Source organism: Pelophylax lessonae, assembly GCF_965119305.1.
Source record: "Pelophylax lessonae genome assembly, chromosome: 3".
Classification (NCBI taxonomy): Eukaryota; Metazoa; Chordata; class Amphibia; order Anura; family Ranidae; genus Pelophylax; species Pelophylax lessonae.
The window spans coordinates 329,481,961-329,626,139 of NC_138770.1; the positions used below are offsets into that span (position 1 = coordinate 329,481,961).

Here is a 144,179-nt window from a genome sequence, read left to right on the forward strand (position 1 = left end):
CCTCTGGACTTTCAAAATTAAGATCCCTCGCATGTATGCCTTATGTGTTTCCCATAATATGTCTTTAGGGGTTTCTGCTTTTTAATTTATTTGGAAATATAATTCTAGTTCTTTATTTTCTTCTCCCCATTTTTTGTCTCCGAATAATTCTTCATTAATCTTCCAGATATGTGTTTTAAATTGCTCTCCCCCTATTTTCAACCTCATTTTTACCGGGGCATGATCCAACCAGGATTTTATCCCTATTTTTACTTCCAGCACAGACTCTATCCCTCTATGTTCGATCAACATATAATCGATCCTTGAATACGTCCCGTGGACAGAGGAGTAGAACGTATAATCTCGCTCTTCTGGGTGGAATACTCTCCATGTATCTAAAAGTTGGCATTGAAGTAATTTCTTTTTTATTGTTTTTAGATAAACTCCTTTACTCCTCTGTCCACCTGATGTACTATCTCTCTCCAGATCTAAACAAAGGTTGAAGTCACCTGCCATTATTACCCATCGTTTCTTAAATTCCATTAGTTTGTCCAGTATCTTCCCTAGGTAGTTCCAAGGTTTATTATTCGGGCAATATACATTGACCAATGTAGCCTCTTTATTAAGTAACTTCCCTTTCAGGAATAGAAATCTCCCTTCAGGGTCTGTCAGCCTTTCCTCTAGGGTAAATCTCAACCCTCTGGACAGTCCAATGGCAACTCCCTTTGATTTTTGCGTTATAGAATCTGCATAGAACCATATAGGGTGGTCTTTTGAGTACAATGTAGTGTTAGATGAATGTATTATATGGGTTTCCTGTAGGAATATTATATTGGCTTCCATATTTTTAACTTCCCTAAGAATTTGCCTTTTTTCCAGGGTATTCAAGCCTCTGAGGTTGTATGTTATCAGATTTATTACTGACATTTTAATAGTGGGTTTAACTCTATGTTCTCCAACTCCTTTTCATTCATCCTCCTCTTTCGGAGTGGGGGGGGGGGACATAGAGACCAATTCTCAACTTCTTTATCGGGGTAACTTGAATCCTATATATCAATGGAGGGAACATCTCATACAGATTTTTTTACCTCCCCCCCAAAAAACTGTGGGCATCTGGTCCCTATCCCCCCTGGACCTTTTCAGTCGATGTACTTCCTCCCTCCTTATATCGACTCTCGCCCTGGGGTGGAGCTCTGACCCTGCTCGCCCCCCAATCTTCCATCTGGAAATATGGGTTCAAGGTGTCACCATATCTCCAGGGGTCCATCCATACCCTATGTTCCTCTCTTTACCCCCTCCTCCCGGCTCCCCCCCTCCTCTTCGGGCACATAACCAAAGTTCCTTCATCATTTATTTTTTGCTTTGGGCTTTTTCTTCATCCATGAATGCCTCAGATCCCCTTCTTCCTCTGTTCTCTTTCTCCCTATATCTGTCCATTCGAGGATCTCTGGAACAGGTATGTTCAGACTGTCACAGAAATCTTGTAATTCTTCTGGGAAGCTCAAATTTTACTGTCCTTACCTCTTTTCTAGCTCCAAGCCATGCAGGGTATCCCCAAAAGTATTGGATGTCATGTTTCATAAGATCGACCACTGGTTTCAATCTCCTTTTCCTAAACTGTGTTTCATGTGAAAGGTCTGCATAGACCTGTACATCTGCGCCTTCAAATCTTAATTGGGGTCTACTTTTCATTTTCTCCCAGATCTGTGCACGCATTTCATATTTATGAAATCTCACTATGACATCTCTTATAAGTTCTTTTGTCAAATTTTGCGGTTTCCTAATTCTGTGTATCCTTTCAATTTCTATTTTCTCAGAAGAGGGTTGAATGCCGTTTCAAACATTTCTGCTAATTTTTCTTCCTTCCCCAGCTCTGGAAAGCCCCGAATTCTCAAGTTTTTTTTCTTCTATCTCTATTCTCTTGATCTTCTAATTTATATAATATTTCTCTCTGTACCATCTGTGTCCTCATTTCATCTTCAAAGACTTTATCTCCTTCCCAAGACTGTTCAATTTTTCCTCCACTTCTTCTACTCTTTTTAACATATGACCTAAATCCCCATGAAGGATGGTCATCTCGTTTTTGATTCACTGTTCCAATTTAGCAAACCTCTCCATTTCTAGTTTTATGGGCAGTTGATCTTATACTCTGTTCCTCTTCACCTCTTACTTCCTGATCTCTGTCCATCTGTGTGCTACCATTTGAAAGATTGAGACTATTTTCTCCAGTTGCCCCTGTTTTCTGATTTCGGGTTTATTTGGTCCCAGGTCTTGTTTTAATTTGGGGGCTGTTTTTCAATCTCCATTTACATTATGTATCATGTATTTTTTAATTGTCCCTGGGCTTGCACTTGTTTTTGCTGTTTTTTTCATTTTAAATCTACTTTTCTCCTTACTGCCCCCACACAGCCAGTATATCCAGTTTTTATTTTTCAGGATGTGGCTACAATGTATTTTGCAAATGTTTCTATCTTCACTGTCTATATTTCACTCCATGCAATACAAAGGGACAGCGCTCAGAAATCTCAAATAAAAGTATTAGCAACCAATAGTTCCAAATCTGTGTGCAACAAACAATATTTCACTCCAACTTCTGCCACGAAGTTGTATAGCAGGTTATAGTGGGGTTTTTTATAGCAGGTGATAGCAGATTATAATAGAGCCCACGCTTCCTCCTCCTGGCGTCTTGCAGCTAGGGCACCTGCTCTCCTCTCCTCCTTCAGCCCGGATCCACCGGATCTTCCGGGAGGTGCCACGGGCATTCAGGCTTCCGATGAGAGGTAGGACTGGGGCTGGCAAGGGCCGGTGCAGGGGTGGGTAGGTCAGCCGGTTGCAGCTGAACGGGTCCGTGCGCTCATTGTCTCCTGGATGGAAGCTCCCTGGGGAGTAGCATTCACCCTCTGGCTGGTGCCATTGTCAGGCTCCCCCCCCCCCCCCCCTCCCGCAAGGCTTTCCGGCTTGGAGATATAAAAGATAATCCTAGCACATAGCAAAAATGAGACCCCAAAATACATTCTGCTACTCCTCTTGAGTATGGCAATACCACATGTGAGACTTTTACACAGCCTGGCTACATACAGAGGCCCAACATGCAGGGAGCACCATCAGGTGTCATAGGGACATAAATTACACATCTAATTTCCTGACTACCTAGTCTCACCTGTGAAGGCCCTGGAGCACCAGAACAATGGAAAACGCCCACAAAACAGGTACTCTGAAGGTCTAAGGATAGGTACTCTTGTACTCTGATGGACTTACAGACATGTACTCCATTTTGGGTGCAATCAGGACACAGTACTGGAATACAGTAACTTGCCGTTTCCAGATCTCACACACTGAGGAGGAGAACCCGTAACTGCAAGTTAGACATTTGTGACTGGCTGTGATTGGATACAGTTGTTTTTATTGGCTCTTTACCCTGATCGGGGGGATGAGCTGTGTGAGAGATACGCCTCATCCCCAATCACCGCACGTGCGAATGGCGAGGACAACACATGTGTTCAGCTGTGATTGGACACAGCCAGTCATATGGTAAAGAGCCAATTTTATTGGCTCTTAACCCTGATCGGGGATGGGCTGCGTCTAAAGGAAACGCCTTATCCCCGATCACCACACGTGAGCGGCGAGAACGTGGACAACGTGTGGATAACACAGCCGGTAACGTGTTTAAGTGCCATTTTCTTTAGCTCTTTACCCTGATCGGGGATAGGCTGTGTCCAGAGGGCACGCCTCATTCCTAATCGTCGCGCTGCACTCCCCGGGATGCGCATGAGCGGCGAGAACAGGCAGGCGTTATATGAGGGATGAGAAGTTCCTGCTGGCGTCATTTCACAATACGCCAGTAGGGAAGTTGTTAAAAGTATTGGATAGAAGTGCTTTTGCTAGGAGGGTCCTCAGGACGCTTGAATCAATGGGGGTCATCCAAGGTAAAGAGCCGGAGGGGCCCTCAAGCAGCACTTTTTGGAGAAGCAGGCTCTGAATAAATAGACATGTACAAAGAAAGGCGCTTCTAAGTGCGCTAAGCCAACGATTTTATTATGACATAACCGTTAAAAACCACATACAGGATGTAAAAAAGGGGCACTCTGAAGGGCACATTTTAAGTTGTGCCATTCAGTGTCCCCCTTAACAAAAAAAGGTTCCCATCAGCATGCCTCTGTAAACCTCTTAAGTACCTACATTATACACAAACACCTTAAAGGCAGGGAGCGGGAGGTGGCAGAAGTAGTGAAATGCAGGGGGTGGGGTCTGTGCTGAGAACGTTGTTGATGGGGGTGGGGCGCATATGTGGTGTCACACCATGCCTTGTGGGCAGGCAAGGAGTGAGAGCTGGGAGAGAAAGCAAAGCAGGGCGCAAACACGTCATTGGTTGCTGGGACACCAGTGGTCCCAGCAACCAATGAAAGCTGAGCAGCGGGGATCTAGCACGTTAGACTAGCAGGCTAAAGGTCCAGACAGGAGTGTTGCTCTGTTTGTGTTTGGACAGTGGTCCGCCATTTAATGATGACTAATATCGCATCCAAAAGAAACAAACAAAAAAAAACACATAAGCAAAAAACGAATTGAGTCTGTATATTTATTTTCCCCAAGTCAGTAGGTACCAGTTATGCATTTAAACTCAAGATTAAAACAGAACTACAGAAAAAAAAAAAAAAACTACTAAATAGTCTTTAGAGGTCAAGTTTTTTTTTTTTTTCCAAGGTTTATAAAATCTGCTTGACCTTTCACTTGCATTCAGATATACCCATTTTTATGTACATTTGGTTATCTTCTATAAGTAGTAAAGGCAGAATTACAAGCAATATTTACAGGACATCACACAAATCAGGCTCATCCATTTTGAAGAGAAAATAACTTTGTCTAGATAAAGCCAATGATCTTTTTCTGTTGGACATGTAAGATCAGTAAATTCTACTGCAAGATTTAGTAGTACAAGTCACAGTTTACAGTTATGTTTAATGGACTGGAATTTGAAAGGCATTTGGATTTAAGAAGAAATTATCTAAGCAGCTTTGTCCTAAAGCAGGCAGTGCGCAAATGATCAGGGAATCCTTGCTGTGGGAATAAAATGCTTTACAGTGCATGGAATGCAGATCTCATCTCCCCCCTGGGCACTGCCAGTCCAGCATCAGGCAAAATGTGCTGACTTCAGCGCAGACATCTTTCAGTTGACTGATTTTTTTATTTTATTTTGGGCATATGGCTAAGCAAGCGACAGGTCTGTGCAATTTTCTTGAGCATGCACGTGTAAGAGATCAAGTATACAGGTTTGTCAAGGCATTAGTTATCAATTCAATGCTTACAACAATACATTCAATATAAAATATCTAGAACTTAAAATAAAAAGGGGATTAAAATGCTTGATTATTAAATACTTCTTTTGATACCATACTGCAGGATTTGCTGGACAAAATTATCTTCCCCATTGTATACATAAAAATGTAAGTCGCTTTCACAGTAACAGGATATACTTCGTTCAATACATTGTTAGTCATAAAAATATTTTACTATTTACATATACACTGTATAAATGTGAATAGTTATATATTCATTTAGGAAGTTACCACCGGATAGAAGCTCATTGGCCCATACTTTTGTGCAGTGTTACAGTTTGGTCATCATACCAATAAAATGCAGCGAAAATGACACTACACCTATGTGGACTATATAAAACTAACATACAATAGTCTTGCTTCCACCGGGCTTCGTTTTAGAAGTTGTAAAACCAACCAATTCTGGACAACTTTTTTGTCCATTAGCAATTTGGTTACATTTAACCATCAAGTCATAATTCATTTTTTCCGTTATCACGCTGTCATGCTTATAGTCTGGATGGTTTGATACAAATTCTCTCATCCATCGAGCAACGGTCATCAGTTCACCTAAAAAGATAAACAAACATGATGCTGCGTAGAACAAAAATTGCAATTAAATATAAAAAAAAAAACAAAACAAAAAAACAAACAAACATACACTTGTAGCTCTTGGGGTAGATTTAGACAGGCGTCTAAATCTTTCCTCTGAAGCCTGTTACCACTTTTTAACCTCTTAAGCGTGATAAAAATGTGGGAGGAAGAAATTGCGAAACCTCCTCACTGCATGTTTCAACCCCATTTTTGCCCACAAGCACGCTGCAAAGGCAAACATTGCATGTGTTTGCAGCGCTTCCCCATTTGCTTGAATGTGTAGCCTGCCAATTGCTACAGGTGAGGTAAGCTTTACCATGGATGTAAAGCATTGTAACCACGCCATGTACACACCCCTGCCCTCTGTCTATTGTGCAGCTTAAAGAGGAAGTAAACCCTCCTCTACAACTTGTACCTATAGGTAAGCCTGATCATAGGCTTACCTATAGGTACTGTAAATATCTCCTAAACATGTACCATTTAGGAGATATTTACCTTATATGCAGCCAGTGACATCACTGGCGCATGCGCTCTGAAGGAACGGCCGCTGGTGCCATTTCTTCAGAGCCCCGTGCCGTGACTGTCGGCTCCTGCGCGGTAATGACGTCACCGCGGCTCCGGCCAATCAGATGGCCGGATGCCGCGATCCCGGCCAATCAGATGGCCGGATGCCGCGATCCCGGAAGACGGGCGACTGGACATGACGCCCGTCATACAGGTAAGCGGGCAGCACAGCGGGGGCTCGTTCTAAGGTAAGTATTTCATAATGAGCTAGTATGCGATGCATACTAGCTCATTATGTGTTTCTCTTACAGGTTGCAAAAAAAAAAAAGAAGAGTTGTATGGGTTTACAACCTCTTTAAGGGGGGCAAAAATGCAGCTCAAACACGCATTTTTGTCACACCCAACCCCATGTCTAAATGAAGCCTTAATATCCTCAAATGAAGCTTCAGGTTACACTACTGGGAAAAACAAAACCCAAAAACATAAAAATGTGAAAAAAAAAATGTCCGCGCTATTTCTGTGTATTAACCACCTATTACTCAACTCTATATACTATAATCTATATACTATCAACTATAGGAAGCAGCTAGCACCACTATGCATCCAACCACCTGTACAAAATGCAATATATATATATATATATATATCTATCTATATCTCGGTCCATCTCATATATATAATATATATATATATATATATATATATATATATATATATATATATATATATATATATATATATATATATATATATATATATATATATATATTCACAAAAAAGTGCAGCGCCCTCCTTCAATAAGTGCATTCAAATTATAGTGCATAAATAAATATCTGAAAACAGTGTAAAAATCATCTATGTATAATAAATTTTCTTTTCTTTTAAATATATACACTAGGGCTGAACGATAGTCGATGTGATATCGACTATCGTGCTGCGGGCGTGGGCGATAGTCACATCGCCGAAGATACGATAGTAAGGCATAGGCATTATGCAGGGAGAAGTCGGGACTCGGGATGACTCACAGTGGTTGTAGCAGAACACAGCCCGACATCCGTCCCACACGTTCAGTCTGCCTGCCTGCAGCTAGCCTAGTTCTCCAGCTGATGGTAATATGATCCTAGAGTGAGGAGCTCAGCTCCTCCCTGTAACCAATCAGCGGCTCCCAGCACACTGACACTGAAGAACTGGAAACAAGCTTGTATTGTAACAGTTCAGAGTGAAGAGTCGAGTCAGTTCACTGAGTAGTTCAGTACACCGTCGAACGCGTGGGACTGGACGGATGTCATGTCAGGCTGTGTTCTTCTACCTCCTGCCACCACTGTGAGTCCCGACTGTGCCTAATCCACACTGACTGTCACTGTCAATCCCTACAATAACATTGACCCTGGCCTGCCCTGGCTGTATGGTGCAATCTGCAATTACAATCAGAAGGCTGCACTGCTGCAATACTTGCATGATTTCCTCTCAATATCGCAATATATATCATTGAAAAAAAAAATATCGCAATGTACTTTTTTCCAATATCGTGCAGCCCTAATATACACAAACAATACATCAATAAATGATTCAAAGTTCATGAAAAAAGGGGGTGCAGTCCCATGCATCAGAAACTCTTCAGTAATTGCCTCTGATCACCACAGTACCCTTCACCCCAACTATGGGTGTCTTCTCACCTGCTTATATGGACCTCACTAATTAAAGGAGGTCTATATGCACTTTGCAGTACTATAAGTGGCACTACTCCCACTGGCCGTACACTCCATATCTGTGGCTCTCAGCATGGTGTCAATCACATAGAAGGCAAGAGAAAAGAACCATAGTGCAAATCGCTAATCAAAAACAATTTATTTCCATATAAAAATCCACTCACATTTCAGAACTAAAAACGAGCATTTCACAATCTGTATACACAGCTCCACCTAGTCCCAGCACAATTACGTCACCGCCCACCTAACGATGGGCTTTTTCAAAAGGTCTGGCTGAACCTTCAGTTTGTCACTGGGCTGCTTACCAAGTTTAGCAGATAGACAGCAAAACCGCCAACTGTAGGAGCAAAAAGTGTAATTGAGAGGCAATAGCCTTATACAGCCAGCCTGTAACCGAAGTGCAGTTACCGGCAGTATTTCCTGGATAAAGGGTAAAGGCAGGGGAAAAAGAAGAAAAAAACACACACACACACACACACACACCTTTGGCCAACAAAGTTACTTTTAATACTATAATTTTTTTTAGGCAAACCCCCAAAAAAAGAAAAAAAAAAAATTAAAAAAAAAATCAGTCACTGCTAAAATAATAAGTTTGTAGTTAAAAACCAAATCGAGAGCCATCAAGCTATTCCAACCAGAAGCTAAATTGATTGTTAATTTTAGTAGTCAAATCTTATTGTTCCAGGTCATGAATGAGTTAACCATTTTTTATTATTTACAATAATCAATTATGTAACCATCATTTCAACATTAAATTCTTACCTGAAGCTCTTTTCTTAATAAGTTTAAGGTAGTTTAGTATGGTGCAGCGTGTGTCCACATCTACCTCCATGTTTTCCAGGTAAGAATTAAGGATGGGAAGCAAACCGGGAAAAACGCCTTCCTTCAAAAAGGGGAAAAACAAGAACCCTTAATTAGCATGATAATAAAGTATTACACATACTGTATATAAAAAAAAAAATGGATTTTTGTAAGATCTTACCGTAAAATCCTTTTCTCTTAAGCTCATTGACAGACGTAGTCTTCTTGATTCTCAAGAGCTGGGTTATGTTGTCTCCGCAGGAGTAGGACTAGGCAGAAAGACAAAACGTTCTGGCTCCACCTTAGGGGCAGTCCCTGAGGGTATATCCTCCCTCTCTCTGCTACAGGGAATAAGTTCTGTTCTAAAGCAGTAATCAGAGAATTTAACCCAACCCAACTCAATGATAGAGGGGCGGGTACTACGTCTGTCAATGAGCTTAAGAGAAAAGGATTTTACGGTAAGATCTTACAAAAATCCATTTTTCTCTATCGCTCATTGACAGACGTAGTCTTCTTGATTCTCAAGAGCTGGGACATCCAGAAGCAGTGCCACAAATGAGGGGTGGGATTGACAAAATCAAATCCAATCTAGAAGGCCCAACCGGTGCCAAACTAGAAGTTTTAAAGGCTCATTATAAACAAAGAATGAGACTAAAGAAAAATTTCCAACGGAAAAAAAAAACCCTCGAGGTAGACCACTGGTCTCCTCAAATTGCGGCCTGCAAAACCTTGCGGCCAAACGAGGCATCAGACGATGCCATTACATCAACTTTATAATGTTTTGTAAAGGTATGCACCGACGACCAGGTAGCCGCCTTGCACACCTGGACCACTGACGCCTGATGGCGAAAGGCCCATGACGCACTAAGTGCCCGAGTGGAGTGCGCCTTAACAGGGAACGGGGGCTCCCGACCCTTAATAGAATAAGCCTGTACTACCGTCTGTCTGATCCATCTAGAAATGGTCGCGGCGGATGCAGGCAACCCCTTTTTGGGTCCATCCGGGATCACAAAAAGTGAATCCGTCTTGCGAAACGAGTCTGTCGTTTTCAAGTATACCCTGATCGCCCGGACCACATCCAAGGAGTGTAAAGCAAACTCCCGAGGATGACTGGGCTTAGGACACAGGGAAGGTAACACAATTTCTTCATTCAGATGAAATTCTGAAACCACTTTTGGTAGGAAGGATGGATTCGGACGAAGAACCACCTTATCTCTATGAACCACCAGATATGGTGAACGACAAGATAATGCGGCCAGTTCTGACACCCTGCGTGCAGAAGTAATAGCCACCAAGAAGGCCACCTTCTGGGACAACGTAGGTAGAGGAATCTCCCTAATATCTTCAAAGGGAGGTTTCTGAAGAACCGACAACACTAAATTAAGATCCCAGGGGGGTAACGGCGCGTGCACTGGCGGAGCCAGATGTCGCACCCCCTGGATGAAATTCCGCACCAAGGAATGAGTAGCCAAAGGCTTCTGAAAGAAGATAGCTAATGCTGAGACCTGACCCTTGATAGTACTCAAGGCCAGTTTCTGCTCAACCCCTTGTTGCAGAAAGGCTAATATTCGACTAATCGAATAAGACCGAGGACGGAACCCCAAAGGTTCACACCATGCAATGTAGGACTTCCATGTGCGATGATAAATCTTTCTGGAAGTCGCTTTCCTTGCTTCAACTAGAGTAGGAATAACTGAAGCTGACAAACCCTTGTCCTTCAGCACCTGGGTCTCAATAGCCAGGCCGTTAAAGCCAGCGATCGTAAAGCAGGATGGAAGATCGGTCCCTGAGACAGTAGGTCCTCCCTGAGAGGAAGTCTCCACGGGACGTCCGCCACCAGTCTGACCACGTCGGCGTACCAAGCTCGACGAGGCCAGTCCGGAGCTACCAGAATTACTGGAATTCCTTCCTCCTCTATCCTGCGAAGAAGTCTTGGCAGTAACGCGAGAGGAGGGAAGGCATACATTAGCTGGTATTGCCCCCACGGGGCGATCAGTGCGTCTGCGGTTTCTGCTAGAGGATCGCGGGAGCCACGAATCTCTGAACTTTCCTGTTGAATCGTGATGCCAACAGATCCACATCCGGGGTGCCCCACCGTAGGCACAACTGGTGGAAAACTTCTGGATGGAGGGACCATTCCCCCTGATCCAGAGTCTGACGGCTGAGATAATCTGCCTGCCAATTCTCCACCCCCGGAATGAACACCGCAGAGATTGCTGGAACAAATCGTTCCGCCCAGCGAAGAATGCAAGCCACTTCTTTGGCCGCTCGGACACTCTTGGTGCCCCCCTGGTGATTGACATAAGCCACGGCCGTGGCATTGTCCGACTGGATCCGAACCGGGCTGCCCTGGAGCTGCCCGGTCCAGTGAATCAGACAAAGTCTGATCGCTCTCAGTTCCAATACATTTATCGGTAACCTGGATTCTTCCGGGGACCAAAGTCCCTGGACAGATAACTGACCGAGAATTCCTCCCCATCCGGATAGACTGGCATCCGTGGTCACTATCGTCCAATATATTGGCAGAAATGACTTTCCCTGGCTGAGCATCGGAGACCGAAGCCACCAGACCAGAGACTCTCTGGTCTGTTTGCTCAATCGGATCTGATTGTCCAGGGATTCCAAACCGACAGGCACCCTCTCTTCACAATACCCTCTCCACCGGGGTGGGGGTTTGTGGACCACTCCGGACGCCTCGACTCTCTGGTTCCTGGCATCCAAGCGAGACTTTTAACTCGCAAGGTCAGTCCCTCCACTGGGACTCCGTCGCGGCCGACCCAGCGCGGAGCTCTGGTCTGCACGCGCTCGTAGGCAGAAACCGGGGTGACCACTGGATCTCAACATCCAGCCCGTCGCCCGGCCCCGCATACTTACTTGAATGTGTCGCGGCCGACCAAGCGCACTGCCATGGTCTGCGCGCGCTCGTAGGCCGGCTGGGGTGACCACAAGTGTCGCCCAGTCCGGCATTTTTGCTTGAAGATCTCACAGGAAAAACACTGGAGAAAAAACTACCTAAAAAAATGTCTTTCTTAAAGAAAAAAGTCTTGCCAGGACCAAAAGATCCCAGCAAGGAACTTAGGTCCTTACTCCTGACTAGACAGAAAAAAACTGATTCCCTGTAGCAGAGAGAGGGAGGATATACCCTCAGGGACTGCCCCTAAGGTGGAGCCAGAACGTTTTGTCTTTCTGCCTAGTCCTACTCCTGCGGAGACAACATAACCCAGCTCTTGAGAATCAAGAAGACTACGTCTGTCAATGAGCGATAGAGAAATATATATATATATATATATATATATATATATATATATATATATATATAAATAAATAAATAAATAAATAATAATAATAATAATAATAATATACACTAAGCTTCTCTCACCTTTCCATTGATTATAGTATCAATGCTCATGAGGGTATAATCTTCCGGTTCAGCTTCTGCACCATTAAGTGTCGTATAACAGCCATCAACTGCAGCAATGCCAGCTGCAAAGAATATATATATTTTACACAGAAATCTTATGAAATTTCATCTATGCTTTTTGCTATTAGATTCAAAATTACAAAAACGGTTTCCTTAGAGCTTAATGCAAGGCCATTTTGTAGCCTGCCAACCACTATAACCTGACCAAACAGGTCAAAGATGCAGGGGAGAAAATCACTTCACTGTACTTCTCAAAGGAGGTACCTGCCAACCACAATACAAGGGACAGAGAATCTGCCCGTGTTTTTCAAGCCGTACTGCTCTAAGATCTGGCCCACAATCAGGATTAGGAATACAGTGGTGATCGAAAGTTTGGGCACCCCGGGTAAAAATTTGTATTAATGTGCATAAAGAAGCCAAGGAAAGATGGAAAAATCTCCAAAAAGGCATCAAATTACAGATTAGACATTCTTATAATATGTCAACAAAAGTTAGATTTTATTTCCATCATTGACACTTTCAAAATAACAGAAAAAAATGGCGTCTGCAAAAATTTGAGCACCCTGCAGTTAATATCTTGTACTGCCCCCTTCAGCAAGTATCACAGCTTGTAAACACTTTTTGTAGCCAGCCAAGAGTCTTTCAATTCTTGTTTGAGGTATCTTTGCCCATTCTTCCTGTCACGCACTTCTCGTTTAAGGTCTATCCATAGATTTTCAATTATGTTGAGGTCAGGAGATTGTGAAGGCCATGGCAAAACCTTCAGTTTACCTTGATGTAATCCCCCGTGGATTTTGAGGTGTGTTTAGGATCATTATCCATTTGTAGAAGCCATCCTCTCTTGAACTTCAGCTTTTTCACAGATGGCATCAAGTTACCATCCAAAATTTGCTGAAATTTTATTGAATCCATTTTTCCTTCTACTCGTGAGATGTTCCCTGTGCCACTGGCTGCAATACAACCCCAAAGCATGACTGATCCACCCCCATGCTTAACAGTTGGACAGAGGTTCTTTTCATTAAAATTCTGTGCCCCTTCTCCAAACGTACCTTTCCTCATTCCGGCCAAAAAGTTCAAATTTTAACCTCATCGGTCCACAGAACTTGTTTCCAAAATGCATCAGGCTTGTCTATATGTTCATTTGCAAAGTTCAAACGCTGAATTTTGTGGTGAGGACATAGAAGAGGTTTTCTTCTGATGACTCTTCCATAAAGACCATATTTGTACAAGTATCTCTTTATAGTGGAATAGTGTACCACAACTCCAGTGATCTTTCTGGAGGGATCGTGCAGTCAAAACGTGGGTTTTGAATTGTTTTTCTCACAATCCTGCGAGCTGTTCTGCCTGATATTTTTCTTGGTCTTCCAGATCTTGCTTTAACTTCCACTGTTCCTGATGACTAACATTTCTTAATTACATTCCGAACAGAGGATATTGACATCTGAAAACGCTTTGCTATCTTCTTATAGCCTTCTCCAGCTTTGTAAGCGTCAACTATTTTCAGTTTCAGTTTTCTAGACAACTGCTTAGAAGATCCCATGGTGCCGATTGTTAGGGCAAGGTCAGATAAGTCTGGGCATTTAAAACCTTTGAGAGTGACATCACCTGGTCTTCCCAGAAGATGATTGAGAACAATCCATGACACTGGCAGGTCTCAGCCTTGCAAAGGGGGCAGTGCATGCTATAAATTCTGCAGGGTGCCTTAACTTTTGCAGATGCCATTTTTTTGTTTTCTGTTATTTTGAGTGTAAATGATGGAAATAAAATCTAACTTTTGTTGACATATTATAAGAATGTCTAATCTGTAATTTGATGCCTTTTGGAGATTTTTCCATCTTTCCTTGGCTTCTTTATGCACATTAATACAAATTTTTACCTGGGGTGCCCAAACTTTCGATCACCACAGTATATATAAAAGCAAAATGAAAACCCCCTACATGATCTTGTATATTGCTTTTTTTTCTATCTTTGCTGAGGGAAGAACTAAAATTGACAAAATGTGGGGCTCCAGTTAGTTCAAATTAAAAGACCATCAAAACCCTTTGTCAGATATTTAAAACATTTCTCATGTGGCATACTGCATGTCACCTTTCCTCTGGATGCAGTTTAAAAGGCTCCTTTTGCCTTGTATGGCATAACATTTGATAGCAGTATTAAACCAAAAAGCAAATAACATATTGCAGCTTACCAACTGTTAGATAGGATGTCTGCATTTGTTTTCTTTTTTGGGCTCGCTTTTTTTTGGGATACTTTATTCTGGTGATCCAGCCAGTTAGTCTGTTTTTTTTTGTTTTTTTTTTAAAGAACTAGCTCTCTTCCAGATGAATCAGTTTAAAGGGATGAGATGAGTTCTTACAATGATCAGTTTATTTATATAAAACCTTTATCCCAAAAAGGAAAAAACACTGTTGTAATTGTGTGAGCTGGAGTTTGGATTCAATTTGTTAGTGATTAATTTTTTTGGTAATTCCTTTTTTTAACCATAAGTTGCACTATACAAACCAAAACAGGAGTAATGCAAAATACAATTAGGTAGGTATGCTTGCAACATAAATGTCAGAGCTACACAGGCAGCTCAACAAAACAGTGTGCATAAAACAACAAAGTTCCAAGTTGGGCGGGTATTAACAGAACTGAGAAGGCGCAGTGGAAGATATCTCAAACATTGCCAAAATATATTATGAGCCCCTAACTAAGTAATGCAACCTTGTGAGATATAGGGGGAAAAATACTGGGGTCAGGAGAGATACCCCGATGGGCAGTATAACCCAATAAAGGGCGTAAAGTGTAAAGAACATAAGGTACATAACAGCAAAGAAACTGCATGGAGAAGTTTCTGAGTTGAGTGGCAAGATAGCTAAAGGGAGCAAACAATGGAAGAAAAGAGGGGAATGGGAAAGAAGGGATGAGAAATGGAGAAGAGAAACACACCGCACAAGCCCAAAGCAGAAGAAAAAACAAAACCCCCACACAGATGCAGCCACCACATCGAATGATTGAGAAGCTGAAATATCTTTCATTTTTGGCTTAATACCGCTTTAATAAGCAGCTGCAAAGAAAACATTTCTAAAACCCTGTCTAAAAGGAGTTAATCCAAGTTTAAAAAAAATTAATGGATTAAAGCTGAATACATGACGGCATCAATCGTTTCCCCCTCCCCCCCCCCACTCCCTTCCCCTTCTCTTACAATCTTCCTAAAAAAAAAAAAAAATTCCCACTTCTCAGTTCACTTTTATTTTTTTATGCTAATTAGTTCACTGCAACAGATACGTGTGCTAGCTGCATCAGAAGGATTTTATCAAAATGTCTTCCTAGAAAACTTATTACACTTAAAAAACACAAACATAATAAAAAATTACACACAGTACCTTTGCAAATATCTTTTTTAAAGTAAAACATTCCCTGACGCACCGCATCACGTTTCTGGGCCTCTTTCATGTTTTCATCAACCTTCAAATAAAAATAAAGAAATAAATGAAAAGGAAGCTTTTTTTTTTTTCTCTGGATGGTGCAAAATCTGGGGTCATCATTATTAGCCTTCCTTCTCTGCTTTGTGAATCACAATGCAGCAAAGGGAACAAGTATGCAGCCTGTGAAGCGTCACGATACCTCATATGCACACAATTGTCCCAAGTTATCAAGTATTCTGAGAAGGACAAGGATGATGGCTCTAAAACAGTGACAGGTTTTCAATGATTTTACTATTCAAAAAGAATGTATTGTTCAATAAGCACGGTTTTGTAGTTCTTTCAAATTTACTACTTCAGATATCGATAGCCAGATGCTATGAAGGTTCAAGCCCCATACACACGAGTAGAAATTGGGCTGGGAAATTTAGTCCGACGTCCGATCCACAGATTTTCGGCTTGTTAGTATGGTGCTTCCGACAACCGACTCCGACTTTTCGGGCGAAAAAATCCTGGTGTGCAGGCTATATAATTTTTGTCGACCGTCAAAACACGTCCGATTTTTGTCTCATTAGTACAGATTTCTATGGGGAATAAAAAATCTTAAGAGCAAGACTAGGCATGCTCAGAGATGAAAGAACACAAAGAAAGCAATCCAACACATGACATCACCTCTGAAGTAGAATTCTGTCGCGCGGGAAAATTCGTGTGCAGTCTAGAGCACATTCCAATCAACAGACACCACTCTGGACAAAAGACGGACGACCGGTCGGTGGAAATTTGTTGCGTGTGTACGAGGCTTTAGTGTTTATATTGGACATGTAGGTCTGGAAGTTTCAAGCGTGGTACTCTTAAATTGGGATTTTGTATGTTTTCAGCACTTTACAAAGTCAGTCCATTCATCCATCATAATCTTACCCCAGAAAGCTACCCAAAAGGCAATCTCTGCAAATGAGGACATTCTGGATCCTAAAAGATATTTCCTGGTAAAATAAAATCTGCCCTGTAAGTTTATACCTTTGACAACGGAATAAGAAAATCCAACTTGTATGAAAGAATGACTCTGGTCAGCAACACCACAAACACTACGTAGGCTGAGTTTTCAAAGTCTGTTAACTGGACCTAAAAAAAAAAAAAAAAAAAAAAAAAAAGAACTATTGACAGTGGAAAAGAAAAAAAGATTCTCTTCACATGCTTACATTCTACTTTTATTTCACACATCAAAGCACACTAATCATATTGTTTCCCTAAATTGACAGATTAAATTTTCTCCATTTAAATTTGGACTTAAAATACCAAAACTAACAACTATACAATTTCGGCTGTCAATAACAAATACTTTTATTAAAGTATAACTAAAGGCAATTTTTATTCTAGTTTTGGATAGAGTGAGAGGGATTAGAACATCTGTCCCTTTTTATTGCCGTCTGTGCCCCCGTTGGGGAGATCCACCTTATTTGTTCTGTTTACTATAATCATTGAAAGTAAAAGAAAATCCCAAATTCTGGGTTGTTCCCTGAACAGTAACTGAGGGGAAATCTTCCAAAGGAGACACTGGTGACACACTGGGATTCCCTCTCACTTCCGGTTTTGGCTATGGGACAAGTGAAGGAACTCTCAACAATGGGACACAAAAACAAGACCCAAACCACACACAAAATACAGGTTATAATGCTCCCTCAAGCTATCAAAAAAAAAAAAAAAAAAATTCTGCATTTAGTTCTACTTTACCTATCAAATCTATAAATACAAACCTGCTGGAGTAAATAGATATACTGTTATACAGAAGAATACAAACCTCCATAGGCCGAAACTCCACTCGCCAACCTATATCGGAGTTAGGAGGAGGTGGCTTAAATCTCATTGTCTGCCAGTTAGTTGACTGGATATTCTGAGGAGGAATAAATATATGGTAAGCATCCATCAGAAGCAGAAAGGACTCCAGAAGAATACAGTATGAACTTTCTCTTCTTGGAATATGTAATCAACTGTGCTTGGATTGCATCCAGTTTACAGAGTAAATCTATTATTTTCATAGCCAAGTGTTAAAAAAATAAATAAAATAAAAAATCCCCTTGCACAAAAATTGCCATTAAATAAAACACTGAACAGAATATATCCCGTTTCTCCAAAAGGATTACACTAGTTCGCTGTCAACATTTGCAATATGCTCCACTCCTACCTATCCACATGCTGGAAATCTGCAATATTATAAAAGCCTCACACTGTCCAAAGACATCCTCCTTTTTCAGACGTCTTTCCAAGACTTCATTGTGCATCAAGGCATAGGGAGAAGGAAGACTGCTGATATCACAAATCTGAAGACCAGCAACAAGGAAGATATTAGGATGTGAGCTGTGTGGACAGCTTGGCAGGATTGAGGGGACTGGTATGTGATAGGCAGGGCCAGAAACTCTATAAACTGCAAATATAACATGGGTCAAGGTCTTCTTGCTTTGACTAAGGCTGCTTGCCAAACATGTAAGCTTCTCTTTTTGTAAAAGTCATGTTTTAGCAAGGACATATGTCAGGTGTGGGCCTTAGATTAGTATCGCTTGTTGGGGGATCAGCACCCCAGGCTGCAAGCAGCAGCCGCTACACCTACCTTGTGCCTGGCTTTGGAGATGGAGCACAGTCTCAGGACTGCTAGAGGCCTTTATGCATTTGAATTGAAGTTTTAGTTACTCTATACTTTTAAAGAGGTTGTAAACTCGTTTAAAATTTTTTTTTTTTTACAACCTGCAAGAGAAACACATAATGAGCTAGTATGCATCGCATACTAGCTCATTATGAAATACTTACCTTAGAACGAGCCCCCGCCGTGCCGCTCACTCACCTGTATGACGAGCGACATGTTCAGTCGCCCGTCTTCCGGGATCGCGGCATCCGGCCATCTGATTGGCCGGAGCCGCGGTGACATCACTCCCGCGCACGCGAGCCGACGGTCACGGCACGGGGCTCTGAAGGAACGGCACGATCAGCCGTTCCTTCAGAGCGCATGCGCCAGTGACGTCACTGGCTGCATTAAAAGGTAAATATCTCCTAAACGGTACATGTTTAGGAGATATTTACAGTACCTATAGGTAAGCCTCATCATAGGCTTACCTATAGGTACAACTTCCTGAGGAGGGTTTACTTCCTCTTTAAGAGCTCATTTATAGTTCCTTCCCCATGTAAAGCTCTGTTTATATCTTCCCCAAATCATGTCATCATAATGAAATAAAAAGGTTAATCTTTTAGTACAAAATGTAAAAGGCGCACTCATGGAATGTATTATGTTTGCTTTAAACTGTAGTGCATCTCTGCATTCAAATGGGACAGGAACACAATTCACACACTAACCTACACTTACATAAATTAGTTAATGGCAATCATCACTTTAATATAGTGGGAAGGACCCAATAAAACACACACACACACACACACACACACACACACACACACACACACACACACACTTGTATAGAAACAATTTGAACTGTAAACTCATACCCCCAATGAATAAATTATTTTGAAAGTACAATGAAATAGTTGTGTCTAAAAAAAAAAAAAAAATCTTATTACTTTTTATTGTAAAGTTATATACAAAAAAAAAAAAAAAAAAAAGAAAAAAAAAAAAAAAAAAGATACAATTTTAGTCACTAACAAACCTCAAAGTGGTCAGATTCATTTTCATCATCCAAAAGTATCTTCTCTTCAAACAATGTCAAAGGATCTCTGATGAAGAGATGTGCAATGTGTTGGGCCAAGAGGGGGTCAATTCCTAAAAGCAAACAGTAGGGAGACAGCTTTTAAAAAAAAAAAAAAAAAAAGCAACATGGAGCAAAGAAAAAAATGTTGACTCGTTTAGGCAGAGTGTCTAGGGTTCTCAAGAAAACCAATACACAGCAAATAGATGAGGTAGTAAGAGAGATAGTTTTCTTTCAAATTATCCTGATGACTGCAGAATGATAAACCAAACCCACACTTCATTAAAGAGCAATCAATTGTGCTTATGCACAAATTGAAATATAAGATTCGAAAAAAAAAACGGATTCCTCCATTTAAACAAAATGAGGTAGATGAAGGCATCCTCACCTGCCGGGACATTGTATTCAGACAGTGGGACACTGCTGTCAGAGTACATTGATAAGTAGCTGTGTACGCACCACTGTCAAATTAGGACCTGCAGCTGTGTCTGACAGGCTGTCTGCATGCAGTTCAGGCAGCTCCAAAGCCATGGATTTGTGCTGTATGGGCCAGAGCACCCATGGGAATGATCCCTTAATGATGTTTGTTTTTTTTCCCCCAGCCCTGTTAGGGGAATTTGGTGACATGTCAGGGTCTAAACAGACCCCTCATGTTTCGCCTTAAAACTGAGAAAGGATTAGAGGGCACTGATCCCCAATCTCTTTCTCTTCACTGAACAAACAGGAAGCACTCTGCACAAAGGCTTCCTGTTCATTCATAAACTGAAAAAATAGTTACTCTTACCGGTAAACATCTTTTCCAGTAGTCTTTCAGGACAGCCACCTTTGAGAGACCTTGACTCCTCCCTCCTCAGGAAACACCGCCCCATTTATACAGATTTAAGCCCCCTGTTAGCCAGAGCCCTTCAGTTCTCCAAGAGTACTTCCGGCCATCTGGGGATACACATAGACATATCATACCAACCTCCATCTTTTGACTGTCTTATGTCCAGACCTTCTTTGGCTGGGTAACGGTGCGGTCCTGAAAGACTACTGGAAAAGGCGTTCTAAGTAAAAGTAACTATTTTTCCCCTCTCGTCTTTCAGGACAGCAAACAGAGGATTAGTGAGTACTTACCCCTAGGGTGGGATCACTGCTTGAAGGACTTTGCGCCCAAAAGCCTGATCTTTAGTGGACAACAGGTCCAGCCAGCCTGTAGTGCTTGGTGAGAGTTGCAAAACTGGACCAGGTTGCTGCCCGACAAATCTGCTCTGGGGTAGCACTAGCTCTTTCTGCCTGGGAAGTCGCCATAGCCCTAGTAGAATGTACCCTGATACCTCCCGGGACCTCCCTCCGGCTTGAAGCATAGGCCCGGCTAATAGCTAACTTAAGTCATCTGGCTAAAGAACATCTAGAGGCTCTAGAACCTCTTCTAGAGCCAGCAAATAGAACAAAGGAGCCAGACTTCCTAAATTCCTTTGTACAAGTTGGGAGTCCAGGTGTGCGCCCCACCCTGTGCCACTTGTGTCTGTAGAGGACAGACCGAAAGGAAAAGCCTGAAATTGTAGATGTAGTGTGCCCTTTTCCATCCTTCTAGCCAACCTGAGAAACTTCTGACACCCTTCCAATATGGGAATATGCAAGTAGGAGTCTCTCAGGTCTATTGAGGCCATGAAGCAGTTTGGAGGAAGGATAGCCCTTATCGAGAAGATCAAATCCATCCTGCATCTTTTGTAAACAATTGAGACGTTTATGGGCTTTAGGTTCAGGATAAGTCTGTACTTGTCTGAAGGTTTCCGCACGACAAAAACATGGGAATATAACCCTCTGCCTACCTCCTTTGGTGGAACCTTCACCACAATCCTCTGTTCCTCTAGCTCTTTCAGGGAGAAAAGTAAGGCAGACGCCCTTTCCGTGCATCTTGGTAGTTCGTTGATGAACATCCTGCACGGAGGGGGGTGTGAAAATTCCAAAACGATAACCCCTTCTTATGATCCCCAGAATGAACTGACTGGATGTGACTGCTTCCCAATGTGGGAGAAAGGCATCCCAGCCCCCCCCCCCCCAGTCTTCCTCCCACCATGGTCAGCTCGTCATTGAGTTTTCTTGGTCTGTTCAGGATGGCTAAACCCCCCCCCCCACGGCCTCTGCCTCTTTGGCCCCAGGATTTCTTCTGCCCCCGGACCTCCTCGGGGCAGAGAAATTTCTCAGAGATTAAGAGTTTCTTGAAAGGTTCCATACGTCCCCGCTTGACAAGAAAGGATTTTTTCTTGTTTGCTGTCCGATCCAGGACAGTTTGCAAGCCTGGTTCAAACAGGTCGTGCTTTAATCTGGGTTAGCCAGTACTCCAAATTGCAGGAAACTACCATCACATCCATGGCGGGATTAAGATTCCCCAACAAGGAATCACAGGTTTTTTTAAAGGGGAGAATCCATCCTTTTAACAATGGGATCAGAAAGAGAACCCATATCCTAAAAGGCTAGGTCTGTCTACCGAAATTGGACGCGCCCTTCTGTCAGGTCTCAAGGCAACTTGTTCCAAACAGACGCATCCTCCTCAGAAAAAGGAAAACTTTTTCAGGGCTCTTTTTTGACCACTACCCCCAGGACTTCATGCACCGGGAAGACCTTCCTTTTTGCTCACCCAGGCCCTGGTACATTTGATCATGAAGAGATAAAAGATTTCTTCTCTTCCTGGATCCCTAAGATGGTGTGGATAGCTACCAAAAGATCCTCCACCTCTTCAAGGGTTAATTTGTACCTAGAAGGTTTAGTGGACTCACCATCCACTCCTACTGACTCCCCCCTGGGAGCCTGAAGGTATACTATCACACTCTTCACCCTGATTTGCAGTACCCCCTGGTGTTCCTCCACTCCTGCGGTGCTGTCTGAGGGGGGATCTGGGGCTGAGGAATTTGTAGATTTAAAAGTAAATCCTTAAAAATGACAGAAAAGTGCTGGAAAGCTCCTTGACCGATGCAGTTAGATCAGTACACTGCTCTCTACATACTCTTTACAAAACGCCTTGGTCCAGGATTCCCCCCCATAGTAGCCTTACATGATGGGCATTTTTTCTCTTGGAGCTATGTGGCGATTTGGTTTTGTCTGAGGCCTTACTCTAATACAAAAAAAAAGAAAAGCACACTGACTAAGCACCCATGCTAGGCCCAACACATAAGCACAGCATGCCCCATCAGTAGTGCACTTGGGATCAACCACCTCCAGTCCAGCTGAAAGCTCCATACTGCCAGCCAATGCGGGGGGACCGGCTGCACCCTTGAAGCTCTCCACAAGCTCTAACAGCAGACCCCCACTTGAGGAGAAGCTGAAGTGACATTTCTTAGGCAGCCGAAGGTAAACTAGGTCCCTACCCAGATTTTTAGCCGTCATTGGAGAGGCCCTAGCCAATCCCATCCAGAAAACACAGCCTCAGACCACTGGCCTTTCAGCCCCTGGTTCCTGGCGATGTCTATCCACCGGAGGAAACACCAGAACTGAAGGGTGACGGCTAACAGGGGGCTTAAATCTGTATGGATGGGGCAGTGTTTCCTGAGAAGGGAGGAATCAAGGTCATCTGCCTAGGTCTCTCAAAAGGTGGCTGTCCTGAAAGACAAGAGGGGAAAAACAGAATAAACACAGTTTACTGTGCTTCAGTTATGTATGACCACAGGAGTGAATGGCACTCATCACCCATTGCTTTCATTCAGGCCTGTTTAACACTAGGGATCGACCGATTATCGGTGGGGCCGATATTTACATTTTTGAAGTATCGGTATCAGTCACAAATTTGCCGATATGACCTATATTGCTTCAAGTGGTTTTACCGGAGTGATGCCTGCAGCTACAGGCATCATCCTGGTACCATTTAGAGTTGACGGTCGGCTTTCTTGTAATGACAACCGATGCAGCCAAGCAGCTGCTCGGCTGTCATTATCCCCCTCCCACCACCCAGGTTTCCCATCCCACCAGGAGGCCCAAGCAACCAGCCAGCACATGCGCCGGCTGGCTGAGGACCCAGAACAAAGCTGGAATCAACCGATCGAGTCTCCGATGTAGTAAGCCAGAAGCGATGTCATGATATCACGTCCGGTTATTGGAGCCTTAAAGGCTCCAAGATTTTAAAAATAACAGTATTCAAACACAGCCAAACTTGGTGTTTTGAATGCTTTTATGTGCAGAGGGGTTTAGGGTCTTCTAGACCCCAGATCCCTCCATAAAGTGTACCTGTTACTGCCTATTACTGTCACAGGGGATGTTTTCATTCCATGTGACAGTAATAAAAATGATCAATGAAAAAAAAAAAAAAAAAAGACAGAGAAAAAAAAAAATATTAAAAAAAAAACAAACTATAAAATGTACAGAATATCGTCACCAAATATCAGCCATCGGCCTGAAGGGTGGCCAGAAGAAAAGAAAATATCGGCATTGCACCTGAAAAACGATATCGGTCGATCCCTAGTTCACACCTATGCAGTTTGCTTTTGATCCATTTCTGCACTGCTTTTTGCACGTTTTTCTTGCGTTTTGCATTTATGCTTTTTTTTGGCCAATTTGTTCTTGGGCAGCTTAAAACATGCAAATCGGGGTAAAAAAAAAGCACTACATGCTTTTTTCTGCAGCTACGCCATTGAAGTCTATTGAACCAAAAACACACCGTTTTGCGTTTAAAAAAGGTCCCTGACCCATTCCTATAATGCAGCAGCTGAAAAAATCATAGATTCGAACATGTCCCATAGAAACCCATGTTAAATGGACTGTAGTGAGTTTCAGTAAAAAGTAATAAACACATATGTGTGAAGCAGGCCTCAAGAAAGGAAAGAGTCGGTAAACATGACATTTACTGACCCGCTGCTCTACAGCTTGACAGTCTGATTTCTGTGTGCCCCGCAGCAGCCGACAGCCAACAGGAGGGAGAAAGGATGTGTACAATTAGGGCTGTGGGGTGCTGGGGGATCAGAGCGGCCAGAAGCAGAGAAGCCAGGGTAGGAGCAGCAGCAGCAGATAGGGGGGGGGCACATTTGAGATGAATAGCTGATTAGTGGCTAACAAGCGATCACATTAATTCTTTTAGTCATCAGTCTGCTTTACAGTGTTGCTTTAAGCTAATAGTCACTGAAGTGACATGACCTTACAGCAGAAAGGGGAATGCAAGTAACATATGGCATACTGACCTGGCCAACTGGAAGCAGTTCTGCGCCACTGTATGCCATACATCGCTGGCAGTGAAAGGGTTAAAGTATAGTTTAGTCCATGAATACATTCCATCTAAAAGGCAAGCACCTTCAATCCAGGCAGTGAAAAAATAAAAATCACCTGAAACTGCCCATATGGAGTTGCCACAAACCAAGTGTAAGTTTCAGTTTGGCTTGCAGTGGAAGGACATAGTGGAACTTGTAGAAAAATGTTCTCACGAGAGAAAAAAAAAAAAAAAAATGAAAAAAAAAAAATAAAAAAATATGGGCTCACGCATATGCTCTTTTCCTCATTTATACAAAGGAATATGAATATGCCTAAATAAATAAAAAGGAGTGACAATGACACATTTTTCCACAGGGTTACAAGGACAAATACCATTAGCAGATAAGACAGATAAGACACTGAGCTGGCATTGCATGAAGAAGCACAGCCATCTAATGTAATAAAGCTTGACAACCTACCCTCTTTTGTTAGTTGGCTACAGATTTCTTTATCTATAGTCAAATCAATGTCGCTGTACTTTTCCCCACAGGTAGACAGATAACTGTCAATAGAATCATATCGAGATTTACTGATTCTGTATTTGTCATTCTTCAGAGGCTACAAGAAGAAAAAAGAATGTAAAAATGACCCAATCAAGATGCAAAGAAAAGAATACACATACACAATTCTAATCTGCTGTATACCTCCAGGCCTCTTTCCTCTTTAGTTCGATCGTCTACAGAGGCAGAAATAACTCCCCACCGACAGTCAATGTCCGACACATATCCTCTGTAGAAAGGAGCAGCTGCACTCAGAGCCATCTAAGAGGAAGCAAAAAATAGATTTAGTCTGTGCAGGTTTGTGCACACAAATATATTAATGCATCGTGTTCTGTCAATACAAAGCTAGTGAACAGGACCAGGAATGACTCCCAATTTAGGTCAGTAAAGCTATAAGCCAATTATCACCTTTGTCCAATAAAACAAGTCAGTCACAGTTTAAAATGTCCTTTAAATGATCAAACACCCTTAAATTCTCTATGGGACAGTACAGCAATAAATAAACTCATAAGCAAAGTGTGGACAAGACTGGCAGCAACAGCTTACTGAGAGAAAATCCTCAATCAAGACAGATTTCTTGAAAGTAGTACGAGGGTTTTTTTTTTTTTTTAATTATACTTACCTAGGTGGATGTAGCATCAGTGTGATGCTGCATCTGTCCCCTGCCGGCTCTAAGACTGAGAACCGAGCGATCAAACACCACCGATTGCTCAGTTCTCAGAGCTCCCTGAGCAGAAAGCTGGTTACAGTCAGTCAGCCCGTGCTAACTGGAGAACTGGGCTGTGGAGGGGGTGGAAGCGGCAAGCTCAGGCTCTCAGTGGCTTGCTGAGAGGCTGAGCCAAGTGCAAATCGAGGCATGTGGGCGGATTCCGACCATGTGGTCGTGATCTTTCCAGAGCCTGGACCAGCTCTGACTTCAGCCCGCTGTCTGTTTTGCACTCCTGTGACCCGTTTTCAGCAAACTGCACTCCTGTGATCCACAGAAGTACAGCCAAACGAGCTTTGGCTATACTTCTCCTTTAACTTGTCTAATTGTTTGCCTTATCTAAAAACAGCCACCAACAGAAACAAAAGCAACTAGACTGGGAAGCCGTCAGCTCAGGTCTATAGTACCTTTTGTTCAAATGAAAAAAAATTGCACTAACTTGCCTATGCACAATACCAATTGTGGTTAGATGAACACACACGAAAACTGAATCATTGCACTGACCATAAAATCCTTTAAAATGGAAAAAAAAAAAAAAAAAAGAAGAAGGTGGTGTGGGGGGGGGGGGGGTTGATCCTCTTAAAGGCAGTAGCTGTGAGGTGGACATGCACCGCTTAAACCACATCCAAGTAATTAAAGGGAAAATATCCTTCTGGTGTGCACATCAGGCTGTACTACTACAACAGATCCACCAGAGTATTCCTGACAAGGCTGAATGTGAAGTTCTTCCTAGTTCAAAATCCCTTCCATCTCTCGCTGCAGTGCAGTTTCACGCCCAGATAGCAGATTTACACCACTGAATGGGTGTTGCTCGACTGCATTCTGAGACACCCGAGCCAGATGTTCTAGGATTATATTGGTAGACAGTATTCCTCCAGCGACCCTCAGGGATCCAAGTCCCCTGCACCAACAAATGTCTAGGAGTCCAACCAGTAAGGATCTTTCAAGAGATTGGAAAGGATTTCCAACTCCAGAGCTGGGATTCCTGAACCACCAGTCTAGAGACAACCTAATCTTTGGCAGCAGGCAACAAATAACTTTGTCCAGAGACTGAACTGATCAGTCCAAGATGATAGTATGTTGAGTTTTACAGGTCTGGCGTGAAACTACGCAAACAGGATTGCCTTGAAAGAGGCTCCCATCAACCACAGAACTCATGCAGAAATAAAAACAGTCATACTGGACTAAACAGTGAATCTTTTTCTTGAGAAAAACTCTGGGATGAGCTGTATCTAGAATAAGATCTAGATACCACAGGTAAGGAGTCCATTCCAACACGGTCTTCTGAAGGTTCAGGATCCAAAATTAACCTTTTTTTTTTTAAAATAAAAAGGTATGAACTGTCAATGCCATATTGTCAACACTTTTGCAGACTATGCCTTCAACAAGAGAGACCATCCAGATATTACACCTTGGGGATGCCCCTGGAGAATAGAGGCAAAAAAAAAAAAAAAAAAATTGTGAACAGTACATAGTACAGAAGACAGGCCGAGTAACAGAGCCACAAACTGGAAATGCTAGAGACCCAGAGCAAAGCAAAGAAATTGCTCATGTGCTGGAAAATTGTGGATATGAAAGTATGCATCCTTGATGTAAACAGAGGCAAGAAAGTCTCTATTGAAGGAGGCCCTAAACACACTTGATGCTTTTCTCATAGACGAGTTGATGGCTTAGGCTTCTTACCACCAGTGACATTCTTCATGAGGGTGTCCCAGATGCCTCCAAAAAGACGATGTTGCCTCAAAGGGCTTGTGAAGCAATTCGTTTTGCATGCATGCTTTGCAGCCCAGCATTTTAGCCAGAGTCCTCTGCATGTTCACGGACAGGATACCAATACTGGAAAGATCAGAAACTCCTACCAACACATACAAGCTGTAGCTTAGGGCTGCAATTGTGAGCTTCAAATGCTCCACCAACAGGGAATCAGTGTGAAGGTACAGTATACAGGATTCCCTTTTCAAAGCTCTAGTCCAGTCTTCCAGTGTTAAGACTAGCATTTCAGCCAGGGTGTACGCCAGAGAAAAACATTTATTGGATAGAGGGGAAAAGGATTAAAACACCTGTCAGTTTTCACTGCGGCCAGTGACTCCGTTAAGGAGATTCCGCCTCTCCATTTGTCCTGTTTACTATTATCATTGAAAGTGAAAAGAAAGAAAATCCCATATTGTAAGTTGTCCCCAGAAAAGTAATTGAGGAGAAATCTTCCAATGTTCTGTTGACCTGAGGGTTACCAAGGAATTGCCTTAAAGAGGTTGTAAACCCATGACACTTTTTTTGCTGCAACCTGAAAGAGAAACCCATAATGAGCTAGTATGCATCGCATACTAGCTCATTATGAAATACTTACCTAAGAACGAGTCCCCGCCGTGCCGCCCGCTCACCTGTATGACGGGCGACATGTCCAGTGGCCTGTCTTCCGGGATCGCGGCATCCGGCCATCTGATTGGCCGGAGCCGCAGTGACGTCACTCCCGCGCACGGGAGCCGACAGTCACGGCACGGGGCTCTGAAGAAATGGCACCAGCGGACGTTCCTTCAGAGCGCATGCGCCAGTGACGTCACTGGCTGCATGTAAGGTAAATATCTCCTAAATGGTACATGTTTAGGAGATATTTACAGTACCTATAGGTAAGCCTTATTATAGGCTTACCTATAGGTAAAAGTGTCAGAGGAGGGTTTACTTCCTCTTTAATTTACAGGGATTTCCTCACACTTCCTGTTTGGCTTTGGGACAGGGAGTGAAGGTAAACCTCCCCAATGGGACAAAGATGGCAAAAATAAACCTTACAGGGGTTAGAACCCTGTTACTTTATTGAATATAAAAAGGTTTTGCCTATACGTAGTTCTACTTTAAAAGGCTGGCACAGGTTCTAATGGACCTGGCGATTTAGGTTCCATATTGGCACTTATTGATGTTGATTGTTGTATGCATTTACTCACGGTTTACTTTATGTCATTCCTGAACAACTTATTTTACTGTATGTTTCATGCTCCATGCTTCTCCCCTAACTCTGTAAAACCCTTCTCTTTCAATAAAATAAGATTGAACTAAAAGGCTGGCACAACCTCCAAAGGGATCATCAGTGCTTTATAGGACCAGGAACTTCCAGATCCATTGTAGAATGGCCAACCTTTAGGAGACTCCTTAAACTTGTATAGGACTGTAGGACTGAATGTTAGGAGGTGTGAACAGATTATTAGGAGTCAGGACATTTAGGACAAGTAGCATATTGTAAAGGTTTTGTTAATTTTAGGAATTCTGAACCTAGACAGGTAGCAGCACCCACCGAAGGCAGAGGTTGGATCTTTCAGAATGAAAAATAGTGCACACTGGCAACAAGAACCAAAATGGTCTCTCCAATTTTGGGAATAATGGCAGCTGCCTAAGACTCCTCCATTAAGGATTTTTGAGACTCGTTGTCAAACAGCCTCTAAAGCCCCATACACATGGGCTGCATATTGGGCAAAATCAGCCGGTACAGTAGAAACTGGCTGACATTTACAGGTCCTTGATCGGATAAAAGCTGATCCCACGACTGACTTATTATAAATATGAAGGCTTTCTGGAAGTTAGAGGGGTTAAACCAGGCTGTTCAATATTTTGTTTTCTAGTGTGCAAATCATGTAGGCAGCCATATAGCCCAATAGTCTCTGAAAAGAAAAAAAAAAATATTTTATATACATCTCTTGCCAGTACTAAACCCATATCTTTTTAGCTGGGCCAGATGGCTAGATAATCGAGACGGGACACAAGATCTTACCATCCTCTTTGGATGAGAAGGTTTGGGATTATAGTTTCACTGGTAACTGGATCGTGCAAGTAGAAGCATGGGTACTAGGTAAGCAAACCAGGATTTGTATTTTCTGGTAACTATAGAATGTATTTTCCACTCAAGGCTCTTATAGCTTTAAAAAGGCATTAAGGTACATTTTTTGCAGGGAAAAAAAAAAGTGCATTTTTTTTCTTGCACATGAACCTGCAGAGCATTGCACCTACGATCAGTGGATCGCAAATGCAATGTTGGGCTCCAGTAGAAAGGTCTTCGGGCTTTCTGTTAGAAAGCTGGAGGATATGTCACTGGACTGTGAAGATGCTCATCAGCACCCTCACAGTCCATTGAGAACAACAAGCTGTCTGAATCAGTGGCAGACGGGACTTGGAAGATTCCTGTGAATGAATGAATGGACTGTGCAGGTGGAGCCATGAACAGCCGCACTGTTTTCAAATGTGGCTGCAGATGTGGGTAGAGGAACCCCTGGCCAGCTGTCATGGTTGGAATCAGGTTGCAGGGAGAGGTGCTGGAGCATTTTACACCCTGTAACATGCTGCAAAAGGTGAACTTATTCTTTTAACATTTCGCAACTATGTGGATGTAGGAGATGTATCTGAATTGTAGTGCCAATGTTAAAGACTGTCTCATAACATTTGTTGTGTGTTTTTCTTTGGTATAAACTGGTTAATAAATATCAAATTTGGTTTTACAGTTTGATAGGTTTGAAAACATCTTACAGAAATGATTATGTAAATAACATAAAATGTTGTAGGACCAGTGACTAAAGAAATAGAATGAAAAAGATGGAAAATACCAGCACAGGGCACCTTAACCATATTCTGCCATGGTATAAATCACATATCTTACCACAAGTGGACATATAGTAGCCAGCTGGTCATACAGGGATCGTGCTTCTGCAATGCTACATGCCTGAAAAGTGACCTAATGCATGGAAAAAGAATACAGAAGGATTAATGGAAATTAGGCAATACAAAGATGTCAGAGCATGTTTTAGCCATTATATGTGCAAGTGCGATATTACACACCTGGAGGCAGCAGTTGCCCATCCCAAAACCCATGGCATCCATGTAAATATGATCAGGCATTGCTGCTTTTGCATCATCACCAGTAGCATTTGGGAACTTTTCAATAAACGGAGAGGGGGTATTTTTGTCTTTAAAAACTGCACAGAACAGAATATAGAAGAGCTGTCAGATGATATCAATGCATAGCGTGTCCTGTAAATTACCAGATCCACTCACTTGGAACATTAATGGCCACTTTTTCCCCACGTCTGTGCCGAATATTTCTGGTCAAAGTACTGTTGGAGGGAAAAAAAAAAAAAGGTGACTCCTTTTTGTGTTGTGGTAGTGGTATGATCTAATTGGGTGTAAATAGTGTAACCTAGCTTATTTTGGGAAAGCATTTAATTAAAGAGGGGTTGTAAACCTTATAATTTTTTTATTATAAAAACTTAAATGAGTTAATACTTGCCTGTCAGCAAGTTTATACTGGCCTACTCTGTGCAATGGTATTGTACAGAGCGGCCCCATTCCTCCCCTCTTGGGGTCCCCTGCTTGTGCTCTTGGTTCCTCCTCTTCTCCATGTGCCATCAAAGGAAGCCATTTCCTATAGCGGCACATGTGCAGCGCGCTCCGAGCCCTGCTGTGTATGTCCATAGACACAGTGCGGCTCAGCCCTGCCTCTGCTCTCAGAATTTGATTGACAGCAGCAGGAACCAATGGCTCAGACTGCTGCCTCCACCCTGTAAGTGAGGGGAGAGAGGAAAGAGCCACTGCAGACGGGCACTTTGCTTCATTGAGTTAGGACTCATGTAAAGTATTTAGGGGGTGAGGGAGTGATACAAATACTGAAACATTTTTTACCTTAAAGCAGGGAAATTTAGTACCAATTTAAAACCACTGAAGCTTTTGATTAACTCATTGAAGGATGTGGCACAGTTAACCACCAAAATGCTTCTACACAGGTGAAAGACAGTCATGTTCTACTATTGGAAAACTTTTTACAACATGTTTACAGAACATATCCAATTCATATTACAGTTCACTTAAAAAAAAAAATAAAAATGATAAATGCACATTTTTTTTTGCAGGTAAAAAAAATATGCATTTATTATTTTGGGTTTTGATGCAGGAGCCTGGAAAACACTGCACCAGCGATCAACAGATCACTGATGCCATGCATGTCTCCTGCACACTGGCAGTGTATCCACTTACCCATACATCCCATATGAATAAGCCGATATTCGCTGACAGGAAAACTCAATGAACTACCATGGCACTCCACAGCAGTGGTTCATTGACAACTACAAGCTAAAGCCACTAAGGATGTAGGGGCTTTTAGTTCATTTAGACCCCGTTCAGACAGGGGCGACGTGACTTGCTGGGGTGACCTGTGAAGTCGCGGTGCACGCTGTGCACCGCGACCTTTGCGCGACATGCACAGACTTCATATCATTTAAGTCAATGCAAGTCGCCTCCAGGTAGCTCCAAAGTAGTACAGGACCCTTTTTCCAAGTCGGAGCGACTTGTGTGAATCGCCTGTGCAAGTCGCCTGACAAGTCGCGCTAGTGTGAATGGGGACTTAGACACACAGAGCTGTGTGTCTGAATGACGAGGTCGGGTGGAACATGTAACATGTTCCCAAATGTGAACTTATCCTTTAAATGGAGAAGAAGATTTGCACAGAAGCACTGCAAGTTTACAAAGACTCTACTCAATTTTTCCAGCTACATAAACTCTGAATATCATGCTTAATATAAAGGAAGCTGCCTCTAAATACAGTATATTAGATTGTTAAAAAAAACACAAGCACACCTAAATCGTGGATGTTTGTTGATTGCTTCATCTGGAAAGAAAAGCGACTTAGATGCTCCCTTCTCCACTGGGGTGGGCGGAAATTCTGGCAATGTAAATCCAGGACATCCCAATCTACAAATACAAAAATCCTAGATGTTAACATTTCAGTAGTACAACGAAATAATTTGGAGGGAAATATGGCAGCTGGAATTGCCGACTAGTTGACGGTAAAAGTTTGATATGCAGATATCCGACACATACACCGATGAGCCATAATTTTATGACCACTGACAGGTTAAAGGAATAACACTGATCATCTTGTTACAATGGTATTTAAAAGTCAGTGGGATATATTAGACGAGTAAACATGTTACTGAAGTTTATCTGTGGAAAACTGAACAAAATGGGCATTGCAGTTTGTTGCGCATGGGGTAGCTTAGCCACAAACCAATTGGGGTGCCAATGCTGACATTGCATTGCATGGGGTGTGGCTTGGGATGGACAACACAGCCTCTGTTTCTGAAACCCTCCCACTGTCTTAAGTGTTATATGTAGTGCATAAACAAAAAGAGGATTTTTTTTTTTTTTGGAAGAGGCTTGTGCACCACATAGTAACAGGATTTGAATGTACTTCAACCACCTGCTTCCTAATCCTATCCTGACACTTAGCTCCTACATGTAAAAATCAACTTTTTGGGCTAGAAAATGACTTTGAACCCCCAAAAACATTATATATTTTTTATTAGCAGAGACCCTATAGAATAAAATGGTGTGTTGCAATGTTTTGTCACACGGTATTTGTGCAGCGGTTTTTAAAACGCAATTCTTTTAGAAGAAAAAAAAAAAAAAAAAAAAAACTTTCATGAATTAAAAAAACATAACAGTAAAGTTAGCCCATTTTTTTGTATAATGTGAAGGATGTTACACCAAGGAGAAATAGAACACGTCACGCTTTAAAATTGCGTCTGCCCGTGGAATAGTGGCAAACTATTGTGCTTAAAATTCTCCATAGGCGACGCTTTAAACGCCTTTACAGGTTACCAGTTTAGAGTTGCACAGGAGCTCTGGGGCTAGAATTCTTGCCCTTGCTCTGACGTTCACAACAATACCTCACACGTGTGGTGCAATCACAGTTTACATATGCGTGTGGAAATAATGTATGCATTTGCGCGTAAGCACGGTGGGATGTAATAACTTTATTGCCATCACAAGGGATGCACAACATCAATGGGCTGTGACAGGTCCTCTTTATGGAGAAATTTGGGGTCTATTAGACCGCAGATCTCTCCTCTGGCCCCCCATGCAGCTGATCAGGCTGAGATCAGCCCGATCGGCTGCTTCTCTGGCCGCTGGTGGCCAGGTAAAACAAATTGGGGGAACTGGAAGTGACGAATACTCAATCCCTCCTGGTTTCCAGGGTTACAGAGAGAGAGGAACGACGTCCGTTCCTCTTTCTTGGTACCAGGTAGCCATCGCCGCATCGATCCCAACCTCCGCGATGGGACTGGAAAGCCCGGGAGAGGAGGCGGGGGGGGGGGGGTAACCCCTTCCGCCACCCGCAGAAGTGATCGAATGGCTAATTAGCCACTCCTATCACTTCTGCTAAAAAGAATCGCTGGCTGCAAAAAATTATACCGGGATGATGCCTGTAGGTGCGGGCATCATCCCGGTATTAACACTGAACCCCAAGGATGTACAGGTACGTCCATTTATAGGGCGAAGTGGTTAAGCAGTCTCAGAGATAGTAACAACTCATTTAAAAGTCATGAGTGACCCCCTACTAGTCAGAAGTGACCAGAGTAAGGGTCTTCATCTTTGAAGGAAAGCACAAGAACATTCTAGATAGCTTATCCAAGAAATGGACACAGCATAACATGTGCTGTAAAACTTATATCAATTCCTAACAGACAAAAGCCCAGTTATAAAAGCCCCAACATACTGTATAAAATGCCCCAATGACTAGTGCCTTGAAAAAGTAGTCATATCTTTTCAAATTATCCACATTTTGTCATGCTACTACCAAAAACATAAATGTATTTTATTGGGATTTTAATGTAATAGACCAACAAAGTGGCACATAATTGTGAAGCGGAAGGGAAAGGATAAAGGTTTTCCAAATTTTGTACAAAAATATGTGGAACTAAAAAAAAAATTAAAAAAAAGTGTGGCGTGCATTTGTATTCAGCCCCCCAGTCAATACTTTGTAGAACCACCTTTTGCTGCAATTACAGCTGCAAGCATTTTGGGGCTGTCTCTACCAGCTTTGCACATCCAGAGTAAAAGGTTTGCCCATTCTTTGCAAAATAGCTCAAACTCGGTCAGATTGGATGGAGAGTGTCTGAGAACAGCAATTTTCAAGTACTTCCACAGATTCTCTATTGGATTTAGGTCTGGACTTTGACTGGGCCATTATAACATGAATATGCTTTGATCTAAACCATTCCATTGTAGCTCTGGCTGTATGTTTAGGGTCGTTGTCCTGCTGAAAGGTGAACCTCCACTCAGGTCTCAACTCTTTTTCAGACTAACAGGCTTTCTTCTAAGATTGTCCTGTATTTTGGAGGCATCCACCTTTCCATCAACTCTGACCAGCTTCCCTGTCACTGCTGAAAAAAGCATCCCCACATGATGCTGCCACCACCAGGTTTCACTGTGCGGGATGGTATCTGCAGCTGCTCCAGAGTTACCATGGCCCTCTTGGCTGCTTCTCTGATTATTGCTCTCCTTGCCTGGCCTGGCCGTTTGGGTGGACAGCCATGTCTTGGTAGGTTTGCAGTTGTGCCACACTCTTTCCCATTTTCGGATGATGGATTAAACAGTGCTCCATGAGATGTTCAAAGCTTAAGACATTTTTTTATTTAAACCTAACCCAGCTTTAAATATTTCTACAACTCTATCCCTGACCTGTCTGGTATGTTCCCTGGCCTTCATGATGCCGTTTGTTCACTAAGGCAGGCCATAGACGATTCGAATTTCGTTCGAAAATCGTAAATGGCAGTGTTATCGAACGATTTTCGTATCGTTAGTGTGGTATGTAAAACGTTCGATTTTCGTAAGACAGCAAAAATTCACATATCCAACATGTTGGTTTTTTTTTGCGAAAATCGGCCGAATTTCGTATCATTAGTGGGGGAGTTGTATGATTTCGCCTAACAAAAACACAGAACAGTAGGGAGTGTGTCCAGTAGAGATGTGGTTAAAAAGGCACAAAAAAATAGTGTTTTGTCGTACGATTTTCGGCTCACATTGATGGTACACTCAATGATGTGCACGAGTGCCGCTTTCGTTTATCGAACGATAAATCGTACGTAATTCGAATCGTCTATGGCCTGCCTAAGGTTCTCTAACAAATTTTCTGAGGGCTTCACAGAACAGCTGTATTTATACTGAGAAATAAATTACACACAGGTGGACTCTTCTAATTAGGGGACTTCTGAAGGCAATTGGTTCCACAAGATTTTAGTTAGGGGTGTCAGAATAAAGGGGGCCGAATACAAATGCACACCATGCTTTAGATATTTATTTGCAAAAATGTTGAGAACTATTTATCATTTTTCTTCCACTTCACAATTATGTGCCACTTTGTGTTGGTCTATCACATAAACCAAAATGTAAATGTATTTTATTGGGATTTTTAGATCTGTAGATACCTTGGAAAAGCAGTGACAGTGCAAATTGACTGGTTGTTTGGTAAAAGTGACGAGGCTTCCTGCCGACGTTTCCGCATATTGTCTTCCACGGTGTTAAACTCTGCCATTGTACCTCCATAAGGCTGTCCAGGTGTCCCCTCAATCATGTAACTGCCATACTCTGGTCTCCAGAGTGTTGGGTGACTATATGGGGAAGAAAAAAAAGCAAAAGTAGGAAAATAACTGCATTTCACACTACATATCAAAAGACAGGAAATCTAAATTTAAACAAAGACAGGCCAAAAGGGATAGCGTATTTTATACTGAAGTATCCACAATGCCCTACAACTAAATATATGATCATTTAAAAACTCCTCCATTCTTCTCTGCAAGAACAGAAAAGACACACACACACACACACACACACACACACACACACACACACACACACCATTTTAAACTTAGCTAAAGCCAAAGGTTTTTAATAGTTTAGTTTGATAGAGTGGGAAGGGATAGAACCTTGGTCAAGTTTTAGTCATGGTCTCTGTGCTCATTCCCGGTCTCTGTGCTCATTTCCCCTCCCCCCCACTTATTGAGAGAGCCGAGAAAGCTCTTCAAAATGGGGGAAAAAGTGCAACACATTTAGAGCTTATTCCAGTACAGATAACTTAAAAACATTACAACAGGTGACGTACTAAAACACAATACCAGACCAGTTGTCCAATTATGCTCATTTAACTTACCCTCCATATAAATGTGTAGAAGTACTCATCCCATACCATTTTATACATACCCACAATGTATTCATTGGTATATCCAGCAAAAATACACCAACACCAGCCAACAAAACTCCACACACCATGCATTTTGATTGACATTCAGGTTCTCACCTGAAATGCCCCTGAAGTCAAGTATGTGCAAGAGTTGCTTGGATTAATTGCTTGGATACATTGTTTGTTGGCTTTTGTAATTACAATGTAGGATTACTCTTTATGAATAAATTACTGTGAGGATAAGGTTCCAGGAAAATATGAAGAAGAATAACTGTCCACATTTTAGCAATGTTCATTATATAGAAGTCGCCAAAAATCCATGCAAGGAGATGCTTATGCGCTCACCACAACCAGTCACTTTAGAGCTTTAGACAATTTTTCTTTTTCACCAGCACCGGTTATTTTCCCTAACAGTTAAAGCTATCGAAAAAAAAAAAAAATATTTGCTAACAGACCACAATAACTCATGCCAAAGGAAAACTCTTTTTCAACCCTATAGACGTGTCTTTTTTCAGCCTAAGCAGAGGACACTCAGGATTAAAATTGGATAAGCTGAACCTCCAAAAGCAGGCAGTGTATATTCACTGAACCAACTGCGCTGTAGGAATGCTTTGTATTACATACATTTATACACACTATATTGTCAAAAGTTTTTACGTGCCTTTACATGCGCATGAACTATAATGGCATCCCAGTCTTAGTCCGTAGGGTTTAATATTGAGTTGGCCCACCTTTTGCAGCTATAACAGCTTCAACTCTTCTGGGAAGGCTGTCCACAAGGTTTAGGAGTGTGTCTATGGGAATGTTTGACCATTCTTCCAGAAGCGCATTTGTGAGGCCAGGCACTGATGTTGGACAAGAAGGCCTGGCCCACAGTCCCTTCTCCAATTCATGTCAAAGGTGTTCCATCGAGTTGAGGTCAGGTCTCTGCTCTGTGCAGGCCAGGCAATTTCCTCCACCCCAAACCCGCTCATCCAGGTCTTTATGGACCTTGCTTTGTGCACTGGTCTAAATTATTTGGTGGGGGGGGGGTTTGGGCTTGGCCCCTTCGTTGTACTGAAGGGAACTCTTAAGGCAGTGGTCCTTAACCCTGGCCTATAGGGCCCACTAACAGGCCAGGTTTGCAAGATAACTGAAATACATCCCAGGTGATATATTTTGCTGCTCAGTGATTGCAGTACTCTAGTCTGCATCTCCCCAAGGTAATACCTAAAATCTGGCCTGTTAGTGGGCCCTGTAGGCCAGGGTTGAGGACCACTGTCTTAAGGCATCAGCATACCAAGACATTATGGATAATTTCATGCTCCCAACTTTGTGGGAACAGTTTGGGCATGGCTCCTTCCTGTTCCAACATAACTGCACAAAGCAAGGTCCATAAAAGACGTAAATGAGTGAGGTTGGGGTGTCGGAATTTGAATGGCCTGCGCGGAATCCTGACCCCAACCCGATAGCACCTTTGGAATGAATTAGAGCAGAGACTGGGAGCCAGGCCTTCTCGTCCAACATCAGTGCCTGACCTCCCATATGCGCTTCTTTTGTGTACTTTTCTAACAGGACAATAATCCAAAACACACATCTAAAGGCCACCATTGCATTTCTGAAGAACAGGGTGCAAGTGATTAGGTGGCCAAGTACATCTCCTGATCTGAACATCCAGGCTCTAAAAGAAGTTCCTGAAGAATAAAAAAAAAAAAAAAAAAAAAAAAAAAAAAAAAAGGAGGAGGATAGCCGGTACAATATGTCACCAACTTGTTCATAACATGCCTAAAAGACTTCGTGCTATCCTTAACCTAGGAGGTCATACAATATACTAGAGGTAGTAGTTTTTTTCCCCATTGTTGGCTGTTTTAATTTTTGCATCAGCTAGTTTGAGTAAAACTGAAGATTTTGTAATCAAAGTTATATTACCCTTACTTTCATGAAATGGAGCGAGACAAGATGTTTTTTTTTCTAAAAAAAAGTGTACTCATTTTTGCTCAGCACCATATCTATCCATCTCAGGCTGGGCCTGATAGACTATCCATGGCACAGTGACCTGCATATACGCTATGTAGATTTGTGCGCTGAAACTTGCACACAATTCCCCTCCAATAAACCAAGGTCCCTCAGAGGAAGAATGAAAGGTGGAAGTAGCTTCTTACGGTACAGTTACCCTCTGGAAAGGGTCTTTACAGGCACTTATCAGAGAGTCTGACAAATGTGCAGATTTGCACATGGTTAAACCAGGCAGAGATCTGCAGCTACAGGGTGCAGAAACTGCAATAGATTGCAATTGCTAAATTTCCAGTTTCTGGTGCACAGGTCATAAAGTGTGCATTGCATGTGCAAAAAAAAAAAAAAAAATTGTTGGAAAAATGAGAAGCATCTGCTGCACACTGGGGAGACCAACCACTTCTCACAATATGCACTTCCTCTGGGCAGTAATCCTAACATCACTCAATATACCCAACAAGAAAAAGGAAAAAAAAAAACACTGAGAGTTTAAAGTGTTTTATGAACAGGTCTCCCTTTTCATACGGCCATTTGTCTTCAGGATCTCTCATTATTACTTTATACAACGCTATTTCAGCACAGCAGGCAGTGAGCAGGCTACTGTGTCTTATTCCTGTGTCTAAGTTTAAGCTACTGAGCTCTGTAAACAAGCTCTTTTCACCATTGCAAGGATTGCTTTGGAAAATACACTGCTCAAAAAAATTAAAAGGAACACCTTTCTAATCAGAGTGTAACATCGAGTCAATTAAACTCCTGGGATAATAATCTGGTCAGTTAAGTAGCAGAGGGGGTTGTCAATCAGTATCAGCTGCTTTGGTGTTACATTAAACAGGTGGGCAACGAGGAGACCACTTCCAAAACAGGAATGGTTTTACAGGTGAAGGCCACTGAAATTTTTACCTACTCATCTTTTCTGTTTTTCACTAGTTTTGCATTTGGCTAAGGTCAGCATCACTACTGGTAGCATGAGACGATACCTGGACCCTATAGAGGTTGCACAGGGAGTCCAATACCTCCAGAAAGGCACATCAATATGTGTCATTGCCGGAAGGTTTGCGGTGTTTCCCCAGCACAGTTTTAAGAGCATGGAGGAGATTCCAGGAAACAGGCAGTTACTCTAGGAGAGCTGGACAGGGCCGTAGAAGGTCCTTAACCCAGCAACAGGACCGGTATCTGCTCCTTTGTGCAAGGAGGAACAGGATGAGCACTGCCAGAGCCCTACAAAGTGACATCCAGCAAGGCCACTGGTGTGAATGTCTGACCCAAAAATCAGAAAAACAGACTTAATGAGGGTGGCCTGAGGGCTTGACGTCCTTCAGTGGGCCCTGTGCTCACTGCCCAGCACTGCGGAGCTCAATTGGCATTTGCCATTGAACACCAGAATTGGAAAGTCTGCCACCCTGTGCTTTTCACAGATGAGAGCAGGTTCACCCTGAGCATGTAACAGACGTGAAAGGGTTTGGAGAAGCCATCAAGAACATTATGCTGCCTGTAACATCATTCAGCATGACCGGTTTGGTGGTGGGTCAGTGATGGCATATCCATGGAGGGACGCACAAACCTCTACAGCCTAGACAATGGCACCCTGACTGCCATTCGGTATTGGGATGAACTCTGTGGACCCACAAGGTCAGACCCTGAGCTTGTGCAGTGGGTCCTGGGTTCCTCCTGGTGAATGACAATGCCTGGCCTCATATGGCAAGAGTATTAAGCCAGTTCCTGGGAGGATGAAGGAATTGATCTCATTGAACGGCCCCCACGCTCACCTGACCTAAATCCAATAGCACACTTCTGGGACATTATGTTTCGGTCCATCCAACACCATCAGGTTGCATCTCATTCTGTTCAGCTCAGTAATGCCCTGGTCCAGATCTGGGAGGAAATACCACAGGACACCATCCGTTGTCTCATTAGGAGCATGCCCCGATGTGGTCAGGCATGCAGACAAGTATGTGGGGGCCATACAAACAACCGAGTACCATTTTGATTTGCTGCAATGAAATTTCAGCAAATGGACTAGCCCGCTACATTATTTTTACACTTTGATTTTCAGGGTGTCTTTGAATTTAGCCCTCTGTAAGTTGATAATTTTCATTCTCTACCTTATAGGTAGAGGTGCAGCAAATAAAAATTTTGGTGCTGAATCCAAAAATGTGTTTTTTCCCCCTTTTGAATATATAAAATTGTATTATATTCGACTTTACTTAATATCATGAAAACGCATCAATAATGCACCAGTGTTTAAAGTTTTCAATGTGGTTTTTGAGTCACATGGGAAAAAAAAAAAAAAAACCCACACACACACACACACACACACACACACACACACACACACACACACACACTAAAATCACAGCACCATTGTGTATTTTCTGTGCCATTATCGGCCCTTTTGTCTCCATTTGCAAAATACTGAAAACACCATTTTTGGCCGCCAAAATTTTGGTGCATCTCCACCTATATAGTCAGTCATTGACAACATTTTAAGATTTAGCAACTAAAATAAATTACAAAATCAGTGGTCTAGCAGCTAGGGACACCAAGTGCAGGGTAACTTGTTACCATACACAAAACATTCTAATCCAAGAGATCGGGCACCTACTTTGGGTTTATTTTTTCACCTCTGTCTTGAAGGGTTTCAAGCATGTTCTCGCCTTCGAGTACTAACTGAACCTTTTGATTTTCATGATCAAAGGCAATCAACATGTACTCCACCTGGAGAAAAACAATAAAATAAATAAAATACTTAATTAGATCAGGTTTTAAACCAAAAAAGTCCTGTAAAATATACACGTATACACTTTATATTAATACTGTGGTGCGTCTGTCAGCCTTTTCAAATGCATGCATGTGGTTAATTACATTAGAAATCGCAAACTGATTTTTATTATTTCTAAAAACTAGGTTATACCACTGTGTTTCATACTGAATATTCCTAGATATACCTGATCTAATAGGACTTAACCCAAAATGTCCCTACTATAATAAGCACACATACTAGCATAGCCCAGTTAAGCCTTTCAACCCAAGACTAATAATTTGAGGCGCAACAGACTGACCACCACCTTCACCACCAAGACCACAAGCTTTAGGTCATGCTTGCAGGCTCCTGATTTCTCCAGTTTCTAACTCGGTTCAGTATTTTTTTTTTTTTCCTCTAAAAAAACACACACTACATTACAACATTCAGAAAGTACTCTGGTGGGAATAAAACATAAAACAATAGATTAATACCCGCGCTGTGATGAATAAATATTAGTGATTTTTAAACAATTGTAAATATATATATCTATCCTGAAGCTGCTGCTCACCAAGTAAAAGACCGGGAAAAGCTGAACAACATATAAAGGCAGCGCTAGCAGGTAAAATCTATAAATACGTGCTAAATGATTAACATTAATATAATATGATAAAAATAGTACTAAAAATTGAGTGTATATAATTCAGTGAATACATAATTCATAAATCCATAAAATGCAACAGTGAAAATCAAAAATTCATAAAACAAATATAATCTCCAAAAATAAAGTGCATCCAGTGTCCAAAAATGTAAAAAATATTAAAGTGCAAGATATATTTAAGGTGCAGTCCAAACTTATATTCTTCCAAAGAAGTTTATGTGCCAAAAAGTGCTCAAAATCCAAATAAAGTGCCCAAGTGCTCTTCAAAGAAAATCCCCCTATGGGGATGCACTCACCGAACTTAGGATGTAAATGAGCCTTGAATAGGTGTGGTACTCCGTTTAGAAAGTAAGAGCAGCCCCACGGAGACTTAAGGTTTCCCTTGCCCGGATGGATGGATGGCTGCAATCCTTTACTATGGGCTCCTTACTACCTCCTCTCCACTCTCTCCCCAATGGTGTACTCCGAAGAAAGGAGAGAAGCCAGACATCGTGAAGCCCGTAATTTGTTTATTTAAAAATATTAGAAAATAGAGGTACTCACAAACGGAAAATGTAATTAAGCATGGATTGGCATATACAGCGAAGTCCTTCTCTTCCGTGTCCGCTGCCGGCGTGCGGTTCACGGTGGTTCGCAGGAAATGACGCTGTAGCGTGCCGCTGCCCGGAAGTGCGTCGACGTGTTTCGCCCGCCTTGTGGGCGTTATCAAAGACCACTGTATTCACTGAATTATATACACTCAATTTTTAGTACTATTTTTATCATATTATATTAATGTTAATCATTTAGCACGTATTTATAGATTTTACCTGCTAGCGCTGCCTTTATATGTTGTTCAGGGAATAAAACATAGTATTAAAGGAAACCGTTCCAAAGCTCCATTTTTATACATTGATATCTCCTTTAGTGCTAACAGGTAGAAGATGTAATCCAATATGCTGAACACTTGTGCAATAATCTCATCGCTAATCTATACCACTTCATGTAATCTCAGCTAAAAGTATACTGTGAACAAATCAAAAAATGTGTAATGGCACACTTCTAAAATAATCCTCCTTGGCCATCTTATGCCTACCTGTCTCCAATCCAGCAAGAGATCTCTGACTGGATAAAACAACCACTTGCCATATCCTCTGGGTCAGGCCTGAGCCGATCTGTACTTGGACAGGTGGGTAAGGGCTTGTTTAGACAGCCTTCTAATAGAACATCTAGACCCTACCTGTACTGGACTTCACTCAGCATCAAAACCTGTCAAAGATCTCCAATTTGGTTATCAACTGTTGTAACTAAAGTATATCTAAACCCAAAGAATAAAAAAAGTTTATTATATAGCGGCTCACTTCCTTAGATGGTGCAGCAGCACAAATATATATTTATTAATTTTTCTTGTTCTAAACAAACACACACTGCACTTTATTAGGTGCACATGTTCAATTGCTTGGCAAATCAAATTGCTAATTAGCCAATCATATGGCAGCAACTCAATGCATATTAGGCATCTAGACATGTGGTGAAGACAACTTGCTGAAGTTAATTACATAGTAGTTGAGGTTGAATAAAGACAATAGTCCATTCAGTCCACATTGTATGGCCTCGTCTCCTCTTACACTCCTTGCGACTGAATCGTTTTTTTCTATGCTCAGATCACCGTTGAGGTATTTGTAAATCGCCATCATGTCACCTCTCAGGCTTCTCTTCTCCAGGGAGAATAAATCAAGCACTTGTAAGCGCTCTTCATAATTAAGGTCTTCCAATCCCCTAATTAGTTTAGTTGCCCTTCTTTGGACTCTTTCCAGTTCCAACACATCCCTTCTGAGGAATGACGACCAGAACTGGACAGAATACTCCAGATGTGGTCGGACCAAGGTTTTATAAAGTGGTAGGATTATAGTTTTATCTCTTGAATATATCCCCTTTTTTTATGCATGTTAATATTCTGCCGGCTTTGGCAGCTGCAGCTTGACATTGCATGCTATTACTTAGTCTACCTTCTACCAAGACTCCCAGATCTTTCTCCATATTGGATTCCCCAAGAGGTTCCCCCAAAGCGTATTTTGCATTTATGTCTTTAGCCCCCAAGTGCAACACCTTACACTTCTCCACATTAAACCTCATTTGCCATGTAGTTGCCCACTCTGTTATTTTGTTCAGGTCATTCTGTAAGATTTCTACATCATGATGTGAAGTTGAAACCGAGCATCAGAATGGGGAGGTTTGGGAATGGGATTTTCACAGACAACCATCTCTAGGGCTCACAGCGTATGGTGTGAAAGAGGAAATATCCAGTGAGCGGCAGTTGTGTGGAGGAAAATGCATTGTTGATGTCAGAGGAGAATGGGCAGACTGGTTTGAATTGATAGAAAGGAAAAAGTAACTCAAAAGAACTTGTTACAACTAAGGTATGCAGATTACCATCTCTGAATGTACAACACATCAAACTTTGAAGCAGATGGGCTACAGCAGCAGACGACCACACCGGGTGCCACTCCTGTTAGCCAACAGGAAAAACTGACTGCAACAATTCGCACAGGCTCACCAAAACTGGACAATAGAAGATTGGAAAAATGTTGCTGCGCCATTCAGATGGTAGGGTCACAATTTGCCATAAACAACATGAAAAGCATGGATCCATCCTGCCTTGTATCAATGATTCAGGCTGGTGGTGGTATAATGGTGTGGAAGATATTTTCTTGGCACACTTTGGGCCCCTTAGTATGAATTGGTCAACAATACTCAGGTAGGCCATGGAGTTTAAATGATGCTCATGTCCATCCCTTTATGACTACATTGTACCCATCTTCTGATGGCTCCTTCCAGCAGGATAATGCACCATGTCACAAAGCTCAAACTGATTTCTTGAGCCTGACAATGGGTTTGCTGTACTCCAGTCACAAGATCTCAATCCAAAAGAGCACCTTTGGGATGTGGTGAATGTGAGATTCGCATCATGGGTGTGCAGCCGACAAATCTGCAGCAATTGCATGATGCTATCATGTAAATATTGACCAAAATCTCTGAGGAATGTTTCCAACACCTGGTTGAATCTATGCCACCAAGAATGAAGGCAGTTCTGAAAGCCAAAAAAGGAGGGTCCAAAAAAAGGGATTTTTAATACAGAAATGTTGGCTTACTGAAAAGTAGGTCCATGTACAGTAAAGTATGCACCCAATACTTGGTTGGGGCTTCATTGGCACAAATTACTGCATCACTGCAGCATGGCATGGAGGCGATCAGCCTGTGGCACTGCTGAGGTGTTATGGAAACCCAGGTTTCTTTGATAGTGGCTTTCAGCTCATCTGTATTGTTGGGTCTGATGTATCATCTTCCTCTTGACAAAACCCCACAGATTCTCTATGGGGTTTAGGTCAGGAAAGTTTGCTGGCCAATCAAGCACAGTAATATCATGATCATTAAACCAGCTATTGGTACTTTTGGCAGTATAATTGAAAAATGAACACAAGGGCGCACTGGTCTAGTGCATTATCCGCTACAAAGGTTTTATTGAATAAACGGTAAAAAAAAATACTCAAACGAGTTCTTGGTACATGCATATCAAATTAATATATTGCCGTCAGCATCAGAACTGAAAGATGTACCGTCCTATACAGCTTGAAAAGGCTTACGCGTTTCAAGGCTTAGCCTCTTCCTCAGAGCCTTTTGGCAGTGTGGGCAGATGCCAAGTCCTGCTGGAAAAATAAATTAGCATCTTCAAAAAGCTGGTCAGCAGAGGGAAGCATGAAGTGCTCTAGAATTTCCTGGTAGAGGACTGTGCTGACTTTGGACTTGATAAAACACAGTGGACCAAAACCAGCAAATGACATGGCTCCCCAAATCAACACCGACTATGCAAATGTTTGGGATCTTGATTTCCAATTGAAATTCAGAGTCTGGAGGAAGAGTGGAGAGGCACAGAATCAAAGTTGCATTAGGTCCAGTGTGAAGTTTCCTCAGTTAGTGATGATTTGGAGAGCCATGCCATCTGCTGGTGTTGCTCCACTGTTTTATCAAGTCCAAAAGTAAGTGCAGCCCCCTAGCAGGAAATTCTAGGAACACCTCATGCTTCCCTCTGCTGATCAGCTTTATAGAGATGCTGATTTCATTTTCCAGTGGGACTTGGCACCTGCCCACACTGTCAAAAATACCAATACCTGGTTTAACCACTTAAGCCCCGGAGGATTTGGCTGCTAAAGGACCAGGGGTTTTTTTGCGATTTTTTACTGCGTGACTTTAACGGACAATTGCGCGGTCGTGCGACGCTGTACCTAAACGAATTTGACGTCCTTTTTTTCCCACAAACAGAGCTTTCTTTTGGTGGTATTTGATCACCTGTGCGATTTTTTGATCACGCGCTATAAACAAAAAAAAGAGCGTAAATTTTGCAAAAATAACAATATTTTTCACATTTTTTTATATGAAATTCCCCAAAAAAAAAAAAAGTAAAAATCAAAATTTAACATTTTTCGGCCAATTTGTTTTATGCTACCTATGTTTGGTTAAAAAAAAAAAAAAAAGCGTATTTTGATTGGTTTGCGCAAAAGTTATCGCGTTTACTAACAAAGGGAAAGATTTTTGTCATTTTTGGTGGTTTTTTTTTAACGCGTAATGGCGGCGATCTGCGATTTTTTTTTTCGGTACTGCGACATTGCGGCGGACAGATCGGACCCTTGACTGACATTTTTGACACTTTTGGGGGTACCAGTGACATTACTGCAGTAATCAGTGCTATATATATGCACTGTTACTGCAAAAATGACACTGGCAGGGAAGGGGTTAACTTTATTGGACAGGGAGGGGTTAAGTGTGTCCTAGGGGCGTGATTCTAACTGTGTAGGGACATTCCTATTGGTGTAAAAGCAAAGATCAACCGTTCTACATAGAACGGACAGATCTTCACTTTTACACAGGGAGAACTGACAGGCAGCTTGTTTACACAAGCTGCTCTGTCTTTCTCCCTTCACAGGAGCGATCGCAGTGTGACTGGCGGACATCGAGTCCGCCGGTCACACGCACTGACTTGTCTGTGAACGAGCCGCGGCGGGCGGGCGCGCGCCCGCGATAGGCTCGCAAGTCAGTGACAGGCGAGTGACGTACCGATACGTCACTCTGCCTGGCCGGGGCTGACCGCCGCAGTATATAGTCGTGCGGCGGTCGGCAACCGGTTAAAGGATGACATCTTATCACTGTGTTTGATTGGCCAGTAAACTCGACTGCCCTAAGCCCCATAAAATAATCTGTGGGGGGGGTATTGTCAAGAGGAAGACGAGTCACCAGATCCAACAATGCAGACAAGCTGAAGGCCGCCATCAAAGCAACCTGGGTTTCCATACCACCTCAGCAACATCACAGGTTGGTTGCCTCCATGACACGCTGCATTGATGCAAAAATAGTGCAGACTATTCTGTACATGGACATACTTTTCAGTAAGCCAACATTATTGTAAAAAAAAAAAAAAAAAAATAATAATTTTTTTATAAATTGGTCTCATGTAATATTCTAATTTGATATACTGAATTTTGGGTTTTCACTAGCTGTAAGGCATAATCAAAATTAAAAGAAATGCTTGAAAAATATAACTCAATGTGCCATGAATCGCTCTCTCTACACACACATATATACACACACACACACACACACACACACACACACACACACACACAAACTGGATTTTTGTCTTACCGTAAAATCCTTCTCAAGTTCATTGATTGACGCAGTTTGTTTTTCATAACAGTAGGGTTATACTTCCCCCTACAGGAGACACTAGGACACTAGGCAGAGAAAAAGTTCTGGCTATGCCTATGGGCAGTCCAGGGGGGGTATACCCTCTCTCCCTGCTATATGTCGTCAGTTTTGTATCAAAGAAGTGTCAGAGAAAATAATACCAACCCAACTCAAAATAGAGGGGCGGGTACTGCGTCCGTCAATGAACTTCAGAGAAAATAATTTCACGGTAAGACAAAAATCCAATTTTCTTTATCGTTCATTGACGCACCCACCTGAAAAAAACCATAAAACACCCTCAAGGGAGACTAAGAAACCCCCTAAAACAGCAGCTTGCAAAACTTTGCGGCCAAAAGAGGCATCTGCAGATGCCAGGACATCTACCTTATAAAATTTTGTGAAGGTATGAACAGATGACCGGGTAGCCGCATTGCAAACCTGAACCACAGATGCCTGATGGGGAAAAGCCCAGGAAGCACTAAGCGCCAGAGTAGAGTGCGCTTTAACAGGGAAAGGTGGAACCTGACCCTTAATTGAATAAGCCTGCACCACCGTGTGTCTGATCGATCTGGAAAAAAATTCACAGCAGATGCAGGCAGTCCTTTCTTTGGTCCATCCCTGTGTACAAAGAGCGAATCTGACTTTAGAAAAGACTCAGTAGTCGCCAAGTACACCCTGATTGCCCGAACCACATCCAAAGTATGCAGTGCAAATTCCTTAGGCTGAGGACACAAGGAGGGTAGCACAATAACCTCATTTAAGTGGAAACTACCTTCGGAAGGAAGGATGGATCCGGACGGACGAAGCACCACTTTATCCCTGTGAACCACCAGATAGGGAGAACGACAGGACAATGCCACCAGTTCCGACACCATGCACGCACAAGTAATAGCCACCAAAAAAAAGCCACCTTCTGGTATAACGCAAGCAGGGGAATCGCACAAATATTTTCAAAGGGAGGTTTCTGGAGAACTGCAGCACCAAATTAAGATCCCAATGTGGTAACGGAGGTCGCACCAGAGGAGCCAAGTGTCGCACCCCCTAGACAAAGTTACGCACCAGGGAATGGGTAGCTAATGGCCTCTGGAAGAATTACCAAGGCTGAAATCGGACCCTTGATAGTACTCAAGGCCAATTTTTATCAACACCCCGTTAAAGGCCAAGATCCGAGCCACCATGTAAGAGCGAGGATAGACTCACACCACGCAATATACGACTTCCACGTAAGATAGATCATTCTAGAAGTCACTTTTCTCACTTTAAGCAGAGTGGGAATCACTGAAGCAGACAATCCCCTGTCCTTCAGCACCTGGCTTTCAACAGCCAAGCCGTCAAAGCCAGCGACTGTAAAGCAGGATGGATGATCGGCCCTTGAGACAGTAGATCCTCACTGAGAGAAGTCTCCAAGGAACGTCTGCGACTAGCTTGACCAGGTTGGCGTACCAAGCTCGAAGAGGCCAGTCTGGAGCCACAAGGATGACCAGAATCCCTTCCACCTCGATCCTGCGAAGTCTTGGCAGCGACTTGAGAGGGGGAAAGGCATACATCAGCAAATACTGACCCCCAAGGAGCCACCAGCGCGTCTGCAAGAGGGTCCCGAGAGCGGGCCACAAACCTCTGCACTTTCCTGTTGATCCGAGATGCCAACAGATCTACGTCTGGAGTGCCCCCAACAAATGCACAGCTGCTGGAATACCTCCGGATGAGGAGACCATTCCCCTGGAGCCAAGGCCAGCCGACTGAGCTAATCTGCCTGCCAAGTTTTCCACTCCTAGAATGTGAACGGCAGAGAGAGCTGGAACAAAACGTTCCGCCCAACGAAGGATGCTCGCCACCTCTAAGGCCACCAGAACACTACTGGTGCCCCCTTGGTGATTGACATAAGCCACAGCCGTGGCATTGTCGGCTTGAATGCGCAATAGACCGCCCCGAAGGTACTCCGTCCAGTGAACTAGGCAAAGCCTGATCGCTCTCAGCTCCAGAACATGGATTGGTAACCTAGATTCCTCCAGAGACCAGATCCCTTGAGCAGAAAGCTTGCCTAGAACCCCTCCCCAACCAGACAGACTGGCATCCGTGGTGTCACTGTCCAATATATTGGGAGGAAGGATTTTCCTTGTTTGAGCAGCGGGGACCAAAGCCACCGAATCAAGGACCCCCTGGTCCCCTGGCTCCGATTGTCCAGGGAATTGGGATCTTTGTTCCATTTGAGAAGGATTTCCTTTTGGAGTATTCTCGTGTGGAATTGAGTGAAAGGTACCGCCACGAAGGACGACACCATCAGTTCCAGAACTCTCATACGAGTCCAAATGGATGACCATTTGCTGGACAGCAGTAGCTGAAGCGCAGTCTGGAGCTTTTGAAGCTTTTCCAGAAGAAGAAACACCCTGGCTGAGGACGAATCCAAAGTCAGGCCCCGACAGTCCAATCTCATGGAAGGAACCAGGGACGACTTCTGAAGGTTCAGAATCCACCCAAACTCCTCCAGAGTTCTCAGGTAATCTCCAAGTTTGTCACCAGCGCCGTGGGAGACTCCGCAGGGAGAAGCAGATAGTCCAGGTAACCCAGGACCGATATCCCCCGCTGGCGTAATAAACCCAGGACCGGAGCCAACACCTTTGTGAAGACCACAGGAGCAGAGGCGAGACCAAAAGGGTAACGCCACAAACAGGTAGTGATCCTCTCCCACGGAAAAACGCAGAAAACAATGACCTGCACATATTGGGATGTGAAGGTAGGCATCTTTGATGTCTATGGAGGCCATGAAATCCCTCTGGTGTAGGGAAGCCACTACCATGCGAACGGCTTCTATCTTGAATTTCTGCACAAAGCAATTTAGTGCTCGATAGATAGATAGATAGAGACAGGTGAAACCCCCGCACGATTGATTGTGCCTGGTTCCAACCCCCAGGAGTAGCTCCAATCGCCCCATAGGAGGGAAGTGGGGACAAGTAGGGGGCGTGAGTGACAGGACAGAGGGGAACCTGGGAAAGAGGGTCCAACCATCCCAAGGAAAGCCCTTACAGATCTGTCCAATGGCCACAACCTAGTTATAAGGACAGCTGATAAAGGGGGAGGTATTGTTATTCAAGACAAAACATGATTATCTTAGGGAGGCCCAGCGCTTATTATCAGATGGTACCACCTACCACAAACTTAGTTGTGACCCTCTGCCAGGTTATACATTAGAGGCCAAAACACTATTAGATAAGGCAAAAGAGGAGGGGATTATTAATAAAACGGAGTATGCGTTTTTCCTTAGAGATTTTTATGCAATGCCTTATTTCTATCACATCCCTAAGGTCCATAAGGATCAAATAAATCCGCCCGGTAGACCTATAGTAGCGTCAATGGAGTGTATTACCAATTCTTTCTCCTTATATGTGGACCAGTTTCTCCAGCCCTTGGCACAAGACCTGCCTTCATACATTCGGGATGGAGTGCATTTATTAGAACTTTTGGCACCATACAATTGGGAACCCACCTACATGTGGGCATCTCTGGACGTGAACTCCTTATATACCAGTATTCCCCATTCGGTTGGTCTCCAAGCAGTTACCCTATCCTTGCACAATTGCTGTAACATTAACCCAGCACAGGCTCAGTTTGTTTTTGATGCAACTTCTTTTTGCCTCACCCATAATTATTTTGAGTTTGAAGGGTCCTTTTATCTACAGACAAATGGCACAGCGATGGGGCAAATTTTGCCCCCAGCTACGCTTATTTGACCATGGGTATGTGGGAATCCCACTATGTCTGGAAGAATAATCCTTTTACCCCCATCTGATTTTTTATGGGAGGTACATTGACGACATAGTAGTCATCTGGGACGGCCCACAGTCCACTTTTTTGGATTTTGTCCAACATTGGAATTACAATCAGTACAATTTGTCCTTCACCTCGGTATCAAGCCCAGTGGAACTGGCCTTTCTGGACCGGTTATATCACAGAAAAGGAAAAATTGAGGCCAAAAATTACACCAAGCCCACGGCCGGCAACTAGTTTCTCCATTTCCATAGCTGCCACCACCCTAGGTAGATTCAAAATATTCCTAAAAGCCAGTACTGCAGGTTGCGGAGGAATTGTACGAATGATGAGGACTATTTGGAACAGAGGGGACTTTTGAAAACCAAATTTATCGAAAAATCTTTCCCTGAAACCCTGGTGGATACCGCAGAGTACATGTATCTGAAAGGTACCATGGAAAAGAATACTAGAAAATCTGATATACATCAAAATGGCCCACGGTTTGTTACACAGTTCCATAATAAGTTTAGGAAGATGGAAAAACTGATAACAAAACAATGGTCCATCCTATTGGAGGACCCACATCTGAGGGATACCTTACCCCCTAGGCCCAAAATCACCTATAGGAGAGCCAGGAATATTAAAACAGGCCTCGACAAATCCCGGGCGCCAGGTCGCATTTGCGACTAGAATTAGCGACCTGGCGCCTGGGGTGCCCTGCAGGATGTGTCCTGTCCCTTTTGCGCCCCCCACCTCCTCTTCGAGTTCACGGACTTCCGCGGCGTCCAAAAATTTAGTCCCTGGCTTTTCGGCCTTCTTTTGTGAGATGAGAAGCTAGGGGAACTGGCGCCCTCTTGTGGTGGCCGGGAGTAATGCATGTTCTCAATGCCAAAGAGGAGAAGAGAGGGAATTTTTTTAAGGCTTCATCTCTCTGTCCAGTTACCTTTGCTTAAAGGTAAGTGGACAGGGAGTGTGGTTATTATTAATTTATTTTTTAAATGTAAAAAAAAAAAATAATAATTTTTTCTTTTTTTTTTTTAATTATTAAAAAAAAAAAAATAAAAAAAAGGTTTTTCTTTCCAATTCTTATTAAAAAAAAAAAAAAAAAAAAAAAAAAAAAAAAAATATATATATATATATATATATATATATATATATATATATATATATATATATATATATATATATATATATATATATATATATATATATATATATATATATATATATATATATATATATATATATATATATATATATATATATATATATATATAATCTTTTTTTTTTTTTTCCTCATCGCCGTGCCACAGCCGAAGGCCCCTTTCACACGGGCTGTCTGATCAGGTCCGCCTGTCAGTTTTTCAGGCAGACCTGATCGGACCGTTCTGTCTCCTCTATGGAGCAGTAATCTGCCGCCATCTGACCCTGCCCGCCAAAAACAGACGGATGGTGGTTCTATTTTCTATCCATCCCGTGGATCAGATCAGATGGCATCGGATGGAAAGAGACAGACAGTCTGTTTTCATCCAATTGCGCTATAGAGGAGAGTGGGGTTCTAGTCCTATTTATGTGTAAATTTAGTATCCGTTTTATTAAATAAAGCTTGGTTGTTTTTTTTTTAAACTAACAAAAAAAAAAAAACTGGCTCCTAACTTTTTTAGCTGGCTCCTAGATTTCAGGCAAATTTGTCAAGCCCTGTATTAAAAGTATGGTGGCTCCTAGCAAATTAAAAAGTACACCTCTAACATCTCATTTGAACCTCATTCCTCTAGTGAGCATGTATCAATGTCGGAAAAAAACTTTGCCTGACATGCAAGCACGTGACCCGCGGGCAAAAAGAATATACCATAAAAAGGTAAAAAACTTATCCTATTAAGACATTTTTTAATTGCTCTACAGAATTTGTTGTGTACTGCTTGACATGTCCTTGTGGCCTTTTCTTTATGTCGGGAGGACCATTCGTACACTCAGAAAAAGGTTCGGTGAACATCGAAGGTTTGTTGAAGCAGGTGATGATAAACAGTGTCCCCCGTCATTTTTTGACACATCACGATCATTCTTCTTTAGGGCTGAAAGTTAGGATTTTAGAATCCATACCTGCCACCCCCTCAACAGCCCAACGTTTTAAACAGCTATGTCAAAGAGAAGCTTTTTGGATCTACACATTGGACACTTTGGTATCTGGGGGCCTCAATGAGGAGGTAGAAACCAACTCTTTGGTATAGGGCTCTTCCGTTAAGAGTCTTGGTTTGCCCACACGCAAGTTCATGTGTGTATGTCGTGGACAAACCCTTTATTCTCGTCTTGTGGGTGGTTTTTATGGTTATTTTTACACCAGCCAACATGCACATATGTATGAGCATGTGTGCATGTAGGGTCCCTTCTAGAATTTGATATATAATCCCATATTTATACATTTTAAAATTATATTTATACATTGGTAGTTTTTTTTTTTATACATGAATTTTTATATATTTATACATATTACGATAGTTGGGATCTTTATCTAATCTCAATATAGTGTTATTTTATGATTTTTTACTACGATTTCAATTTGATGATTTTTTTATTATAGGCTGAGAAGTGTACACACGACATGCGTATGTACACGTGACTCCTTCTGTTTTCATCAATTAGATGGATATTTTGTATCATGTACATGTATTTTATTTTCACTTTCAATTTAATTATTTTTCCTTTTTATATTTTTATTTCTCTCTCTCTCTATATCTATAAAAAATATATCAGAAAATTACAACAGCTGCAGATTGAAAAGGAAAGGTCATTTTAAAAGAACTTTCAATTACAATACGATTGGTGTCGCAATTGTCTATGCTATACTGTTTTTTTCCTTTATTTGCCATTTTTTTCCCCCACAAAAGTAGAGTTACCTTTTAAGATGGGTATACAGATTTATTTTCAATGTGTGGGCTGAATGAACACAAAGAGTATCACCCATCCATGCTATACAAAAAGGATAGAGAGCCTCCTGCTGCAGCTATGTATTCTGGCAACTGCTGCCATGGCCTGTCAAACTCCCCAAACAGCAGCTGCATCTGATTGGATGAAGCCAATATTTGGCCAACATTTTTCCACAAGGCAGATGTCACGTAGGAAATGGCCACTAAGTCGCCCATGCGGCTCAAGTCTTTTCAGCTGCTGTAGGTAAAAAGAATGGTGTTAATGGCTGCACCACCATGACACCCATTTGGAGTATTTAGGCTGCCATTACCGCACAAGAGGAAGGGGGCATTATTTTTATATGGTACAAAGTGCAATGCTTATGTGACATGCCTTTACAGTCATGTAGGGTTTGAGTGATGCGTATGCAGCAGACCCTTCATTTTATGTGCTAATAATGTATGGATATACATTTACCCCCCTAAGTCCGCATTTTTATGTTCTGGTAAAGCGCTACAATTTAGCTTCCACTTAAGACTCCACAAAGTCTTTCTTAAACAGAAATTAAGAAATTCTACATACATACCCAATATGGAGAATCTGCTCAAGGTTGCAAGAAATACCAGAACCAAATAGCTAGCTCAATAAATTCCTTTGCTGCCCTTTAAGTTGTCGCACAGGCCATCAGGGCTTATGTATGTTTTTAGGTAGGCCATACATTATGCAATTTTCTTTGACCACAGGTTGAAGGAAATACAAAATTGCTTGATTCCCCCATCAACTGATGGGGGAATCCTTCCTGCAGCACTATTGTGTTCCGCCAGTGAGAAGCCTTCTCCACTGACAGAATACAACTGCTAGCAGCTATGACCACCGGCAGTGAATGAAGAAAAAAAAAAAAAAAAACATAACACACACACACACACACACACACACACACACACACGAAGTCTATTGATGGAGGGAATCAACCAAAGTACAACCAGCCTGCCCATAGACAGATCAAGATTGGTCTCATTTCTGCTGAACCAGCACAATTTCAATCCGTCTATGGTCGGCTTTAGTCGCCCAAGGCCTCAAAGTTTTGTTTTACAATATTACTAAAATGTGTATTTCCTTGTGACTTCGTCCTGTGTAACTTTGTACAAAGTGGTTAGGAAGGCAGGTGTATATCCCCCCCCCCCCCCTATATGGCAGGCTTTTATCTACAGTTTAGGCCTCTTGCCTGTTTTAGATCACTATGTTGAGAGGATCATATACACTTGGGACCATCTGTAATATTAATGGGCAGCCCTTTGGGAGGAGAGTTATCCCAGCTTTTGCACCACACTAATCTGGTAAATTATCACCCCCCCCCACCCCATGTGCCATCCTTAAAAGGATAGTTCACCTTCACAAAAATCCTACCTATGCAGGTAAGGGATGTTTGAAGATTAAAACAACCTGTGTAGCGCTGATTAAAGATGAATACCCTTGCTATAGGTGTAGGCCATTTACATTCCTCCCAAAGCCTGACTGCAATACTCCCAGGACATTGCCTAGTACTCCCAGGACGTTGCTAAGTGAGGCCTAGTCGTCAATGCTCACCACCATCACAAGAGTGACCTTTGATTCAAACCCCCTCACATACATGCTCCCAGAGTGAGTATGTAACTTTGAGCTCAGCATTAGAGAGCATACTCCCGTGATGGTGGAGGTAAGCAGTGATGACTAGGCCACACTTAATGTCCTGGGTATTCTAGTCAGGCTTTATAAGATGTGTAAATGGGCTACACCTATAGCAAGGGCTTTTTTCAACTTTAGTCAGAGCTGCAGTTTATTTTTATTCTACAAATGCCCCTTATATGCATAGGCAGTTTTGTGGTAAAGGTGAACTATCCCTTTTAAGAAAATTGTGAAAAAATACAGAGTTAGACTTTTGAGTAAATATTTCCAGGAGCCTTCCATGTGAGCAGGATTCCTACCCTTGTTCTTTCGTTGTGTAGGGTTTGCCTCAAGATTACATTCTTCAGTTCTCACTTTTTTTCTAAAAGGTTAAGCAGAAATACTTCCTATTAAAAAGTGTTTTGGTAAGGCTATCCTGTTCTTGTTAGACATAATGCAAGGTCCTAAAAATGGAGTTACCGATAAGCAAGGCTGAATGTCAAGACTTCCAAAATCCCTCTCTTTCTTCCATACCATGGATTCTTGCCACATACTGTTCCAAATCTCTAAACCCGATTTTGGCCCGCACTCTTGGTCTGAGACTCCATTAAATACTGCTCCCACTTTATATACCTACCTACCCCCGTTCTCTCAAATGACCTCCCAATTCTTAAAAGAGTAAAGGTTCCATGTGCTACTGCTTAAAGACCCCTGGGGTACCCTTTTCTACCCTCTCCTGCTTCACTCTTTGTTAAGCACCCGTAGACTCCAGATGAATAGGGTAGGGCATGGCCCCCTAAACTTAAAACTGAATGGTTTAGACTACATGATATTGCCTTGATGCTGTTCTTTTAGCATTTTTTTATTTTGTGCACCAACGACTTATGTTTTTAGATTCTCAACCTATTCTTACAAATTGATGTTCTGGAAGTCCAATCTCATCCATATTCTGTCACAGTATTAGACTGATGCCACTCATTTTGTATCTGGGGAGCAATAGTTGTACACTTGTGTACTGATAGTTGCTTCTGTACTACTTCTCTTTGTTATATTGATAAGAAAAAAAAAAAAAAAAAAAAAAATGTAAAATACAGAACATATGAAATGTATAAATTTTTAAACATAACTCATAAAGTGAGCGAAAGCGGGTAATGTCCAATTTAAAGTTTAAGAAAAAAAAAAGTGTAAAGGATCTTATTTTCTAAAAGGATATACTTACCTGCTCTTTTCAATGGGTATAGCTCCAAGTGGCCCCATACCTCCTCTTTTGTGGTCATCCACTGGTGCTCTTTGCTTTTCTTCTTCTCAGTGTGCCCCCATAGCAAGAGTATTCTTAAAGGGATGCACCTACCCGCTCGATCCCAAGCTGGGCTGTGTACCTCTACTGCTGCACACAGCACGGCTCAGGGCTGCTCTCAGCTCATAGGATTTGAATGCCAATGGCTCCTGCCTCAAAGGAGACAGGAGAAAGCCGCTGAAGACAGGCATAGTACTGAATAGATAGGACTCAGGTAAGTATAGGTATAAAGGGGAGTGAGGGGCAAATACAAAAAGCACTGACATCTTTTACCTGTTATAGAAAGGATTAGTGGACCTGAGAATTAACCAATTATTATTATTATTATTATTATTATTATTATTATTATTATTAACAGCACCAAAAGCCTATGCAGGGAATGTCTATCCTTTAGAAACATTTAAAAAGAAACTTGGTTTAAATCAGGGCTTGACAAATTTGCCTGAAATCTAGGAGCCAGCTAAAAAAAGTTAGGAGCCAGTTTTTTTTTTTTAAACAACCAAGCTTTATTTAATAAAAAGGATACTAAATTTACACATAAATACGACTAGAACCCCACTCTCCTCTATAGCGCAATCGGATGGAAACAGACTTGTCTCTTTTCATTGGATGCCATCTGATCCGATCCATGGGATGGATAGAAAAAAGAACCACCATCCATCTGTTTTTGGCGGACAGGATCAGATGGCAGCAGATTACTGCTCCTTGGGAGGAGAATGAAGGGTCCGATCAGGTCTGGCTGAAAAACTGACAGGCGGACCTGATCAGACAGCCCGTGTGAAAGGGGCCTTCGGCTGTGGCATGGTGGCGAGGGGAAAAAAAAAAAAAAAAAAAGGATTAAATATATTATATATATAAAAAATTTTTTTAATAATAAGAATTGAAGAAAAAAAAAAATACATTTATTTATTTTTTTAATAAAAAAAAAAAAAAATATGTTTTATTTTTTTTTTTTTTTTAAATTTAAAAAAATTAATAAGAACCACACTCCCTGTCCACTTACCTTTAAGCAAAGGTAACTGGATAGGGAGATGAAGCCTGCAAAAACTTCCCTCTCATCTCCTCTTTGGAAGGAGATGGGAAGGCATTGAGAACAAGGCAGTGGAAACATTACTCCCGGCCACAACAAGAGGGCGCCAGTTCCCCATTGGAAGCCTCATCTCACAGAAGGCCGAAAAGCCGGGGCCTCAATTTTCGGACGCCGTGGAAGTCCGTGCAGTCGGGGAGGAGGTGGGGGGGGGGGCGCAAAAAGGAGAGGACACCTCCTGCAGGGCACCCCAGGCGCCAGGTCGCTAATTCTAGTCGCAAATGCGACCTGGCACCCGGGGTTTGTCGAGCCCTGGTTTAAATATTCTGAGACAGGGGTTTTTAACCTGGGTCCACAAACCCCAAAACAGTCCAGCGATAGGTTTCAGGCAGTCTGTAAGGCTCCATTCACACTACCGCGACTTGTCAGCCTGACAAGTCGCGGTCCCTCGTGGTCCATGCAGTGCTACAGGAACCGTTCTAATAGGAGCGGCACAAGTCGCTCCAACTTAGAAAAAGGGTCCTGTACTACTTCGGGGCGACCTCGGAGCGACTTGCATAGACATTCATTATATGAAGTCCATGCAAGTCGCGCCAAAGTCGCGGTGCACGGGACTTCACAGGTTGCCCCCGAAGTCGTGCCGCTGCAGTGTGAATGCGGTCTAAGGGTCAGCTAAAAACATTTACATTCACTATACAGCACTTTGTCCCAATCAATTCCAATTGAAAGAAAATATAATGCACCCTGACACTTCTTGTAGCACCGACCGTTAGTCTCTTGACTCTTTGCTGGCCCATGTTTACCATTAAAAATTGTATCATGTTGGTAGTCATTTTGAGCAGAAATAAATTTGCTTCAATTTGCACGAGGATTGCATTTTATTGTGGTCTACTTTTTGCATGAAAAAGGAGTGAGGTTTTTTGTCACAGCTGGAAGGGTGTAGTTTGGAGATCCCAGTTATAGATGGTTTACTTTATTCAAACTTGTATGTCATTTGTATAAGGCAATAAAAATTAAAAAAACATTTATAGTACATGCAAAGTTGTTTATGTGAATATGTCTTAGGAGGGGGGTTCATAGCTTTCACAAGATTCTTAAAGGGGTTTGGGATAAGAAGAAGTTTAGAAAGCACTGTTCTAGGAGTATTTGACAGGTATCCCCGCTACAATTTTTTTTTTTTTTTTTAAACCTAGAATACCATAACGCAACTCCCAAGTGAACCCACCAAAAAGTGAACATTGGCCATGACAAGAATCCCAGATTACCTTTAAAACAACATTGTAGCACAACTGACATACTATGCAAACAAAGCAGTCCAGCAGTGTGAGAAATTCTGCCTAAAAGATTTAACTGCAAAGCAAGCATTTCCATTCAATGTAATCTGTAAAAATGCTAATCAAGTCAGGATTTCTTTAGTGTTTTAAGACCTGTTTTACTACATGTAAGAATGTAAAATAATCTTGATAGCATTCCATGGGTTATGAAATATCTTACCCATGTAAAACGACACAAAAAAGGCAGAGAACACTCAACATAAACATGCTGTAAGGACACATTTCAAAAGTAACTAGCCATTTATACTCTGCCGTCCTTATTTTAACCCCTTGGCACCGGCCGTAGGCAGCCTCAGTCCTTAGCACTGAGGAGGCCACATATTTGCATATATTGCTCCCAATACACCTGTGCTGAGAGCGTGCACGTTGTGCGCTCCCAACACAGTTACCGGTACCTAACCAAAAGCTGATCAGGAGTTTTTCGGCCCATGCGACAGCCAATCATGGCAGTCACGTGATTTTAGGCCACACCCCTCCTCCCAACGTCATAAACCTCTTAATGGGCCGGAAGGCGCTAGGAGGTTAACAGAAGGATAAATATGTTTTACAGTAGGCAGAAACAAGCCATGTGCTCTATCCAAATGCATTGCCTGCAAATTACATACTTGCCCATTGGAATATGACCTGCATTCTTTAGTGCAGTCTTTTTTTTTCCCCCTTTGCACTGAAGGTTAAAACAAATGTTAATGCTCAAGCCCAATTTTGCAACTTTGACATGTGTTCCTAAAACTGTATATTATAATCATCACAACTACTTAAAGCGGAGTTCCACCCAAAAGTGGAACTTCCGCTTTAGGTGTTCCGACCCCCCTGACATGCCACATTTGGCATGTCATTTTTTTTTGGGGGGGGGGGGGGGAGCGGGTACCTAGTTTTGACAGGTACCCGCTCCCACTTCCGCTCGGAGCGCCGCCCTGAGCGGAAGTTCTCCTCTCCCCCTCCCTCCCTGCAATCTTCTGGGACACGTCAGATGTCCCAGAAGATTGCCGGCCAATCACGGCGCGCAGCGCGACTCGCGCATGCGCAGTGGGTACCCGGCTGTGAAGCCGCAAACTGTAACAGCCGGGTGCCCACAGCAGTGATGCCGGCGCCGAGGGAGAGGATCGAGGCTTCAGGCGGCCGCATCGCTGGACCGTTGGACAGGTGAGTCAAATGGCTGGAACTCCGCTTTAAGGTGGGATTTTATACCCTGTGTTTTTCCAGAACAAAAATTGGGTTTTCATTTGGTGGTAAAAAGGGAATAGAATCAATCATCATCATCAGAGAACATTGTTTTCTACCATAACCTACCAAAGACCAACTGAAAATAAACTCTGCTCCCAACGATCGCAGAGATACCACATATGTGTATGTTAGTTGTTTGTACCCCTAATACAGCCCAGAAACCATAGTGCGCTTTTTTCTAGCCTGCCTAAAACACACCAACACTGATACTGCTGCACCCTTACATTGTGTAGACCAGCAGTTGACATCTGCATGCTCCAGTTTAATTTCCCTTGTAAGCTGTTTTACGCTTTTCTTATCTAAAACATGTGGATGTAGAATAGTGATCGACCGATATCGTTTTTTTTAATGCCAATACCGATATTTTGGTCATTGGATATCGGTATTGGCCGATATTTTTGGACATGTAAAATTTTTTTTTTTTTTTTTTACAGGTACTCTTGGGGAGGGATCTGGGGGTCTAAAAGACCCGAACCCCTCCTCTGGACCGAAATGCATTCAAAAAACGCCAAGTTTGGCTGTTTTAATGCTGTCAGTTTTTTTAATTCAGCGCCAAGTATTCGGAAGTTATGTCATGACATCACTTCCGGGTTTTTTACATGGAGACCCAGGTCTTCTCTTCGGTGGAGGCGGTAGGATGCCCGGGTGGGACAGGAGACCCTGGCAAGCAGCAGAAGGCGGATGTCCCCTCCCGCTCCTTGTAATGACAGCCGAGCGGCTTCTCAGCTGCATCGGTTGTCATTACAAGTCAGCTGGCCGTCGGGTATGGACACCGGTACCGGGGTGATGCCTCTAGCTGCAGGCATCACCCTGGTACATGCACATTCCCTAAATATCGGCAACATCAGGGGCCGATTCCTATATACCAGGCAAAGTGCATATCGACCACCGTTATATCGGTGTTGGCGATAATGTAGTGTATACTAGGGATATAGACAGATATTGTTTTTTTAGGGCCGATACCGATATTTTGGTCACAACGCATCGGTATTGGAAGATATTTTGTACATTTATAGTTTTGAAAAATAAAGAATTTTTGAAACAAATCTGGTACTGAACATGTTAATTTTTGTTTAATGATTAATGGCTGGCTTGCTGGCACCCTGTGGTGGGTGGCTGGCTGGTACAGGGGCTGTGGGTGGGGTGGCTGGCTGGTACAGAGCCTGTGGGTGGCTGGTTGGTACAGGGCTGCTGTGGGTGGCTGGCTGGCTGGTACAGGGCTGCTGTGGGTGGCTGGTACAGGGCTGCTGTGGGTGGCTGGCTGGCTGGTACAGGGCTGCTGTGGGTGGCTGGTACAGGACTGCTGCTGTGGCTGGCTGGTACAGGACTGCTGCTGTGGCTGGCTGGCTGGCACAGGACTGCTGTGGCTGGCTGGCTGGCTGGTACAGGACTGCTGTGGCTGGCTGGCTGGCTGGTACAGGACTGCTGTGGCTGGCTGGCTGGTACAGGACTGCTGTGGCTGGCTGGCTGGCTGGTACAGGACTGCTGTGGCTGGCTGGCTGGCTGGTACAGGACTGCTGTGGCTGGCTGGCTGGCTGGTACAGGACTGCTGTGGCTGGCTGGCTGGCTGGCTGGTACAGGACTGCTGTGGCTGGCTGGCTGGTACAGGACTGCTGTGGCTGGCTGGCTGGTACAAGACTGCTGTGGCTGGCTGGCTGGTACAAGACTGCTGTGGCTGGCTGGCTGGTACAAGACTGCTGTGGCTGGCTGGCTGGTACAAGACTGCTGTGGCTGGCTGGCTGGTACAAGACTGCTGTGGCTGGCTGGCTGGTACAAGACTGCTGTGGCTGGCTGGCTGGTACAGGACTGCTGTGGCTGGCTGGCTGGTACAGGACTGCTGTGGCTGGCTGGCTGGTACAGGACTGCTGTGGCTGGCTGGCTGGCTGGTACAGGACTGCTGTGGCTGGCTGGTACAGGACTGCTGTGGCTGGCTGGCTGGCTGGTACAGGACTGCTGTGGCTGGCTGGCTGGCTGGTACAGGACTGCTGTGGCTGGCTGGCTGGCTGGTACAGGACTGCTGTGGCTGGCTGGCTGGCTGGTACAGGACTGCTGTGGCTGGCTGGCTGGCTGGTACAGGACTGCTGTGGCTGGCTGGCTGGCTGGTACAGGACTGCTGTGGCTGGCTGGCTGGTACAGGACTGCTGTGGCTGGCTGGCTGGTACAGGACTGCTGTGGCTGGCTGGCTGGTACAGGACTGCTGTGGCTGGGTGGTACAGGGCTGCTGTGGGTGGGTGTATGGCTATAATACACTTCTGCCAGACTAGTCCCGACTCCAGACGAAGCTGTCCAAGGCGAGAGAGGCAGCCCAAGAAGGCAGGATGACGTCACAAAAATATCGGCACTATCGGCCAGTTCCGGGGCCGATACCGATAGATCGGGGAAAAGTGCATATCGGCCCCCGGTAATCAACCTTGCCGATAATCGGACTATCCCTAGTGTATACACAGTGATAGACTACACACCCCCTCCCTCCTCCATGCCCTTGTATTAAACACCACAGCGGCAGGATATTAGATGGAGATTTATGGAGACTTCACCTCCCTATTAGTCCCACCACACACATACCATAGACACAGGCTACGAGTAGTAGAACCTGCTCCCAGGTATCTTTACAGTGTGAAAGCTTATGTCAATCAACCTAAAATTCGCCTACATTTTTCCAGAAAAGCAAACAAACATTCGCTTTGAAATATAGATAATCTGCTTTAAAACACTGTTGTGATTTTAATTCTCTATTCTGAAAGCTTTGTTTGATTTAGGTCATGTGACCAACCCACCACCAATCTGCCATGTGCAGACTCAGGATTCATACATAAAGAGTCCTGGAAGCTACTCCCTCAGAACTTTCCCTGAGGATGGGTAAGACCTGGGAAACACGCGACCTTCAAAGAGAAATTATTAAATAAGGTACTCCATCACCAAGGAGTTAAAGTCAATTGCATGTATAAAGCCAGCAGATGCAGCCAAACATTGTCTGCAAGCTCTGCCCCCAGAGATGAGAAATACCATTACTGGTAAATTTAATAAGAGTTTTCCTCCCTTCATCTTTCAGGACAGCTCACTTGAGAGGATAAAAATAGGGATTCCATACCTTGGGAGGTGGGGGGCACCACTGTTTAGACCTTTGCACCAGAATGAAAGGCCCTGAGTGGAGAGCATCTGAACATGGTAATGCTTGGCAAAACGCATAGAAAGAGGACCAGACCACCAGCTCTGAAATTTATTTTCATGATGCTCCCACTCTCTGCCCACAATGTGATGTAGCCAGTGATTTAGTAGAGTGAGCCCTAACCTGAGCAGGGGGTAGCAGAACTAAAAACTTGTATGCCCAGAGGATCGTATCTCCAATCCATCTGATGTCATTGGACCCTTTTCTAGTCCCACTAAAAAGAACCAATAATTGTGAGAAAAACCTAAAATCCCCTGCAACTGCCAGTGAATCAAACACCCTCTAACATCAAGACTACTGAAACATTGAAACATTTGTTCCTATACATAGGAACATTGCAAAAAGTTGGTAAGCCTACTTCATGGGGCCTAATGATAACTCCATCCTCTAAGATGGTCAGAAATTAGTCTTTGCAGGATAGGGACTGTAAATCAGAAATCCTTCTTCCTGATGAAAAGGCCAATAAAAAAGGTAATCTTAAAGCGGAGTTCCAGCCATTTACTCACCTGTCCAACGGTCCAGCGATGCGGCCGCCGGAAGCCTCGATCCTCTCCCTCGGCATCACTGCTGTGGGCACCCGGCTGTTACAGTTTGCGGCTTCACAGCCGGGTACCCACTGCGCGTGCGCGAGTCGCGCTGCGCGCCGTGATTGGCCGGCAATCTTCTGGGACCTCTGACGTGTCCCAGAAGATTGCAGGGAGGGAGGGGGAGAGGAGAACTTCCGCTCAGGGCGCCGCGGCGCTCTGAGCGGAAGTGGGAGCGGGTACCTGTCAAAACTAGGTACCCGCTCCCCCCCCCCCCAAAAAATGACATGCCAAATGTGGCATGTCGGAGGGTCAGGACTCCCTAAAGCGGAAGTTCCACTTTTGGGTGGAACTCCGCTTTAAGAGTAACCCATTCTAAACTAGCGAGGTTTGAAGGGTTCTCTAGTAAGAGCATTAACAATGAATAATGCCCAGGGATCGACACTTCTGATTGGCCCTGGCAATCACAAACCTCTTGACTAAAGGATTTTCAGCAAGCCTGATTTCTGTGAACACCAATAATGCTGCTATCTTAAAGTCACTCACGTGATGGCCTGCCGCTCTCCTCTCCCGATTTTGAGAAGTACAGAGGGAGGGGCTGAAAATACCTCGCTGACAGGCAGGGAGGAGAGCAGCGAGTAGTCACGTGAGTGCCACTCTGGAAGAAGAAGAGCGAAAAAAAAAAAAAAAGGTAACCAGCTACATATTTTTTGAGCTATGACAAAGCTCTAAGGAAGCATTAAATGCACTAGCAGGTGATGCCGTTCCCCTCTATTTGCGCTTCTTTGGTTTATATATTTTTCCACTGAGTTGCATTTACATTATTTCCACTGCATTCACGTGCACACCAGTGTGAGAAAAAAAAATGCAGCATGATGTACTTTTTTTAAATGCACATTTCTAATTCGAGTCTGGACATACAGCATTCCATTTTCTGCAGAATACAGCGGAATTGACTGCACCTAGATGCTGGTAAATGCACGGTGTGAATGCCACCAAAATGACATGGAGTTATATGCAATAAGAAAATGCCCTCTAAATGCATATGAATGCAGATTTATTACTGCTGATGTGAATGAGACCTTACTAGTATGTCTATTGGCCCACCACTACGATAGGTTGTTTCACTGGGCAACAGGAATACACAGCAGGCAGAAACAAACAGGAAAGCTTTAGTAAAAAGGGTCCTTTCACACGGCCCGTTCAGTTTTTTCATCCACTCTGACTTTTTTTTTTTTTTTTTAATGGACACGGATGCACTTTGAGGGTCTGTTCTGTTTGCGGATGATAAAAACGGACATAATGCATGTCTATGGGATTGGGCAGATGACACACGTTTTTGCGTCTGTTCCGTTTTTTTAAAAAACAGAAGAAAAATAGGGTTCTCCGTCTCAAAAAACGGAACTGAACGGAAAGGACGCAAATCGGATGTCAGCGGATGGTCGCACAGGTGTGAACAGTGCCCAAGGCATTAGAACAGCTAAAAATGAGCAGATGGCTGGAATTCTTGCCTAGCCTCTATATATAACAGGATGGCATTCAGAGCCCCTATCCACCACCTTTTAAAGAGAAAATATTGACGAGGAGTTCAGACTTCTTGGTCTGCCAATTATAAAATCTCTGGCTGTTGGCGATTGCTGGTACATCCTAGACAATAGCTCTTTACCCCTTCTGTCTGTTTTCAGTGACAGATCTGTAAAGCCAAAAGCAAATATTTATTATATTGCAGTTTTCCAATTCTTAGGCCTCGTTCACATTAAGCATGCATCCCTATGCCGGCAGTCCCAAAGCGGTCTATTGAGACACAGCTCTGTGTGGGGAAACCCTCAAATGCACCCAGGGTTGACTGAAGAACTTGCCCCCACATGTCATATTGGGAGGAGTGTCCCGAAAGGTATCAATGTGACTGCAAGGAACACCATAGGAAGTGGCTTCCTATGGTGGCACACTGAGAAGGAGCCAGAAGCATGGATGGGAACCCCAAGAGAAGAAGGATTTCATTCCAGAAATACTTTACAATGACTTTGAGACCAACCATTTTAAGTTTTTAACACCAACAGGGGTGCTTAAAATGATCAGGTTTTATTTTACATGTGTAAAACCTTTATCCCAAAAAGGAACACAAATCTGTTGCCTTTGCATCTAGCTGTGATCCAATTTTCAGTGTGATTCAGTGCAACCTGGTTGTGTTCTGAATGCGGCTAGCATATTCTATGGGGTTAGAACTGCACCATAGAAGTACAGGACCGTCTTCAAAAAAAAAAAAAAAAAAAAAAAAAAAAAAAAAAATCATGCCAAGTTACATTGATTTAACAGGCACCATTTAAAAAAAAAAAAAAAAAAAAACACACAAGATTTCCACTGTCATGCAATTCTGCACTCACTCATGTGAACCAGGCCTACAGTGCCCCAAAAAATTATTCCTATTCCTACCCCTTGAAATTTTCCATATTTTGTCATGCTACAACTAAAAATGCAAATGGAATTGTGAGGTGATAAACCAACACAAAGTGGCACATAATTTTGAAGTGGAATAAAAACGATATATTTGTAAAAAAAAAAAAAAAAAAAAAAAAAAAAAAAAAAAAAAAAAAAAAAATGTATGAAAAATGTAGCGTGCATTTGTATTCAGTCCCTGAGTCAATACTTTGTAGAACCGCCTTTCGCTGCAATTACAGCTGTAAATCTTTTTGGGTCTGTCTCTACCAGCTCTGCACATCTAAGAGGGACATTTTTGCCCACTTTGCAAAATAGCCCAAGCTCTGTCAGATTGGATGAAGGGCATCTATGAACAACAATTTTCAAATCTTGCCAAAGATTCTCAATTGGATTTAGGTCTGGACTTTGACTGGGCCATTATAACTTGAATATGCTTTGATCTAAACCATTGAATATGCTTTGATCTAAACCATTCTATTGTAGCGCTTTTGCAGACTCCAACAGGTTTTCTTCTAAGATTGCCCTGTACTTGGCTGCATCCTATCTTCCCATCAAAGCTGACCAGCTTCCATGTTCCTGCTGAAAAAAACAGGATGCTGCCACCACCATGTTTCATGGTGGGGATGGTGTGTTCAGGGTTACATGCAGTGTTAATTTTCCACCATACATAGCGTTATGCTTTCAGGCCAAAAAGTTACATTTTGGTCTCATCTGACCAGAGCAACCACTTTCACGTCTCCCACATGGCTTCTCACAAACTGCAAACCAGACTTATGGCTCTTTCAACAATGGCCTTCTTCTTGCCATAAAGGCCAGATTTGTGGAGTGCATGACTAATAGTTGTCCTGTGAACAGAGCCTCGCACCTGAGCTGTGGATCTCTGCAGCTCCTCCAAACATACCATGGGCCTCTTGGCTGCTTCTCTGATTAACTCTGTACCTGCCTGGCCTTTCAGTTTAGGTATACAGCCATGCCTTGGTAGGTTTGCAGTTGTGCGACAGCCTTTCCATTTTCGAATACTGGATTGAACAATGCTCCGTGAGATGTTCAAAGCTTGCATGGTTTTAATAGCCTAACCCAGCATTAAACTTCTCCACAACATATCCCTGAACTGTGTGGTGTGTTCCTTGGCCTTCATGATGCGGTTTGTTCATAAAAGACTCACAAACCTCAGGGCTTTACAGAACAGCTGTATTTATACAATAAATAAAAAAATTACACACAGGTGGACTTTATTTACTATGTACAAACATCTAGCTAGTGGCTCTGCTGAAAACGTATATATAGATTACCTGAATGGCATCAGTCCCAAATTACTATTGCACAACATAGCACGAAGGTCAAAAGGGGAAAGAGGCAGGACTCTTGGTGATGTCAGGGAGGTCAAACAATTTGCACAGTAATAAAAATTTAAATTTATGGACATAGCAAGTTACAAAAAAAATACAAACAGGACCAAAACCACATAAACACAGGATAGCATGAACTGTGGATCACCGAAACAAACAGAGCAATCCCAAGCCTTTTCGTCCAGAACCAACATGTTTCGACTGGAACAGTCTTCTTCAGGGGATTGGTGGACTTAAAAAAAAAAAAAAACACGCTAGGTGGGTTTTCTACAATTACAACAAACAATCAGAAAATATGCATGTACAAAAAAGAAACAAGAATATTAAATGAGAATAAGCAATGATACATACACTGCAGAATGAGTGGTTTATGCTGGGTAGCCCTTCACTGGATGGGACCAAGTCTGGTCAGTCTAGGTCTACAGTGCTGGCTCCTGAAAGCAAGACACAAAAGTGGCAGCCGTGGCTCAAAAGCGTTCCAAAAGAATATTAGGGATACACCAAAATAAGAATTGTATTTGTGACCCCATGCACTATTAATGCTAGGGAAAAATATAATTGTTTTAAGTTCAAAGAGGTTGTAGAAAAATATTCTTTCAAAAAGTATTACAACATACCTGCATTTAAAGACCCCAAACTGAATTGTACACGAGTCAGCAAGGTAGACTAGAAGCCTTTACAAAAAGGCATAAGGAGGGACAACCAGACCTGGCTTCTCCCAAAGAAAGTGCTCTCTCCCTGAAAAAGCCAGAACCACTCAGAAAACCACCCAATCATGCAGTATAGATGCCATAGAGGGTTTAAAAAAAAAAAAAAAAAAAAAAAAAAAGGGAGGGGGGGAACAGGGGATACAGATTCATTCTTACCAATATTGATGGGCAATATATACAATGTCCAGCCAGGTACTGCGCACATGGATCAAACACAGAATTGAGAATTTTTAAATGTGGGAGAGGCCCTGTCATGACTGAATTGGGCCAATCCTGGATTGTTTTTTGGCGCCAAAGAGATCTCCCTTGCTGCATAGTTTAGGGGGAGGGATACCCCCTAATTACTGCCACTTAAATCTGAGACACCTGGCTCCTATTGTCCCCCACTGTGTCCTGAGCAAGCGCCTCACTCTGGCTGAAGATGCATCACCACCGGAAGGGCGGAGACATCAAACCTGAAACCGGAAGTTCCACCGCCATTTTGGGAAAGGGCGGCTGGCTGTAGCGACCACGCTGACTGACACAGAAGAGGAATTGGGCTACATAAATGTTGCCTAAACCACCCAGGAGGAACAAAGTATAGTCCTAAGAGTATGACCTTTTGCACCGATCGAGCATGCCCCCCCCCCATGTGACCAAGAGGGGGGCGCTACACAAGCCGGGCATTCAGGGCATCACATAACTAGAAGGCCAGAAAGATGTGTGCATACAGACATGGCGACATCCACGTGAAAAGTTCAGCACCAGCATTGACAAAATTATGCAATAAGACAAAACAGAAAAACATAAAATAGAGTGAACATTTTAGTGTCCACTCAAAAATATTTTGAGTGTGCAAATGCTGACATTCAATGGCGTCCGGCACTTCGGAGAGGGGTTCTCTTCACGGATGAATACTTGTTTTCACTGTACAGGCTAGATGGCAGACAGCATGTATGGCATCGTGTGGGTGAGCGGTTTGCTGATGTCATCGTTGTGGATCGGGTGGCCCATGGTGGCGGTGGGGTTATGGTATGGGCAGGTGTAAAGTTATGGACAACGAACATAGGTGCATTTTATCAATGGCATTTTGAATGCACAGAGATACCGGGATGAGATCCTGAGGCCCAGTGTTGTGCCATTCATCCATGACCATCACCTCGTGTTGCAGCATGATAATGCATGGCCCCGTGTTGGAAGGATCTGTACACAATTCCTGGAAGCTGAAATCCCAGTACTTGCATGGCCAGCATACTCACCAGACAAGCCACCCATTGAGCATGTTTGGGATACTCTGGATCTGCGTATACCACAGCATGTTCCAGGTCCTGCTGATATCCAGCAACTTCGCACAGCCATTGAAGAGGAGTGGACTAACATTCCACAGGCCCACAGTCAACAACCCGATGAACTCTATGTTGCAGAGGTGTTGCACTGCGTCAGTCAAATGGTGATCACACCAGATACAGACTGATTTTTGGACCCCCCAATACAGTAAAACTGCACATTTAGAGTGGCCTTTTATTGTGACCAGCCAAAGGCACACCTGTGCAATAATCATGCTGTCTAATCAGCCTCTTGATATGCCACACCTGAGGTGGATGTATTATCTCGGCAAAGGAGAAGTGCTCACTAACACAGATTTATGAACAATATGAGAGAAATAAGCCATTTGTGCACATAGAAAAAACAGAAGTTCTGCATTTATAATTTTGTTCAGTGCAATTTTCAATTTGTCAAAAGACATGTAAAAACTAAAATTGCAGTTTTCATAATTCATAGTAGCAAGACAGTTATTTAATAGTTCAATAGGACCAGCCCACTATAGAAAGACATTGTCTATGTATCTTAACCATAGCATGATGTGTCTGCAAAAGTTTGAAAATTCCTCAGATCATAAAGGGACGTTCCCATTCCCCCAGGTACAGATTGGCGTAGGATGGGGCACAGCAAGTCCCCATCGCTACGCCCTGTACCTGGAGGAAACCAGAATCAAACATACAAATGTTATTGAAAAAAAAAAAAAAAAAAGTCCACCTATTTACTGGCAATTTCAGATATTTTCCCATTCCCTGAGACAATGGGTCTGCCGGGCGGTTCAACCAAAGACTTGTTTATCTTAGGAAGAGCGTAAAAGACCGAAGTACAAGGGTGTATAGTGTTAAAAAAAAAAAAAAGAAGAAGAAGAAAGAAAATGAGTTTGGGTAGAGATGAGCCCATCACGGAAGCCAGCATTTACAAGGATGTAAAACCGTGTATTGGATCCCTCGATCTACATTGCTGACACAGTTTTGAAACCTGCTTTTGTAGTCTTTGCTGTTCATTACAACAGTATTACCTCCCTTGTCAGCCAGCTTGATCATGATGGACTTATCTCTAGCCAACTCATTGAGGGCCAAATATTGTGCATTAGTGAGATTGTTGGTTCTGGAAGGGCATGGGGGGGCCCTCAATTGCTTTAGTAACTCATTGTAAAAAAAGTTCCTACATGGGATTTTTAGAATATACAGAAGGACATTTTCACTCAACCTATGGGTCAAGCGGGACCAGACCAGATGCATCCGAGAGAAATTGTTCAAGGTCGACTTGGTAAAGGAGGTCCCTGGTATCCCCTTCCTCATGTTGGAGGGTAAAGCCTAGTAAACAAGCAACGATTATTGGCCGACCGATCGTCCGTCTTTTGTCCAGAGTGGTGTTTTGTTGGTTGGAATGTGCCTAGACTGCACACTAATTTTCTCGCCCCACAAAATTCTACGTCAGAAGTGATGTCATGTGTTGGTTTGCTTTCTTTGTGTTTTCTTCTCTGAGCATGCCCAGCCTTGCTCATTAGATTTTTCCCTGTCGAAATCTGTACTGACTGCACAAAAATCGGCCGTGTTTTGACGGCAGACAAAAATGTTATAGCGTGCACACCAGATTTTTTTTGGCTGTAAAGTTGGAGTCGGTTGTCGGAAGCATCATACTAACAAGCCGAAAATCGGCAGATCGGTCGTTGGACAAAAATTCCCTGCCGATTTTCGACGCGTGGAACCCGATTCCCTCAAAGTAAGTTGATCAGAGTCAACTTCCGACGTGCGTTTCAAGTGCGATAGTTGAAGGACAATTTTATGTGCAAAACAGGTGTAAATCCTTGATCAAAGAATTTGTCTAGATCATGTTGAAGGAAAAAGCTAAGGCCCAAAGAAAGAACATATAGCTGATCTTGTGACAGTGTAAGGGAAGAAAGATTGACAATTTTTAAATTCATCTTGTTGGGAAAAGGAGCGTTTCATAAATGTGTCTATTGTCTTTGGCCCTTTGAAAAGGGTGGTTGTGATCTAAAGGGAACAAAGTCACTGGTGTAGAAAGATGTGTAAACATGGAACTAGGTGTAGAAAGGTGTTTGGGAGGGGGGTAGCCCCTGGTTCCAGTGAGGAGCCTCCCAGGATCTCTGCTGCAGAGGTCTGGGAGGGAAAATCGGAGGACCCCAATTCAGTCATATGACAGGGCCTCTCCCACATTTAAAAAAAAAAAAAAAAAAAAAAACACAACAACAACACAACTCAACTGACAGTGTGTTCCATGAGCGCAGTACATGGCTGGACATTGCATACATTGGGAAGAACAAATGCTATCTGTATCCCATTTGTTTTTTTAATATGCTTTAAACCCTCTATGGCATTTATACTACATGATTGGGTGGTTTTCTGACTGGTTCTGGCTTGTTTCAGGGAGATTTCACTCTTTGGGAGAAGCCAGGACTGGCTGTCCCTCCTTATGCCTTTTGCAGAGGCTTCTAGTCTACCTTGCTGACTCGTGTACAATTTAGTTTGGGGTCAAAAGCAGGTATTCTTCGAACTCTGAACTTCTTGAACCATTTATATTTAGAGTGCATGGGATCACAAATACACCAAAATAAGATTGCATCACTATTCTTTTGCAACACATTTAGCCTCGGCTGCCACTTTTATGTCCCTTGCTTACAGGACCCAGCACTGTAGACCTAGACTGACCAGACTTGGTCCAATCCAGCATAAACCACTCAGCCTGCTGTGTATGTAATGTTGCTTATTCTCTTACAATATTGATTCTTGCTTATTTTGTACATGCATATTGTTTGCTGTAATTGTAGAAAACCAACCTGCATTTTAAGTCCACCAATCCCCTGAAGAAGACTGCTCCAGTTCGAAATGCGTCAGGATCCTGGATGACAAAGCTTGGGATTGCTCTTTTCGCTGTGTGTCAGCAATCCACAGTTCATGCTATCCTGCATTATGTGGGTTAAGCCATGTTTGTATACTCCCTGTGTTGGGTATTTTTTTTTTTACCTGCGACATCCATAAATTTGTAAATTTTATCACTCGTTGCACAAATTGTTTGACCTCCCTGGCATCACCAAATGTCCCACCTCTTTCCCCTTTTGACCCTCGTGGTAGGTTGTGCACTTTATTTACTAATTAGGTGACCTTAGAAGACAATTCGTTCCACTAGACTTTAGTTAAGGGTATTAGAATAAAAAGGGGATGAAATCCCATTTATCATTTTCTTCTAACTTCACAAATATGTGCCACTTTGTGCTGGTCTATCACAAAATCCCAATAAAAAAAACACATTTTCGTTTTTATAGTTTTAACATGACAAAAATACTTTTTCAAGGCACTGTATACGTAGGGGCCCACACTAATGCAGCCACAACATCTGATTTCCAAGCTGCAATAGCTTACATTTTTAATTTGGGAATTAATAATCGCTTTAAAATGTGAATCTTTAAACAGAATATAGAAAATATTTAATGGAATGCTACCAAATGAAAGCCTTCTTTGTAAACTGCTAGAACTGAAGTGGTAAAGGCTGTATTCACACTTTAATGTTTCTTGAAAGTTTACAAAATCATGCAATTTCATGCACATTTATGAAAAATGCCTGTCGCACTTGTGCTGCCATTCACGCAGATTCACTCAGTCACTGATCCAACAAGTCTCGTCTTCTGGGTTTAAAGACATTTGTTGACCCAAGCTCAGAATTGGGCTCAATACATCCCAATCCTGGCTATCTTGAAGAGCCAAATGTCACTGAGGCCTATTGCCACATCAAATGGTTCTGTGCGTATTGAGGACTGGTCCCCCTCAGCATGCTGTGGTCAATTTCACCAGTCCCTTCATCATTACAAGATATAACAGCGACATTGGGTCTGGGATAAAGAAGGAAAAAAAATAAAAAAATACAAACCAGATTGCAAAGAGTGGGGCAAGGCATCTCAAACAAAACTGCTCTTCGAGAAAGATAGGCAGTGCAGGTGAAGGGATGGTTAAAATATAACTACATGCAAAACTTGGGTTTTCAAGTTTTAAATAGAGCAGAGAGGGAAGGGAACTGTCAGTTTTTCTTTTTGTTTCTGTCTCTGTGCCCCTGTTGGGGAGAGAGTCACCTATTTGACCCATTATCCATTTTGAAAGCACTTGAATTTAACTGTACACATCTATCCTGAGCACCACTGAACCTAGCCTTCACCAGAAGTCAACAGAACAAATAACCAAGAACTGCCACCTTAAATTGGATAACAGCCTCTCAAACTTAAACCCAAAGGAAACCCTTAAATTATTTCCAGGGCGAGTATAGTCCTGCTTGACCCCATCACTGGGCCTACACTGTTGACCTGAAAAAAGGCCCATTTTTGCGCTAGGCTTTTCTAGAAATATAGCTGCATATATTCTACATGGGACTCTTCACGATTGGCCACTTCAATGTAGTTTTGCATACTTGCTTGTGGACTTATGGGTCCATGGTTGGACCCCCTCATTCTTCATATATGCTATGGTCATTACTTTTCATACACTGCCTATATTGATGGATCGAATTTTGTACTTTTCTTACAATATTCTATTACTATTTGAAATCATAATAAAGAGATTGAAACAGAAAATGTGCAGGTCTCAGGCATCCCCTGCTAAAACTGGTACATTGGAAGTTACTGAAAAAACACCCCTTACATTGGTGGTCAGTAGAAAAAAAATGCAACCCTTACAGTAGTGGTCAGAATGCTGGCTATATCAAATGGTGTGGGTGCAATGCATGCACCAGCAAATAGGAGGTCAATAAGACAAAGCTCATGTAACTCCTTGAAACCCAGGTTAAGAAGAGCTGGTTTATAGACAGGGGCCTTGAGTGACCCTGTCACATCTCTGACCGCACCTAGGCTCAGACACTTGTCCCTAACTGCAGGTAACCACTTTGTGTGCAAGTAAATACTAACTTTGTACAGGCCGAGCGACCACCACACTTCACATACACCTGATTCCAGCTGCAAGAATCTGATAGAATTATGTAGACATTACCAGCACACGATATGCTTCTCAAGAACTTGATATTTTTCACAGAAGGAAGTAACATTTTTTGACCTCTTGTCCCAGACCTGATGAAGGAAAGAGCCTTGAAAGAGAAAAGGAAAAAAAAAAAAGAAAAAAGAAAAACCCCCGTACACTTCCTTCTGTACCAAACCAAATAAGAGAAGCTCTTGATGAGCATATGATGCTCTGGTGACCTCTACAGCGATTTGAGATCTTTACAATGGTGCCACCCAACGATAATGGCTACAGAGTGAACATACTAAGTGGGGGAACCTCCAAAAGTGCACCAGAAAATGTTATTTTTATCAAGTAGGAGAAGGTCACCAAGACAAGTGATCATGCGTCTTAAAGGGTTACTAAACCCAGGACTCTGAATTCACTATATCTAGTCTCCCACAGTACACAGAACATGGAAATGCAATTATTTTAGTAACTATAAACTGCCAAATACCTTTTCTCATCAGCAGTATATAGTAGTCTTGGGACTTCTATTTGTTCCTGGTGAGGCTTTTTTATGCTGCACTGAGCTGTCCTATCAGCATGCAGGACTCCAGACCCTCTGTCTGGACAGTGCTGACTGGCCTAGTGCTGGTCACATGCACTCTCCCAAGAAAAAAGAAAAAACCCACATTCCAGCAATACACACTAAATTGAGCTTGTGCAGCCTGAATCCAAAGGCTCCGACTTATACGGACATGCTTTGGAGTCAGTGGACGAAGAGAAGGATCTGTGCGTACAGAATCATGTAGCCTTTTTACACAATGCAGAGAATTAACCCCTTTAGGTTCCAGAGTGAATAGAAAAGGCATGCTTTACAGCATCTACGAACTGATTTTACTGTTGTAGGTTTATTGACACTTTTAAGGTAACTCCCGCCATGTTTATTCTGTGTACGCCCTCGATCTCAGAGGTCCAAGTTGGAGAAACCATGTAGAATGGTCGGCTTTAACTTAAAAGTATTATAAAAAAAAAAGGTAAACATGTTTTATTCGTTTTGAATGGAGAAGAGAAGGATTACATTAGAACACCTATCACTTTTTACTGCTGTCTGTAACTCTGTTAAGGAGACTCACCTCTCCATTTGTCAGAGCTCTTTTTTGTTAAAAACATTTGTTCTGTTTTGTGAGGACTTTAAAGGGTTAAGAAAAACCCATTTTTGGGTTGCCCCATACTATTAAAATATCTTCCAAGGGGGACAAGATTTCTGGTGGCAACCAGGAACTTTCCCACTACAGAACAATTTTAGCTCATTTCCGGTTTTGGCTATAGCGTAAAGAGTGAAGGGAAATTTCCCCTAACTAGACACAGATTGCAAAAAAAAAAAAAAAGTTTTGCCTTCAGTCCAACTTTAAGACTCATTCACATGAGCATATGGGCAGTTTCCACATGGAACACAGGACTCTTGCAGGAACAACGGAAGATTCTGTGCAAAATACATAACAGAAAGGTTCGAGAACCATTTTAGGTAAGGACTTAACACATGCACTCATAAAATCTGCAGAGGAGTACAGTCTCAAGACGGAATGGTGTCCTTTTTTTGTAACAGCCTCCCTTAACCTTTTCAACACAGAGGAATCCTTGAAACAAACTTTATGGGCTTAAGGAACCCCTGCTAAAAAGGACTATCTACAACTCATGATACATTAGTGTGATGGTCAGTGGGAAGAGTACCCATTGGGAAAAATGACCCCCTTACAGATCGCTTAAAGGATCAATGGTGTCAGGGGGGAAACTTACCTGAGAGGCAGAAATTGCTCAAGTAACCCCTAGCAACCTCTGGCAGGACCTTAGGGTTCATGGAAATCTGGTTGAAAAACCCTGGATTAGAAGATATGTCACCAGCACACCAAGGACCTCTAAAATAACATTCAAAGAGTTTATTAAAGTGGTTGTAAAGGCTGACATTTTTTATGCATTTAATACATAAAGGTAAGAAGCCTTCATTGTGCAGCTCCCCCCTAGTAATTACCCAAGCCTGATCCAGTGAGGTGCACGAAAAATGAGGCTTTCCTGGGTCTCTTCCTCCTCATTGGCTGAGATGCAGGAGCCATTGGCTCCTGGTGCTGTCAATCACAGCCAGTAAGGCGGGAGCAAGGCCAAGCTGTGCTCTGTCTTATGGACACAGAGGGCAGTCTTGGAAGCGAGCATGCACAAATGCCCCCATAGCCAGTGGCGGTTTTGGGCACGGGCGAACAGGGCAGCCGCCCGGGGCGGCATCACGTGGGGGGGCGGCACTCGGCACTAACCTGGTGGTGGTGGTCATAGAGAAAAAGAAAATCACCTTTGCTGCGGGATGTGGCGCCGCTGCCGCCCCTTCTGCTGAAGGAGCCGGCGGCTGGAACGGGGATTGTGCATAATGCAGCTCAGAACTAGCGGGGGGAGGAGGCGAGGAGGAGGAGCAGAGGAGAGTACACACACACAGCAGCGGCGCGCTCAGAACTAGCGGGGGCGGGGCGGAGGCGAGGAGGAGGAGCCGAGCCGCCGAGGAGTACTGTACACTACACACACACAGCAGCGGCGGCGCGCTCAGAACTAGCGGGGGCGGGAGGAGGCGAGGAGGAGGAGCCGAGCCACCGAGGAGTACTGTACACTACACACATCGCAGCGGCGTGGAAGGCGAGGAGGAGGAGCCGAGGAGAGTAGTGTACACTGACTGTACTGTAGTCACTACACTACACATACTTGCAGGTAAGTTGCTCTCGCTCTCTCCTCTATGTTCGCACACCTGCACTGTGCAGGCTGCACAGCAGCAGCCAGGTTAGGGTAGTTCGGACTCGGAATCATTTGTCATGCTAGAAACTGAGAACCCCTTTCAGAAGTCTTAGGGCCCTTTCACACCGGCGCTCAGTATGTCCGCAAATCATCCTATTTTTTTGCGGATGATTTACGGACATAATGTAAGTCAATGGGTTTGCGGATGTCAGCGGAATACCATCCGCTGACATCCGATTTTCTTCCTTTCAGTTCTGTTCCGTTTTTTGGAACGGAACAGAACCCTATTTTTGTTCCGTTCAAAAAACGGAAAGGAAAGAAAATCGGATGTCAGCGGTGTCATCCGCAATCCCCATAGACTTACATTATGTCCGCATGTCATCCGCAAACGGATGGGATGATATGCGGACATACGGAGCGGATGACAAAAATGTCATCCGCTCCGTGAAAAAAAAAAAAAAAAAGTCCCGCAGCGGAGCTTTCACACGGAGCGGCCGTGTGAAAGAGCCCTTAGATCACTATCCATCATGAAAAGTATACATTCTTGTTACCATAAAATATTTTTTGCTTTATATCCTTATGTTTTTGTAAGTGAGGCTTTACTGTAAGTGTAACCGTTAAAGTAAAGGGCACCTAACCCAGCTAAAAAATTTCTAAGGTAACAAAAGGGCTGAAACTACCTGCCTTAGATTCCAGACAGGGATTGTACACAGAGCCTTTTGTCATGTTATTTTTTTTTTTTTGGGGGGGGGGGGGGGGCGCCGGGAGGGAGTTTCGCCCGGGGAGCAATTTAATGTAGAACCGCCACTGCCCATAGCAAGCCACTTGCTACGGGGGCACTTGAGCATGCTCGCTCAAAAGACTGCCCTGTGTCCTAAGACACACAGAATAAGGCTTGGCCTTGCTCTTGCCTCTCACTGGTTAGGATTGACAGCAAGGGGAGCCAATGGCTCATCTCAACCAATGAGGAGGAAGAGACCCAGAAAAGAAAAAAAAAAAAGGTTATACTTACCTGCCCTGTGCAATGGTTTTGCCTAGAGCAGCCCTTCTCTTCTTGAATCCCCTGCAGGCCCAGAGCGCCAGCAGGGGACACGAGGAGGATAAGGTCTACTCTAGGCAAAACCTTTGCACAGAGCAGGCAAGTATTACATTTTTTAAAAGATGGGGGGGTAAAAAAAAAAAAAAAAAAGGATCACATAACAGCATAAAGTAGTGACGCCAGGTAACTTACCAGAGGAAGGGGGTTCTGCCTGGCTCTAACACCTCACTTTTGCAGTGCTTTTTTTAAACTAGTTGTAAACTTTGCTACACCACTTGTACCTACAGGCAAGCCTATAATAAGACTTACCTGTAGGTACTGTGAATATAGCCTCGTACACACGCACCGATTGTTGGCTGACCGATCGGCCGTTTTTTGTCCAGTGTTGTTGTGTTGGTTGAAATGTGCTCTAGACGAATTTTCTCAGCCAACAACAACCAACTGCAGAAGTGATGTCATGTGCTGGTTAACTTTGTGTTTTTTCTTCTCTGAGCATGCCCAGTCTTGATCACCACATTTTTTTGTCAGCCGAAATCTGTACTGACTGACGAACAATCGGCCGTTCTTTGTTGGCCAACAAAAATTTTATAGCCTGCACACCAGATTTTGCTCGGTCGAAAAGTCGCAGTCGGTTGTCGGAAGCATCATACTAACAAGCCGATTATCGGCCGACAATTTACGGCCAACAATCGGTGCGTGTGTACGGGCCTTATCTCTTAAACTTGCACAATTTAGGAGATATTCAGAGTGATGACATCATCAGCCCATGCGCTCTGAAGGCTCAGACCTTCAAAACCAGTGCCGCAAACAGGCAGACCCCGCACGCATGCGCAGGAGTGACATTGCAGCTCTGGCCGCTCACAGCGCCGGAGCCTGCGAACCCAAAAGAAACACCGGGGAAAGGTCAGCCGTCTCAGCAGTGGCTGCTTGAAGATTTTGTTCTAATGGGAGTATTTCATAACGAGCAGTATGCAATGCATACTACCGCAATATACCTTTGTCTTACAGTTTCTTTTTTTTTGATTTTAGCCTTTTTCCATCCAGGGGGTTTACAGCCTCTTTAATAAAGTGTTTGGATGTAATTTTGGAGACCCTTGGTGTGCTAGCGGCACATCTCCTAAACAGACCTGAATCCTGGTCCCCCAACCGGGGGGGGGGGGGGTCGCTGCAGTACCCACTTACCTTGCAACCATTTCCAGAAATACATAAGGAAGAAGATTTTCCTCTTTTTTTTTTGTGTAAGTCGCTTAACACTGCGCACATTTTTTTTTTTTTTAGACAGAGCTGAATGAGCCCCAACGCCTCATGCACACAGGACAGGATCCGTGGGCGTAGGCGGATCCGTGCTGCTCAGCGAGGATCGATCCACCGATCCCCGCTGAGCCAGCGGATGACAGCTGCATCTCCGCTTGCAGTGCGGAGAGGGAGGTGTCACAGCTCCCGCTGCTCTCTATGGGGGATCGGATGAGAGCAGACCGGTTGTCCGCTCTCATCCGATCCCTGAACGGATGGAAAAATATAGAGTTTCCATCCGTCCAGATTTCACGGACAGGATCGGATACGGATGGCAGCGGAGGTGTCTCCGATGACATCCGCTGCCCCATAGAGCTGCACGGAGGATCCGATCAGATCCGCCTAAAAAACTGACAGGCGGATCTGATCGGATCGCCCGTGTGAAAAAGCCCTTTACAGTTGAAAAACACCTCTTAAAACTCAGTAGGAGTTCTGGGATTCCCCCCCTCCCCCATCCAGAAAATCTGCTCTCCCCCCAATCTGCTGATAACATCCTGTGTGTGCATGGACACATAGGATAACATGCTGGGAAGTTTACTGGCTGCATAGAATAAAAAACGTCCAGTGTGCATGAGGCCTTACAGTGTTCTTGTGGGAAGATTTCTGCAGATCAGACTGCTGAGTTGGTATACTTCCCCAGTGGTCAGCCTTTACCATGAATGAGATGATAAACCTGGATGTGTGTGGGGATGGTGTGAGCATTGCCTAGGAAGTATGCAGACACAGCATTCCCTGCAGCACACTATGTGTACAAAGTTACAGAGGGAGGGCCCACACACTGCAGCCCTGGGGCCCTTCTACAGGTCACAGCAGCATTGGGCGCCCCAGCAGAAGCCATGGTAACACAGTGGAGGATTCCCTTCCGGGGAGTCACGTGAGCCTGGCCCCCGGTGACTGACACAAGTCACACACACTCACCTCATCGCCCCATTTCAGCACGTCCTTCTGCCGGTCCTTCAGCTTGTGATAGATGTTCAGGAACTGGATGATGCCATGTTGCCGGACGTAGTCGGCGTACTTCTTGGTCTCTTCCCAGCTGAGCGGAGAGCCGGCAGATAGCAGCCCCATGACTGTAGCGTCTTATGACAGGGAGAAAGAGAACGGTGCCTCGGTACAGCGATGAGCACAGACTGGCTCAGCAAACCCGCAAACCTCTCACGCCGGTTGTCAGGCAGCTCCTCCTCCCCACGAGTGTTATTAGGCGGTGAGCAGCTCACGTGACTCGAGCTGTCACACTCGCTGTCCCCGCCCATGTCCAAGGGGTGATAGAACTAAGCTGGGCGGGGATAGTGCACGCGCGCCAAGTTGTCCTGCAGCCCTTTGTTGTGTGGGCGGGGCTCTGGGTCCCTCCTCATCGTGACTTGGCACTTTCACGGGAGCTCAGTTAACATAGTCGGTGCCGTAGAGTGATGTAAGAGTATTCTATTCTGCTCTCAGTGCTCTGCTGGGAGATAAGTGTGCTGTGTGCAGAAGAACTGCACCGCAATCCTAGCTTTTATGCGAGTCATGCTTGCTTGAATCTTATCCTAATAGTGACCACACACACTTCTATTTTATTATCTGGTCAATGGTTGATGTCATCCAAACAAATGAATTAGAAAGCGATCAAATAGCCATGACTTCTCTTCCTATTGATGTAGACTGGGTTGGATTGGCAAGGGCAGAAAATAATTGATCATTTTGTATTGATTGGCAGCACCATGATTCGTGGCTTCTCAGCCTTATGGTAAAGAACATTGGTAGTATCTGCATGGGCGTCCGCAGAACTTTTTTCAGGGGGGGCATAATTTTAAGGTCACCCATGCTACGCCACTTTCCAGCAATGTCATGAAGGGAAGGGGCTTAATCACTATACTTATTTTGAGTATTTATTTTTAAAAAGCAAACAGCAGCATTTATTTTTAAAGCATTTGTTAACCTAAAAAAAAAAAAATGGATCCTGTTCCCTTAACCGGTTGCCGACCGCCGCACGACTACTGCGGCGGTCAGCCCCGGCCAGGCAGAGTGACGTATGGATACGTCACTCGCCTGTCACTGACTTGCGAGCCTATTGCGGGCGGGCGCGCGCCCGCCGCGGCTCGTTCACAGACAAGTCAGTGCGTGTGTCCGGCGGACTCGATGTCCGCCGGTCACACTATAATCGCTCCTGTGAAAGGAGAAAGGCGGAGCGGCTTATGTAAACAAGCCGCCCGTCATTCTCCCTGGTGTAAAAATGAAGATCTGACGGTTCTACTATGTAGAACCGTTGATCTTTGCTTTTACACCAATAGCCATGTCCCTGCACAGTTAGAAACACGCCCCTAGGACACACTTAACCCCTCCCTGTCCAATAAAGTTAACCCTTTCCCTGCCAGTGTCATTTTTGCAGTAACAGTGCATATATATAGCACTGATTACTGCAGTAATGTCACTGGTACCCCCAAAAATGTCAGTCAAGGGTCCGATCTGTCCGCCGCAATGTCGCAGTACCGCAAAAAAAATCGCAGATCGCCGCCATTACTCGTTAAAAAAAAACACCAAAAATTACAAAAATCTTTCCCTTTGTTAGTAAACGCGATAACTTTTAGCGTAAAACGATTTGGCTGAAAATGTTAAAAAATTTTGATTTTTACATTTTTTTTGGGGGGAATTTCATATAAAAAAATGTGAAAAATATTGTTATTTTTGCAAAAATTGCGCTCTTTTTTTGTTTATAGCGCATGATCAAAAAATCGCACAGGTGATCAAATACCACCAAAAGAAAGCTCTGTTTGTGGGGAAAAAAGGACGTGAAATTCGTTTAGGTACAGCGTCGCACGACCGCGCAATTGTCCGTCAAAGTCACGCAGTAAAAAATCGCAAAAAAACCCCTGGTCTTTTAGCAGCCAAATCCTCCGGGGCTTAAGTGGTTAAAGAGGTTGTAAACCTATGAAACTTTTTTTTTTTTTTTGCTGCAACCGGAAAGAGAAACCCATAATGAGCTAGTATGCATCGCATACTAGCTCATTATGAAATACTTACCTAAGAACACCCCCCGCCGTGCCGCCCGCTCACCTGTATGACGGGCGACATGTCCAGTCGTCCGCCTTCCGGGATCGCGGCATCCGGCCATCTGATTGGCCGGAGCCGCGGTGACATCACGCGGGAGCCGACGGTCACGGCACGGGGCTCTAAAGGAACGGCACAAAAGGCTGTTCCTTCAGAGCGCATGCGCCAGTGACGTCACTGGCTGCATGTAAGGTAAATATCTCCTAAACGGTGCATGTTTAGGAGATATTTACAGTACCTATAGGTAAGTCTTATCGTAGGCTTACCTATAGGTAAAAGTGTCAGAGGAGGGTTTACTTCCTCTTTAAAGCATGTTATGCAGCACAGTGCTTTACTGTGTAATTTGGCCCCTTCTATCATCTAAAACACCTGGCTGATCCTGCCTGGCTAAGTCCTCCCCTCTGTAAACTGTCCACGGTATACCATGGCTGCTGAGCCCTGACACTGTGGTCAGTTGACGTGCCTCCGTCATCTGCAGCCCTCCTGTCCTCCCTCTGTCCTCTCTCCCTCCTCTATCCCTGCCTGACTACTCCTGTGTCAGTGACACATACACAGGCACACAGGATTATAAATTACAGACCAGACAGGATAGTATAAAGTGGCTTAACAACTACTTGAAAAGGGAAGTTGAGATTTCAAGAGAGGGCATTTGCCCCCCCTTGCCCCTACCTGCGGAGGCCCATGAGTATCTGTTCTCAGTGGCAACACCTGTTGTCTTAGGTGTCTAACTCTAATTTAATTGCGGGCCGCATTAGCATTATGGTTGCCCTCAAAAGGGCCGGTTGTATCTGTAAGACTAGATGTCAAGAGCATCCCCTACCCTTACATAAGACGTCAAGAGCCTCCCCACCATCAAAAGTTGAGTCCCCTACCCTCCCTTACATCACAGTGCACCTCCCTTAGCTTGTGGTGCTGCTGGGAAGAAGCTGGAGGCATTGCTGGAAAGTAGAAAGTATAAGGTCTGGAGGAGGACTGGAGCTCTCCTGCAGCTACAGGAGAGGTGCGAGGGCCACATAAAATGGCCTGGAGGGCCGGATTCGGCCCGCGGGCCTTGTGTTTGACACCTGTGTCTTAGGGTGTGAGAAGATGAGGGGGGTTGGTAAAATCAGAATACTCAGCCCTGAGACGTAATTAGAACCTTTAGGACCCCAAAGTAAGAAATCATGAAGGGTCCCCTGGCTGGGAGCCCTTCCCTCTGAACCCCAGGGGCCCTTATTTCCAAGCCTAGTGGCGGAACTCCAGGGCCCAGTCGTAAGTGCGACCCTGGCAGTTCCGCCACTAGTATCAGTAGTTTTTCATTTTTTACCATTTTATTTTTTTACAATATTTTTTTGTGTTTTTTTACTATTTTTTGGAAGCCCCATTGAGGGGCTTTGGTGAGATATCAGGGGTCTAAATAGACCCCTGATGTAGCAGCAATCAGTAGTTTGGAAACCAAAGATGCAATTTTCAGACGCAGACTTCCAGGAAAACAAACCTTTTTTATTTGCTAGCGAAGTGAACTTAGCCTGGTTCACGCTCGCTTGCTAAGTTATCTTTATCTTAGCAAAAACATACTTCTTTCTGCAGCTGCTTCCTGTAATTTTCTATTTCAGGGCAGTTGACATTTGCGAGTTTTGCACTTGTCTGTGTTCTTGCTAACACTTTGCTTAAGAGGAAGTCAGGCAGAAGAGGGAGAGTGAGGGGGTTGAAAGTCTGAGTTGGTTATTCTTTCTTTTGTAGTTCTACAAACAAACTTGTCAGAATTTTGTTTTACTAACCATCCGTCATATTAGAAGGCTTTTTAGCTGATGCCACATTCCCCCCTTTGATGTTATCGTAGCGAGAGTGTGAGCAGAGACATGAACATCACATAGCATCACTGAGAAGCACTGAATTTAGAGGGTAAACCCCTGGTGTGTGGGAAGGAGTTATGGTAGTTTCTCATTAGTCCCAGAGAGCTAATGGTTGGTACTTCCACATGGCCATTACATGGGCCATGGCCTTCCTCTCTACAGTGGCCTCAATGAAACCTCGGATTGTCCTAGTCACAAGGGGAATTAGACAAGGAAGAAAAATGCCAGTATTGCCATTGCTACTCCTAACATGGCTTTTAGCCCACCTGCATTTGGAAACCAATCCCCAATCCAACTGCCAGCATCAAACCCATCCCAGGTCTGCACAGATATGTGAGCTAGCTTTCTCATGGTCATCAATCTTCAGACAGTAATTACTAAGATTGAATCTATCACACACCTCTCTCTCTCTGCAGCTAGCAAATAGTCTAAAGCAAGCCTATTCTGGTAAATACAGGTACGTAGCTCGGTTCTTTGCTTAGCTAGTAGGTTAAAAATATTTGCAGACTCATTAGTAATGATTTCTAATACAGCTTGCAGCCTGATAATTTGGTTAAAGCGGAGTTCCACCCAAAAGTGGAACTTCCGCTTTAGGGAGTCCTGACCCCCTGACATGCCACATTTGGCATGTCATTTGTTTGGGGGGGGAGCGGGTACCTAGTTTTGACAGGTACCCGCTCCCACTTCCGTTCGGAGCGCCGCGGCGCCCTGAATGGAAGTTCTCCTCTCCCCCTCCCTCCCTGCAATCCTGACGTGTCCCAGAAGATTGCCGGCCAATCATGGCGCGCAGCGTGACTCGCGCATGCGCAGTGGGTACCCGGCTGTGAAGCCGCAAACTGTAACAGCCGGGTGCCCACAGCTGGACCGTTGGACAGGTGAGTGAATGGCTGGAACTCCGCTTTAAGCATATAGATAGGGGTACAGTAACCATATGATCCATCCTCCCCTCAGGTGGCTGGGCCATAATACTGGACAATACATTCAGGGGGCCATTCATTGTCTTTCCAACTTCCTATCTAAAGGCCAGGTGCCCTCTTTTTCCTCTCTAGCTTCTCATATACAGGGATTCCCAGTTGTTCCCCACTCCTAATAGGAAGGAGGAATAATGAGGGTTTTAAGGTACCTAAGACACATGCTCCTGACCAGTCTGGAGGAGCTATGAGTAAGCTTTGTTCCCACAAATCCAGTACAATATCTCTGGGGCCTTCTAGTCTGACTCTTGAGATCCTCCCATACCTCCTGTAAATTGGTGAAATTAGAAAAAAGGTATGGTTCAGGCTTCTGTACATCATTATTCCCCCACCAAGATGTCCTTTTTGAAGTATTGTAATACCGCTGTCCTAGGCAGTCCATTTCTCCTACATAGGTTTTATACAGGAGGCCTGACCTGGCTATACAGTATTTCCCAACTATTGATGTTTTCTGATGCCATTCTGATTTTCCTTGCTTGGGGGACTTTTCAGAGACAGCATTGTATGGCATACTGTAACCCATCTCCCGGGCTTCCCAAGACTACTGGTCCCCCATGTTAGTTCCCCCATACACATAGCAATTCAATACCTCTAAATTATCAGCTACTTTCTCTGCCAATTCTATGAACAGATTCTTAGTGCTAGGGGGTATCTCTATGCCTGTGCCAAGCTCTTCATAAAGGGAATGGAATACAGTAAACCCCCCTCCATTGCGGGGGTTACGTTCTGGACCCAGCCGCGAAAAGTGAAATTCCACGAAATAGAAAAACCCTATTAAAATGCATTGTAGGCATGTTTATTTTACTGTCACTGTACGTGTAGAAGCATTTTAAGGTCTTTAAACACACTTTTAAAACAATAGAAACTCATTTAAACACATAAAAGATGCTGAGAGACATAGCAAGAGCTATGGAAAACACAAAAATATTAAATTTTTATTGATTTATATAGTAAAATAACATTACAAAAAAACCGCGTATTACCGGGACCGCAAAAACTGAACTGCGATGGAGCGGGGGATTACTGTACTTGGTGAGTGGCACTCTTGGTAGTTTCTGTTTCCATGGATATGTGTACAATTGTCCCGGGGTCTGATCCCTTCCCATATATGTTGACTCCGAAGTTACTACCCCATTGTATTAAAAATCTACATAGGTGCAACTCCCTACTGAACAGCTAGACTGGCCAGGCAGGGACTGCAGGATAGCGTCCTGGGTCCTCTTTCCCCATGTTCCCCAACCGACACACCCCCACTGGGGTCAATAGTTCCAGTCCTTGTTATGGCAACTTGCTCCTAACTGCCCTGAACAGATGTATCTGTTGTTTGCCAGGCACTCTCTTTCCCATCCTAATCCCCTGCAACCTCTCCTGGGGAAGCAATTGAGGTTAATGGCAGATCACACATCAAAAACCAAGCTCGCTGCTGTATTGAGGTTGGTTATCAGAGTACGGTTTATCAGCTTGCCTGTGGAGCCAAAGCTCCAAACAGCTAACCACATTTGGTGGGTGCATAGGTGGGGTCATAGGTTGCCCGGTCCCCTGCAGTGCACATTGAATAAGTGGTTTCATTATGTGCGCAGATGCCAGTTACCACGCCTTCGCATTTGTAATATGAGTGCCACAGCAACATTTTGGTGGTTATGGGGCCTACCTTAGTAGTTTTGGTACACAGGTCACATGATTCGCCCTTGCCTTTATGGATATGGCCAGTATTATTACTATGGCTACCAGAAAGCTAATTAAAGCAATTCTAAAAAAACATCTTATCAGTGAATATTACCTGCTTCAGCTGTGCGTTGACCAGTCAGCTTCCGGGTGTGAATAGAGCAGAGCTAGCAGATATCAGATGTCCAATTCTTCCGCCGTGCGTTGACCCAACAGCTTCCAGGTATGTCTTGTGAGCAGGGCGGCAGTCCAACTATCTTCCACTGTGCGCAGGCCTGACAGCTTCCAGGTGTGTGTCAGGCGTAGGGCTGGAGTTCTTCCCTCTGATTTCTCTGGTAAGTTTTAGCTTTAAAGGGTCCTGAGGGTCTACTGTGCTCAGCCAGGAGTCTGTGTGGCCAGCAGCTCACTTTACCCTAGAGTGGTGTATCAGGGGGTCACCTCGGCCACCTTAATAGCTGAGGGGGTTGAAAGTAGGACAGTATAAGGACTTCTCCATTTTTGCCCTAGGGTGGTTGTGTTCCACTTTTTCACCCACACTGTATCTCCTGGGCTAAAGGGGTGGACTGGGTTTGTCAGATTTATGGGGAGTTTCTCCTGGACCCATTTCCCTATGTCCTGCATATTCTCCCTTGATTTCTAAATCAGTTTGCAGTTCACCATCCCCCCCTATCTGGTGTAAATCTCCCTTGATGTCTTATATGATGGGTGATGGCCTACCATATAGTACTTCAAAAGGGGACAATTTTGTCCTCTTTGTTGGAGTACTCTGAATTCTCTGCAGAGGAATGGGCATCATCAAGGTCCACTTCGTTTGAGTCCTCTGACAGAGTTTGACCAGTTGCTATTTTAGGGGGGGGGGGGATTATCCTTTCCACTTTTCCAGAACTTTAAGGTTGATATGCGGTGTGCAGTTTCCAAGTGATCTTGAGTGCTGTTGCTTATTCCTGGAGGCACTTGTGAACAAAGGCTGGGCCGTTGTCTGAACCTGTGGATGAGGGGATTCCATATCTGGGTATGATTTAATGGAGCAGGCATTTGAACACTTCTTTTGTTGTCTCAGTTTGTGTGGGCCAAGCCTCTATCCAGCCCGAATAGGTGAAAACGGCCACCAGCAAATATTTGTATCCTCCTGAGGGAGGCATTACAGTGAAGTCAACCAGTAATTCTTCCATTGGTGAGACTTTACTTCTGTTGAGGAGTCCCTGTTTCGTTTCGTACCAGTATAGTTTCACTTTAAAGGGTGGTTCTCACCCTAAAGCAGAGCAGAGCAGATCAGTTTTAGTGTCCTCTACTGCAGTTTGCTGAAGTTTACTGGAGTAACCCAAGGCTCATACTTACCTTATCCCAGTCTTTTTAACAAAATAAAACTACAAAAAAACATGTACAGCCTTTTCCCTGGCTGGAGTGACTGTGAACTACTCTGTGCCTGGTTGCTGTGTGCCTATGAAAGAATGAAACCTGGGACCAAACAGCCAGACTAGTATGTAGTCTGCGCTACATGTGGGGGCTCTGAGTAGGATTCACAGCTGGCACAGGAAGCTGTTGCTAAGTGAGATGGCCAAGGAAGTTTGGGTAAAGTGAATGCAGACAGTGACGTGTGCACTAAAGTGAATGCAGGCAGTGATATCTGCAACTTCAGAGGGGGTGAGAATGGGGGGGGGCATCTGCCTTTATTCAGGAATCGTTTGCTGTGGAGATAGTGAGTTGTGGTTTAGAGGAGGAATGGTTAAGTGTTGGCGTGGGAGAAGTGGCGTCAGGAGGTCCCAGAAGTGGGGGGGATGATAGACTGTGTGTCACAAGGGGAAGTACAACCTGCATGTGGTAGAAAGTAGCAAGATAGCAGGGTATGAACTGATCTGCCAGGCAGGCTAAAAGCTGCATAGAGATCAAGGAGTGGAGAGGAGACTGAGCCAGGTGGCCGGAGAGGAAGAGCGCCTGACTAACACGGGTGTGAGGCTGGTGCAGAGGGGCAAGGTAGCTCTCGGTATTGTCTATGGTGCAGAACATCCATGCGTGGTCAGCGCTGCATGTGAGCAGCCGACAGTGGGGATCCGCTTTTGGAGTTGATTTGGATACTGTAGAAAGCCGCTGTTCCAGTTAATGCCAGAAAATCAGTGGCCTGCACTTTATCGTGTGGAGTGGGACACAGGATTCTGCATCAAGGATGTTGAACTGAAGAGGCCGACATTGCAAGTAAGTGAGACTACCAGTAGCGCATCCCCTGTAAACCATCCCTAACAGGGGAATATTTATACAGTCACTGTCAGGGACCAATCCTGTGATTAGTGGGAAGGGGCCCATTGACTGAGCAGCAAGCTGTTACCACTGGAGAGACAAAAGAAAAGCCTGCAGCAGTGGTGGCACCTGTGCTGTTTCCGCACAGGAGAACAGTGTGGAGTCTGACTTTGGCCCCCCTAAATTTGACAGATATTCTAGTGATGATGCCCTAAGTGACTGGGAGATCTCTGGAGGGTCTTCACATTCATCGTTTTGGGGAGCTAAGAACTTACAGGAGGAAAGAGAGCAGGAATCATTCTGTTGGGCAGACTTTGTGATTACCAGGGAAAAATCAGCAACTACAGTAAAGCCTGAGGAAGAGGAGAGAGAGTTTATTTGGCAAAAAATGCAATGTGCTGCTAATCTCCAGGTGAGCAAGGAGTACCAGGAACAATGCTCTAACTTTTCACTCCATGCACCTGGGCCAGGGCCAAGCTCAAATTGAGGCCCACCATGAACTTATAAAAAGGGCCGCCAGCCTGTTTATCCTGCCAGGATGCAACGCATTGTGCAAAGGCAGGTGGCCCAGGATATGCATATGAGTATCCTTATGTACCCCCAGAGGTCATGTCTGAGGTGGAAACTCTCAGGAATGAGTGATGTGCAGAGGAGATCTGAGAGTTTCTACAGGTGCCCAAGCCTTATCGCCATCCCAGTTCCAGAGTGCTCTCGGACAAATTTCAGAGCATCCAGAAAAGTTGGAGCTGGGGCAGATTCATTTTCTAGGACAGAGCCCTTATCAGCAAGCGTGGAAGACCAGATCAGGTGAGGTCTTTGAATATCTGGTGCCTGAACTACCAGATAGTCCAGGTTCCCAGCCCAGACTTTGACCTGTAGGCCCGAGGGAGGCTGGCCATTGCTTTTCTACAGACTTTGTTTTTCCAGTTGGCTGGTTCTATTTAATACCAAAATACACATTTGGTCTACAGCTGTATGAAATATTATTTGCTCTTAGAACATAGGGGATCTTTTTAAGTTTGGGGTCCTGATGTGTCCCTTTCAGCAGAACTGCTGCTGCGTGTGGGAAGGGACCAACCACATCTGTCTTCCAGAATTCTGATGAAGACCGGGGAAGTTGCTAAGATGGCCTTCACAGTCAGCACAAAACTCTTTTGTATGTGAGGCCCTTTTTTTTTGGACTCTAACATAGGGAGTTGGAAACTCAAACAGTTTATTATAAATAAAGTGCAGTTAATAACCTGTCAGTACACAAAATCAATCACACTCAGAAGCGCTATACTCAAAGTCATCCACTCTGAGTATCAAAAACGTCAAATATAAAACGAAATACACAGGACCATCATATGAATGTAAGTGTCCAATACATAGAGCAGTCTCTATAGCTCCCCAGTGAGGTCTTCTACTGACAGAGTGACATGGAGTCCATAATCCCAGATTGAATAAATTGTGGTACTTCAATCAGGATAAAGTGAAATGGGTCCACCACCACACCTCCAGTGCTTCCCTCTAGATTAAACACTCACCAGACCAATAAGGATCAAAAGCCTCTATGTTATTGCCTTTCAGTTGTCTCTCCACATCTCTGGTTATTAGATACAGATCACTGCACGCTGTAGCTTCCTGTTTCCTGTGCTCAGACTCTCCAGTACCATGTGACACAATTTGACCAATGGAAAAAGACAAGAGTAGGGCTCGGATAGTGTGATAACGTTTTCAACTGTTTATTGCTAAAAACACAATCAATCCGTACCCCCTGTTAAACATGCTTACATTCAAGTGTACGATATTCAGCATATAAGTTAATGGAATACCGCCAATTCGCAGCCCAATCCGGCCGATTAGTCAGCTCCCCGCAGATCTCCCACCTCTGCTATGGAAGCCACGGCTTCTCGGCAAGGACATCCGGCTCCAGGCGTCTCTACGATAGCGGCGTTCTGGCGTTCTGGCGCGTTTTGTCGTAAAACGACTTCAATAGAGAACAGTTTATTACTGTTCCAAGTTAGGTAATTATTACTGGTTTGGTGTACATAATTAGTGTAGGTAGGTTTAGTTAGAGAGGTTGTTTCTCTCTGTTTTATTCCAAGCATTAGAACAATGGCGAGTCAAATTTTCTGCCTGCTAGGGGCTGATCATATGTGCTGTTAGTGAAAGGACTGCGTGACTTAACTCACTGACTTTTTGGGACGTCATGTTTGAGTGTAATAGTATAGGGGTAGGATATTTAAAGTGATACTAAAGTCTTGTTTTTTTTTCGTTAAAAATAACAAACGTTAAACTTACCTGATCTCTGTAGTGGTTTTGCACAGAGCAGCCTAGATCTCGGGTCCCTCTTCTGTGCTTCTGGCCCATCCCTCCTGTTGAGTGCCCCCACAGCAAGCAGCTTGCTATGGGGGCACCTAATCCGAGATGTAGCTCCCTGTGTCCATTCAGACAAGGAGCCTGCCCCCACCCCCTTTCTCTCCTCACTGGCTCACTGACTTTGATTGACAGCAACGGGAGGCAACTGTGCCATGCTTCTATCTCAGCCAATGAGGAGAGGAGTTTCGGACAGCCGAGTCTTTCGTGCAAAATTGCTGGATCTAGATGGATCTCAGGTAAGTATGAGGGGGGCTGCTGCACACAGAAGGTTTTTTATCTTAGGCTAAGTTCACATGTAGGCGTATTGGGGCGTTTTTCTGCTCTAGTATCAGCTCAAAAAATGCCCAACAAGACAAATCCTATTCATTTCAATGGCCCCTGTTCACATATAAGCGTTTTGACGTTTTAAGCAAAACGCCCAAAGCTCAAAAAAGTACATGAGCTTCTTTTTGGGCAGATTATAGGCATTTTTATTTTTTTCCATTGGTCACTTGTCAACCTAAAAACGCCTGCACAAAAACGCCCATGAAAACGCCTGTAAAACGCCTTAAAAACAGCCATAAAAACGCCAGAAAAAAAACGCCTGTAAATAGCAAAGCCAAGATGTGAACGTAGCCTTAATGCATAGAATAGAAAAGTTAAAAAAAACCTTCTGCCTTTACAACCACTTTAAGGCTACATTCACATCTTGGCATTGCTATTTACAGGCTTTTTTGTGCAGGCGCTTTTAGGTTGACAAGTGACCAATGGAAAAAAATAAAAACGCCTGTAATTTGCCCAAAAAGAAGCTTGTGTACTTTTTTGAGCGTTGGGCGTTTTGCTTAAAACGTCAAAACGCTCAGATATGAACAGGGGCCATTGAAATGAATAGGATTTGTCTTGTTGGGCGTTTTTTGAGCTGATCCTAGAGCAGAAAAAACGCCCCAAAACGCCTACATGTGAACTTAGCCTAAGGTATTTGTTGAAGGGCAGAATTCTTGGAGGCAGTGCCACAAACCTAGGCTATGGTTAACTTTGTTTCCTTTGCAGGTACCAGAGAAGACACTACTTAAGCTAAAGTAATCTCTTTGCTCACTAAAGTTATTAACCTTATTTATGTAGTTAGTGCTAGTATACTAGTTAGATTTTTAGGATGTACATTTGCTGTACATTTTATCCAGAGTTCTGACGCCGTATGGCTATTCTACTAGGCTAGGAGCCTTGTAAATACATTATTTATCTGGCTGAAACTTGTTTTCTACAAAAAAAATTTACTATCTGTTATACCGCATACAAAGTTGTTCGATTTTTTAATTACCTTAACCCCTCGTTGTTGTTTTTTTTGCCACAGGATACTCTCCTCTTGGGAGCAAGAGCTTTTTCTTAGGCGGCCCATGAAGACAGGGCTACAAGAGTTAAATTTAGTTTTTGGCCTCCCTGTTGCCAGGGAGAGCAATACTAGTTTAGTGAAGTCTGCTCTGAGTTCTGCTGGTGCAGGCTTGGTTACTTTCCCCTGCATCCTGAGTTATGGAATATAGTGGATGGAAGAACACAGACCCTGGCCTGTGTATTAATGCCTCTTCAGCCAATCCCAGGTCAGGGGAGTGAGTGACCAGCAGGGGGCTGATAGGAGTATAAATAGCTTGGGGCCTAGAACAGAGGACTGTTGTTCCTGGGGGAGTAAGACCCATCCTGAGGGCTGCGGGAGACTACCTGCAGCTGCAAGAATATTATTTTGGGGTCCCAGCTTCTGTTTGGCTGGGGGACCTCTGGCCTAGCCTCCTGAATATTTGGAGGGAGCTCATCTAAGGTTCCAGCTGCAGTAATGACCAAGATCTTACCCTTCCCATCCAAATCGCTGGACGGAAAGTGGTTGAATATACCATCACCTACAGCACATAATATCATCAAAAGGTTCAGAGACTCTGGAGAAATCTATGTGCACTGGGAACAAGCTCTAAAAACAGTATTGGATGCCTGTGATTTTCTGGCCCTTAGATGGCTTCATAGATTAGATTGGTAACTACTTTTCAAGCATTTTTACGGCCCTGTGATCCTGAGTTGCAGTGCACATAAAACGTGATGGTGTAATCCAGTTTATGGAAAAAATATATCTATTCTGGTAATACCATTGGCAATAAGCTGGTAAAATACTGGTCACATAGTAACCCTATCCATACCCCATGTGATTGTTTTAAACATTCTGAGTCTCTCAGCTCATGTTAACGCTAGAGATGGGCTTGGGCATGTTCAGGATCCCACCAGGAAGCCGACAATGCACATGGCTAATCACAGGCAGTGAGACATTTTCTGGTCTGTGCAGCTGTGGAACGGAAATGTCTCACTGCCTGTGATTAGCCATGTGCAGTGTGGGCTTCCTGGCGGGAATCCTAGTGGGATCCTGAACATGCCCAAGCCCATTTATAGTTAACACTTTCATCTTCAGTTTGATCTGCCAAGATCAGGTGAAAACAGCATGATTGAATTGCTAGATACGGGTATAACACATTCACTGACCTTGTTATAAGGAATTGAAGTCTTGGTTTGGCATACAATGTTATGGGTCTAAACTGAAGATTAGTCAGTTTATGTAGCTTAGCCATGCTATCACTTGTTTTTAGTATGGATGAGTGAACCGACCCACTTGAAGCCAAGTTTGCAGAGGATCAGGTCTGTTTACATTGGGCAGATAATCCCAGGATTTTAGGATATGTGCTCATTCTGCAGCCTTGTGTGTATTTTTTTAGACATTGGTGGTATACCAGTCTATTTTCTAATTCTCCACATCAAGGTGTATCCAGAGCTTTTATTGAGATAATTGTGACAACAGACATGGTTACACAGTGTATATATCAGACATTGGTGGCTCTCGCCACCATCCCTAGCATACCTCCTGACCTAGGACAGAGTGTTTCCATATTTTGGACTATGATCAGGGGGATGTGGAAAGATGGTCTCAATGGTCTCAGACCAGCAACCATCAATGGGATCTCTGCATGGGCTTGCACAATAAATACTATAGGAATAGCCCTGAACAGTGGCGTACCAACAGGGGGGGGGGGGTCGTTCTTCCTCCGGGTGCCAATCATTGGGGGGTGCCATTGAGCACCGGGGTGACACCCAGGGCCGGCCGCCGGACTGCCTCCACCGCTCACTGACACAGGAGAGCGGAGCAGGAGGCAGTGAGTCTAAAGCAGAATGGGGCAGGGAGCATCATCAGTGCTGAATAACGGAATTTTTGTAAAATCTTACCTGTAAAATTCCTTTCTCTGAGTCCTCCGACAGTCGCCGCCTCTTCATATTCGTCACAATGGGTATTAGACTTTGCTCTGAAGGAGTAGCTAGGCAACAGAATATGTTAACATTAAAGCTTTTAACATATCCCACCCTCAAGGGGTGGTCCCCTCAGTCAATACCCTCCTACTTCCTGCAACCATATCTCAGTTTCAGTGGAATAGCAGTAGAGTATATAACCAAAACCCCAAAAGAGGGGCGGGGGCGGCGACTGTCGGAGGACTCAGAGAAAGGAATTTTACAGGTAAGATTTTACAAAAATTCCGTTTTCTCTTACGTCCTCCGACAGTCGCCGCCTCTTCATATTCGTCATAATGGGGACGTCCCAAAGCAGTGCAAACATGAGGGGTGGGAAACGCATCCGCGCCGTAAGGCAACGCAGTCTCCGCATCAAAGAAAGGAACCTTACCAAAGGAAGGAAACCAGCTGGGCAATAGGAAAAAAACTTGCTCAACAGGAGCAACAACCCAGGAAAAACAAATAACCAAGGGATAAAAGACATATCCCAACAGCCAGGGATCCCAACAGGTGATCCTAGGGAACAGCCGCACTAAGAACCTTGCGGCCAAAGGAAGCATCCGCCGATGCCTGAACATCTACCTTGTAGAATTTTGTGAAAGTGTGTACGGTCGACCAGGTCGCCGCCTTACACACCTGGGCTACAGAAGCCCCATGACGACAGGCCCAAGACGTACTCAGAGATCTAGTAGAGTGCGCCTTCACAGGCACAGGGGGAACCTTCCCCTGCAAAGCATAGGCCTGTTCAATGGTCTGCCTGATCCATTTGGCGATGTTAGAGGCTGACGCCGCCATGCCCTTCCGAGGACCCTCTGGAAGAACAAACAAGGAATCCGTCTTTCGAAAAGACTCAGTCGATTTAAGGTAAACCCTTATCGCCCGAACAACATCCAAAGAATGTAGTCTCACCTCTTTCGGATGTTTAGGCTTCGCGCACAGCGAAGGCAAGACAATACCCTCATTGAGATGGAATCCCGAAACTCGCTTCGGAAGAAAAGAAGGATTAGGTCGCAAGACCACCTTATCCAAGTGAATAACCAGATACGGAGACTTGCAGGACAAAGCCGCCAGCTCCGACACTCTGCGAGCCGAAGTGATCGCAACCAAAAAGGCGACCTTTTTGGACAACATAGACAACGAGATCTCCCTGATCTGTTCAAAAGGAGCACGTTGTAACACAGATAGAACGAGATTCAAGTCCCAAGGGGGCAGAGGATCCCTCCTAGGAGGAACCAGATGCCGCACTCCCTGAACAAAAGTGCCAACCAAGGAGTTGGAAGCCACGGGACGTTGAAAAAGAACGGCCAGCGCAGACACCTGACCCTTTATCGTAGCCAGCGCCAAACGCTGATCGACACCTGTTTGAAGGAAGGACAACACTCGGGAAACCGAGTACGTGCGGGGTGAAAACCCCCTGGACTCACACCAGGCAAAATAGGCCTTCCAAGTACGGTAGTAAACCTTCCCCGAGGAAGACTTCCTCGCGTTGATCAAGGTATGAACGACCTCAGGGGAGAGACCCCTCTCCTTCAGGACCTCGGTCTCAACAGCCAGGCCGTCAAAGCCAGCGACTGTAAAGGAGGATGGTATATCGGCCCTTGAGACAGGAGATCGTCTCGAAGAGGCAGACGCCACGGGGCGTCGACCGCCAGATTCACGAGGTCTGCGTACCAGGACCGGCGTGACCAATCCGGCGCCACAAGAATCACCGTGCTGCGTTCCGAGTGTAACCTGCGAAGGAACCTGGACAGCAACTGAATCCGTGGAAACGCGTACATCAGCTTGTACTGATGCCACGGGGCCACTAACGCGTCTGCCCGAGGGTCGCGCGTCCTTGCCACGAACCTTCTCACCTTGTTGTTGAGACGAGACGCGAACAGGTCCACATCTGGAAGACCCCACTTCGCGCACAACATCTGGAAGACAGCCGGGTGGAGAGACCATTCCCCCTGATCCAGGGTCTGGCGACTCAGATAGTCCGCCTGCCAGTTCTCCAACCCCGGAATGTGAACCGCCGTTATCGCCAGGACATGAGTCTCGGCCCAGGACAGAATGTCGGCCACTTCTCGAGCCGCTCGGGCACTCCCGGTGCCCCCTTGGTGGTTGATGTAGGCCACCGCCGTGGCATTGTCCGTCTGCACCCGAACCGGGCAGCCCTGCAGCCGGTCCGTCCAACGATGAAGACAGAGATTTATCGCACGCAATTCCAGAATGTTGATCGGAAGGGAGGACTCCCCCTCCGACCAAGTTCCCTGGGCGGACAGAACGCCCAGAACACCACCCCAGCCCGACAGGCTGGCATCCGTGGTGATCACCGTCCACGAGATAGGACGAAAAGACTTGCCCCCCGACACCATCGGGGACTGGAGCCACCACAGAAGGTCCCTTCTGGTGCCATGGCCCAACGAGATTTGAAGATCCATAGATTGAGGTCGCCCGTCCCACCTGGACAGGATCTCCGCTTGGAGACCCCGCGTGTGAAACTGGGCGAAGGGAATCGCCTCGAAGGCCGAGACCATCAATCCCAGACATCTCATGCAAGTCCGCAGAGACGAGTGCGGAAAGTCCCTGAGGGACCTGACTTCCTCCTGAAGAGTTCCGAGTTTGTCTTCCGGCAGGAAGACCTTCGCCTGAACCGAGTCCAGGATCATTCCCAGGTAGGGAAGACGAACCGACGGACTCAGTGTCGACTCTGGAAAATTTATCGTCCAACCAAACTCCTGCAGAGTTTGCATCGTGACAGACAGGTCCTTCTCCAGACCCTGGCTGGTCGCAGACCGAACCAGAATGTCGTCCAGATACCCCAGGACAGAGATGCCCTGGGCTCTCAATAATGCCAGAACCGGTGCAAGCACCTTGGTGAAAACCCGCGGAGCCGAGGCGAGACCAAAAGGTAACGCCACGAACTGGTAGTGATCCTCCGCAATGGCGAATCGAAGGTACCTCTGGTGACCCTCAAAAATGGGGATGTGAAGATACGCATCCTTCAAATCGATGGAGGCCATGAATTCCCCTGGAACCAGGGCAGCCACCACCGACCGCAGGGATTCCATGCGGAACTTGCGAACCCGCACAGAGCGGTTTAGAGACTTCAAGTCCAGAATTGGACGAACCTTGCCCTCCTTCCTGGGCACGGTGAACAGATTGGAATAAAACCCCCGAAATCTGTCCCGATGAGGCACCGGAACCACCACTCCCTGAGCCCTCAGGTCTCGCACCGCCAGGTGCAGGTCCCGTAAACGCTCTGGAGACAGTTGAAGATTTGAGGGAAAAAATCTGCTCTCCGGCCGAGAGAGAAACTCGATCTTGTAACCAGTGTTCCCTTTAGCCTGCGCGCATGCGCGGGCGCGCAGTGTGAATGAAGGTCCCGCGCAAGCACCTATTCAAACCGCGCAGCCGCAGACGTGGCGGCCGTGTAGCAGAGCGTGCGCCGCGAGAGCACGCCCATTGTGTGACAATAGCGAATGAAAATTCGCTATTGTCACACGGATCCTCCTCCTGGCCAATCAGGGAGCGGGTCCTCCCGCTTCCTGATTGGCCGAAAGGCCAACTTCATGCCATTGGCCGAGGAAGAGGCGCCGGGACTCGGGAGTCAGGAGGACTGAGGAGAGGCAGGAAGCCGGGGAATGAACTGAAGAGAAGCTGCCGCCCGTGACCATGAGGTAAGTGCACGGGGGGGGGGGGGGTAGACTCGGTGGGGGAACACTGGCATCTCTACATTGATTTGGGGACAATGCTGTGGGCACTCTGCATTAATTAAAAACTGAAAAAATGGCAGAACCATTACTAGACTCGGGACTGAAGAGTCTCTACATTGAAAGGGGGCACGCTGGCATCTCTACATTGAAAGGGGGCACACTGGCATCTCTACATTGAAAGGTGGCACACTGGCATCTCTACATTGAAAGGGGGCACACTGGCATCTCTACATTGAAAGGGGGCACGCTGGCATCTCTATATTGAAAGGTGGCACGCTGGCATCTCTACATTGAAAGGGGGCACACTGGCATCTCTACATTGAAAGGTGGCACACTGGCATCTCTACATTGAAAGGGGGCACACTGGCATCTCTACATTGAAAGGGGGCACGCTGGCATCTCTACATTGAAAGGTGGCACGCTGGCATCTCTACATTGAAAGGGGGCACACTGGCATCTCTACATTGAAAGGGGGCACACTGGCATCTCTACATTGAAAGGTGGCACACTGGCATCTCTACATTGAAAGGGGGCACACTGGCATCTCTACATTGAAAGGGGGCACACTGGCATCTCTACATTGAAAGGGGGCACGCTGGCATCTCTACATTGAAAGGTGGCACGCTGGCATCTCTACATTGAAAGGGGGCACACTGGCATCTCTACATTGAAAGGTGGCACACTGGCATCTCTACATTGAAAGGGGGCACACTGGCATCTCTACATTGAAAGGGGGCACACTGGCATCTCTACATTGAAAGGTGGCACACTGGCATCTCTACATTGAAAGGGGGCACACTGGCATCTCTACATTGAAAGGTGGCACACTGGCATCTCTACATTGAAAGGTGGCACACTGGCATCTCTACATTGAAAGGTGGCACACTGGCATCTCTACATTGAAAGGGGGCACACTGGCACCTCTACATTGAAAAGGGGCACGCTGGCATCTCTACATTGATTGGGGGCAATGCTGTAGTACTCTGCATTGATTGGGGGCAATGCTGTAGTACTCTGCATTGATTGGGGGCAATGCTATGGCACTCTGCATTGATTGGGGGCAATGCTGTGGGCACTCTGCATTGATTGGGGGCAATGCTGTGGGCACTCTGCATTGATTGGGGGCCACAGAAAAATGATCAAACGTTGACCGGTCCGCGGCGATAAAAAGGTTGGGGAGCACTGCGCTCAGAAATTTTTTTATTTGCTCAGCCCAGTAAAAAATTAGAGGGAACATTGCTTGTAACCAGATCGAACGATCTCCTGAACCCACCTGTCCCGCACGCGGGCCAACCAGGGTTGAAGAAAACCGAGCAAGCGTCCCCCCACCCCAAAACTGGGTGAGGGCGCCCTTTCAGGCCGCACTGTTATGGGCAGCGGGTCCGGACTGACCGGACTTCTGTTTACCAGACCAGGGCTTCTTTTGAGAGCCTTGTCCCTTGAATGGTTTGCCCTTGTAGTGCGACCGAAAGGCACGAAAGGACCCCTGAGGGGGCCGAAAATTAGCATGCTTCTTCCCAGAAACCCCCTTAGCCTTGGGGAAATGGGGCAAGAGAGTGCTCTTACCTCCGGTGATCCCCTTAATCAACACATCCATGGACTCCCCAAAAAGGCGAGACCCATCATAAGGCAGATTGGCTAAGGTCTTACGTGAAGATTGGTCCACCGACCAACACTTCAACCAAACCAGGCGGCGAGACAACACCGCCACGCTGTGTACACGTGCAGCCAACGGGACTAAGTCCAAGTCCGCATCACACAGATACATGACACCCTGGTGGATTTGATCCACCATATCCAGGGTCGCCGGCGAGGCCGAATCGGCCACTAGGACGCGCCTAAGCATCTGCGTCCAACTTGCGACAGCCTGGGCCGCCATGAGAGAGGCAAACAGAGCTTTAGGCATAGAACCCGTAACAGAATAAGTATGATGGGCAAGAGACTCCATTCTTCTATCCGTGGCATCACGGAACACCGGGGAATCCTCTGCAGGAATCGCAGTGGATTTGTTCAAAACCGCAATTGCGTGATCCACCGGGGGTGGTACACACCACCGTTCATCAGTGGAAGGCGAAAAAGGATAACGCAGCTTGAACCTACTTGGCACAGCAAAAGGTTTGCGTAAATTGCGCCACTGTTCCTTAACAGCGCGCTGAAAATCATCATTGCAGGGAAAAACCTGCGGCGTCCTGCGTTTTCTCTGCGTCCCATAAGCCGCCAAGGCAGCGGGGGGACACACTTCATCCTGCAAACGCAGCGTTTGTTTTATGGAAGCAATCAATTCATCCATGATTGCAAGCTCTTCAGGCGAGCCAGGGGGAGAATTATCAACCCCCTCAACCTCAACCTCCACCTCGGACCCCACTAGATCCAGGGAGGAGCGGGACCCCGATAAGGAGACCCCCGCCATAACAGCCCCATCACCTTCACCCTCAGAATCAGAGGAAATAGAAACTCTGGGTCTTTTAGTAGATTGAGCAGCCACCAGCATCTGCACCTGAGCAGCAAGGCCGGCCACAATAGTGGCCAAATCCCCCCCTGGGGGGGAAACAGCGGTCCCCTGGCTTTCCACCAAGGTGGCAGGAAATTTGCCCTCCTGAGAATCCATTGCCCCAATATGATATGCCGGAGAATAAAGGGTTAACTGCCCCTTTAACAAGCGCGGCGAGCGCAGCCCACCGCACCACACACAAGCACAATGAGACGTCCACAGGGACAATAAACTGACACAGGCAATGGATATAGCAAGAAACAGAAGGATAAAACCTGAGGAGACCCTCGCCGCTGCTGCTGCCTCGATCGCTGTACCCAGGAGAAGAGGAAGTGATGAGACCAGGGCGCTCTATTAAAGCCTATGGGAGGCTACAAGAAAATGGCCACCATGCATGTAGAACATGCGGCCGGAGCGAGTGCAGGCAAAATGGCGCCGAAACCGCCGCTCCTACAGTACAGTAATGCACATAACACCATCTATATATAAAAAAACATGGCAGATCGCCGCAGCGATCGCTGTATTGTGCTGTATTGTGCCCAAACATGCCACAAAACATGCCCCACAGCACACAGCTTCTCACACTGAACAAGGCTGACACAGACAGTGTCACACAGCTCCCCCGCAGCATGCAGCAGAGTGATAGGGAGACAAACAGTGTGAACAGAGGCAGGTTACACAGTCCCAGACTGACACCCCCCCAGACAGACAGGTCCCCACATAGATACACTTACCTCTCAATGGTGTGGGGGACCCGCACAGGCGAACAAGCCGCTGCACATGAGGCAGGGAGAGGCAGGGAGAGTCGCATACAAGACGCACAAAATGGGGGTTAAGGAACCGCACAGCGTCCAGTGAGGTAGCCACCTCACCAATCATCCCTGCACCGAACAGGGATGGGTCGTTCACTGTGCCAGGAGCGTTACCTGGCTGAACGCTCGATGGCAGGCTGGGAAGCCACTGACCCACGACCTGCGACCAGGGGGGATCAGCCCGAGACCCAGCCCGCATGATCCTCTTCGTCAGAAGAACTAACTAATGCTGACAAAAAGAACAGCTAAGTAAAGAGAGAGAAAAAACTCAAACAAAAAATCAAAAAAGAAGAAAGAGGCTGGGGCACAAAGCCCCAGCACAGAGAGAACCAGCTACTCCTGACAAGCTAGACATTGAAACTGAGATATGGTTGCAGGAAGTAGGAGGGTATTGACTGAGGGGACCACCCCTTGAGGGTGGGATATGTTAAAAGCTTTAATGTTAACATATTCTGTTGCCTAGCTACTCCTTCGGAGCAAAGTCTAATACCCATTGTGACGAATATGAAGAGGCGGCGACTGTCGGAGGACGTAAGAGAAAAACAGCTGGCGCTGCCGAAGTTAACTTTCTAAGAGCAGGTGATTGGTTGCTAGGACCCTCTGCTTTGTTAACTAGCAAACATAACTTTTGCCGTTCCCGCTGTTTATTCAGGGCTGGTGATTCTCCCTGTCCCGTTCTGCTTTAGACTCACTGCCTCCTGCTCCGCTCTCCTTCTAGTAAGGAGGCTGTATAATGTAAACGGTTCCTTGGGAGGGGGGCCGTATAATCTAAAGGGTTCCATGGGAGGGGGGCTGTATAATCTAAAGGGTTCCATGGGGGAAGGCTGTATAATGTAAATGGTTAAGTGGTTCCTCCATGGGGGGGGGTGTATATTGTAAAGGGATCCCTGGGAGGGGGGCTGTATATTGTAAAGGGTTCCATGGTGGTGGGGGGGGGGCGGTATAATGTAAAGGGATCCATAGGGGGGATTTTATAATGTAAAGGGTTCCATGGGGCGGGGGGGGCTGTATGAATGTAAAGGGTTCCATGGGGGGGGGCTGTATGAATGTAAAGGGTTCTATGGGGGGCTGTATGAATGTAAAGGGTTCCATGGGGGGGCTGTATGAATGTAAAGGGTTCCATAGGGGGGCTGTATGAATGTAAAGGAGTCCATAGGTGGGCTGGATAATGTAAAGGGTTCCATGGGGGGGTTGTATAACCTAAATGGTTCCATGGGGGGCTGTATGAATGTAAAGGGTTCCATGGGGGGGCTGTATGAATGTACAGGGGTCCATGGGGTGGCTGGATAATGTAAAGGGTTCCATGGGGGGGGGCTGTATGAATGTAAAGGGTTCCATAAGGGGGCTGGATAATGTAAAGGGACGCATGGGGGGGCTGTGTAATGTAAAGGGGTCCATGGCTGGGCTGTGTAATGTAAAGGGGCCCACGGGGGCTGTGTAATGTAAAGGGGTTCATGGGGGGCTGTGTTATGTAAAGGGACCCATGGGGGGCTGTGTAATGTAAAAGGGTTCAGAGGTATGATGGGGAGCTGTGTAATGTAAAGGGGTCCAGAGGTGTGTGGGTGGCTGTGTAATGTAAAGGGTCCAGAGGTGTGAGGGGGGAGCTGTGTAATGTAAAGGGTTCCATGGGGGGGTTGTATAAATGTAAAGGGTTCCATGGGGGAGGCTGTATGAATGTAAAGGGTTCTATGGGGGGGCTGTATGAATGTAAAGGGTTCCATGGGGGGGGGGGCTGTATGAATGTAAAGGGTTCCATGGGGGGCTGTATAATGGAAAGAGTTCCATGGGAGGGCTGTATAATGTAAAGGGTTCCATGGGGGGGGGGGGGGTTATGGTTGTATAACGTAAATGGTTCCATGGAGGGGGGCTGTATGAATGTAAAGGGTTTCCTAGGGAGCGGGACTGTATGAATGTAAAGGGGTCCATAGGGGGCGAGATAATGTAAAGGGTTCCATAAGGGGGACTGGATAATGTAAAGGGGCGCGTGGGGGGGCTGTGTAATGAAAAGGGTTCCATGACTGGGCTGTGTAATGTAAAGGGGCCCACAGGGGCTGTGTAATGTAAAGGGGTTCATGGGGGGCTGTGTTATGTAAAGGGGCCCATGGGGGGGGGCTGTGTAATGTAAAAGGGTTCAGAGGTATGGTGGGGAGCTGTGTAATGTAAAGGGGTCCAAAGGTGTGTGGGTGGCTGTGTAATGTAAAGGGGTCCAGAGGTGTGAGGGGGGAGCTGTGTAATGTAAAGGAGTCCAGAAGTGTGAGGGGGAGCTGTGTAATATAAAGGGGTCCAGATGTGTGGGGGGAGCTGTGTAATGTAAAGGGGTCCAGAGGTGTTTGGGGGGCTGTGTAATGTAAAGGGGCGATAGATGTGGGAGGGCTGTGTAATGTAAAGGGGTCCTGAGGTGTGTGGGGGGGCTGTTTAATGTAAAAGGGGTCAATAGGTGTGGGGGGGCTGTGTAATGTAAAGGGGTCCAGAGGTGCGGGGGCTGTGTAATGTAAAGGGGTCCAGAGGTGCAGCGGCTGTGAATTGTAAAGGGGTCCAGAGGTGCGGCGGCTGTGAATTGTAAAGGGGTCCAGAGGTATGGGGGAAGTGTAATGTGAAGGGGAACCAGAGGTATGGGGGCTGTGTAATGTGAAGGGGTCCAGAGGTGGGGGGGCTGTGTGATGTGAAGGGGTCCAGAGGTATGGGGGCTGTGTAATGTGAAGGGGTCCAAAGGTACGGGGGCTGTGTAATGTGAAGAGGTCCAGAGGTACGGGGGCTGTGTAATGTGAAAGGGTCCAGAGGTACGGGGGTTGTGTATCGTAAAGGGGTCCAGAGGTACAGGAGCTGTGTATCGTAAAGGGGCTCCGATGTAAAGGGGGTCTTCCTACATTTTACCCGCAGTTATAGTTGCAGTCCTATAGATTTCTATTATATTAGATTGCAAGGTTTTTTTCTGCATTTTCTGAAAGCGCACCAAAAGTCCCACATGCTGCATCATTTTTTTTTTTTTGGAGGGGGGGGTGACACCATGGTTTACTGCAGCAGGTGACACCAACCCTAGTAAAGCTACTGCCAGTTACATGTTTTTCTGTCCGGTGCCTCAGGTCAGTCGGTGCCGTTTTTGCAGAGGTCGAGGAGGAGGGGGGCATGGCCACTGAGGGGAGCAGAGGGAGGAATATTTGCTTGGTATTATATCCTAGAGGGAAGAGAATTCTTTCAGGTTTCGGGCCGCAGTGTGCGGAGGCCCCACACGCGACATCACTTGACTAAACGTCTATGTGAGGTGCGTTGCCTGCCCACCTGGGGGGGGGGAGCCAGATTTAGGATCTGCCCCGGGTGCCAAATGCTCTAGGTACGCCCCTGGCACTGAAAGCCCTGTTTGTAAGTTGAGTCCCATCTGCATGCGAGGCCATGTGAGCCAAAACTGGTCTCCTCGATTACAAGCAGCTATGGAATCTACACACTACGTTTGTGTCTATATAGGTGCAGCATCCCAATAGACATGAATGGGACTGCCTGCATGTGGATGTGTGAACGCCTGTGAAGATGGCCCTTTGCACGGTTGTATGAATCAATCTGGAAAGTGAAGTTGTATTAGAACACCTGTGAGGTTTTTACTGCTGTTTGTGCCCCCGTTAGGGAGAGTCTCCCTCTCTATTTGTCATTATCAAAAGTGAAAGTAAATGAAAATCCCAGATTTCGGGTTGTCCCCAGAATAATGATAGAGGCAAATCCTCCAATGGGAACAATAGTTTTGGTGACCCTGGTGCCAACCAGGGATTCCTTCAGTTTTGAGGGATTTCCTCCCCTTTCCTGTCTTAGTAGTGAGACAGGGAGTGCAGAAAAATCTCCCTAGTGGGACACGGATGTAAAAAAAAAAAGAATTGGCAGAGGTTATAACCCTCCCTCACTGTAGCCAGTATGTAAAAAAAAAAAAAAAAACTGCTATAAGTTCTACTTTAAAAGGTAAAGTTTATCTAGACCCATAAGAAATGATAGTATTACAACATCCTAGCCTAGGGTGACAACCAAACTGCGTGGCATCTTCATCTTAGGACAGAGAGTGTGTTAGGACTACATGAAATCTCCTTCTCTATAATAGGAGAAAGTGTTTTGTAGTCCAGGGCAAGGAACATTGCTAACTGATAACACTCCATAGAAAGAGAGCACAGCAACAAGCACCTGTTGAATGGATATAATAAAGTGCCTCGAATGGTATATTTCATAGACTAAATAGGGGAAAAGAATAGGCCTCTGCTTTCCTGGTAAAACTCATCCCCGTATGTCAACTTCTAGTACCTGGTGCATTAAAGTGGTTGTAAAGCTTGAGGATTTCTATGCATGAAGGAAAAAGAACTTTAGTATGCAGCCCCCCTAATACTTACCAAATCCTGATCCAGTGATGTGCATGAAAGCGGCTGTTGTCCCGGCTCCCTGCTTCCTTACTAGCTGAGAGACAGCAGCGGGAGCTGTTGCTTCCCAGTGCAGTCAATAACAGACAGTGGGGAGGGAGTGGGGGCGGGGGCCGGGCCAAACCCTATTCAGTGTGTATTATTGACACACAGGGGAGGACTGGTGCCCCGTAAAAAGGCTGCACCGCTTCTGCTACAGACATGCTTAAAGGATTCTTGGTGAAGGGAAGTTAAAAGTCCCTGCCGCTGACCTACTGAGTACGGGTTGAAGACAAGGACAGAGCGCAGACCCCCCCCCCCCCCCAGCATGGATGGTGTAAACTTTGTCTGAGCAGAGGCTGGTTTAATGCCCCAAAGAAGACTCCCCCACCCCCCGGCCAGCCCCAACCAAGCTGTCCCAGGTCCCCCCAACGGCCAGGTTGAGAACTGGAATTCAGCCGGTGAGTAGAGAGTACCGGGAGCGGAGCTTCAGCCTAGAATGAGGGTCAGGAGGAGGACAGGAACAGCGAGAGTGGGAGCGGGGCCGAGTCGCCACACAATAGGCCTTTGGTTTGTACTTGCCCCCTGGGCTGAGAGTTGCCAGTCTGCCCCTGTTGACACACAAAGTGGGGCTTGGGAGTGAGCAAGTGGCTTGCTATGGGGGCACTCATCAGGGGAGAGGAGCCCAGAGCTCCGGCAGGGGAACCGAGAAAATGAGGATCGAGGATGCTCTGTGCAAAACCATTACACAGAGCAGGTAAGTATAACATGTTTGTTATTATTTTTATTTTGTTTTTTAGATGAAGGCTTTAGTATTACTTAAAGCTGCCCCTTCACTTCCAGTGGAGAAAGGTAGTTCCAGCACAAAGCAGAGAGAAACAGCAGTTCAGACATGACTTAGGAAAACTAAGTTATTACCTATTAACTTGATTTCCAGGAATCTTCCAGGGTGGCTTAATGAGAGATAGGCTCCTCCCACCTAGCACAGGAAACACAATCCAAATTAGTTTAAATACAGGTGTGAGACAGAGTCCCTCAGTAATAACAAATAACGAAAGGCACAGCTAATTCCATACCTACCACTCATATTACAATATGTACAATAGGGCGGGAAGCAGCGCCATCCTGGAAGATTCCAGGAAATTAGGTTACCAGGTATTAACTTAGTTTTTCCCCAGTCATCTTCCAGGACGGCTTAATGAGAGTGACTTTATAGAAACCATACCTGCTAGGTAGGGACCAGAGCCTGAAGCATTTTTCTCCAAAAAGCCTAGTCGTTGGAGAATAAGAGATCCAGACGGTAATGCTTGACAAATGTCTGGAAACTCATCCAGGTGGCTGCTTTGCAGATTTGGATTGGGGTAGCTCCTGCCCTTTCAGCCCAGGACATAGCCAGGACCCTGGTAGAAGGGGCTCTAATATTTTGGGGGGCTTGGAGCCTGGCAGTTACATAAGCCTCAATGATTGCAGCCTTCATCCATCTAGCGATGGTAGTTTTAGAAGCAGCTGAACCTTTTTTGTGTCCCCAGTATAGCAGGAATAAATTTGGGACCATTGACAAATCCCACGGGGGAAACTTATTGGACCACGGTACTCTACTCCTAGAGACGGCCTTGATGAATCTTCTTATTAGCATGTGTCTCGCCAATCTGATATCTAGAAAACTGGACAGTGCTGCCACCTGCACTCTCAAAGTTTTGGGAGCTAACCCTAGGTAAGATTCATTTTGCAGAAAGTCCAATACTGCCGGAATAATAGGTCCAGAAATCCTGTTATTGTCCTTCCGCCAAGAGCAGAATTTCTTCTAAACTTTACTATAAATTAAATTTGTTGTATTCTTCCTACTTTTTACGATTGTGTCAATCACTTTTTCTGATGACCCCTCTTTCCCTAACAGTATCCGCTCAGGAGCCAAGCCGTCAGAGAAAGACGGCTCATCTGAGAGAAGTGTTGGTAGTAACTGCATTTAAGTAAACAGCGTTACTTAGCGCAGTTACTTTTCAGGGTAACGAGTAATCTATCTGATTACTCGTCCTCTCCCTGTAACGCCATTGCCGCTACTTTCGGCTGTGTTACTGCAATTACATCTACCGCCACTAGATGGCAGTAGATGTAATTGTATTCCCCCTCTCCTCTATGACTGCTGTCCACGGTACTGGAGACAGAAGAGGAGGAGACTCAGTCGAGTGAGTCACGATCGTCTCGTTGGACAGCAACAGCACAGCGTGCCATAGAGGGCAGGGCATAGAGTCCGGCTGGCGGCGGATCCGCGACCTGACCCAGCCAAGCCATTGTTGCATTGCCAATTTACTCAGAATCAGTGACTTTTGCCAGCCTGGCTGTTAAATATATAAAACAACATAGTCCAGGACTCCACCACCACTCACAGGGCAGCAAGAAGTCCACCACCACCGACTCCACCAATGCACACAGCCCAGAAGAGGAGAGAGGCACAAGCCTCACAGACTCAGTCAGTCACAGACAGTCAGGACCCCCACCAGACACCACCACCAGCAGCCAGCCAGTCCAGAGACAGCAGCAGCCAGCAGGTACCAAAAAAAAGTTACTTAAGTCAGGTCAGGAGAACTCAGACCGCCACCACCAGTGTGCCACGCCACCACCAGTGTGCCACGTCACCACCAGTGTGACACGCCACCACCAGTGTGCCACGTCACCACCATTGTGCCACGCCACCACCAGTGTGCCACGCCACCACCAGTGTAAAATACTGTATATAGTGTTTTTATTCTTCAATCAGTTAATATAAACATCTTTGCTATTAAAGATGTTATAGAACGTAATTGCATTATAGAATATTAAAAAAAAAGTCCCAGTGTAATGTTCTGGTACCTTTGGGTACCCTAATTACTCTTTCATAAGTGTATGCGCCCCACCATTCTCTTTTGGTAAGGTGCGCATACACCTTTAAGACTGATGCTGTCATCACTGAGCGCCGGACTGGATGGCTATTTAGATCCCCGGCTCTCACTCACATGTGTTCGTTCAAACTGCTTTGTGCCTTGATGCTAACCTGTCTTGAAGCTCTCATGCTTGCAAGCATACCTCGCGGTCGGAACCACGCTGCGCTGATCCCTGTATCCCGCTACCGGATCATCCGCTCTTGCCGAACCTCTCCTCTACTACATTGCTATTAGTGATAAGTACCCCACAGGGGAAACCTCTATAACTTTCATACTAAAGCTTACACTATCTAGCTCTGCATACTAAGGACTATTACTACATCTGCATTATCTAAGATTGCTAGCTCTTGAGCCTACTACCACCTGTTCTTGCACTGGGTTGATCTCTCTTGTATGTCCACCTGCTACTCTGTCATCTGCTACCATACATGATTGCTAAACCTATCTGCATCCCATCTGCTACTATCTTACTTTCAAGAACATTTCCTTTCAAGTGTCTGTCATCTACCATCTCTACCCAACCTGTCTCTTCAGCCTATCATCACTGTGTTACTATATACATAAGTCACTCTAGGAAACATCTTATTGAGTGTGTGTATTTACTTGCTGAATTGAGATCATCCACACATGATGAGTCATTGAGAGTTGGGATAGGTGTCTCAGCGTTTCTCTACATGACTACTGAAGTGGAATATTTCTGCAGCTGAAAATCCACATCATACATAAAACGCAGGAGCGTTACAGATTGAACGAACCACAAATGGATTCAGCAGAAATAACCACTCAGATGACACAATTAAAACAGCAAGTAACTCCGTTAATACACGCACTTGCTGAATTAAAAGAAGACAATCAGGCTCTGTCGCAGCAGGTAATTAGACTGACACAACTTACCACTGCTCAGTCCCCTGAACCCAAAATAAATCCTCCTTTGGTATTTACAGGCGATCGCAAAAAATTTCGCGAATTTAAAAACGCATGTGAGTTACTTTTCTTGCTAAAACCCCGTACCTACCTTACTGATCACATTAAGGTTTGTACTATTATTTCTTACCTAACAGGCGATCCTCGGGCCTGGGCAGACTCTCTTTTTGAGAAAAGCGATCAGCTTCTCAACTCCTATGCCTTGTTCCTAGCAGAACTCACTAGCCTATATGATGATCCCAATAGGCAGAGTACTGCCGATCTTCAATTAAGATCCTTGAAACAAGGTGGGAGACCTGTAGAAGACTTTGTCGCAGAATTCAAGAGATGGACCCTTGATTCAGAATGGAATGATGCATCTCTGAAAACCCAATTTAGGCTTGGCCTATCAGAGGCCGCTAAAGACGAGCTCGCCCGATCGGATCTACCAAAAACCCTGGATGCATTGATACAACTCAGTATCACCATAGATAGAAGACTACGAGAAAGAAAGGCTGAGAAAATGGGAATGCCATTATCCAGTTCTTCTCGGATTTCGGCCGTTGACCCCGTTCCTATGAAGGTAGGAACCATACGCCCACCTCTATCAATTATGGAAAGAGCCAGAAGACGATCTGGTAATCTCTGCTTGTACTGTGCATCCCCGGATCACAAGATAAACGTCTGTCCCCTAGTCTACAGAAAGAAGGGTGAGTGGTCACATGTCCTCCTAGGGGGATTGACAACTTCAATCACTAACCCTTATCTTTCTGTTTGCTTAACATTACAGTGGGACCAGAACAGGATTACTACTAAGGCCATGATTGACACAGGATCTTGTGGAAATTATATTGACATACGTTTTGCTGCTTTAAATAAAGTTCCTATTATTTCTAAACTTAAACCTGTCTCAGTGAGTCTTATTAACGGTGTTCCTTTATCCTCTGGTCCGATCACTGATCAGACACAGGCACTCCTAGTCACTACTAACGGGTCTCATATGGAGACCACTACCTTCGATCTAATACCTTCACCCCACTTTCCTATTGTTTTGGGACTTCCCTGGTTGCACACACATTAACCAACCATAGATTGGAAGGAACGGACCCTGACCTTCCTCTCTTGCTATTGCGAGGGTACGTGTAACCTCCCGTCTTTCGGGAAGATCCTGTCTGTGGTGACAGATGAGATTGCACCACTATGTTATCAGGATCTCTCTGAGGTTTTTCTTGAGAAAAATGCTCAAGCACTACCTCCCCATCGAGACTATGATTGTAGCATTGATCTACTCCCAAATAGCAAATTGCCGTTCGGTCATGTTTATCCTCTTTCACAGGATAAACTTTCCCATCTCAAAGACTATTTGGATGAGAATTTGGAAAAAGGTTTTATTAGACCTTCCACTTCTTCCACAGCAGCAGGACTCTTTTTTGTCCGCAATAAGGACTCAAGTCTCAGGCCTATCATCGACTATAGGCAATTGAATGCTATTACAATAAAAGATCGCTATCCTCTACCGCTTATCCCTGAGCTCATTGAGCAGGTGCGTGGAGCTACCTATTTTTCAAAATTGGACCTGAAAGAAGCATACAATCTCATTCAAATCCGTGATGGACACGAGTGGAAGACTGCATTCAGAACCAGATACGGATTGTTCGAATATCTTGTAATGCCATTCGGGCTATGCAACGCCCCTGCAGTTTTTCAACGATTTATAAACGATATTTTCAGAGACTTACTGGATGTCTGTGTTGTGGTATATCTGGACGATATACTTATATATTCACGATCCCTGTCTGAACACATAAGACATGTAAGACTAGTATTATCGAGATTGCTTGCACACAACCTTTATGTGAAACTGAAAAAATGCTTGTTTCATAAAGAAGAGGTACTCTTTCTAGGCTACATCATATCCAAAACAGGAATCAAGATGGACATGAGTAAGATATCCTGCATTCAGGATTAGCCTACACCAACCACACGCAAGGCGCTACAGCGATTCCTTGGATTTTCGAATTTCTACAGGAAGTTCATTAGAAACTTCTCTGCCATTGTGAGATCCCTCACACAGCTCACTAGCATTAAAAAACCATTCAAATGGTCAGATGAAGCAAATAAAGCTTTTCACCTGTTAAAGACAAGGTTTACTTCTGCTCCCATACTACGCCATCCAGACCCATCCCTCCAATACATTCTGGAAGTAGATGCGTCAAACATGGCAGTAGGAGCAATACTCTCCCAACGACCAACTCACACTTCACCACTTCATCCAGTCGCCTTTTTTTCTAAATCCCTAAGCAGTCCCGAGATAAATTACCCCGTGGGTGAAAAGGAACTGCTTGCTATAAAATTGGCTCTGGAGAATTGGCGACATCTACTCGAAGGCACCCAATTACCAATACTTATATACACGGACCATAAAAATCTCCAATATCTTCAGACTAACAAAACTCTCTCGCACCGACAGGTACGATGGTCACTATTCTTTCTAAGGTTTAACTTCCTAGTGACCTACACACCTGCAGATAAGAACAAAAAGGCGGATGCACTATCACGACTAACTGAAGAAAACTACTTTGAAATCCCTTCCGTTCCTATAATACCTCACAAACGCATTATTGGAGTTGTCCGTTCCTTGAAGGAAGAGGTTTTGCATGGTATAAGTTTGGATTCACCCCCACCACAACTAAATACGGATGCAGAAGGCTTCCTCTACTACAACGACAAACTTTACATACCACCTACCATACGCACCAAGATCTTGGAATTATCGCATGATGTGCCTATGGCAGGACATATGGGTATGACAAAGACTCTTAATCTGATTACCAGGCAATTCTGGTGGCCTGACATGAAAACATCTATACAAAAATTCGTCTCTTCATGCAATGTCTGTGCCAGGTCCAAAATTGACACTACGAGACCATCCGGTCTACTATGCAGTCTACCAATACCCCAAACTCCATGGGAAGTTGTGTCCTTGGACTTTATAGTGGAATTGCCTCCTTCCAAAGGATTTAATACCATCTTAGTGTCAGTGGACCATCTGACAAAAATGGCACATTTCATTGCTATTCGCAGACTACCTTCGTCCAAACAAACGGCAGAACTCCTGATGAAACATGTCTTTAAGTTACATGGTATCCCCAAAACTCTTCTGTCTGACCGTGGATCACAATTTATTTCCAAGTTCTGGCAAGAACTATGTCACATACTACGGATCGAGCGGAAGCTCACTTCTCCTTACCATCCGCAGACCAACGGACAGACTGAAAGAGTCAACCAATGCATCGAGCAATATTTACGTTGTTACACTTCTTACCAACAGGATGATTGGGTGGATCTTCTCCCTCTGGCAGAATTTGCCTACAACAACGCAACCCACAGTACGACCAAGCAGAGTCCGTTCTACTTGAACTATGGGTTTCATCCCTCTATTCTTCCACCACGCATCCTTCCTTCAAATAACCCAGTAGCTTCAGACTATCTTACCCAAATAAAGGACTCTCTGGGTTTGCTTAATACTACCATTGCACACGCTCATAGTCAACAAAAGAAGTACTATGATCTTCGCAGAAGACCTTCTCCTCAGTACGCTATCGGGGACCTCGTTTGGCTCTCAACAAAAAATTTAAGACTGAAAATCCCTAGCAAAAAGCTTGGACCTCTGTTCTTGGGACCTTTCCCAATCAAGAAACTTATTGGAAAAGCTGCAGTACAGCTTACATTGCCAATAGACCTCAAAATACATCCCATTTTCCATGTGTCACTACTGAAGCCCCATGTTCCTGACCAAGGAATAAGGCCTACTATCCCACCTCCTCTTCCTGTACAAGTTGAAGGTGGAGAAGAATATGAGATAAAAGAGATTCTGGATTCTCGTATCCACAGAGGAAGACTTCAGTACTTGGTTCGATGGAAGAACTATGGGCCCCAAGACGACACCTGGCTAAACACCTCTGACATACATGCCTCTAGATTAATTCGCAATTTTCATGCGAAGTACCCAGACAAACCAGCTCCAGAGGCCTTCAGGAGCCGGCCTTAAGGGGGGGGTACTGTAATGTTCTGGTACCTTTGGGTACCCTAATCACTCTTTCATAAGTGTATGCGCCCCACCATTCTCTTTTGGTAAGGTGCGCATACACCTTTAAGACTGATGCTGTCATCACTGAGCGCCGGACTGGATGGCTATTTAGATCGCCGGCTCTCACTCACATGTGTTCGTTCAAACTGCTTTGTGCCTTGATGCTAACCTGTCTTGAAGCTCTCATGCTTGCAAGCATACCTCGCTGTCGGAACCACGCTGCGCTGATCCCTGTATCCCGCTACCGGATCATCCGCTCTTGCCGAACCTCTCCTCTACTGCATTGCTATTAGTGATAAGTACCCCACAGGGGAAACCTCTATAACTTTCATACTAAAGCTTACACTATCTAGCTCTGCATACTAAGGACTATTACTACATCTGCATTATCTAAGATTGCTAGCTCTTGAGCCTACTACCACCTGTTCTTGCACTGGGTTGATCTCTCTTGTATGTCCACCTGCTACTCTGTCATCTGCTACCATACATGATTGCTAAACCTATCTGCATCCCATCTGCTACTATCTTACTTTCAAGAACATTTCCTTTCAAGTGTCTGTCATCTACCATCTCTACCCAACCTGTCTCTTCAGCCTATCATCACTGTGTTACTATATACATAAGTCACTCTAGGAAACATCTAATTGAGTGTGTGTATTTACTTGCTGAATTGAGATCATCCACACATGATGAGTCATTGAGAGTTGGGATAGGTGTCTCAGCGTTTCTCTACATGACTACTGAAGTGGAATATTTCTGCAGCTGAAAATCCACATCATACATAAAACGCAGGAGCGTTACACACAGTTACTTTGCTTAGTAACTAATTACTTTTTCAATGTGGTAACTAAGTCAGTAACTCAATTACTTTTTGGGAGAAGTAATTTGTAACTGTAACTAATTACTTTTTTAAACTAAGATGAGCAACACTGCCTGAGAGTGGCATAAATCTCCCTGGACCAGCAAATAAATCCTCTCTGGCAGCCTTCAGGGTGTTGCTATTGACAGTTTCTGTAGAGCGGCAAACCATGACCTTTTTGGCCAAGCTGGAGCTATCAGAATTACTTTCACTCTTCAGGTTTTGACTTTCTGAATAACTTTGGTAGGAGCCTAAACAGGGGGAAAACGTACAAGTGATCCTCCAACCATGGAAAGACAAAGACATCAAGACCCAGCCTGCAAGGGTCCCTGTGAATTGAGAAAAGTTTTCAAATTTCGTATTTTTGGATGAGGCGAACAGGTATATTAGTGGTCGACCCTACAACTCTGAGATTGCCTCGAACACTTCCTGATTCCAGCTCCATTGTGAAAAATCTTCTCTCTGCTCAAGAAGTCTGCCAGTGAATTCAGCTCCCCTTTGAGGTGAATGGCTAGAGAGAGGGTGTTTTCTTCTGCCCATACAATGATTAGCTTTGCCACCTCCATGAGGGAGGGAGCTTGCATACCCCCTTGTTTGTTTATGTGGGATACTGCCGCCACATTGTCTGATAGAACCAATACATGTCTTCCTCTTATGTTGGGTCCGAAGGAGAGAAGAGCTTTCCATACTGCCTTTAGCTCCCTTACATTGGAAGAATAGATGGCCTCCAATCTCTCCCATTTTCCCTGAGTAGTCAGACGTTCCATGTGGGCTCCCCAACCCCACACACTCGCATCAGTTGTTATCCAGACTGGATTTTTTTGCATCCAAGATCTCCCTTTTGACAAATTGTCCTGCAGCCACCAGTGCAAAGACTCTTTTACTTGATCCGGCAAAGTTACTCGATCATTCAGGGTACTCTCTTGCCACACTGACAGGGAAAAATGATGCAGTATTCTCATGTGCGCCTGAGCCCAGGAGATTGCTGGGATTGATGAAGTCATTCGACCCAACAGCCTCATCATCGCCCTGACTGCCTGTCTCAGTAGGAGATTAGAAGTTTCTATCTTCAATAGATCTTTCTTTTCTTCCAGCAAATATATTTTTGCTTCCACCAGATCCAGTATGTAACCTAGGAATATAACCTTTTCGCAAATTTGACTTTTCGGAATTCACAATCTACCCCAGCAATTGCAGATGGTTTATTGTGTAGATTAGGTTTTTCTCCAGCTCTGTGGAGGACTCTGCAAATACAAGCAGATCATCCAGGTAGGGTATTATCTGGATATCTGAGGACCTTAACCCTTGTAAGGCTTCTGCCAGAACCTTCGTGAAGATCCTGGGAGCAGATGCCATACCAAACGGGAGGGCGTTGAATTGAAAAAAGACTGTCTTTTTACTGCAAACCTGAGGAAGGATTTAGAACATCAGAATATGCAGGTATGCATCTTTTAGGTCGATAGTTGTCACAAAAGCATCTTTGAATATTAGTTCTCTTGATGTGAAAATCGTGTCCATCTTGAAACACGTTTGTTGACTTCCTTTTAATTCAGGATCAACCTATATTTCTCGAAGGTTTTCTTCTGATGAACACATGGGAATAGACCCCCCCTGTACCTTTGCTCTCGGGGGATGGGGGAAATTACTCCCTGATCCAAAATCTCCTGGATGAGATTCGTCATGGCAGCTGCTATGTCTGAGTCCTTTGGCAGTGGAGTCCTCAAAAACCGACTTGGGGATATATGATGGAATTCTATCCTGTATCCATTGGGGATTAGATCCAGGATGAACCTGTTGGTTGTAACCCTTTGCCAAGAGGGTAGGAAGGCCCCAGCCTCCCTCCTACCATGCAAGGGGAGTCATTGGCTTTTGTCTTTGGCTTGGGAGGAATTAAACAGGAATCTTTCTCTGCCTTTGCCCTTCCTCTGTTGCCAGGGACTATTTTGGCCCTTTTGCCTGTGTCCTTCTGACCAATCTTCCTGAAAGGATGAAAAAGCTTTTTGGACTCTTGTTTCTTCGGTAATGGAAAGCCTTTTTTATCTGCAGAACTCTCCAAAACTGAATCCAAGTCTTGACCAAATATTAAGCTACTGTACCTTTGAATGGTAATAAGCATAGTTTCGCTTTAGAAGCCGCATCTCCTGTCCAGGCTTTAAGCCAGATCACCTGTCTAGCCTCGTTTATAAAGGCTGTACATCTAGCTGAAAACCTAGTGGCCTCACCGGAAGCGTCCGCAATATAAGCGACGGCTTTGTTGAGTATAGAGAGTGAATCCAAAATCTCCTCTTTAGGGGTGTCCTCTTCTAGGTGGATCTTCAACTGCTTTAATCAGAGATCCAGTGTTCTGGCTACACAAGTGGACGAAATGGCCAGCTGAAAGTTAGCAGCACCTTCTTTAAATAACCTTCAGCCTTTCTATCCATGGCATCTTTAAGTGACCCTACGTCTTCAAAAGATACCTGTTTTGATTGTAAACCTTCATAAAGCATGTACTGACAAACTTTGGCTCTCTTTTTCTTCTAACTCTAAAGTATTGAATCTAATTTGCAGTAAGTCGTCTGTCTCGTAAGAGGGGAACAAAACATTTTTTGCACCCGGCATTTACTTCCCTTACTTCTCCTTCTTCAGTGTTAGAATCTTCACTGGAGTTGTCCTCCAGCTGTTTTATCAACCCCTGTTCCTCTATCACCGGTGCGGATGCATGGGCTTGAGGTGCTGTGCTAGCATATGAAGTATTGTCCGAAGGCTGAAACCATCTCTTTATTCATGGTGTCCAGCAATTTATTGAAATATAGAGCTAGTTTCTTTTTTAATTAAAGCATCTATGCAGTCTTGGAAAAGCATTTTTTTTCCAGTTGGATGACAATTTTTAGTGTAAAGTGTAAAGCCGAGAAACACACAAGGGAGAGAAGAAGACCACTGGTGATCCCCACACCTTGCAAGCTGAGTAGTGTACATAATCACATCTACCACCAGTGTCAGGTAACAGAGATGATGACCCTCCATCACTTGCTTACTTTAGGGCCAGGATCTGCATGCGTCCCCCGATCCACCTCCTCTGCTGCAGCCACCTCCATTACCGGGCAGGGATTCCTGGTTTTGCAGCATCCTTATGTGCATCCGAACACCCGACCAGCACCGCCCCTGTCCAGCCCTGCAGGACCTGGACCGGCCCCTGTGGATTGGGGAGCCAGTCCTATGCTGCAGTGCTTGCCCTGCTCTCGGCCGCCCAGTTTTCCTTTGTACACCAGCAGCCCTCAACTAAAATGGCCACCAAGATACTTCTGCCACGACACTTCCGCCCAACTGTAAATTATAAGGCTACAGCGTTCCCAACTCCATTGCACGCCCATTTACTCAGAACCATGGCGCCAGAGACCAAGAGAAGGAGCACTACACTGCAGCAACAGGACTGCAAACTCTGCCACCCTCCAGGGACCAGGTAAGTTTCCACTGTTGTTCCCCCTCAATGAACTACACAAAAATAACAGGGAGAAGGGGTCCCCCAACCCCCCCATACCTGAGGTACAGGGGGGGCCCAACTTTCCCAGCAACCCTCCCCAGGGACACTGCCCCATTTTAAGGATAGGCCAGGGTCAGGCGGCCCCTGCCACCTAGCACGGAGGCCTGACAGTGAAAAAAAAATCAGCAATCGCAGTGATCCTGTCTGGCCGAGGAAACCCAAAATACTGAGGGACTCTGTCTCACACCTGTATTTAAACTAATGTTTAAATTCTCATTAAGCCGTCCTGGAAGATGACTGGGGAAATACTCTTTGATGTTAAATCCCACCCCCGTAATCTCTAGCTGCACCCCTCTTCTAGCCGTTATTTGATTTTTAAGATATTTGAATGAAATATTAAAGTGATTGTGAAGTTTTTTTTTTGTTAACAATACCAAACATGTTATACTGGCACTGCAGCGAGAGCCAATGAGGAGGGAGAGTCTCGGGCAGCGGAGACACTCCTGCAACGCTGCTGGATTGATATGGCTCTGGGAAGTATGGGGGGGGGGAGGGGGGGCTAAAGGGGCTGCTGTACACAGAATGCTTTTTATCCTAATGCATAGAATGCATTAAGATAAAAAAAACTTCTGGCTTTATAACCACTTTAAGTAACTTAACACATTGTTAGAAAATGGGAAAAGGATGCATGTTTGGATGGTTGGCATATTCTTTCTGTTACCTGTTAATAAATAACAGCATGTTATCATTGGAACTCTACTAATATTAACTAACATACGTACTGATGTAACAACAAAATGAAACAGTAAAACATACTGTATATAGTATAACAATCATTTTGTGGAAGCCACTCCTCTCATTGACTCATTGTCTGCCTTGTAATCTCATTTGCCAGTACATTGCTTAAGTCTTGCTGTGTCATCTTCTTCAGGCAGTTTTTCTATACATTCCTCTTCTGATCTGTCACAGAAATATGATTGTAGTCCTATTATTATTTTTGTAGTTACATTTTCATTATTTTCAAATTCATCAATTATTTTCTATAATCATACTTTGGGTGGACATTTTTAGAAAAGTTTTTTTTCTCTTTGAGGTATATTGATGATAGAGGACCACTGAGCATGTGGTTTTTTTTAACAGTAGACAAAGTCCATCCCACTATTATGTCATCTAACTTGTTCTTAAAGAGACATTGTTATCTTGTATGTATATAGGGAAAAGTGATACAGTCTATGGAAAGCGCATCACCAACCCCCTCCCCTACAGGCGATGAGTAGGCACTGACAGAAAGCAGACAGATGCTTGCAGCGGAGAACCAGCAGCAGATAGGTAAGTAGCAGAGTCAGGCAAGCCGGGTCAGATACTGGTAGTCGGATCAGCTACAGGTGCATAGGCAGGAGCGTAATCAGGGTACAGGGCAGAGTCGGTAACAAATCAGCTGTGCAGAGACAATGGGAGCAGTCAGAGGAGGAGGTCAGGAGACAAGCCGAGGTAGGTGCAGGCAGAGTTCAAGGAATGGTCAAGACAAGCCGGGTCGGTAACTGGAATCAAGTGCAGAGTAACAGAATGCAGGTTGCACGGGAACGCTGTAGAGGAGATAGCACTGAATCAGAGCACTGATTTAACTCTGTTTAAAAAGCCCATTTGGCAATATGGGAAATGTCATAAATGTATTTTCAATTAAGGATTTTACAATAATATGTATTTTTTTTTTGTAATATTTTGTAATAAGGGTGGCTTCACATTGACCCCGTATGGTCTCCGGCTCTTTAGGCAAAGTGCAGCTAACCTGTGGGTATCATGCAGGTTAGCTGCACTTTCCCATAGACTTCCATGATATTCCACAGTTTTGGTGCGGTTTCAGACAGCGCATCAAGGATGCAGCATGCAGGAGTTTTGGTGTGCTTTCTGAAACTGCACCAACATCGCAGGTCCTCATAGAAGTCTATGAGAAAGAGCAGCTAACCCGCATTAAAACCACAGGTCAGCTGCACTTTAGCAAAAACGCAATGGGGTAGTGTGAAGCCGTCCCAAGTCTTTGCTGCCAGAGTAGATCTACAACAGATGTGTAGGCTTTGCTAAACAGAACCAGCAATCAGGTTCTTATTAATTGGTGAATGATATACTAATTCCGCTATGAATATGGGTGCTATCTGATCTACCTCTATGTTCCCCTCAGCGCTAAAAAAAGGCTCTGTATTTCTAGTTACCATTAGGGAAATTTCAAATGGTACCACCATTGTTTTTCGGAATTCAACCAACCAACCCTTCAATTTCACCTCACCAGAATCTTCTTTTCTTTCTGGGAATTTTCCTTTCTTGTTTTTATGCGCATTTCTTTTTCGATTATATTTATCACATGACTCTTCCTTTATTAATTAGTAATTAGTTTGTTTTTCAAAAAATTACCAACATGCCTGATCACTCAAACTTGATGGCCGCATGAAAATCGGCCCACTAATGGTGCGAAATTCCAACTAAAATAGTAAAATAGGATTTTGAAATTTGACCCATGTATGGCTGGCCTCAGCATCAAGCTGCTTCTGTGATGAGGTTACCCGTGCTGTACTCAGTTAAACACACCTTGATACAAGCATGACATTAACTCTTCTAAAGTTGTCCCTATTTACATACACAGGGAAGAACTTTGCAGAGTCATCCATGAAGAGCAAGGTATAAATATAGTTCAGGCAGCATATAAGGATGCAGCAACATGAGGATCTAGTTAAGAAAGCATGTCATGAGAGAAACATGGAAGCTTCCATTGCCAATCTCTTCTTTGAAACTGCTACCTGGCTGTCTCTCAAGCTTCAATGCTGGAAGCTGCTGACGCTTGAAGTATGCCGATGAGGACATTTGCATTTACTTTAAAGTCAAACTTTGGGTAGATGAAAAAATGCTGATTTTTGCCTTGCATACCATTAAAAAGTATTTTTAGTTACCCCTTGCTCCGACAGGCTCCTCGTCAAGTGACCAGTCCCTCAAAGCTTCTTCTCTTTGGTGCTCCTTCCCCCTGTAGCGCTGACCCCCTTTTTCCCCAAGTTCTTTCCTTTTTGGTGCAGAGGCAGCCAGGCATACAGCAGCAGTCACTCTTTCTGTTAAATGGACAGTCTAGGAGTTTGTATTTTTGTATTTATTGAAAACTGGTAACTAGATAGGAACAATACACTACAATACCCTAGCTCTACTGCTGGTGATGCTATCCAAGGCTGAAACCCATTGCTCGTGGCTGGGATGTGCAGTCCCTCATTACTTTTTTAATAGTAGGATACTGGGTGTTTGCTCAGCTCCCCTGAATGCCTTTTCTCATGCCAAGAGAAATGCTTCTTAAAATGCATCTAAAGACGAATTTAGATGAGTTCAAGCACATCAAGTGTTTGAGCGTTAATGGATTCCATTGGCCAAAATCTTAATTTGTTCTGACCATTGGAACTATTGAATGCTCCAATGTTAAACGCATCTAGGATTTAAGTGCAATTAGACGGGTTTACGCTCCACAAGCTTTCTTTCTGCTCAAACACTCATCTCCTGAATGCCCTGGTGATGTATTTTTTTTTCAGCCTGTAAATGCTCCTCTTCACCCTGTAAATGCCTATATGTTCATGGACACATAGGCTAACATAGATGTTTACAGGCAGAAAAAAAACCCACCAAAGGCCTGTAAAAAGCAACATTTGTTAAGCCCGGTGTGTGTCCAGTCTTCCTGCAGATTTCTCTCTGTGTACACTGACTGTGGTGCATGCACAGTCCAGCCAGGGTTGCTAACTGTCCGTAAATTTTACGGACAGTTTGAAAGAATTAGTGATTTTTATAACTGTCTGTAAATACCAGGGGCAGAGAATATGTCACACTATGTTGACTTTTTAAGTGTAAACCAGGCAAATTACTTATTATGGGTATTGCCAATGTTTACAAATTGTCTTTACACTGGTTAAATATTGGTTGTCTTCGTTTTAAGAGGAGTTCTGTCATTTTTCATGTTCTCAGTAAAAAATGTGCTCTGTCAGTAAATTTTCCATGTTTTGTCAGTAAAATTTGCTGCAGGAGGTTGGTAACACTGAATCCAGCATGCTCGCAAATGAGTTTCAACATCCGTGGCCTGCCAATTGGCAAAGAAAGAAGATGCAGGACTAGAAAAAAGTTGGTCAAAAAAAGGTAATGGAAAGTGAGGACCTTGCACTGTTGGAGAAGGCCAAACTGGGAGATAAGTCTGCCATAAGATGAAAATATATGCCAACCTGTACATTATTTCAAATATTACAAGAACCTTTTGCAGTTTTACTCCCACTTTACATGTTTTTTAATTGGATTGAGCTTGCGTGACTATATTAACTATAAAGCACTTGCGAGGTAGTGCAGTAAGGTACGCAACACTAAAATACAAAACCTGCATACAGACATCCATCTGGCAAGGAGAAAATTATGTTAAACATCTACCTATCAAAAAATGCAGGAAACCTTTGTACACCTCTACCTAAGTAACAGAATATCACAATATACAATTATAGCATGTCATGCTTTTCAAAATTCCTCCTTGGGTAGAATAACACTAGGAAACACATCTTCCTAGCAGGCAGTGTACCAGGATAAACAATGGTTTGGCAGGTGCTGCATCATAATATACATGTCTGCCTGTAAGAATCATTAGAAGCACATCTTCCTACAGACATTGTATCAGGATACATACCTGCATAGCAGGAAATGCATCAAGGTGGATTGCCAATACGTTGTAAACCACGGTACAAACAAATGAACATATTGTTAGTACAGTGCTTACCTTAGTATTTTTCAATGTTTTATATTGTATATTGTAAAAAAATGGAGGAATGGCTCTGCAAATTTCCCCCATGCAAAGGATGGAGGTAGTCATTCTAAAAAATCAACTATAATGAACTGTAAGTATAAAAAATCAACCAATTCAAAGAAAGCATTGACAAGTAATAAAAGACTACCTGACATAATGATGTGTTAAGGGAATTATTGCTAGAGTTACAGTTTCCGTTATTTCCCACCACATTTTACTTATTCCTTTCTTGTCTAGACACAGGTGACTTTAAACTCTTGCCAACCAAGGTTCATAGTTGTTTCACGATGACTTGATATAATTCATGATAGCCTTTTGTAGTGCCCTCCCCCCCCCCACCTCTATGGCTCCCAAACAATTGCGGGGAGACTTACGTCTTGCCTCACACTGTAGATAGTGTGTTTACCACCTACTTACCCATCCTGCGACACAACGTTGATTGCAGAAGTAGGAGGGGCCCCTCATTGATTTCTGGATCCTGTACCGGCAAATAGCAGCGTAATGTCATGCATACCCCTAACGCAGGTGGTCAGACACTATAGCTGGCTTCTGTGTTCTTCACCTATAGGAGCCCCCTTTCCCATAAGGCAAGCAGGCCTACCGGTACTCAGTTGCCCCAAGGACTTATAGACATCGCTATAGTGCTTACTGCCTATAGTATCTCACAAAAGTGAGTACACCCATCACATTTTTGTAAATATTTTATCATATCTTTTCATGTGACAACACTGAAGAAATGACACTTTACTACAATGTAAAGTAGTGAGTGTACAGCTTGTATAACAGTGTACATTTGTTATCCCCTTAAAATAACACACAGCCATTAATGTCTGAACCGCTGGCAACAAAAATTAGTACACCCCTAAGTGAAAATTACCAAATTGGGCCCAATTAGCCATTTTCCTTCCCCGGTGTCATGTGCCTCGCTAGTGTTAAAGGTCTCAGGTGTGAATGGGGAGCAAGTGTGTTAAATTTGGTGTTATCGCTCTCACTCTCTCATACTGGTCACTGGAAGTTCAACATGGCAAAGAACTCTGAGGATCTGAAAAAGAAAAATTGTTGCTCTACATAAAGATGGCTTAGACTATAAGAAGACTGCCAAGTCCCTGAAACTGAGTTGCAGCACATTGACCAAGACCATACAGCGGTTTAACAGGACAGGTTCCACTCAGAACAGGCCTCGCCATGGTCGACCAAAGAAGTTGAGTGCACATGCTCAGCGTCATATCCAGAGGTTGTCTTTGGGAAATAGAGGTATGTGTGCTGCCAGCATTGCTGCAGAGGTTGAAGGGGTGGGGGTCAGTCTGTCAGTGCACAGACCATACGCCGCACACTGCATCAAATTGGTCTGCATGGCTGTCGTCCCAGAAGGAAGCCTCTTCTAAAGATGATGCACAAGAAAGCCCGCAAAGAGATTGCAGGTTTGGTTGGCTTAAATCAGGTTTCCTTTCCACCCAGAAACTGGGTACATCAATCGCCTTGCAGGTGGACAGACAGTCAGGGAGAATATATCACAGCCAAAATCAGGATGCTAGAATGAGGGATTGGAGCGCAACACACTCCTGACACGTGATTGGCGATATTGTTCAATCCCACTGTCCTTTACTCACATGGTTTGGCAATATCGGTACAGCTGACTTGATCACCCTCTGCTTCCAGAATGGCGGCAACAGGTTTCACAGGCTTTTCCCTTGGCCGAGGCTCCATGAAGCCAGACACCCAGCAAAGAGGTCGGCCCTCTTTTTAGCCTCGTGCCAGCTTCCCCTGAGCTTTCCCGGGCAGTCTGTTATCAGAGCTTCCGACCCTCCTCCTTCTCCTGTTGCCTTCTGGGAAATGTAGTCTCTTGCCAATCCAGCACAACACAGGCATCCCTCATCAAAACTATATTTCCCAACATGCCATCTGCGGCTGCAAATTTCTCCCTGAAATCCAGAGCCGCCCAATGAGAGAAGAAAGTAGTGAGTGTGGAAAGAAAGATGGCAAGTAGGTGCTCTGAAATCTAAATTTCCAAGTGGTTAACAGTTTCAAGTATGCAATGAAACATTCTGTCAGCAAACAGAGCTGTTGCTCGGCCCTACCCCCTCTCTCCTCTTTGACTCACTGTCTGTGTTTGATAGCAGCAGGAGCCAATGATTTCTGCCCCTGTCCCAGCCAATGAGGAGGGAGAGTCCCTGGACAGCCGAGGTTATCAGATGGGGCTCTGAGCTCCAGCTGGATAGAGTTGAGGCTCAGGTAAGTATTAGGGGGGCTGGGGAGACTGTTGCACCGAGATTGTTTACCTTCATGCATAAAATGCATGAAAGTAAAAAACCTTGAGCTTTTAGAACCACTTTAACCTTCCTAGCGGTATTCCCGAGTGTGGCTCGGGGTTAAATTTCAGTGCCAAAAGCGGTAACCCCGAGCCACACTCAGGGTACCGCCAGAAGCATCGCTGGATCCTCAAAGAGGGGTTACTTACCTTGTCACTGGGATCCAGCGATGTATGCGGGTGTTGAGCGGCGGCGGATCTTTCTCCCGATGCTCTCTGTGCCCTTGCTTCTATCTCCTGCGACGTGACGTTCGCAGGGGGGTGGAACCGGCGGCAAATTCAAAAAGTTAAAAGCACAAACACACTGATACACTGTAATCCTATTGGATTACATTTCTAAAATAAAATTAATTGACCTTAGATTGCCCCCCAGTGCTTTCCCAATTGCCCCCAACCTTTGCCAACAAAAAGCTCAAGCCCGGAGAAATAGTTGCCTGGCAGAAAGGAAAAATGATGGCACTGAGATGGCGTGACAAAAAGATGTGTGCCTGATAAGTACCATCCACAACACCTCTACTGTCATGGTACACACAAAAGGTGGAAACGATGTGATGAAACCACAACTGGTGATGGATTACAACACCATGGGAGGTGTGGACAGAGCTGACCAGGCCATGACTTTTTATCCCACAATGCGGAAACAACAAAAAAAATTATAAAAAAATATTCAGGCATCTCCTTGAACAATGTTTGTGGAACGCATTTATTCTCCTAAAAAAGAAGAGTGACAGGCCTGCGGTTCATGCAGACTTTGTTTGGAAAATTGCCGAACTGATATTTCTCAGGCACCAAACACCAACGGCTGTAAGTAGATCCGAACCCCTTGCTGCTGGTGTTGTGAACCCCGAACGCCTGACCGGTCGTCACTTTATGGACCACATTCCACCAACGGAAAAGAAGTCTGCACCCACAAGGATGTGTGTGGTTTGCTGTTCCAAATGTGACAACACTGGAAGGAAAATCCGAAAAGAAACGCGGTACTATTGTCCTGACTGTGACGTTGGACTTTGTGCTGTACCCTGTTTTAAAATTTTCCATACCCGGGATGTTTACTGAAGTAATATGACCATTAATATTGCATCCTTGTTTGACCAAAAAAAATGTCAGTGTTTTTGATTACGTTATTTACTATAATTTATTGAATAAAAAGTATTATTATTATTATTATTATATTATTATATTATTATTTGTTATTATTTTATAGTTATTTATTATATTATAAGTTAGGATTTTGTGTTTCAAACTTTATCATACCCGGGATGTTATAAAGAAGAACGCACAGTAAAAAAAAAAAAAATCATATATAAATAGTTGGTTTGAGCTGCTCATCCTTAAGAATTACTAGCAAAATAATGGTGCCGCTTTCAGCACCTAAAATCCGAAATAATCATACCGCCAGGGAGGTTAAAGACTGTTCAATGAAGTTTCACCTAGTGCAATGTGTCAGCATTTTTGGAGTATCCCATACCACCCCAACCCCTCTCCTGTTACAAGTTCTACAAGTAATACATTTTAAAAAGACATCCTTTAGACTGTTTAATGAAGCCAGAGTGGCTCTTATGGAGGTAGATTTGCAACGGATTATGTCACAAAGAGCATTTTTTTTTTAAAATCCATACACACCCAGGTTAAAAGGTATTACAATAAACTATTGGCACTGGGATAAAAGAGAGAGCTGAAAGAAATGAACGGATTGGAACATAGAAACCTGAGTTCAATATTCAGAGCTGGAAGGCAGTAACATATTACGTTCCCACTTGGCTTAACAAAGTAAAACAATCTTTATTACCATGGTCAGAGCAAACTAAACATTGGAAGTTGTTTGCATCTCTAAGGCTGTGGCTTCCAAAACTTAGGGGCTTTGCTAGAAAGCCACTGTATTATGTTTAAAGAAAATAATTTATATTTATAAAGCAGTCCATTGTGCTGAATGATAAAAAAAGTGCCAGGATGAGAAAAGACTTTTCACATGTCCCATGAAAAATGTCATCTGCAGTGTAATATGTACAGTCTGCCCTGCAGTCTGCATTTTTTGGATCGCATATAAAATGCAGGCAAAATTCTTGAGCAAAAACTGCAGAGTCCAGTATTATCCACATTTACAGTAGTTTGAAATAGGCCACTAGGGGGCCCATTTGTAAAGTAGCAGTATGACTTTGCTATGATCAATATGCTGGTTTAAAAAAAAAAATGCCACATTTATAAAGCACAGTGCTGAGAAGCCCAATTTATAAGTGGTTAAAAAAAGTACTGGAAGGAGAGCCCAATCACATGACCTGTTTCTGCAGCGTCCTGAAAGCTACACTGCAATGGAAATTGCAGGCTCCCCTACAAGGCCTGCATTTCATGAATGAGCTATAAAATGTAGGTGCAGTGTGGAGTAAGTAAACACTGCAGTGTTCATCAAAGATTGGATAGTGGTATCCACTTTCTTTTATGAATGTCCCTCTATCACAACATTAAAAGAGAAGTTTGGGTTATATAATTCATTCATACTCACCTCTATACTGCATTATTAGTCCAATGTTGCAGCTTTCCCTTTCCGGTTCTAAGCCCAAGAGCATTCAGATGACCACTGAGGCTTGGTTCACATATATGCAAATTGGATGAATTTTTAACCTCATCCGATTTGCATAACATGTGATTTGGACCGGCTTTCAATGGAGCAGGTTCACACCCAGGGCACCCTTGGTCTATTTCTGAAAAGAGTCCTGTGCGATTTTGGGTCCGGTTTAGGTGCCAAATCAAGTCAAAATTTGCACCTGACTTGAACCTAAACCAGTGAACAAAACCGCACTAAAAACTGCAGCTGGACATGTGTGAACCTAGCCTTATTGCTCAGTTCTTGGTCTTCTTGGAGTGGGAAATCAGTCACTACTTTCTGCTCTGCTCCTCCAGCACCCTCTGGAGCACTGGGGCGGACACAGCTGTATTTGTCGTTCAGCCAAGTGCTCAGAGCGGGGGCCAGCTGTTAATCAGGCAGCTAGGTGGATCCCGAAAATATGGACAGGATCCTTGCAGAGCCTGGAACGGCTTTGTGATATCAGCTGACTGTGAGCAATATCCTGCTGTTAGTTGTCTTTGGATCACAGGAGAACAAGTAAGTACACTCCTGTTACCCAGAAGAGAAGTATGACCAAAAAATCTTTGGCCATAGTTATCTTCTAATTAAATGAAGTTAATTTCTTTATCATACGAGTCTAAGGAAAATGTTACGAACAAATTTACCAAGGGTACAGGGATGAGGAAGGCTGGATGATATGTAAGGTATTGCTGTTGTTCGCATGTCCTCAGAAATTGACTGGTAAATTGGCAAATTGTCATGAGAATCCCAAATTTCCCAATCCAAGCATAGGCAACATCAGTAAAAAGCACCTACTAATATCCTACTGCTACCACCAAATATCTAGGAAAATAATGTCCATGGCTACTTGAAGGAGGAATAAGGAGAGAGCTTATTTTGGGAAAATAAAATCAGCTGTGATACAATTATCACAGTCCACAGTTCTACTGGTCACCACTAGAGAGACCCAAAATCTTGCTGACTGGACACATCAGTCAGATACAAATCTTAATAAGAAAAAGAAAGTCTAGTGCACTGAACAAAGGCAAATATCATTCAAATGTTCATATAAATAAACAAAAATGTATATTAAAATGTATCAATGTCAGTCCATGCATCCTCATGTCATAGTAAACAATAGTCAATGGCAAGGCAACCAATGTGCAAAATAGATGGTGTTCATCTGAGTGGCACCGCCACCCACAGAAGGATTGCAAACTCAACAGATGTCAAGGCTGCCATTACAGCAGCAAGAAAGCCTCAAAACACTTATGTGGGTCCCTCTGGGCAGCAAGACAGTGGATATCCTGCGCCAGAAGTTCATAGCAGATTCCAATTATTGGTGTCCCCACGCCATTCTTGAAATGGTATTTTGTATTATACACTACCCAAAACCCCCTTCTTATCCTGACAGGTCAAAGTTGCTTCAGTATATTATCTTTCTTTTGGATAATCTTCCATTGCAGAGAGCCGGCAATCCCCCCAATCACAGGTTTAATTGGACATTTAGATTCAGTCACTTTAGCTCAGATGTCATCACACATAGTTACAAACGATAAGTGTGCAAATATGGTGAGTAAACAATCGAGGAAGCTGCTTCAGCAAAACCCTGTGCGTGCTCAGTAATGGTAGCCTTGACATCTGGTGAGTTCGCAATCCTTCTGTTGGTGGCGGTGGCACTCAGTTGAACACCATCTATTTTGCACATTGGATTGGTTGCCTTGGATGCATGGACTGATATTGATACATTTTAATATACATTTTTGTTTATTTACATGAACATTTTAATAAAATTTGCTTAGGTTCAGTGCACTACGCTTTCTTTTTCCTATTACGTTTTAAGTTGGGTACACTACTTATGAGTTAACTGCCTTGTTTTCATATTTTTTAACACACAGCGCAGATTCTTTATGTAGCAGGTTTTCCAGGCATTGGGCCTGATGTGGGTCTGCCATTTTTACCGGTTACCTCTCCAGCCCATGTGAGCTGTGACCCTGGGTGTGAGAACTGAGACATTGACAACTCCGGCATCTTGTTTTTTGTGGTTTATTGTAAATAAAGGGGATGGGAGAAGGGAATGAATGGGATACTCCTTTAGGCTTAACTAAATACAATTCAGGACTTTATCCAGAAAATGTCTGTTAATGCTGCCTTGACGTTAGCCGACGCTAGCCAGCGCTCACTGATGCTTAGAACACACTGTATCTTGACAGAAGTGCTGAATCCTCAAATCTAGATCCAGAAGACTCAGGACTGTGAAGCATAGAACTACTGACACTGCTGCACTGCAAAGTCACTGACCACTCTCTCCAGCCTGGCACTGGCTTGAGGTAGCTTGCTGTGAATTACTGTATAGCTGCATCTCTCAACTGGTACTCTGCACAATTCAGGGCCCAAACTGCAGGCGCCCCCTTTACACTTTTAGCTCTTCAGGGTCCACTGACTATGTACCCCCTTTGCTACTTCAGGGTCCTCAACCTACGTACCCCCTTTACAGCTAGCTGACACTGGATCCCAGAACCTCCTCCAGAGTGCTCTCCTCTAACTCTCCAGGCAGACCCCCAGGGGCAATCCTCAGTACTCACGACCTGTGTAAGCTTTCCTGGGACTGAACCCCTCTCGCCCTCCGCTGGTTCTCTTCACACCAGATCCCCTCAGCTCAACTCAGCACTCTCTGAATTCTCCAGCGACATCCCGAGACATCCTCTTCCTCAGACAGGAGGAGAGACAGCCATTCTCTTTCTCCTGGGAGTCTGCTCCCGCCAAAGACCACGGGTCACGGGCTTCCCCCAAATTTATACCGACTCCCAGAATCCTTTGCAGCATAATCTGCCTTCTGGGGTAGTTACAAGCTTGAATGTGTCCCCTGATTGGGCTTTCTCCACTACCCTATGAGAACCCTCTCACAGGAGCCAGGGGGAGACTTCCCCTTCAGCAGGCACACCTGGAAACCATGACACCCTAACCAAAGAAATCATGGCCATGCTGTTAGGCAGACAAGGCCCACTATACATTTACCTAGCACCTACCTGTAGGGTGCTACATTTACATTTTCTATTCAGATACAAATCTTGCATACAATCTGATGCTGGCCATTGATGGATCTAAGGCTCCATTCACACCTGGGCATTCCAGAATTGTGGCAAATCACGGGAGGCATTTGTGATGCCATTACTTCCTAATGGCACCTTCTTAATGGCACCTTCTCAACTTCCTAATGACACCCCAATCACTCAAGATTCCGGAACACCCAGGTGTGAATGGAGCCTATGTGGCCAGTTCAGCAGGGAGAATATCCTGAATACAATGTCTTTACAACGTGGATGGAGGAACCTGTTCATTTTTTTTTTTTTAGCGGGCTGGGCTTAGGGTGTCACTAAGAATTAATTGCACCACTGCATGCCTGAAAAGGGATGCACGATCGTGCACGCATTCACGCATCACACAAATGTGGACCTAATCTAAGGGCTGTGGAGCAGCTAAGTGATTACCAAACACTTCTGAGTATCTTCAAGCTTCCTTGGAAGCTAGAATCCTTGCATTATTACTTTTCCCACTGCCACACACACCCAACTACCCCAAACACCAAACAAATGAATTAAAGTGTAGCTTGCCACCACCTGTAGTTTGTCAGCTGACTGGTCTGCTAAACAACCACATAAACTTGCACACAGATCCCTGATTGAAAAGTCTACTATCTTACATTTAGACACTAACCTGCATGCAATCCACAGACACACAATGCAATTTCATACACATTACCCACAAATTCAGACTGAGCATACAGAAAATGGTAACCTAATGCACCAGTCTCTCTATGAATACGAATTCTTAGCTTAGTACACAGAAGGCACTTTTTATAAATGAATATGCCTTGGCAGGCAGTGCATAAAACATGTGCAAAGGTAAAAATAACAAAAACACAATAAAGAAGAAGGGCATACAGAAATTCAGCTTTATGCTATATAGTAAAAAGGGGATTAACCACTTGCCGACTGCCTAACATAGATCTACGTCGGCAGTCAGCCCCTCACAGGCAAAGCGACGTAGGTATACGTCGCTAGCCTGTGAGGGTCTGGGGAGCGAGCGCGCATCGCCGGAGGCACGCTCCCGCTCCCGCTCGCTCACGGACCCCCCCGCACATGTGCCTGGCGGACCCGATGTCCACCGGGCACTCACGATCGTCCGTTAGAGCGGGAGAAAGGCAGGCCGCTAATGTAAACACAGCCGCCTGTCATTCTCCCCTGTGTAAGAATGAAGATCATACGGTTCTACTATGTAGGACCGTTGATCTCTGTTCTTACACAAGTAGCCACATCCAATCACAGTTAGAAACACGCCCCTAGGGACACACTTAACCCCTCCCTCTCCAATAAAGTTAACCCCTTCCCTCTCAGTGTCATTTTTACAGTAACAGTGCATATGTATAGCACTGATTACTGTAGTAATGTCACTGGTAACCCCAAAAGTGTCAAAAATGTCAGTCAAGGGTCCGATCTGTCCGCCGCAATGTCGCAGTCCCGCAAAAAAATCGCAGATCGCCGCCATTACTCGTTAAAAAAAAAAACAACAAAAATTACAAAAATCTTTCCCTTAGTTAATAAACGCAGTAAATTTTGCGCAAACTAATCAAAATACGCTTTTTGCGATTTTTTTTTTACCAAACATATGTAGCATAAAACAAATTGGCCTAAAATGTTAAAAAATTTTGATTTTTACTTTTTTTTTGGGGAATTTCATATTAAAAAAATGTGAAAAATTTCTGCAAAATTTTTGCAAAATTTAAGCTCTTTTTTTGTTAATAGCGCATGATCAAAAAATCGCACAGGTGATCAAATACCACCAAAAGAAAGCTCTGTTTGTGGGAAAAAAAGGACGTGAAATTTGTTTAGGTACAGCGTCGCACGACCGTGCAATTGTCCGTTAAAGCAAAGCAGTGCCGAATCACAAAATAGGCCCTGGTCAGGAAGGGGGTAAAATCTTCCGGGGCTTAAGTGGTTAAAACAGAAAAAAAACGTTACTGTTTGGGTATTATTGTGTTATCCTGTTGGTGGGAGAATGCCAGAAATGGCACGTCTTAGAATACATGCTCCCAAACGAATACAATGTTAATTTTCGAGACTGTTGAAATTATAAAGGTATGGATGAGGGACAAACTCTAACCCCCTGGTCAATCACCTCTGATGATGTTACCTCACCTGCTGAGAGGGAAGGTCTTGCCTCCAAATGTGGGCATAGGTATATGTCAGGATTTCCAATACCAGCAAACACCATTTAGTCAGTCAGTCCGGTCTCCTTTTTTTTTTAAGTTGAAAGTTGGTTGATGATTCCAGAAAACTGTCATATGTATGGAAAAAATTACACTTAAGCCCCGTACACACGCACCGATTATCGGCCGACCGATCGTCCGTCTTTTGTCCGGAGTTGTGTTTTGTTGGTTGGAATGTGCCTAGACTGCACAAGAATATTCTCGCCCAACAAAATTCTACTTCAGAAGTGATGTCATGTGTTGGTTTGTTTTCTTTGTGTTCTTTCTTCACTGAGCATGCCCAGACTTGCTCATCAGATTTTTCCCTGTCGAAATCTGTACTGACTGCACGAAAATCGGCCGTTGTGTTGACGGCCAACAAAAATTTTATAGTCTGCACACCAGATTTTTTTTGGCCAAAAAGTCGGAGTTGGTTGTCGGAAGCATCATACTAACAAGCCGAAAATCAGCAGATCGGTCGTCGGACGAAAATTCCCTGCCAATTTTCGACGCGTGTGTACGGGGCTTTAGACAAAGTTTTCATTAAAGATTAGGAGACCACTAAATGTCAAATGGTGGCAGCAATTCTAGGGATGGGAAAGCTGAGGAGTACTTGATGCCACTGCTTATGCTACTTTCTGTAATATTACGCAGTGTGTTACTGCTTTTTTTTTTCCAGTGACTCAACTCAGCAGTCCATCGGCAGATATGCTTAGCACAATCCCTGATGTAGAAAGACTAGTGAAGGAAGCATTTACAAATTTGTACATGTAAGTGCATGAAAAAAGTCACATCCAAATCCAATAAATGTACAAACACTAAATTTTTGTATGTGAAATTAGACTAGTCTTCCCTTTTAACTCAGACGTGGGTTTCATGGCACACAGGAAAGAATAAAAAGGCAAAGATCTGGGCTGGCACCTAAATTGAGGAAAGAATTCAGAGGTTAGAACAACAGCAAGAGCATCAGCCCAGGATACTGAAGGAGCAGAAGAAATATTTTGGACTTGCTCTCAAGTGTATTACAAGCTCAACCCACTTGATTATGTCTATGCCAATATGTTTTGTAAGTATGAAGGTGTATGAACATGGTATTTTGTAAAAAGGAACAAAAGCAGAGTAACGGTTTGGGGCTCCTTTAAAATTTTGCTAGAATATTATACTCTCAAAAGCTTTTTGGCATGGTATTTGCATAGTTAAGCACATCCAAATTGTGCACCAAAAATTATTTGAACTTCCTCTACTATCAAGCTAAGGCAGCGTAACTGTATTAGTCATAGTGAACTATGATTTATTTTTTCTTTTATGTTTACCCAATGTGTGGAAAAGGAGTGGCAACTTCTGGGAAGCGAGTAACATGTGAAGCCAAGATAGGAGAACATGCCTTTGAAAATCACATTGATATGCCTGGAAAACATAATGGTTATGCAGGCAAAGACCTAAATATGACGTATGTTAATGTTATTGTAGTAAATTATAGAAATATAGCTGTAAATAGAAAAGATGCCTTCTCCTAGTACCTTAGTGCCTGTATAATCACTTTGCTTTTTTGATGTACAAAAAAAGTGCAACATCATTGTGACCCAAGAGGTATGTAAAGCATTTACTTTTTACAAAAAAAAAAAAAGAGAAAAAAGCAGAGCATGTATTACATATTTTATAACAAAACCCATACAAAATGCTAAGCTAAAAGACTATACCCTGCAGATGGAGAAAGTTTTTTTTACCTTCAGTATTTACTCACCCATGCAGAAACTGCAGTGTCCACAATATACTGTATATATTCTACACTAACAAGCATGATGACATTTTTGGACTCAAGAAGGTGTTCTCTATTCATGATTCCAAATTACAAACCCAATTCCAAAAAAGTTGGGACACTGTACAAATTGTGAGTAAAAAAGGAATGGAATAATTTACAAATCTCATAAACTTATATTTTAGTCACAATATAATATAGATAACATATCAAATGTTGAAAGTGAGACATTTTGAAATGTCATGCCAAATATTGGCACATTTTGGATTTCATGAGAGCTACACATTCCAAAAAAGTTGGGACGGGTAGCAATAAGAAGCCGGAAAAGTTAAATGTACATATATGGAAGAGCTGGAGGACCAATTTGCAACTTATTAGGTCAATTGGCAACATGATTGGGTATAAAAAGAGTCTCTCAGAGTGGCAGTGTCTCTCAGAAGTTAAGATGGGCAGAGGATCACCAATTCCCCCAATGCTGCGGCGAAAAATAGTGGAGCAATATCAGAAAGGAGTTTCTCAGAGAAAAATTGCAAAGAGTTTGAAGTTATCATCATCTACAGTGCATAATATCATCCAAAGATTTAGAGAATCTGGAACAATCTTTGTGCGTAAGGGTCAAGGCCGGAAAACCATATTGGATGCCCGTGATCTTCGGGCCCTTAGACGGCACTGCATCACATACAGGAATGCTACTGTAATGGAAATCACACCATGGGCTCAGGAATACTTCCGGAAAACATTGTTGGTGAACAAAGTCCACCGTGCCATTCGCCGTTGCCGGCTAAAACGCTATAGGCCAAAAAAGAAGCCATATCTAAACATGATCCAGAAGCGCAGGCATTTTTTCTGGGCCAAGGCTCATTTAAAATGGACTGTGGCAAAGTGGAAAACTGTTCTGTGGTCAGACGAATCAAAATATGAAGTTCTTTTTGGAAAACTGGGACGCCATGTCATCCGGACTAAAGAGGACAAGGACAACCCAAGTTGTCATTAGCGCTCAGTTTAGAAGCCTGCATCTCTGATGGTATGGGGTTGCATGAGTGCGTGTGGCATGGACAGCTTACACATCTGGAAAAGCTCCATCAATGCTGAAAGGTATATCCAAGTTCTAGAACAATATATGCTCCCATCCAGACGTCATCTCTTTCAGGGAAGACCTTGCATTTTCCAACATGACAATGCCAGACCACATACTCCATCAATTACAACATCATGGCTACGTAGAAGAAGGATCCGGGTACTGAAATGGCCAGCCTGCAGTCCAGATCTTTCACCCATAGAAAACATTTGGCGTATCATAAAGAGGAAGATGCGACAAAGAAGACCTAAGGTAGTTGAGCAACTAGAAGCCTGTATTAGACAAGAATGGGACAACATTCCTATTCCTAAACTTGAGCAACTCGTCTCCTCAGTCCCCAGACATTTGCAGACTGTTATAAAAAGAAGAGGGGATGCCACACAGTGGTAAACATGGCATTGTCCCAACTTTTTTGAGATGTGTTGATGACATGAAATTTAAAATCAACTTATTTTTCCCTTAAAATGATACATTTTCTCAGTTTAAACATTTGATATGTCATCTATGTTGTATTCTGAATAAATTATTGAAATTTTAAACTTCCACATCATTGCATTCTGTTTATATTCACAATTTGTACAGTGTCCCAACTTTTTTGGAACCGGGTTTGTAACTTTTAGCTGTAGTGTCTTCCTTTAATACCCCATTACTCTTTTTTATTTTAAATTACTGTAGTGGACATCATATTACATGTTTTTTAACTGTTTGCTAAGATCTAAGGTGGTAAGTTAGTCGAAAATGAAAATATACATAACACTAAACTGGTTCATTACAGTACAGTAATGAAAGAATACATTTTTTTAGCAGGCACACAAGGGGGGCACAACAGCAGAGAAGAGCAGAGGGGCAACAGAAAATAAGCACTCAGTGAGGCAATGCTGGAGGACATACAGCTGGGCAATGCTGAAGAGACATGCAGCAGGACAGTGCTGGAGAGTCATGCAGGAGGGCAATGCAGAATGTAATGCAGTGTGGCGGTGCTGGAAAGTCATGCAAATGGACAGAGCTGGAGAGACATGCTGCTGGTCATTTCTGGAAAGATATGCAACAGGTAAGTGCTAGAGAGACATGCAGCAGGTAACTGCTTAAGAAACATGCAACCGGTCAGTACTGGAGAGGCTTTCATTGGGTCAGTGCCGGAGAGACTTGCAGCAGCTTAGTGTTGAAGAGAAATGTAGCAGGGCTGGAGAGACATGCAGATAGTTAATGCTGTAAAGACATAAAATTGGTCAGTACTGAGGGGACATGGAATGGGTCAGTGTGAAGTGACTTGCAGTGATGTCAATGCTGGAGACAAATACACCAGGGTAGTGCAGTAAAGACATAGAACACCATAGCAGTGCTCAAAAGGCCTGGAGGGGATGTGTAAAGCAGGCCATAGACAAGTCGAAAACCTAACTAACATTCTTGTTTATTGTCAGGTCATTTGTTTTTCCAACTCGTGATTTTTCTGCAATTAAAAGTGCCTGATCCAACATGCTGTATATTTTTTAGAATAACGAAACAAAGGATGGCACAATCATATGCGCCATTTTCATTTTTCGATGGACAGAACATTCAGTTTTTGACTTGCCTATGGCCAGACTAAGAGTGTTCTCATAGCACACTATATATGAGTAACAGACACATGTTCAAAGATATTGAAGTATATGTGAACACACAACTGGTAAAATACATGGTAAAAGAGCAGATATCATGTAGGCAATATATTAGCATTTGTATTTACCTTTTCTTTATTTATTATTGCTTGATAAAATGACGTCACATTTATTTCCAAGTGTTTGATCTAGCAAAATATTCAGATAGAGAATCAGAAATAATATAGGATTATCTTGGGAGGGGGTGTGGAAGGAAGGGATGGGGGGGGGGGGGGTGTAGGTGAATACATTCAGTGGGGAAGGGCACTGGATCTCCATGGTTGTGGATGTGGGGGAGGATAACAGCAAGATTTTGTATCACAGAATAAATTAATGTGAAATGGGAGAATGTGACATTTTCCATTAAAACAATGGCTTCCTGAACCCATCTCCATGGTTGTGAATGGTTGCAGTGAGATTTTCCATGGTTTTGAGATCTTGCACAGTGGTTAACCTAGTGACAGCTATGTTGTCTGTTTCTATTTAATTGGATTACTAACCCTAGCTATTTAGCTGTTTAAGCAAATGGATCAAAAGATATTTTTTTCATTGCCTCCAAGAAAGGAGGTCAGGTGTATGAGAAATGGGGCTGGGTCATTCCCCAATTGTACATATGTCTTTGAAAGGCGTTGATTTGGGTGGAATTATATTTTTTATCAAAAGGGTAGAGAGAGAGAGAATTTCAGCTGCATGACTTGCCAGAGGTGAAAGGGTGGATGTTTCATGTATTGGATATTTAAGATGGGTTTTACACCTCGATGGGAGAGGACGTTTTTGAGTCTGTATTCATTGACTAAGACAAAAGTGTGGAAGTGTCTGTTTTTGATCCCTGGGGTAAAACCTAGGTTGCTAACTACTTGGATCATGGTGGATGGAAGGATGAGAAGTATTGAGATTTTGAAAGTATTTCCACCAATGGGGCCAGACAGTGCACTTTAAACCCCTCAAAATGTTAATTTTCACTATCCAACAGTTTAACTTCAGTTCCTGAACCTAAGATTTGAATGTTTAAAACCCCTACATCCTTGACAAAATAAAAGCCAATTTAGTATAGGGCAATAGACTTTACAATGAACATGAAAATAAATCCGAAAAAACATTGGGCTAAAACCGTACTAAAATCATACATGTCTCAAATAGTTACAAACAAAAGTCAGAGGTCCCAAGATATAGCTGACATTCCTAGAAGTGGGCATCGGTCACCGACTAATTGGTACCACACTAAGATTGAACTGTGCAAAATTTTGCATTTTATTTGGAAATCAAGATCTCAGAGTCTGGAGGAAGAGTGGAGAGGCACAGAATCCAAGTTGCATGAGGTCCAGTGTGAAGTTTCCACAGTCAGTAATGAGTTAGGGAGCCATGTCACCTGCTGGTGTTGATCCACTGTGTTTGAGCAATCCAAAGTCAGTGCAGCCCTCTACCAACAAATTCTAGATCACTTCCTGCTAACCTCTGCTGACCAGCTTTATGGAGATGCTGATTTCATTTTCCAGCAGGACTTGCCACCTGCCTACACTGCCACAAGTACCAATATCTGGTTTAATGATAATGGTATCACTGTGCTTGATTGGCCAGCAAACTCACCTCATCTAAACCCCATAGAGAATCTGTGGGGTATTGTCAAGAGGAAGATGGGAGACACCAGACCCAACAATGCAGATGAGCTGAAAGCCACTATCAAAGAAACCTGGGTTTCCATAACACCTCAGCAGTGCCAAAGGCTGATCGCCTCCATGCCACACTGCATTGATGCAGTAATTCATGCAAAAGGAGCCCCAACCAGGTATTGAGTGCATACTATACTGTACATGGACATACTTTTCAGTATGATTTGGAATTTCCTGCTGTCTTTGACCCTTGTGATGATGGTCAGTGAGTTCTGGTAAGAGTCAGTGTGATTGAACCTGGTGATGGCTTTTCCTTGTTTTCACCTATAAGAAGACATTTCACTCTTGACTGGACCCTTTTTCTGTGGTTTTCTTCCCCTTGGATGTGGACTTGATGTTTTTATTTGATTAGTGCTACACTTTTACCCTAACATACTTTTCAGTAACCCAACATTTCTGTATTAAACATCCTTTTTTTTATTGGCCCTATATAATATTCTAATTTTCTGAGATAATGAATTTGGGGTTTTCACAAGCTATAAGCCATAATCATCAAAATAAAATAAATAAATGTTTGACATATATCACTCTGTGTGTAACGCATCTATATGAAATAAATGAGTTATACTTTTTGAATTGAATTAATCAAAAAAAAACTTTTGATAATATTTAAAGTATATCTTAATTTGCAGGGATTTCCTTTCACTTCCGGTTTACCTATGTAATAGCAAGTGTAGGTAAATCTCCCCAATGGGGCGCAGATGGTAAAAAAAATAAACTGATAGGGGTTATGACTCTTCCTTACTCTATCCCCAATCATAAAAAATGTTTTTGCCTATAGTTGTACTTTAATAGCCATAAATAGATGGTCACTCTTTTCATCTGTGTCTATAAATGTTTTCAGTCATCATTATGAAGTAGAAGGAGGCAAACAGACACAATTTATGAGTGAGGGGTTGAGGTAAGAAATTGAATATTTCCTAATTTCCCATTGCAGGAAAATGAGGTTAAGCATTAACAGGTTATTATTGATCATTAAACAGCTTTACTGTTTAAAACAAAATCTAGCTTTACCTTTAGCCTAGGTTCACACTTCAGCTGAACTCGATTTCAAACCAGCACTTCAGTCTGACTTTGGGGGGATTTCACAGATCGGGATTCGGGTTCCTACACAGATGTCTATTCAATTCGCCCCCCCGAAGTCGCCAAAAGTAGCGCAGAAACTATTTTTGGGAATCGGTGCAGGAAGGGCTGCGTCGCATCGATTCAGACAGTGCCATTGCCGGCAATTGGCTCAGATTTGACATGCGGTTTGAAATGTCAAATCGCATGTCAATTCAGATCAATGTGATCTTGGGTTTACACCAGAGTTCTTTTTAGTTTGGGTAAACAAAGTAAAAACTAAATAACAAAAAGAGGCTCCCACTTCCCATTACCTTTCCCCTCTTTACTTTCCAAATTCTTCCTTCCTCTCCTCTTTTTTTTTTTCTCTCTCTTTATCTTATCCTTTTTTTTCATTCTATGTATTTTATTTAAAATTAGGTTGTCTTTTGCTTTTTTTCATAACCTCATGGACAACACATTTCTACATTATTATTCTAAAGTTTTTTTGATTATTACTTTAAAATTAAAATTGCAAACCATACATCATTTTTTTTTTTTTGGTGGGGGGGCTAAAACAAATTCAAGTGTTCAAATCAACCTATCTCCTTATGTTTGTTTAGGTTTTTAATTGTTTAGCATTGCCCCCATGGGAGCTGCTTAAAGTGGATTCCCCAGGGTTACCCATAGCAACAGACAAATGAACTTGTAGCTTTAAGTCCTCAGCTCAATCAATAAACCGTCCAAGGAATTTGGTTTTTTTTTATTAATTCATTTTGGAACTGTGATGGGAGAAGGGATGAGTGGGATACTCCAACTAACAACTATGCACAGTTTGAGGACATCTATCTGAGGTGTGTGCGGCAAGGCCGCTGCTTCACTTTGCCACTGAGGTGAAGGTTTTAAATGATGAACAATACTTTAAGTTTCTCTTCAGGGTCTATCTTGGCACCCCCTTTCTGACCCACTGTATGCTGGCCTTTGTCCATTGACTTTCCATGGAGTGGTCCCCTTCCTGGGCAGACCCCTGGCAAGTTCCCTGGTACTCACTGATACTGCTTTCCACAGGAATCTCTGCCACTGCTCCACCGTCAGCTTCTACAGGACCTTGCTGCTCAGCCCCACACGTATGGTCCACTAGGCCAACTGCCTGTGACCACTTCCTTTCTGACAGGAGGAGAGACAGCCGTCACTCTCCTCCTGGGACTCTGCTTCCCGCCAAAGATGCCCTGTCACATGTGTACCAGGCCTTTATGAACAATCCCAGGATGCACTGCTGTTGTGCCTTCCAACTGAGACTGTCACAAAAGCCTGTGTCACTGTCTGGGTTTCCTCTACTGTCCAACAGGCAGTGGTGTATCTTGGCCTAGACCAACAAGGCCCAGGCCTAGGGCGGCACTTTGCAGGGGGGCAGCAAAAAAGTTACACCCCGCAGGAAAAAAAAACAGCCGCCTCCCGCACGAAAAGGGTCCCTGCTGGCTTGTGCTACACTTTTAGTATAGTGCCAGTCTTATGGTGCGAATTGGGCCGGAGGGCAGGGTCCAGGAGGCAAATCAGTCTGGCACCCCCATAAAGTGGTCACACTGCTACCTGCCTGTATGATAATACCAGCCGGTCAGGACATTCGGACAGACCGCAGGCCACAGGCCGCGGACCACACTTAATACAACTGGCCTGAGGCCAAACATGCTAATAAATGTGGCACTGCAGCCTAATGCTCCGCCTACCCTCCTCTGCCCCCAGGTTAGGCAGGCATCATGTCAATAATATAATTTAATTTCTTTAAACATCCTTGTCCTTGAGCGAGCATATTGAATTGCATCATTTACAATTAAGACTTTTAATTGTATACAATTTCAATAATATTTTGGACCTACTCACCTCATATGTGCTATCAAAATATGTCACTGGGTTAGTAAGATTACTCCAATCTTCTAAGAAATTTGGACTTGTGTTTGCTGCCACTGATTATTTCACGTATTTTTATAATGGCTATGGACTTCTTGTCCTTATACAAATAAGGGAAATAATCCTATGATTACAATCAGTGGCAGCAAACACAAGTCCAAATATCTTGAAAGAAAGGAGTAATCTTACTTATCCAGTGACATAAGACTGCACTGATGGGCACTGATATGCTGTACTGATGGGCGCTAATAGGCTGCACTAATGGGCACTAATATGCTGCTCTGATGGCCACCGATGAGGCAGCAATGGTGGGTACTAATAAACTGCACTGATGGGCACCAATGAGGCTGCACTGATAAGGCAGGACTGATATGCTGCACTGATGGGCACTAATGAGGCTGAACTTATGGGAACTGATGAGGCTGCCCTGGTGGGCACTGATAGACTGTGGTTGTGGTCTTTGGTTTACAGATGATAGGGCGGGTCATAAACACGAAGGGGTGTGGCCTTC

At 44.1% G+C, this 144,179-nt stretch overlaps 1 protein-coding gene across 1 annotated transcript; it reads right to left on the bottom strand.

Moving 5' to 3' along the window:
- Positions 1-4,667: 4,667 nt before the first annotated feature.
- Positions 4,668-81,965, bottom strand: GCLC (glutamate-cysteine ligase catalytic subunit). The gene is made up of 16 exons (XM_082251325.1): positions 81,579-81,965; positions 41,427-41,539; positions 36,081-36,263; positions 32,449-32,562; positions 30,874-30,932; positions 30,658-30,794; positions 30,479-30,553; positions 25,278-25,394; positions 25,053-25,191; positions 19,378-19,490; positions 17,526-17,618; positions 16,745-16,849; positions 15,689-15,770; positions 12,279-12,382; positions 8,861-8,981; positions 4,668-5,861 (listed from the first exon to the last, which is right to left on the bottom strand). Exons 1-16 carry the CDS (start codon positions 81,726-81,728, stop codon positions 5,653-5,655), a joined length of 1,914 nt encoding a protein of 637 aa, XP_082107451.1. The 5' UTR covers positions 81,729-81,965; the 3' UTR covers positions 4,668-5,652.
- Between the last annotated feature and the right edge of the window lie 62,214 nt (positions 81,966-144,179).

Bases quoted from the DNA above. Each gene is read 5' to 3' on its own strand.
- GCLC (XM_082251325.1), bottom strand. From the start codon at position 81,728: ATGGGGCTGCTATCTGCCGGCTCTCCGCTCAGCTGGGAAGAGACCAAG. The intron at 32,563-36,080 runs GTATCTACAGAT...TTGTATTTGTAG, and splicing joins ACTGTCACTGCTTTTCCAAG to ATTGGGATGTCCTGGATTTA. The intron at 17,619-19,377 runs GTTTGTTAGTGA...ATTCCTCCTCAG, and splicing joins ATGAATCTGACCACTTTGAG to AATATCCAGTCAACTAACTG.